The 144,179-nt window shown below is 40.1% G+C and overlaps 3 protein-coding genes and 1 long non-coding RNA gene across 6 annotated transcripts; 3 read left to right on the plus strand and 1 right to left on the minus strand.

Annotated features, from left to right (window-relative positions):
• Positions 1 to 970: 970 nt before the first annotated feature.
• OXCT1 (3-oxoacid CoA-transferase 1) lies at positions 971 to 88,591 on the minus strand. Its single transcript, XM_051768228.1, has 17 exons — positions 88,372 to 88,591; positions 84,243 to 84,351; positions 82,815 to 82,905; positions 71,494 to 71,629; positions 67,016 to 67,165; positions 65,193 to 65,299; positions 58,452 to 58,512; positions 41,433 to 41,540; positions 38,790 to 38,901; positions 38,221 to 38,315; positions 37,510 to 37,558; positions 34,129 to 34,201; positions 33,287 to 33,362; positions 18,404 to 18,493; positions 13,260 to 13,340; positions 10,973 to 11,074; positions 971 to 4,782 (listed from the first exon to the last, which is right to left on the minus strand). The coding sequence occupies exons 1-17, from the start codon at positions 88,441 to 88,443 to the stop codon at positions 4,747 to 4,749; spliced, it is 1,548 nt and encodes a 515-aa protein (XP_051624188.1). The 5' UTR covers positions 88,444 to 88,591; the 3' UTR covers positions 971 to 4,746.
• Positions 88,592 to 90,031: 1,440 nt separating this feature from the next.
• Positions 90,032 to 94,760, plus strand: LOC127461021 (uncharacterized). 2 transcript variants are annotated; one of them, XR_007899953.1, is made up of 4 exons: positions 90,032 to 90,939; positions 91,030 to 91,175; positions 91,899 to 92,026; positions 94,700 to 94,760. It is a non-coding gene; the product is annotated as an uncharacterized LOC127461021 (long non-coding RNA). The 2 variants fall into 2 exon arrangements; XR_007899952.1 differs by having other exon boundaries at positions 93,333 to 94,749.
• An 8,554-nt stretch (positions 94,761 to 103,314) lies between these two features.
• Positions 103,315 to 106,642, plus strand: RIMOC1 (RAB7A interacting MON1-CCZ1 complex subunit 1). Its single transcript, XM_051768241.1, has 6 exons — positions 103,315 to 103,466; positions 103,775 to 103,875; positions 104,273 to 104,419; positions 104,821 to 104,952; positions 105,159 to 105,273; positions 106,178 to 106,642. The coding sequence occupies exons 1-6, from the start codon at positions 103,379 to 103,381 to the stop codon at positions 106,465 to 106,467; spliced, it is 873 nt and encodes a 290-aa protein (XP_051624201.1). The 5' UTR covers positions 103,315 to 103,378; the 3' UTR covers positions 106,468 to 106,642.
• A 141-nt stretch (positions 106,643 to 106,783) lies between these two features.
• FBXO4 (F-box protein 4) lies at positions 106,784 to 114,941 on the plus strand. 2 transcript variants are annotated; one of them, XM_051768230.1, is made up of 7 exons: positions 106,784 to 107,092; positions 107,178 to 107,413; positions 109,156 to 109,376; positions 110,379 to 110,454; positions 110,939 to 111,117; positions 112,014 to 112,189; positions 113,216 to 114,941. In XM_051768230.1, exons 1-7 carry the CDS (start codon positions 106,904 to 106,906, stop codon positions 113,303 to 113,305), a joined length of 1,167 nt encoding a protein of 388 aa, XP_051624190.1. In that variant the 5' UTR covers positions 106,784 to 106,903; the 3' UTR covers positions 113,306 to 114,941. The 2 variants fall into 2 exon arrangements, with proteins under 2 accessions (XP_051624190.1, XP_051624191.1); XM_051768231.1 differs by having other exon boundaries at positions 106,784 to 106,951; positions 113,216 to 114,938.
• The last annotated feature ends 29,238 nt before the right edge of the window (positions 114,942 to 144,179 follow it).

Consider the following 144,179-nt stretch of genomic DNA (forward strand, 5'->3'; position numbering starts at 1 on the left):
CACTGTTTAGCACAAATGCAAAGCACAGCCCCATACGAGCTACTGTGAAGAAAATTAACTCTATCCTGGCCCAAACCAGCACAACAGACAACAACAGAACTTACACAAGATACCACAAAACTGCTCGGATATGCCTGTAAACAAATTGCTCGTCTTGTCAGAGGAAAACTTAACCTTTCACATTTGTGTGATTGGATTTCAGAGCTGCAAGACTGGTGTTTCATCTCAGTGGTTTTGGCACTTACCTCGTAGCCCCCTTCACAGGGGTGAGAGACTGTTGGATTTTGACCACACATATAAATTACTGAAGTGTTTCATTTCAGAGCAAATCATCAGGGTTTTTTTATGACACTAAACATTTTTCTTCACATTTATCAACCTGTTCTCTGATGATACTGAAGAGAAAATGATTCTATGACATATTTACTCATGACCTTATGACAGGTATGGAAGGATAACCCCACTATCCACAGACAAGCATTTTCATCCCTTTGCAATCATGTACTTTATTATCCACTAGGTGGTTAATGGAATTTGTCTTCATGTGTCATCTAGTACTATTTTCAGAGAGCAGCCACGCACTAACATCAATGATTAACATCTCAAATGCGATCAGTTCTACAGCAGTTTTAATCAAAAGGTAAAAAAAATCACTTCTCTAAGGACTACATATGCAGTCCATTATTTAACTTGATTGAAAAACAAGTCATTTTGAAAATGAATGTGATAATTATGCTTGAGATTGACCCAACAGATGCATCAGCCAGAAGAGAGAATGTGGAGAATCCAGCTGTTAGCTGAGTTTTGAGCTTCATTATTTCTGTTTATCAAACCCATCCACATTCAACCAAGACCTTGATGTTCTGGTATGTGCTGAGGTGTGACATGCTGGTGTGAACATGAGCTAATATCTTACTGCTCCTAATAGCAGAATAGAACACCATGAGAAATGGTAACAATAGACAAAACCTGAGATTTTACATCTTTACTTTATTGATTGTTTTGCAAATACAAGAAGGACTTTGATGTTTAACTTGCAGAGTTTACAGTACAACTACATTTTCTAGAATATTTCCTTTTTCTTTTTTTTTTGCATTTTCATGGAAAAAAATCAATAAAATATAAAGTGAAATAAGTCCAATGTGATAATACAGCAGAATCATCATCTTCTTCAGGACAAAGAGTATCAACTTGTCTCATGAAGTGCTGTCAAGCAGGGAATGATTTCAGTGATGTCCCAATAAACCTTCATCCCTGCAACACCAATCATTGCAACTACTGCTCAGAGTATACCTTACCTATGAACCACATCTGCGTCCACAGAGAGGGAAATGCTTAGGAGTGCTTTAATTTCTAATCCTGTTTGACAAGTGAGTTAAAAAAGTGGATTCAGAGCTTGTCACAATTAGCTTGTGCGGACAGATGACATTTTCATAACAATACCAATATTCTACCACATCTATTGTCCTCAAGATAAAAAAATTCCTGTGTGACATCTGTACCTTGTTTCCTGTTGCTACAGCATCGCTGCTGTATAAGGAGAGAGCCTGTTCTCCTTTTATCCCCAATTTTCAGCACCATATACTTCTTCTCTCTTGCATTAACACTGATACAAATAAGACACAGAGCTCAAATGTACAGCATGTTCGACAGTCTACAAGTACTCTTGCACACTCTTGATCAAGTGTGATCCCCAAGTTGAAGAGGAAAAGATAATCTCTTGCACAGATCTTAGTTTCTTATACCTCACAACATCCCTGTGAGGTAGGAAGAAAAACATCCCCTTTTCCAGCAACAGGAGACAAGGCAGAGAACACAGCAGACATTCCACAAGGCAGTAAGTGGAGAACCAGAAAAGCTGAAAATCAGGAGTTCTTGGCTCCTAATTCTTTGATTCAGAAACCAAGGTATTAAACTCCCAGACATTACCAGGTCATTAGTCTTTTTATAGCCATATGTTAACGATAACAATGGCTTCTGTGCGTGTGCCAGCAAAGCATAGCTCTATGGCAGAAGCAGAGCACACCTGATCCTGCCCTCAGACACTTCTCCTGTACTTTACAAACATAAGTAAATGTTTGCTATAATTAACTAATCAGTCCTACAACTAATGTAGCAATAGATCAACATTTCATGTATAGATTTCTTAAAGAACTTGTTCACATCTATTTAAATGTTTGTGTTCTTTGGTTTTTTGGGGTTTTTTTGTTGGGTTATTTTTTCCTTTTGGAGAAGTTAATAGTAACTCCCTTCCCCTGTATAATAGTTTTTATACTCCTCCCCGAAACCAGAATCCATTCTGAGTACTGTCTATGAGAAGTCTGAGTGAAGATGAATGAAATCTCCTTCAGGGATGATACCTATCCCCTCAGAGTAGCTCTTCACCCATCTCTGGCCCTGAAGGAAAGGACAGGCACCTTTTGCTGTGTACAGCACCACAAGGGTCAGAATTGTCACTGAACTGTCTGTATGGATTGGGGAAGAGAACTCTGGGCTGCTCTACCCAAAAGCAAAACTGTTTATACCGAGCTAAAATAGTCAGGTTTTATTATATACAGATTTTTAATCTGTAAAACCTCTGTAAGCAGAACTTCAGTCCACCTCTATAGCAACAGAAATGGCCAAACTTTTAAGAAAATAACTTGTTTGGAATGAGTAACACAGGGAATACATCTAAACAGAGAAAACATGAAAATTAACATGCTGGGTTAAGGAATACTGGAGCACTCTGATAAATGTAGGTTCAAGTCTTCAATGCAAATTACCTATTGACCAAATCACTGGTATATGTTGATCATGACATCAGCACTAGTCTTTGTACGACATAAGTCTTTCCCACGGGCTCAGCATCAGGTCTTTCCTACAAGTTCAGGCTGTACAAGAGCCTACCACCCATTAGCAGCCACAAGTTCAACTCATAGAGCTTATACTACTGGAGCACTTCTGTACTGACATAATGGTGTTTACAAAGGCATTTTGTTTATTTCTTTCTAGGATGAAGGATAACCTGTTACGGTATTGACAAGAGTTTGTCAAAGAATTGTTTAGGGTAAGTGCAACTATACAAAATAGTATCTCCAATCAAAACAGTTTTACTGCTATAAAACCTGTGTGTGGATCAAGGCAAATTCTGTAGCTGTTCCATGAAAAAGAAGGATTTCTTATTTTAGAATGGAAATAAAACAGTACAAAGGTTAGTACAGGAGCTAAATGTCGCAAGATTTTCCTATCTGATTCCCAAGACCTGTTTTATATTCCTTCCACAACTCACATGGATTATGGTGAATCCTTCATTCAGCCAGTATTAGAATGCCCTTCTATGTCATGTCCCAACACTGCTTATTACATGTATGATAGGCATTATGTACACTTTGTGTATCTACATTTTACATGCTTTTCAGTCACTTAATATGTTCCAGTCCTGATGTCAAACATTATATCAGGGATTATTTTAACTGAAGTGTTTTAAGTGCTCCTACTTATACAAATGACAGAAATGACAGAAACCATTATGCTCGGAGAAAACACTATATTTTAGTAAATGTTGATTTCTAGTCAGTTCATGCTCTGTATAATAAAGACATACTGTGCTGATTTGGTATGTGAGATTCAATGCTGTCATGTCACCTATTTGCAAAAATAACAAAATATAAAAATAATTTTATAATTAACAACAGGGAAAAAAAACCCTTCACCAAACAGCAGAACCACTCTGAGATAATGTCTTTTCATTTTGATTGTCTTATGGCATTTATTCTAGTTATTATAAATTTGGCTTACAAATTCTTTAGATTTTTCTGATGCCTTGATTGGGAAGTGGTGCAGATTTAATGCTTTTACTCTTAACTATCCATATTCCCTTCTTAAGAATCTTCAAGGTGTCCGCAACCTTCTCTTTCCCTGTTTCTCCGTGTAACACTGGAAGGACAGACCTCACTCCAGAAACAATATTCATTTGCCTTTGACTGGTATCTGGGGAGAAGCATTATATCTGGAGAGTAAGAGTAGTTAACGTGGGAAATTGTGCAGCTACCAGTTGTCTGCATGGGGATGGAGCCTTTTTAATCTTCCTCCTTCACACCAGCCCCATTCTAGTTTGTATGATCAAAATATAAAGGGTCACAGTTGGACTTTGGGAAGTGTAGGCTTCCTAATACCAAAAGACGCACACCGTGGAAGCAGCAGATACATTTAGTTATTTCCACCAGTGTAAATAGTTTTATCACAGACTGATTAAAAGGCTCAGGAAAAGGAAAGTTCATATTCCTGATGTCTCTCTACAGATACGTACACTTGTTATAGATGACTCCAGAAAAAAACCCCCACACCTTTACAGGAGAACGGACATGATAAGTGCCACAGTTCCAGAGCAACAGATATCAGGATAAGCAGAGGCAATCATAAGTTTTGCATGGCTGTTTTCTAATTCTGCGTAAAAAACATAGTATCTGGCAGACAGACTACAAGGCTTTTTTTTTTTTTTACAATCGTCATTAACATTTTAGTATAATAGGATTCAAAACTTAGGGAATATATTCACCCTTCCATTAAAATTGGTAATGTTATGAAAGCAGAATACAATTTAGGTTTATAGTCAAAGCCTGAGCTTAACTATCTGGAAACTACTTACAAAACCCTTAAAAAATAAGAAAAGGAAAAAAAAAAGTAGAACTGCAAAACAGTCACCGATTTCTCCCATTTGGAAACAAGCCTTCTGAGAAGTTAAGCCCAGTCTGTATTTCGCATTTAAATCTGCCTCATTGGTATTAATTTTGGCGAAACCTGGCAGAAAGGAGGGAAAAAAACACAGCAGTTGGCACACAGATAAGATATAGCAGCACAACCCACCATTCACTCCCACCTCTACCAACTATGTACCATTGAAGACTACAGACACTGTATTTATTTAAACTGAAGTATGTCCAGTATTTCAGAAATAAACACTCCCATAACTAAATTTTCTGATGCAAGAATACAACTGATGTGTGGTATCAGCACCTAGCCTCCCAACTTCATTTATTTTGAGATGGGTTACTGATGTAAAAATGCAAGCAGATTAAACCTGGGCAGTTGAAACCGCACTTGCCTCCTGCAGTCTTACGTGGCTTTCAATGCCATGAACAGCAGTAGGAGAGTTCAATGCAGATGGACAATGCTTGATGATAATACAGTAGAATACTTCTAATTGTTCCTATTTTGTAAAATTTTCCGTCTTCCATTCACATTCAATTTTACTTGATTGATGATTGTATAGTATAATAATTTTAATTTTACTTTTTAAAAAAAACTTGCCTTTTTCCATTCACATTAATTTTTGTGTGAGGACACATTTATGTATTCTAGTCTTTTAATTACCTATACTCAAAAAATCAGTTACTGATACTATAAATGTAGAGCAAACCAAGAATAAAACACAGTGAGCCTAAACAGGAAGTTGAAGAAGGAAAGAATGTGTAAATAGGAACAATACAGAAAAGACCTTTCAGAGTATGAGTGGTTAACATTTGGTTGAACTCTGACTGCAGGTCTACAGAAATACCGTGACGAATAGGTCTCCACAGAAGATCCAAGCCCCTTTAATTATCTCCTGTTCCCAGCCCTATTTAAATAGGTGCCCCAGGATGAAGAGCAAAAATAACTCATGTGATCTTGCTTGTTCAGGATGAAAAACAGTTCCACGGACAATCTGTCTCCTAGTTGATTAATGTGTCCCATGGAAACCTCACCTACTGCATCCTTCTGCCTCCTTAACCCATCTTTTTCAGTTAAAAGTACTAATGACACTAACCCATGAAAGAATGATATAAGGGCCTTTTCAAGCATTAAAGCCTCTTTCTTTTAGAAGTACAGGGTTGTATTTTCTGTACCAGTCATTTCTGCTATCTTTCCTCCAGCCAGTATGTGTCATCATTTATTACCTTATGAGAGTAGCCACAGAGGAAAGCTTAGTTCACGAAGAATGTGTTTACGTATCAAATGCTAATGAAATGTTTTCAATGGATGGCAACCATTCATTGATTTTTTCAAAGTTGTGTGTGAACTAGGATAATAAAGAGATCTAAAAGGTACAAGTGTAGAAGAGAAACTCCCTGAGTGCATCAGCATTCCTGGGTTAGTTCCAGAAATGTTTCAATGTTTCAGAGTGCAAGTTCTGATGTGCCTTGCATAATTTAGGCCTATTTCTGCCTCCACCAGGGATGGTTCCATTGAGGTAAAGGTAAAAGCTGGAGGATGAAGATAGAACCACCAAGAACTGTATTCTGCAAATGACAAAAGGCAACTACTGGAGGAGATTACTCTTTTTCTAATGTTGCAGATTTCGGTGCCATCAAAACATCAAGTGCTTCACATCTGATGAGCATATTATGTTAAATGTAATGTCTGCCCATCTGATGCTAACAGCTGTCATTTGTGTGTATCACACTCTGCTTCAGAAAGGGTCTGGGGCCCATGAGTGTGATGTGTCACAATGCCTGCTGAAGGTAATGGAGGTGACAAGAGCTCAGCATCACTCAGAACTGGACCAAAACTGGACCCAAATTGTTTGCTCTACATAACATGTGATTAAATAAGCAGAAAAATGCAAGTGTAACACAAGTTTGTGCTTAGAAAACAACAAGTACTCAAATCTGAAATGCGGAAAGCCTCCTGAGTCCACTGCTTTAAATCCTAGTACTGCAGTCAATTCAGTGTCGCACTGTGCTAAGAGCACAGCTTTTGGTAAGGACTGAAGGTCCTTAATGTAGACTGTTTCACAGTGCACAGAGTGGATACTTTCTTACAGCACCTCCTAAGCAACATTCTCATTATTTCACCTATGGGAAGAACATCTTATCTTGGAAGCTTCAAAATACTTTGCTTATGTTGTACAGGTGTACAGGGAGAAGTTTGCCTGGGCAGCCCAGTACATGGCCTTTGAACTGATAAGAAGACAGAGCCTCACAGATTCCCTGCAATTCAAGCCTGTTGACTGTCGGATTTCCAAACCCTAACTATACTTTTCAGCTCTGTGCTCATTTAATTGTTTTTCTATGTAGCAAATGTTCTTTCAGGGCCTGATTCTGAATAATGCTGAGTCTTAATAAGTTGGTAACCTTGACCAGTGTGCAAAAGCAAGTTATTGATCCAAATGTAAAAAGAGACCCTAAAAAAAAAAGTTAGCATATTTGTTAAAAGTTGCTTACCTCATTAAATTAATAAAAGTTGCTTTTCTTATTAACTCCTATTTTGTATTTAATTTCAGATAAAATCAAAAAAATCCATCATCATATATATATATATATATGTATATATGATACAAAAGTCATAAAAACACAACATCCATTTAAAAATCAAGTCAATCCTGCAACAGCCTCAAAAGAAAATGTTTCTCAAAGGAAAATGTAATTCCAGAAAATAAAACCAATATCCTGTACCATTTTGTACTCAATTGGACAGTCACTTTCTTTTTAAACATAAATAATTTATTTTTGAATATTCTTTTTAAACATTTCTATTTAAGCATCTGCCTTGACAGATGCTTTTCCTATTCTCCACACTATCTTTCAAGAACATTTTGTAAAACTGATGTTTTACATTAAGAAAAAAAAAGGCGGGGAGAGGGGGGAGATTTTAGACTTATCTTGATTATTTTTATAATGAAATAGATCTGCAAAAGTATGTCCTATCATGGTTTCATCAATGGTATAAGCCAGTACAAGCCCAAACAGATTGCCCGCCAAGGTGATCTACATGCTAGGCTACAGCAAATCTGATTTAAGCATACAAGATAAGCCAACATTTTGTTTTCACAGCACAGTAAAATTGAGGGTGAATTGTTCATGTTTTATATGAGCCAGTCTATAATGAAGATTGTTAAGTTTAAATCATGTTTCCTTTGACATTTTGTTGTTGCAAATGTTCTTTAGGAGATGTTTTTCCAAGTAAGCAGGCTGTGAAAATGGGACTGTATAATCAAATGTGACACAAATAAGGCCATGCAGACTATGAAGTTCTCCTCTGCAAATAGGAGTAGTCTGCATGGGGTGAGGTAGTTATATACAAAGCTACAGTAACCCCTTAAAATCTCATTTCTAGTGAACCTACAGAGATATTTGTTTTAGTTCAGATCATTCACTGCATCCACTGAAAAAAGCTGCTAAAAAAAGAGGTGAACTCTTCATTTTTCCCCAATTAGTTCTGTTTCAAACTAGGCAAATATGATCCTGCTTTTACTGTGGCAATACAGTATCACTAAAGCTCCTGTCACCCATATAAAACCAAGACGTCTCATTCAGTGAACATAAATAATCACAAGCACAAGACCTACTGTTGCCAGAAAGCCTGAGGCAGAGTCTTGAAACATGGAATAAAGGACCAAGAATGCTGCTTTCTGAATAAATGCCTATCACAATGCTCAAATCTTTATTTTCTGAGCTTCAAAACTAAGTGAAGGACATACCATTGTTTGGTATAGATGAAAACTGGGCCATCAAGGGTCCAGTATTATACAACAGTAACCCAGTCTTGCTGTCAAAGATTTCAACAGATTTGGTAAGGATTTCAATGAGAGGAGGACTTGGACACTGTGGTCTGGAAACACGCTTTAGAGGAGGGGTGACAAAAAAAGGGAGGGAGGGAGGGAGGGAGGGAAGGAGGGAGAAAGAAAAGAATGAAGGAAGGAAGGAAGGAAGGGAAGAGTGAGCTAGTGTGCTTCCATGCCACAAGTTTAACAAACAAATCAGCGGTTCATGCTTTCCATCCGCAGTGCTGTAGAGATTTCAAGCACTTTTGTAATGACTCACCTGTATGTCACACTGACTCCTGTGCATACTTTGGCAGAGGTACACACTTTGCAAACATGCCTTACTTTGAAAGCATTTATGTAAGCCACCTGCTTTCAAGGAAAGTACCTGTAGATGCATAAGCCAAGCAGCATCTACATTTTTCATGCCCACAGGTGCTTTAGTGCAACTCATGATTTCATGCCTGACTACGGCAGCCCTGCGGAGCAGACTGTGCTCTCTGGACAGCAAGGAAACTGTGCCTGTGGAGTGTCCCTTACTGATCCTAGTAAGACATATCCCAGGGACCCAGACAGTGGATTGCTCCAATACTTTTCATCAACTGCTAACTTCAGGCTACATTAAGTATTTGAAATTTATACCAGTCCTTTGTAACACTTCCAGAAAAGCAGCAAGGAACTTGCTGGGTGGTGCTACTCTTTTCTTTGGACCTAACAGTCTTGCCCTATCACACCTGCTGCAAAGCTTTACCTCATAGCCCATCGTTTAACACTTCGCACTTCTCTCTCTGAATTTTTGGTTGCTTTTGTCCTCATTGCCTTGAGCACAGGCTTCTGGCCTTTACTTTGGGAAAAACACATTTAATTGAATACATATATATTGGTCACCTGAACAAAAAAAAAGCCCCAGATCCTTCCAAACAAACAGGTTTTGAAAAAATAAGGGCTAGTGTGTTCCAAAAACAGAGGTCCTTTCCTGTAGTTTACATCTATGCAAATGCTTACTAAACATCATGCCTTCAAATTCATTATGAAGTTACTCCCCAAATTAAATACAAAAGAACAAAACAAAGTGACTGATTGCAATAGTTACAAACCTACAAAGTTCATTTTTAATTTTAGATGCTAGCTGTTTGACAGATTGATCAGTGCAAGAAAAAGATGTCCTGACATTATCAAAGTTTTAAAAAATTGATAATTTTTTCCTAGATCAAAGTCAGAAGCTGAATAATTTCTTTTGCACACAGAATTGCTGAATATGGAAGTTTGCTTCCACTTTAAATTAAAAAATAATAAAGACTTTACCTGGAAAATTAGTAACCTACCAAAGTGATTCTGTAGCAGCTTTCTGCACTCTGCAGTTGCAGACCAATTGTCTTTAATCAAAATTTTTTCTCAGATAAATTAAGCTATTTTCAGCAGTGAATAGCTCTTTATTTAAAATTTTCTAAAGAAAAACATACACTATCATATTTAGTTATCAGAAATGCCCTCTTATGGACACAGAAAATGAATGGAATTTCACAGGCTCATTGCTCTGAAAGTTTTACTTACTACCAACAGTATGCTCAGAGCCTTATTAAGAAACCCTTTCACATACTGAATGCTCTGCAGTCTTTCAGTTATGTTCTATTGCTCTGCCATGAAACTCTGCATAGAAGAAGAGTACTTCGTTTCACTACTAAATTTTCCCCAACTATTTTTACAGCAGCATTTGCATAGTCATACTTGCTGTCTTTGCCAAAGGAGGGCTGAACTGCCCCAAAAGACTTCACAAAACAAAAGAAAAAAATTTGTGATGTTCATGCAGGGGAAGGCCATGAAGAAACTATATTATCAACCATACATGCATTCAGTTACACCCTAGTGTGCTACAGCTTTCCATTAATAATCCATTTTTGTGTTTGTAAATGAGACAAGAATAACTGTCAAAAGGCAGGGGTTTTCTGAATTAATGCAGAGCATAAGTTCCATTCATAGAAGACAAAGGGAGAGACAAAGCAAAGATATCAATGGTAGGACAGTTCACTGACTGGCACTACTAACACAGAGTGGACGCATGTCACTCCTGTTGAGAAGACTTACAACTCCACCTAAAGACAGCATGGAAACTTAGCAACATACACTTAGGTAAACTGACTTATACAGTGGAAAAATAAATATTCATGCACTTCTCCAAAATGATCAACTCCCTCTTCAAAGCATAAAAGTTTCCTTTCCACTTGTCCTTTTAGTCATTTCTCCATCTCTCCTGGTTTTCCTAGCTTCTGATGCTTCTGATGCTTCTGACATAATCACACTAGATTAGCCTTAAATTACGTTTTTATTGTAAATCCCACAGGCAATCTATTCAGTCCTCACCTATAAAGAAGAAACTTACTTCATCTACAAGTCTTCACGTGATGAACACTTGTGGAGAATATTTGTTTTGACTCCAGACTAACTATATAGGTTTGTAAAATTACTTACTGCAAAGTCACAGCCAGTGCTTTTCTTGATATCATTCACTGTCAGTCCTTCCCAGATTTCTATGAGAGTCAGTCCCTTCTTCTTGTCCACATCAAACACCGCCTACAAAGATCCAAAAGCACAAATTTTTTTTTTTTATTACCAAAGCAGCAAACAGGGATGTAACTGGTAATATTGTACAAAACAGTGTGCTGAAGTAGGTAGCATTCCCTCAATAACAAAAGATGTCACTATCAATTGGTTTCACTTTTCTGACTGATCAATAAAGATTTCTGCTACATTTTTTTGAATCTGAAAGAATTTAAAATACTATATGTGTTAGTTTTGTGGGACAAATGTACAACTGTTTATCCCTGCAGGAAATGAGGACCATGCCTGCCACTCCCATTTGGTGAGAATGGGAAGTTCAAAGGAAAGCGCTGAAACATTCTTTGCTGCAAGACAATGCCCAGCAAGAGACCATGAAAGAAACAGGAAAAGTGAACATCTCCCTCATTGTTTTATTTAATTTTAAGGCCAGTAGAGAGTACAGATCACCTTTGTCTCATTGTAAGTTTCTCCTACAGTTACTGCACACCCAGTGCAAATGCTAGTATTTTCAGAAGCTAGCAATGAACAACATTTCTTGCTGTATGTTCAATAGAAAGCCTGGGCGGAAATGGCTGAAGGAGCAAAGTTCCTGATGTCTTCATAAGATATGCAATCCAATTCTGAGACTTACAAGCACATCACATAAAAACACCTGTAAAACAATGTGCACTTTAATAGTGCCTACCAGAGGGAGATACGCAGGTTGCAAGCTAGTTGCCAGGGAAACCATAAGGTTTAAAGTAATTTTCCTTAAAAATAAAAGTTCAGTACCAGAAGACCAGTGAAAATTGAACTTGAAATAAAAGTTCAGTCTTAAGCTCATCACAGAAATGTACTGAAGACTAGCTGTCCTCTGGGCACATGAGACCACTTTATGGGACTAAAAAATGACAGCTCCTCTAAGTCTTAAAAGAGAAGCTGGTCATAAAGGAACATGCACACTAGGATGCTACTGTGGTAACAGAATTTGCAACATTATCTAAATGCCGTTGTACATTTGTGTCATCTCCCAATAAAGCCACAAGATCTGGCAAGTGATGAATCTTAAGAGAAATTTTGCTTATTGTTTATTTTATATCAGTTTTTGTTCCCTCTCATTTTCTTTGTACCTTATATTTGTATGTGGCCAGTGAGTAGAGGACTGGAAAAAACTTCCATATTTTATTTTTCCTTAATTTGTGAAGAAAAATCCTTTAAATGTAGCGATATACCACTGAGAAAGCAAATTCTACATCAGCACCTTTGATGCATTCTACTTGGCACGATAGATGGCTCACAGAGGGACTACTTCAAGTCCTTAAAAATGTAAACACTGATAATAAAAGGAGTATGATTACAGCAAAAACCTTAAGTCACTGATCCTTTGCTGAAAAGACCCACTAATGTACTTTGAGAAGCAACAATATCAGATGCTCATATATACTTGCAAAGGAGAATAAATTGCTTCACTAACGGAATCAAGTAAGAACAAAAGACTTCAAGTTCTGCTACAGCTACAGGTATATCTGAAACAGTCTGTAGTACACACCAAGAAAGATGCCGATTGTCTAATTTATATGTGCTCCGCTGGGGGAAAACAAAAAAAAATCAAAAAACAAACAAACAAAAAAAAAGCCAACAAAAAACTCCCACACACACAAAAAAACCCCAAACCAAAAACAAAACAAAAACAAAAAGAAGAAAAACACAAAAAAACAAACAAAAAAACCCAAACAAAAACCACAAAAAAACCCACAAGCAAGCAAACAAACAAACAAACAAAACCCCAAAACAAACAAAACCCCCCCAGGGAAAAAAAAAAAAACCAAACAAAAACCCAAAAAAACACCCCCCCCCCCAAAATAATAAAACAACCAAAAAACCCCAAGCTGTGATTACAGCTGTACTTGAGGATTTGCATCTCACAGCAGATTTTCAGGAATACTTTGGGAAAAATAAAGAGATACACACTTTTCATGCCTGTCATACATGGTATCTTTGTTCTGAAAGTGTCTAAGGGTACAGTTCAGCATGCAACATTCATAGCTTTAAAAGGAAAAATATGAGCCCCAAGACCTTTGGACCTGAGCTCCAAGGGTGTCTTTTCCCTCCAGTGGCAACAGATACTAAACATATTCTTCATTTTTACTAAGCTTTACTACTTTCATTTCGGATGGAGGAGGAATTTGTTAGCAAGGATTCAAGAAAAGTACTTTACCTTCTCTGTAATGATGCGGTCAACACATTGTTTCCCAGTAAGTGGCAAGCTGCATTTTTCCAAGATTTTGTGGACATTGCCCTGTGTTTAATAATATAGAGACAAACAAAAATTTTCAAAAACAACACAACTTACTCAGAATTCAAATACATAGACGAAAACCACAGCTGTAGTCATTCTGTGTTATTGAAACATTCAATATATTCAGAACACTCTTCGAATTCACTCCTATGGCAGACTACATCTCTGGCAATTTGGGACAGTTATTACTTAAATCCTACATAGAGGAAGATGACCAATAAGAATCTTACTGTACCACTGAGTGGACTCCTAAGTTTAGAAGTTCTGCATACTGCTGCTTAATAATCTGCCCTTCCTGCTGCAATGTGAGGACAAGAAATACATGGGACCTCACCGATGACACATGAAAGAAAAAAATTAGGGAATAACATTATGGGAAACATATTTCTCCGTCTTATACTTTATCACAAACAATATGTGCAGAATCAGCCATATACAGAGGCACCTCAGACCCCCAGGGCTCAAATGCAAAGTTATGCTTTGCAAATAGTAAATACAGTTTCTTTACCCACACTGAATTCCCATTCCCTCTATCTCTCCAGGAAAGTCCAAAAGCAGACTGAGAGATGAGTGCAATATGCTCATCCTGAAGTGTTGGCTGAAGTTACATTATCTCTGTTTTAGACAGAACAAATTAGCACGTAGTAGAAAACATGATTTACTTAAAAGCATTTTCTTTTCAGGGGCATCAAATGTCAGCTAATCTAAATCCTGGGAAAAATATTACTTCATGAGAAGACAGCTTCTGATATGAAGCTGGACAGGTAAGGTTTGGGTGGTGGGTTTTTGGGGGTGATCTCCATCTTTTTTTAATTTCCTTTTTTTCTTTTTTTCTTCCTTCTTTTAGTAAGAGTTCACAAATGGCTTTAGAACCTACTAAATTAATGTAGGCTTCAAGAGCTCTGAATGGATATAAAAAAAATAGATTGCTACATTTTTCATCAGTATTTGTGTTTTACAGAGGTACCATTAAGTGCACATTTCTCCCATTATCCCATCCTTTTATTTTTTTCTCTAATTATCAATTTTCAGTTCAGAACTCTCAGAGTGTAACATGTCTCATTTAACCATCTAAATGCAATACTCAAAAAATTTACCATCACCACTTTGCCTTAAGGCTTAATATAAACTCAGGAACCACCTTGCAGCCAGTTTGACTCCCGAGCGAAAACAAGATAAGCAATCCATGTGCTTTTGAATATATCTTTTTTCTGTGAAGAACTATTTCTTCATTCTAGTTACTTTCAATTGATCTACTTATATCCTGTCCCTCTTGAGGACATTCTTATGCACTTTGTCTAAGAGCCAAGACTAATCTGTGCTATTCATAAATCTTCGGAAACATATCAGATACACTTTTCAGCCCTATGAAATGAAGTGTCTCTTTCTGGGACCTAATTGAGATTTAAATGCATGGACTTGCAGAGGTGGCAGCTTGAATGGTTCCTGTGTCCCTGATAACTGATACATTTGAGCTTCTTAACACCTGAGCTGAAGAATATTGTATTACCAGTTGGTACTGAAGATGACACGCATTTCCTGATCTTTTCAAAGGCTGGATTCAATGATCTTAGAGGCCTTTTCCAACCAAAACGATTCTGTGACTTTTGGAAGACATCCATCAGGTAGGATGTAAGAATAGCAATCTGAATGGAACGCTTTTCTACCATCTGAATTTATACAGGACTTGTTCAGATAAAGGAAAAGACTGTTGTGTAGATATATAAAGTCTTAAGGTGTTCCAGTCTGCTTTAAGTAAAAAAATTCTGTTACTGAAGAACCAAAATGTCCTTAATCTTGCACAACACAGTTTGAGAAAGGAGATTTCAATTTAGTGCTCCATGTTTCAGTCATGTCCAAATCAAGTGCTTTCAACCAGTTTCCATTCTATTTTTCTGAATAGTGTAGAAAACTCTTTTCACAAAATGGAACAATTACCAGCCTTACTTTATGATGTTTTGCAAAACATGTCAATGATGGTATGGGGGTAAGAACTTGACTTTTAATTCTCTCAGGCAGTATTTAGCAGATCAGACACAGATGCATAGTCGCTGTCTAGACATTAAATAACAGCCTTCTATTCTATTATTTTTTTTTTCTTCATGGTTATAAACAAAGAGGTAGTTTAGCAAAAAATAAATTAAAAAAGAGGCTAATGAATTAGACTTCAGGTTCATTTCCCAAGTGTCTCACAGTGGCCTAAGCATACAGAGCAAAAATTGGAACACCCTTCTACAGATATGCCCTCCTGGTTTCTGATATGCTGTGACACATAGATTTTCTGATGCAGAGACTGCTTCTGGGCAATGCTATTTGTCCTTGATGAACTCAACCTCATAAAGCAGTTTAGTCCCTTTCTTATAGGCTTAGTTATTTGAGATCTTATATCGTTCTATTGATCATCCACAACTTTGTTAGCTGGCTGTGAAAAGTGTTTGTTCTTGTTTCAACCATGCAGGCTGCTAATTTCAGTTAGGTATCCCTACTTCTTTTATAAGGCAGTGACAAGCCCTTCCATATCCACCTTCTCCGTGCCCTCATTATTATGTATATTTCTTCGTTACCCCTCCTCAATAGTGTTTCTTAAGCTGAAGAATCTTCTACAAATCTCATTCCATGTTCTCTCATCCAACTTCTGTATCTTTTGTTTTTCAATACATGTACAAGTTTAGGTAATTAAAAATGTAGTTAATTTGGGACTGAGTGTATTTATTTGTTTCTGTAACATATTACATATCAGAATTTAAAAAGAGGAAAATTCTTTGAGTATTTGAGTGTTAAGACAGATACTAGTTTCATCCTCATAATTAACTGTAAATTATGTTTTGCCTGTGCTGCAAGGACTCAAGACTATTTCTATGTTAAAAACTTCAGTGTCTGTACTAAAAAGAGAAGGGCTATTAAACTCTCGGAAAAATTTAATGTTTAACAAGCCATTACTATTATACAAAAAATCTTGATAAGGATTGAAAGATCATTCACAAGACAAAACTGCGCCCAAGAACTACCTATTGCAGCAACTCTTGAACATTTCCATTGAAGGTACTGAGTACATTCGATGTTTTCCACTGTATTTTCATCCATCAAATCTTGACTGCTGTTGATATACAGCAAATTTTGGCATCTGATGCTAGGTTTCTTATTTATTTGGAGAGTAAGATGACAGAATTGTGCCTGTGCCAGCAGACAAGAGTGTGTCTCAGTACATGCAGACATTTCTTTCATTCAATAGCACACTGGGCTTTAAGCAGGATGAAACACTGCTCCTCTGATACATAGATTCAGATGCAATAAGTTTGCAAGAAAATCTTCAGTGTAAAAAATTAAAAAGCAGTCACACCCAACAAAAGGCTTCTGACTTCCAGAACTGGCCTCATGGGTGCTATATTTGCTTGTCTTTTAAATAAAAAAAAAAAGAGCACCTCAAAACTTTAACAGCAGTTTTTGATTTCTAAACATGAGATTTCTATTTTTCATCATCTTAACTTTTGAGAAAACAAGAGGTATTAGTATGAAGACCCCAAAAACATACTAGGTAAGAGGAAAGAGTGCCATTTTAAAAAAAGTATAAAATAAAAATAATGCATAGACTTTAGTTTGACAATGCATTCTCACAAAAGCAGAAGAAATAATTCATGAAAGCCTGTAACTGGCTCTCCTGAAGTGCATAGGAGGCACAGCATGCACGTTAGTGCCCAAAGTAGGTATATGTATGCAAAAATAAATGATTCTATGACTGGACCGTTCATAACAGTGAAGCTATCTGTGCTTTCATTTTTTCAGGTTTCAGTACTCTCACAGAGAAAAAAAACCCAGCAAACAATTTTCAAACACTGTTTTGAAAAAATATTTCAGCAATAGTCTCTCTAAATAGAAAAACTGGCTTGAATACTTACACCTTTCCTGGACTCTGAGCCTTAACCAAATTCCACAGTAAGTAGAAATATAGAATAAATATTTATTGAGATCACATTAACACCTGAAGTGTGTGCATAAGAAAATGGATAAATACATATGTAGTTTTTGGGAGGCTCTGGGCTAGTGATGCAAGTCATAAGGATGAATTTGCTTTTTAATTTCATTTACTTATTTATGCATACCAGCATGAAAACTGTTGGGTTAAACTCAGGCCTGTCACTGACAATGTGCCCCTGGAGATCACAGCTTAGTATAAACTGTGAAACTACTACATTTTTCAATTTTTTTTTTTAAGTGAAAATTAATTCTTCAAATCTCATTAAAAATCACACAACTGCTACTATACTTACTTTCCATATTTACGTATTTGCTATAGCTTACCATGCAAATTCCTTATGATTGCCTATATGCATTCTGACAAGGATATTATTTTCAACAATACACATTAATTCTTGTTGCAGACATACAACAAACTTGGAATACCAGAAACCCAGAAATTAAACAAGAAGTGCATTTTTAAACATTTGGTATAGCGATTTTTGTCCTTCAGTACATTTTTCTCGTATTTTGCACAGTCCCATGTTAGAAGATTCAAATGAAGAGTTTCCTACGATCTTTTGTCTATAGCACTGCACCCACAAAGAAGTCTTTCAATTAACCACTAACCACTAACACATAATGATGTAAGGCAGCCTGCATCTCATCAAAAAGATCTGTTCTATTAAGCTGTCGGCACCAATTTGACTGGCAATTCAAAGGTAAATACCTTTCCATCATAACAAGTATTTAGCCACGGGGAACCTCATTTTTCAGATTATTTTGAGGCAAAGAGTAGGGCAGCATCTACTTTGGCTCTGGCAATTGCCACCCCCATTAAATTTGCATGAAGTAGCTAAAAAAACATGTGCAGCTTTTAAACACCAAGTTAATATTTCATTTTTTTCCGCATGGTGAACGATTCACTTACAAGAAGAAAGGAACCATTCTAACCTAGCCTCAGTTGCACCACCATAATAACAAACAGCAAAACTATCAAATCTCACAAAGAAGCAGAATTAATGTCTCTTTTTTTCCACTTGCTTCTTTTTATTTTTTTTTTGGTATAGCACAAAACACTCATTTAGAAAGAAGTGGCAGAGCCTTACCTTGGCTGAGTGTTCCATGGTGACAACGACTTTGGTCTGTGCACTGGATACCAGGTCCATGGCACCCCCCATCCCTTTCACCATCTTACCCTAAAATTAAATTTTAATGGAAATGTAACATTTTTATTATTTCAAAAAAAAAAAAAAAAAGAAAAGAGAGAGAATATTCTGGCTGCAGTGACAGCACAACATGGTCACTTTTTCCTGCATTGAAAGCCCACCTATTTCATAACCACTGTATTCAAACACCAACAGAGCTTCACCAGAGTGAAAACAGCTTTCTCTTTCTAGGGTCTATATGATGTAAACAGAAGAAGAATGATGAGTAGAACAAGGAGACCCACTGGTATGGCTGGTGCCCTGGGGTGTAACCAAAATCTGAGTAGTACCATTGGCTTAATGGGACACTGACACTGAGGAGCAATGAATTTAGTTCCAATGGCTCTGTCACTAGAAAAGCAAAGTGTTCATCCTCCTATTGATAAAAATGTCATTACTTCCTCAAAAGAAATCTTGGTTCATGACATCTAGTAACAAGAACATCTGAGCACTATCCACCTTCCAGTTTAGAAAGTCATGCCCTGCATCACTGTATCAGCACAAACCAATGTTTTGATCTATTCCAGATGTCTGTAGAGGTCATTTCAGAATATGGACAAATAAATAAATGTGGCTCAGTAATCACTTGTGTTTGTGTCTCAAACTAAGCAATGCTTTCAGTCTCGGGACTCATTCTGCTCTCAAAGAGTGTCAGAACTGCACCTGTTATGACAGCAGCTGTCTTATGGCTTGGTGTTCAGCTACCTTTACTTTTACTTTCTGTAGTGCTACAGCATTCAATCCCTGCCTGCTTCCATCACCTTAAACTGGATGCACCTGATCTTAGAACAGATCCAAACTTCGTACACTTCTGACAGGAAATGACTATAGGTTTAAAGTTCTATCAGTAGGAGCAGAACAATCATTTTTGAACAACAAGCACTAGACCCAATAATCAAACATGGCAACAACCTCATATACCAATCCAGAGTTGCTGAGGAGGGCAAAAAGGGGAGTGGAACACCATGATAGGAGAGGTTAGTAGGAAACGATGCAAGGAGGGCAACAAAGTGAAGGGCCTTGAGAGAAAGCCGTATAACTGAGGGCACTGGGTCTGTTCAACTTGGAGAAGAGGAGACTGAGGGAAACATAATCACAGCCTACAACTTCCTTGTGAGGGGAAGCAGAGGGTCAGACACTGATCTCTCTGACAAGCAGAGACAAGACCTGTGGGAATGGTCTGAAGTTGTGTCAGGGGAGATTTAGTTTGGATATTAGGAAAAGGTTCTTCACCCAGAGGGTGTTTGGGCACTGGAACAGGCTCCCCAGGGAAGTGGTCACAGCATCAAGCTGTGACTGATTATATGGACAGTAATACAACGTATACTGTTTTATATACAAAACCTAAAAGTTTATGGTTAAATGACTGGAAAACTTCCTAGTACAAAGCTTTTCTCTTATGCTTCCTTCTATCAGCTATATGATTCAGTACCTTATAAGAATCAGTACCTATGGTCCATGATAAAAAACATATGGAAGAGACTTGTCTCATTAAACTGACAAGCCAGCAACTTATTAGTCTGTTGATCTTTATGGTCTCTTGATTGTAGTGAAGGGAGTATTCACCACTGTCCCCCCTTCTTCCCTTCCCCAAAATAATACTTTTCTACTGTTTGCAGAGAGGAGAATAAATCACACCTTCCTATATCTTCCAAATCCCTTTGGAATTGCTCTGGCCAGACTAATATTTAATATTAATTATATTAATTATCGTGACTACTAAATATTTCTTTGCAAATACAAATGTATTTATCTCTGTCCTTAGCTTCCTGGTACTGCTCAGATCATTCTCCATCCTACCTGGAAATACAGAGCTCTTAGAGAGACTGCAGTGACCTCTCACATACCTGCCAGAGGCTCACTTACAAGATAATGCAGCAGCTGAAGATGACATATTATCTCCCCAGTAACTCAGAATACGTTTGCATTGAGGATTATGCTATCAATGTACCTGTCCTGACAATGCCATTAGTTCATTTTCCAGGCTTATTAGTTCTATTAACTAGTAAAGACCTACAGCAACAAGTAAATACCTGAAGAACCAAGTGCTGATGAAGGTCAACAACAAATCTACTTCTGGAGAAGTCATACAGGACTGAGAGAAGAGACATCATCCCTTTGTGTACACAGAAACAGGAAAATGCAAGTCAAAGAGAGGGAGCTTCATCTGCTCCTGCTTTTTAGGAAAACATATTCATCACTGTAGGGTGGTGCCTGGTGAAGCAAATCAATTAAGCATTACATGCAACCAGCCAAGTAATTACACGTTGAGGAATACCCGAAGCAGAAGAGCCTTACATTGCCCTCACTGCATCTACCAAACTACCACAACTTGCACTTTCCCCCATATCATACTGGCCAGCTGCATCCTAAATTTGAATTAAAATATTCAAGACTAAAAGGTGATTCCAAAAAGACACTTTGCCCCCTTTTGCCCCCCACCCTCCACTCTCTCCATTTATTTATTTAAGACGATTTTTGTTAGTTCCCAATTGCATTGGTGCTGCTAATTTAAGAAACCAGAAGCAAAGGTTTAGAGCACTGGTAGAGCATTAGTAATTTGAAATACTGTTATAAAACCCACTTCACCAGCAACAGCTTGAAGTGAGAATAAAGGATTTTTGAATTAATCATGTGGTTCCTGGGAGGTGAAATTTTGGCAATATTTATACAGAGTGTTAGGTAGAGGACACAAGCTGACAATTTGCTTGCACCTTCTCAGTTACAACAAAAGGTGGGAATTCTGCTTTTCCCATCATGTTTTCATCAGCACTTCTTGCTAAGTCTCAGTCCAAATAAGATGCAGAAATTTTGGACCTGATGGATTTTTCTTTTTTAATTGAGATAATCAACTCTTCTGCTTCTTCACCATCATAAATCCACACAAAATTACTGTAATTTCTTGTAATGCCTACTTATAAGAAATTGATTGTTATTGTGGTGATGGGGTATCTTTAAGAAAATATGAGAGAAGGGTACATACTTTCTCATTTAATGTCCTCATATCTGAATATCATTTGAGTGGTCAAAACATTACATTAAAGAGCTCGAGGAATTAATTTAACCTAACAGTAATTCCTAAACAGAAACCTTTCTGTTCATTTGGTCACATGCGGCACACAAGACAACCTGGCATTCCAGAGGAAACTTGTGAGTACTCCAGAGTGGGTGAGACAGTCAAGATATTTTTCAAGAGAATGTGAAGTTTTTCCAAAATGGTATTTCAAGCAAGCTAGAAAAATGTCATAGCAAGCAGGAAACAATTTATAAGAACATCCAAAGAGACTAAAAAGGGGTAGCTGAGAGAAAAGAGGAAAACTTAGGAGCCTTCTAACACTACTAAGGTCTTGAATCCATGTTGGTGTCTTAAATCTTTCCTCTACATTCTCCAGGGAACACGGATTTTTCTTCCGTAATTGAATTTTATAGCTACTCCCAACATCATAGGATAAAATGCACCTGAACAGTTCTGGTTAAGTTAAAGTAACATAATCTTTTGAGACAAACACATATCACATGAACAGTGCAGCAAAGCAGATGCTAATGACGTGTTCAAGAAACAGTGAAAACTTATCAGTGGTAAAAGCATATTAGAATGCAGCCTGAGTAATTCCACTTAAAACTGAGTATCAAAAGACAGGCAAGGTGAAAATGTATACCCGTTTGGAAAGGAACTGAGCCACTTCTCTGTTAAGAGTCCTTGCCAATGTTGCCAGCAGCCCTAACACTCTATTAAACAAACAGCATTTAGTCTGAAATTTCTCTTTCCTTCTATCAGATAAAAGAATACACATGCCTCACACGCCCAAAATTAGTGAAACTGCTGTTTCAAAAAGTCTTACAGAAGATAACCAGTGCCTCTAGTTTAACCTGCAGGCTTCCCATTCAATCTCGATTTTCACACATCCCCCTGAAGACCTTGAACACGCTACCTAGAATGAGAGAGTAAAGAATTTAAAGATGTCGGCATTGTGTCTGACAGCCACAGACACAAACTAGGTGGCAGGTACAGAATTTATTGCCAGACTTAGCTTCCTTATGGAAGGAAATGACTGTATCGTGCTAGGGACAGACACTAAAATTCAGAGCAATTGGAACAGTACGAACTCCACAGAGAAAAGCAGAAATTAAGATAATGTAGTGGACACAAGATACTGCCATCATGACCACAGTCGTGCTAATGCTGCAATCAAAAGTAGGAACTTAAGAGCCCTCCAAAGGTTTCTGCTCTGCCCCTCTCCGCAGTGGTGTGTAGGCACTACTAACACAGCGCTCAGAACCCACAGCGCTCCCTTTCTGTATAGGTACCATCTACCTTTACAGATGTGCCAGCATCAAATGACACACACAGCACAGGTAGGGAGGTCATCAGAGCCTGATACACCTATCTAACAGAAATATCTTTTCAATTGCAGTGGAGTTCCATATGCTTGGTTTGGGTTTTGTTTGTTTGTTTTTTTGGGGGGGTGGTGCATATTAGCTCAAACCTTCAGGTTGTACAAAAAAGATATCAATCAGAAAGTAATATTAAAAAAATAAATATGCATACATCTACTTTAACTTCATAAAAACGCAGATGACAATCTTTTTCCCATTCCTAACAGTCCTGTCCCATGTTTAAAGTAGAGGTATGTTTGTAGTTGATTCTAAAATGAAAGCCACAACTCTTTCAGATTTCACTTTCCATTTTTTCAGTGAAAAAGAATGGATGATGATTGTATCAAAAAAGACGGATAAAGCTCAAGATTAAGTGTTCTGAACTACAATTTCTGTCCTATTTTCCACTGATTTTATGTCCTTATATGTCCCACCTACAGAATTATTGTAATTCTACTGTCAACTAGGACGGCTGGATTAGATTTTATTCTGAGAAAAAAAAATTAAGAAATCATTAATGGGATTTTTCAATCAGTAGAGTGGGTAATGCAACAACACAAGAAAAAGTTAATACTGGCTGAATGCAACAAAACTGAGCACACCCCAAATGTACAATCGAGCAAAGGTATTTTTTAAAGGATCCAAAAAAAAAGGATTAATTGTACTGTTTAGCCACACAGAAAACGGCCTGATTTTCAAGAATGCTTACCAGGTATTCCCTAACACACACACAAAATGAAAAGCAAAATTTAAAAGTAACTTTTGAAAGAATGGAGCGTAAGTTCTTGAATGACCGCTTTTTCTTGGCAAAATGTATTAATAACTCTTCCTTAAAGTGTAACACACACTTTAAGGAACTAACTATATTTTCATCTTTACTTTTCATAATCAGAATATTAAGGCAGCATAAGATATGTGTGAAGAAAGTTGGTCAAATTTTATTCTTTTATTCTCCCATAAACCTAGCTTGAAATAACCATTGGCAACAGTTTTCACTGACAGAGTGAAATTCAAATGAATACACCAAGAAACTGCATCTCAGGAGCAATGTAAAACAGTCTGTGACACGCTTCATTGAAATGGATTTGCGTTCCAGTGACGAGCGTTTTTCAGTGTAATGGGACAATTAAGCTGTCCATTTACCTTCGCATACCACTTCCAAAACACACAGCATAGCATGCAATAATTAAATTTTACTGCTAACATAATACTAGTCTCTCTTGAAAGTGATGGCTCCATATCGTAGTAACAATTCTTATCACTAACCCACAGATCAGAAGTCCTTTGACATATGCTTGTATTTTTGAGACAGGTAGAATTTCTTCAGCTCTCATTATACAGATGCCTAATGCACAGCTGCCACTTCCCACATTGAAAATTTAAGAGAGTATGAATAAAATACCATCAAGGAGCTCCTACATTCCTTCTGTGCAGTCTGAAGAGAAATAAACAGGAAGAAAATTGACAGAGAAAGCTCTCAAAAGGGTGGAAGAAGTAGAGCTAACACAATATGCTCCCTTTCTCCTTTGTGGCTCCAGGACTCTTCCAATGATGGTAATTATGTGCTGCAAGGGCTCTGCAGGGCTTTCTGGCACGTTTGTTGGGAGATAAGCAGCAAGCTTATATACTACTGTAGACTTAATTTCAAGAAGTGTGTCTGCAAAAACCTAATACATCTGCAGATTAAAACAATGTCCCATTGAAAAGCAGATTTCCAAGGTAACTGATTCAAATACTGATGCAGCCCCACTAGTCCTAAACATCAGACAACTTGATATAACTAGAGAGCAACTCAGTCACTGAGCATAATTAACCTGCGTGTTTTCTATTCATACAGAATTTAGCCAATTTGTAGTCCTTAACTTATTTTTACAGTTAATAGTTAAAATACCTTTCTCAAAATTTCTTGCAAGTTGAAACAAAACACAGACAGTTTAGTGCATTCAGTGCAACAGAAATACTGGGAGAACTAGGAGAGTTACTAGACAGTGTGTTTGGATTCCAAATGAAAATAAGCCGTGTGCAAAGACACTCCTATTCTAGCCAAGTGACAAACAGGCTGCAATAGGCCTCCTTGGAGAAGACCTACAGTGCTGTCAGGCAATTCAAGGATGCATTCATGAAGAATCGTCCTTTCTTCCATCATTAAAAATGGTAATCTCAAGTCGGAAAAACTCTTGCTGTGGAGCCCTCTGCTCCCAGACTTGGCACTACAAATAACAAATAAAGGTAAAAATAAAACCAAAAAACCGTCACACAGTCATGGACTCAGCTGGTCTCTGTCAGTTTACTTTTATTTTTAAAAATGTCTTTACTAATGAATATGCAGTTCACTTCATGGTCAAAGCATCCCAAATTGTGCAAGAGATGTACTTTGCAGCTCTGTAGAAAAACTACCAATAATGTATAAAAATATATTCCTAATGCCTTAGGTCATACTCACCTCTACAGATTGTAAATTAAAAGATTTATTATTGAATTGGAATTGGGTTTCCTCATTTCTTTTCAGATAATCTTCTTTGATAAAGCTTAGAATATCTGTATAATTTTCTTTCATCGTATTTCATTGTTAATGCTTTAATCCTTTAGGTTTGGCTAGTCCAATTCAGAGCATTAAAATCTAAGGCTACTGCTTCTAATATTCAAGGATTTTTTTTTTCCAAGAATGATCCAGATTTATGTAACTAAACTACATCTCCTGCACAAATTACGTGACTCTTCTCCTCAGCTAACTAACTGCATTATCTTAGCAATCAAAACATTAATTTTATACTCCACCAGAAGAATATACAAAGTTAGAGTTAATTTTCTTGCTCAAAATTGTATTTGGTTTGTATTTTTTGTAGAGTATAGAGATACTAAATAGTGTCAGGCCCAGTATCATCCCTGAGGCTGCTGCTTGTTAATCCTGGCCACTCGGCTGGTGGCTTAGGAAATGGCCAGCTTCTTTGGCACCTTTGGATGTATCCTGGTTGCCTCTGTGAATTTACACACATTAATCAGTCCTCAGTATTCTTCTAAGATGAGTACTAAGTGCCACATGTGTCACACATCTCTTAAATACCTGCAGGGATGCTGACTCCACTATTTTCCTGGGGAGCCTGGTCCAATGCTTGACAACCTTTTTGGTGGGGAAATTGTTCTTAACATCTAATCTAAACTTTCCTTGAAAAAACTTGAGGTCTCTTCCTCTTGTACTGTCACTTGTTAGAAGAAGAAGCTGAACACCATCTCCCTACAACCTCCTTTCAATTAGCTGTAGAGAGCAGTAAGGTCTCTCCTGAGCCTTCTTTTCTCCAGGCTGAACACCCCCAGCTGCTGCTCACAAGACCCCTCACCAGCTTTGTTGCTCTTCTGTGGACATGCTCCAACACCTCAGTGTCCTTCCACCACCAGGCATCTTTCCAGCCACTCTGCCTCAGCCTGCAGTGCTGCTTGGGGTTGCTGAGATCCATGGGCAGGACCCAGCACTTGGCCTTTTTGAGCCTCATATCGCTGGCCTCAGCCCATCGATCCAGACTGTCCATATCCCTCTGCAGATCCTTCCTGCCTTCCAGCAGATCAACACTTCCTCTCAGTCTTGTGTCATCTGCAAACTGAGGGTGCACTGGATCCCCCCCATCCAGATCCTCAATACAAATATTAAACAGGGTTGGTCCTAATACTGAGCCCTGGAGAACACCACTAGTGTCTGGCCCCAAGCTGGATGTAACTCCAATCACCAGTACTCTGTGGGCTTGGCCACCCAGAGAGTTTTTTACCCAGCCAAATGTCCACCCATCCTAGCCACAAGCCACCACTTTCTCCAGAACATTGTGGGAAACGGTGCCAAAAGCTTCACTGATGTCAAGGCAGCCAACAGCCACAGCGTCATCCACTAAGCAGGTCACCTTGTCATAGAAGACAATCAGGTTGCTCAAAGCAAGAGCAACCCGCCTTTCACAAACCTGTGCTGGCTGGGTCGATGCCCTGGTTGTCCTGCATGTGCTGCATGATGGCACTCAGGATGATCTGCTCCAGGACCTTCCCTGGCACTGAGGTCAAGCTGACAGACCTGCAACTCCTGATCCTCCTTCTGGCCCTTCTGTACACAGGTGTCACATCCACCAACCTCTAGTCACCAAGGACCTCCCAGGTTAACCAGAACTGCTGGTACATGATGAAAAGTGGGTCAGTGAATATTTCCACCAACTCCCTCAGCACCCTTGCATGGATCCCATCTGGCCCCTTGACCCATGGGTGCCTAAGTGGTGTAGCATGTCACCAACCACCTCCTCCTGAATTATGGGGGCTCCATTCTGCTCCCTGTCCCTGTTTCCCACCTCAGGGGGCTCAGTACCTGAGAAACAACTGGTCTTACTATAAAAGACTGAGGTAAAGAATGTATTAAGTATCTCAGCCGTTTCTGTGTCCTTTGTCATTACGTTTCCCCTGCATTCAGTAAAGGATGGAGAATTTCCTTAGCACTTCTTTTGCTGTTAATGTACTTACAGAAGCACTTTTTATTGTCTCTTATAGCAGTAGCCAAATTAATTTCTAGTTGGGCTTTGGTCCTTCTAATATTCTCCCTGCATAACCTTGTGACACGCTTGTAGTCCTCCTGAGTATGCTACCTTCTCCTTAATGTTATGCTGCAGTTATATTTTTCTCCTGTAGTAAGTTTCTCCCTACTGAAATCTGATGTCACAGGCATTTCATCCATTTTGTGCTTTCAGATTCATCAACTTCCAGCTGCAGGGTCCCTTCACTATTGTTTCTACGGTTTTTCTGCTAGTACAGCATGTCAGCTGTATCAGTAGTTATACTAGTGTTGTTTAATGGTAAGGGATGTTCAGAAATGAGTATCAAAAAGACAGGTTTTGGTGTTACAGAGGAACACAGCAGAAGCTCTGGTATTTTGTTTTGACCTGTGCCCAGCCTCTGATATATGTCACAACAACAATCATAGTTATGTGCCTTCTACTAGGAAGGATGGAGAAAATAAAAGCAGTACTTTGTGCAAGTTGTAACTGTAGTACTTTGTAGTAAGCTTCTGCCCCTGCAGAAGGGCAGTGGAAACTCTTTCATAAATGCTTCTATTCTGAGGGTCTCAGAAAGACATCAGAAGAAAGGAACTACAAACAAAGCAAGTACACACAGGGCTATGTGCAGTCAATCCCACAACTTCTGAAAGCTCAAGTGAGACAATTAATTTAAATTGCCGCAGGAGCCAGCACCGCTGTGAGAGTGCATGGTCTTGCTGCTGCTCTGTACATGCTGTGGATTGCCCTGCTAGCAGCAATTTCTGACGTTAGCTTGAGACACACAGATAGGTCAGGTGTGTCCTGCACTCATGAACTGAAATGTGGCTCCATCCAGTAGCTCCCAGCAGTCATGGGCTATCTGTTCTGGCCTATCTGCCCTACTCCATGCCTGTGACCTCAGTGTTTCTCTTCTACCTCTCTTGACCAACTTCTCCCAACTGCACACTCCTCCCAGGGGCTCCACAGAAATCTGCCACCTCCTTTTCCTTTCCCTCCTCAGAAACACTCTTGTTACTTGGAGAAATACCAAAGTGAGGAAGACAAAAAGCCATTAAATAGTAGTGCTTAATGGAATAAAATTACCAACAAACACCAGTGTTTAGGAAGTAACTTCTGCCTAAGCGAACAGCATTGTTTACTGCATGTGCTTAAAATATTCACACTCTCTTCTTCCTTTACTCATGGGATTTTTCTCTCCATTAAGAATCAGCCGATAAGAGCAAAGAAGGGGCTGTAATTATTGCAATGAGACTTCCTTAGCTCAGTTCCTAATAATAAGTGCAAGTAAATACACACATGCACGCACTAGGGCTCAAGTGTTATCAAGCTCTTATGGAATAGAAAGGATCGCTTCATGATGGCACTTATTCAAAACACATAGAGCTATTACTTGCCTCTGAAAATACCATCAATACAAGAATTCAAAAGCTACAGTGTATAAGAAATGCTTAACCAAATCTAAATGAAAAGCGAAGTGAAAAATGTTACAACAAAATCCATCTTAAAGTTTCCTTACACAAATCTTGTGACTAAAAAAGAAATACATCTTGCTCATAATTAAATTTAACTGACAATAAAATATCATCTTATTTACAAGAAAAACAGGATGATCTGAATGTCTATGGGTTGGTTAATCCCATTTTAAAAATCTGTACTGTAGAATACAAGTGACATGTCAATAAAGCAGATTAAGAATCATCCATCCAACAGATCTCAATAAGAGTAACCAAGGAGAATTTACTGCTGATTGGAAAGACTCCTGGTTGGATTTATGGAGTGTCACTGGGCATATTTACTCACAGATAAATAAAAACTTACTGCAGAAGAAATTTGCAGACACCCAAAGGTTAGGAAGCGTGGAAAATAGAGATAGCAAAAAGCCATAGGGACTCATGTGGTGTATGCTGTAGTATGAAGTAAAAAGGTACATATCAAAGACAACAAAAAGACAAACTCTACCCAAAGTCTGATTTTATACTTCCCTGTTTTGAAAACATACCAGTTATTCATAAATTTGGGGTTGAACAGAAAGGAGAACCATCTTCATAGGAAATAAGCAATACCAGATATGGAAAATAATGTTCTTGATATATATGAATGAAAAACTAAAATCAGTACCTTTTAGAAAACATAAAGCACCAAAGGAAGTAATAAGTAAATCTGCACAGTTTTGAGAAAGATCACAATCAATCTAAGCTTCAATGTTTCAAGAAATATATGTGTAAATGAATCTGTGCATTAGAACAAAATACCACCTTCATCTTCTGATTATTCAGATCTTGGAAGGTAAGTCACACAAAATTTCAGTGAAAGAATTTCAACATCATCACAAAAATCAGTTTAACTTCTTTATAGTAAAAAGTATTCTGAAAGAGAGTAAAAAGTGCAAAAAGCTACTGGAAAAGTGAATCTTAGTCCCTGAAAGGACTGTGTGGGTATTGTAAGTATTATTTGTGCCTGCAGTATCTGTGAATGCTGTGCTTTTGTTCAGTCTAATTTAGGACACAAGCTAAAGTTCAGATTTTAGAAGCAGTTTAGACTGTCACATGCTTTGCTTCAACACAGATGTTTCTAGCAAGCTGAAAAAAACCCATAAAAATAATTCTGATATTCTCCAGTTGTGATATATCTTTGGAAGCTGATTCTAACAGGAATTAAACAAGCTCTAGACAGTCAACTAATTATATTGGGAAAATATATAGAATTTGAAGTTTATCTACATATAGCAAAACTTGAATTTTCACCTCTTCCTCAAAAGATAACTGTAAACATACTACGAGCCAAATTAATTTTGATTCAATGCTTAAATGATATAAAAATACACCTTGAGGTATTAAATAAAAATTGATGTAGTTTATCAAGTTTAGAAAACGCTTGTTGGGCATGACTAATTTGCCAAATAAAGAATTGACAGAACTACGAAAAAAATATGAGAAAATATGTTGATTTTAACTGCAAGTTTTAATTTAAATCAAAAAAGTAACTCTATTTACTATAATGAATAACAACCCTGAACACTGCTTGCTAAAAAGCTTTGGAACATATAAGGAAAGTCCAAGGAAAAGCCAACGGGAACGGAATTCAAAACTCAAATAACCATCCCAAGCAGATGAAACCAAGTAAAAAAACAGGTGGTTAATTGCTCCAGCTCATGACATTGCTTTTCAAGAACGACTGCTATATTGAATAGCTCTTAGATTCAGTACAAATGTAACTGCATGAAATTTTATATCCTCAGATACCAATACGGTTGGTTGAAACAACTGGCATTTTTTGGCCTTAAAATGATTATTATTAATGATTATTCAGGAGTACTTTTTTCCAAACATTTCAACCTCATGACCTACAAGCAGAGATGCATTTTTGCTGGTTTACTAGGAATACTTTAGAGCAGGAATCTTTATTTATTACTTGTTCACTTGGGTATTTTGAAGAATACTTCTCTTGCCACTTCAATTTACAAAAGCAACGAAAAAGCAAGGAAACTAGTTCTTCCTACCCAAATTCAATGTACAGCTTGAGTAAACAGAAGGCTTCACCAGGTGCAGAAACATTCAACACCGTTTTAGTAGGATCAAAGGATTGTCAAAGAAGAAAATCTCAGGAGTTAAGAAATCTTGAACATAAAGTATAGCCTAAGGACATATTTATATAGTGACTTTCATTTTCTAAAATAATGTCAGACTAAGGCAACACAGCTAAACAAAACCTAGAATTTGTCTGACAATTGAAATAAAAAGATGTATAGATTAAAATCATCTAGAACTGCACCTACAAAAAAACTTCTAAATATCATTTACAAAAAAACCATTTAGTTTATATATGACAACTTACCTTTAAATAATTTTTCTAGTCTACTTTCAAAATTTTGACAGAGAATGTAATAATTCAGAGTAATTTTTAAAAGCCACTATGTAAGCAATTAGTTTCTACTTGTACAAGACATCATAGCCACCACAAGATAACATAAAAGAAGTGCCTTCACTAAACCAGCTCTACTTCACCCAGTTAAAACAAAAGAGTAGTTCTTAGCCTGATATGAAGGGAAAAATACCTTGCTTAGACTCTCATTGACATATACCTGCAGTACTAGGCTGATAGTTTAGATTATTTACAATAGTTTACATCAAACACCTGGAAAAAATACAGTTTACAACATGTAAGTTTTTTTAAGTGAGCTATTTAAAATACGCAATTAGAGTTTGGGTAACTTTGAGAATCAGAGCCAAATCAGGTGGACTCCAATTTTAGTTACTTAAGACTTCAACTCCCTGAAAACTTACACTACTATAATTTTACCTTGGCTCAAATAGCAAATCTAGGGTTAAACATGTAATACGATTTATCCCTTATATTTCTAAGTGTGTGTGGGTTACTCTCTGGAGTCCAGTTTCATTAATCACTTTTGAATTCTAGTTCCAGTACTTCAAGACAAAAAAAAGAAACTGGAATAGGACAAAGCAAAGTCAACCAGTATAACCTTAATGCACATCATACATGGACTCCTACAGTATACCTGATCATCAGATTATGTTTAAAATACCAAGTTCTATAAAGAGACATAAAACATCAATAGAAGAGCACACAGAGTGGTGGAGTAATGGCAGCACTAATTTTCAGACCTCATTTTTTCACAATACTAACTGGAGGACACTGCAAATAGAAAAGAGTCTTGAAAAAGTAAGCACTTTTATCAGTGGGGTCTGAAAAGATCTAGTCAGCACTAGTCCAGCTGTTCTCAGATGTATGACCATAAAAACAGGTTATGCTATGAGAACACCTAAGCAAACACATGCTAAGGAAAACTGTTTTCTTATGGATTTATCTCTTCTATGTGTCATATTTCAACCTAGCCATAACTCCTCCACATGCGCTACAATTGCCCACAGACACCTGGAATAGCCCTTCACATAACCCCTTCTCCCACATCTGCTTGTGTACTCCCACATCAGACTTTGTCCTCTCTCAAAAAAAGCACCTTATGCTCCAAACACTGCTCCACAACTTCCATGCTCACAGGTCTGCTGGAGAGGTTACAGACTGCTGGTCTCAACTAACGCGTTCCAAGAGATAGGACATTCTTTCACAGTTGTGTCCTCCTGACAAAACTTTTGTACTCAGCTTTCAGTTTTCACAGACTTTCCCAAGACGTTTAGCACTGCTCAGGCAGACAAAAATACCTGAAACCAGGTTAATAGGAAAATTTGTTTCTGGACATCTCTGCCAAAAAGACATGTCTAGATGTCGTATCATATTGAAAGCCATTGAAAATATCAAACTTGTCAACAGTATGAAAGTTACATATGTTGTTTAATGTTAAAACATAAAGTTCGAAGAATGGCTTAATGTCATCAACTGCCTAAATAATACTGGAATTAGCTTACATTTCTGTGGTTCTAACCTGTAGGTCTGCTTTGCTAAATACAGTGGTATCGCTTCCTTCCTAACATATTCAAAAGGGCAATGGTGTGATCTGTCAACAGGAACATTCAGAAAACTAATGCAGGCATTTTTTTATAATTTTATAATGAGTTGCTTGCTATTTTACACTTTTCTTCAAGTCACTGCTCCAAGTGGAACCACACAAGAGTTGTCGCTCTCAACCCTCAGCAAAAAACCCATGACATTTGAAAGGCATGAGAGGAACGAAAAAGGCTTGCATCAATCATGCTTTGCTTTTCACAGTGCTCAGTGCAAGCATAGTTTTAGAGGAAAGCAGATTGCTTGGTGCCAGCAATATGCAGAAAAAATGCACATACCCTCTATTTTAATGCTTTGAACTTCACAACCCACATTCTACTTCTGCTCTTTTCTCCTTCACCTGACCCTCAGCTATATCTATGTTATCCTAAATATAGTGACAGTAGTTCAAACACCTACTTACAGGAATCATCCAGTTGGCCAGGTCACCGTACTTGGACACTTGCATAGCTCCAAGCATTGTCAAGTCAACATGGCCGCTGGCAACAGAAAATTGCAATTAGCATATCATGTTCAAGTAACAGCCCACAAACCTTAAGAAGCTTTTTTTCATTCTCATTACATCAGTCTAAAAATGGTGGCACATGACAGAGAAAGCAACCATTGTGCCACGCATATAGCTGGGTTTTTTTCCCCTCTAGATGTATCGCTGGTGCAAACTTCTCTTTATGCCTACTGAGCCTCAAAAACATTCCTACTTTCGTCTGGTTTTGGTTAATTGCATGCACACTCAATCAGCTCCGAACTCCTACTTTTAAGTGCACTCCTTCACATATTTACATGCACTCATTATCCTTTCAGAGCCATTAGGATTTAGTGTTTGTTTGCATCCAACCTCCTTTCCGAAAAACAAACAAAAAACAGGTGCAGAGGGTGAATTTCCATGAAGGAGGTGGAATGAGGATCACCATTGCAAGCTGAGCTAAAAAAATACAGAGTGCAAGTACAGATTAGATACTTGGAAATGACTAAAAAGTAGTTGTTAAAACATAGTTATAAATGTGTTTATATATGGCCAGGTGGTGGTAGGCACAAACATCATTACGGTATCTATTAGTTACAGTGGTTCTTTTATTTCCAACAGCTAGGCTAAATCCTCTGTAAACCATCACTGATTAAGTCCATGATAATTTTACAGGTTTTTAAATGCTAACCACATTTGAAAGAAATACTAATGAGCTCAGTCATTGACTCAGTTTATTCTTTTCCTGTTTCAAAAAGATCAGGGTTTGTGTTGTTACATACCCTCTTATCATTGCAAATGATTCATCGCTAGAGAAATAGGAAGAACCTGGAAGAACAGTCACTGTCTCCTTACCTGTAAAAGAAATAAGCTACAGTATGTATGTATTTTATTTCTTTGACAAATCAAGTCACAGCTATTAATCAAGAAATAAGGTTTTTTTATGAAATTCCTTTGGAGTCAGTACAACTATGGACCTGATTACCCTTACTATGTCAAAGGTTACCCTAATCAGTCATATTGAATTGTGAAGCAATTTGTTTTCAGGTTTTAATGATAGGATTGTCTGGTCTTTGACCACCTGCAGTTCCAGGCAAGACATCACTAAAACCAGAGTGTAAGAAATATCTGTGGACTTTAGCTTTCTGCACAATTCATACAAAAAGTGAGAAGTAACTCTTTTGAAACAGAGAAAGAGAGGGTCTTCAGGAGACAGGGAGGCTGCAAGAAAGAGTGACAGAGTTTATAGTGCTAACAATGTAGAATACAGAAAGATAAATGACAGGTCTAGTCTATTCTTGCTTTGTTAAAGTGCACAAGAAAATGTGCTTCTGAGTGCTGTACTGTTCTCTGAACAATGATTGGGTCAAGCAATGGAGCACACCTGGAAGCATCTTATATGTCTGTCCAGGGCTCTTTTCTTCCTTTCCTGCCAATTCTTTGAATCAGTCTAAGCAACAACCACATATACAGGGTGCCTCTGAAAAGGCATAAGAAAGACAGACAAAGGTGAAATTATAAACTAAGCATGGGAAACTTGAGAGAAAAAAACCAACAAACCGAAATATTTTAGCACCAGATGACATTGTAAAGGAACAGTGTAACAACAAAGGAAAAGGGGAATAAGGTATCATTACAAATGAAAAGGGGAATAAGGCATCATTAAACAGTTTCCGAAAAACAGAGGAAAAAAGACAATGAAATTAACTGAGAGGATGGGAATAGAGAATAAAACAGTGTAGAAAAGTTAAAACACAGATCTAATATACTTGCTTTAATTACTGAGTTCACCTGATGTATCTTATATACTAGTTGTATGGAAATTAAATTTTGACACACAGAATAATATATAGAATTAAGGTCATACAAGTGGTCTTGCAGTCACACTGTGAGAATTCACTCATGCTAAAGCCCAGACCTGCTGAGACTGCCTGAATTGTCCTTCCCTACCAGTCACCCACTCAAGGCAGTGGGAAGACAATGTGGCCTGCAGGCAGTGCCATGATGCCAGAGGCCTAGGATAAAGTGACGGGTAAGGCAATGATGAGAAGAAATGAGACACAGGCTTAGGACTACAGAATAATGTAGAAAGCGCACCACATTACCCATTTCTTGCAAATGTTCTCGGGATGTCAGCACTTTTAAATATTTCTGCTGTAATAGAGTAGTCTACCTTTCAATTGCAGTGAAGATAAACTTCACATGACACACTCAGAAAATGGGACAAACAGAAAAACCCATACATATCTCATAGCAATACAATTACATTTGCAGATAAAAACTTGGCAAAAGCCCAGGCCAGGTGTACATTTCAAAATGTGGACTTTGGGACTGATATTGGATCATTCCAGTTGATGAATGAGAACAGAATCAATTTCTATTCCTCTGCCATTTAGCTTCTGTTTTCTGCACTTCATTTTATAAATTTGGCTGGAAAGCACCTAGAATAGTTTTAATCCAGCCATGTGTTAGTGGGATTTAGCAGCTTCTGAATGTTTCAACAATTATAGCAATAATAATTTTGGTGGTAGATCTGAGGTTCACCTATCCTATGTCCAGTTTACTGCAGCTTCAGAGGAAAATGTGAAGCTGCTTAACACTGAACTTCCAATACTAGAATAATCTGATTTTCATTTTGCATTCTGACCTCTTATGTCAGCTTGATCCCTTCCAGATTCTCTGCAAAAATTCTTATCAACTACAAATAACAATTCAAGATCATCTTGACTTCCACATTAAAGCAAAATGACTTTTCAGGGAATTTATGAAGTTCTTTGACATTTTTTCCATTGTCACTCTGTTAACATGTGCATTTTTCATATGCACCCATATAAAAACTTCAGTTCTAAAAGACAAGCACATAATTTCACCTTTTATAGTATTTTTTTTCTTCTAAATAATGTTTTCCTGCCTGTGACACCTCTGAAATATTCCTTCATACAGTGTATCAAAAGAATTACGTAGCTACTGGTGAAATGATGGACTCAATTTCTTAATCATTTTTTATTTCAAACCTGAAGATGGCCTCAGATAACTTACTATTTAAAATACAGTACTGTAACAAGGGCAGTTACATAGCAGTATGATAATGGTATCAATTAGTTGAGCCAAGCAGCAAATATTTCAAGTCAATGAACAATTGCTGGACCGCACCCTGATATTAAATTAAAAGCTTATTTGATGTCAGTGCTTCATCTTCTTTGACTTTTCAGAATTTAATTGTACTTGCTAACAGCCACTGAGAAAGGCACTGTCTGTATAGATACATGTGTACACATGCATACCTGTATTTGTATGTATGTATATGTATACTTCAATAAAAAAATATGAAAAGTATATATTTGCCATATGAAAAAAACTCTAAGATGTGTCAGGTCTATAACCTGTACCATTAACATCCATGAGAAGGTTCCAAGGCCCACTTTTCTTTGTCATAACACAATATAGAAGAGTTATTTTACACGGAAACAGAAAATGTACATAGGCACAACTTACTGAAAAAAAAAATCAGACAGATGCACTAAATCATAAAAAGCTTATGTTTTTACATTGCATGGCTGCTTCTGAGGTGAAATGCACCAAAACAGCTGGGCAAAACCAGCACTGTCACTCCCCCACTAAAGTGGCAAGAGCAGCTGCCCCCAGCAGAGCCCCTCACTGTGCCAGGTCCCATCTGGGCAGGGTCCTTCCCCCGCCTTGGCTGCCACTCCCTCTCTGAATGCAAATGAGTTACACTGCGTGGCCAGGAATAAACCAGGCCATTATACACAGGATGTTTGAAAACATGTCCCAAGCATAAATTACTGAAAATCATTTTCTAAAAAACACAAGGTGAAAAGCAGCAAGAAAAAAAAACATATTTCCATACAGGCTGCACGAAACAATCTCACTTGTGAAAATGATGATTTGACCCTTTACTGACTGGCCTGGAAGAGAGTTTCCTTTAGTAGCTACTAAAATGCATCAAAGCATAAGCCCTCTACCAAGAATATTAAATATCTCCATTGATCAAAACCAGCCTTTACTTAAAGGAAGACAAATATATTAACATTTATGAACAAATAAAACAGAATTCTGGGTTCAAGTACTACATCAAAAGAAAATTTTTAAGTTAACAATGAATAATCACTTTCCATGAATTAAAGTTAATTAAAATATTTTACCTGCATTAATCAGGTCTGGATCTACTTCACTTTCAAGTGGATAAGGACCCTGACAACAATAAAGATGTATGTCAGCTTTATATTAAAATACCTTTGAAATACAATTCATAACTGTTTTATTATTTCCTATGCTTATTACTGAAAACAGATCATCACAGAGATGCATTTTTTATCTTCAGCAGAAAAAATATCCTGACAATACAAGCAACAATTTACATCAACTAACACATGGCCTGATGGACATATTGTCAGAGGCTGCTAGAATTACTAAACAACCATGAAGTGGGGGGTTTGTTTGATTTGGGTTTTTTTTTGTTCTTAACCAAAGTGACAGACATTTTTCAGAAAAAGTTAAGTAACTGCAACTTCATAAAGCTATATTGACAGTGAATATAATATTAAGATTTATTTAAAATTATGTTTGATAAGACTTACAATACTTGGCCTTGCAAACTAGTGAAGGTTCTGATTCCAGCAAAACATGTACTTAAGAAGATCCTTAGCAAAGTAGCACTATAATCATAAAGTGAGCATTTCTTTAAAAACTTAACTTCCCTGCAGTACAATAAGAATTTTATGGTGATGTAATATGGCATATATTTGAATATGATTTTTTACTAAAATTATAATCAAGTTGGAGATCGGCGGGGAATAAAACCTAGCCACTCCAAGATAAAAACACTGTAGTAAGTGACCACAATATATTCTTACCAAACCCAAGACTCCATTTTCACTTTGTAAGTGAACAGTTATGTCTGGACTGATGAAGTTACTGGCCAACAGTGGGATTCCAATACCCAGATTAGCTGAAAAGAAGTGGTTAAGGCACAAACATTTACTGCAAACTAGTAAATCAAAACAAGTTATCATTGTAAAATGATTAGACTAGAACTGTTCTCTTCACAAACACTTTCATTTTTATTTATATGTCTCATATTTGTGATGAATTATTTTGCCATTTGGACTGTCTAATTTTATTCTGTCAAATCCTTTACATGACAAAAAAATGACAGTGCAAGTAAAGCTTCATTTTCAACTTTTTCAAGAAATTCTTTCAAAACATTCAACTGCTAACAAACCCCCCAGATACCCCCGGATAAAAACTCCAGGTACTCTATGTCTTAGCATCCCTTCTCTTTCAATTGCATATTAACAAAATGAGAGAATCAGAGGGTCTGGGAAAAACAATGAGCATGCTTATTAACCTGTCCTAAACAAGCCAGATGCAGTTGTTATTCTAATCAGTCCTCATTTTCATCTATAGCACAGCTGAAGGATACCATACATGCCATCTTCAAACTCCAAAGCAGCCCGTTTGATGATCCTCTCCCTCACGTTGTCTCCTTGCTTTTGTTTGGCTTTTGAGTCTTCAGGCTTTCGAATTGATAAACGCTGCAAAATAAGAAATAATCATAAGTAAAGAGTAGAATCCAGATTCTTGCTTCTCAAGACACAAAAGCCTGATTTGTGATTGCACTGAGATACTTGGTCTGAAAATAAAGTTATTTATTCTACATCTTCTACAAAAAAATGACCCTTTATTTTATCCATTCAAGCTTACCTAGGCCAACGCAGTCATCAAATACTGCCAACGACAGCCTTACAGCAAAATGTTATTTTTTTGGTCTGTATTGCCAAGCCTGATACATAGACAAGTGGTGAAGAAAGCACCAAGCATTAGTGCAAATACTAGCAAGTCTGAGATTCATTACCCCAGAGACACCTAAATAGATTTGTAAAATGTCAGCTGAAAACACAAATATCTTTCTCTTTCTGCATTCATTCAATTTAATGAGGTATCCTAGATTTATAAGCATAAGACAGACAAAAGCCATTCATCTAAAGATAGTGGAGCTAAGAAACAGAAGTTTTCTAACAAAAATCTCTGTAATCTTCCATACATCTGCCTGAAGTTGTTTCCTGCAATTTTCTGGCCTTAAGCTGATGTTTCACCAATCACATATTGGTGAAAAAGCCATGACATTAAAGAAGTTTGTGACACCTTTTTTGTAAATTATTGTCTACATAGATTATGTCCTTTGCTCATCTCTCCTATGTATATAAAACTCCTCTGGACAACATCATGTCCTACACCCCCATTTGCCTTCACATCCTCTCTTACTTCAGGCCTACAATTAGCACATCAGGAAAAATTATCCTCTGTTACTTTTCATCATTGCAAAAGAATTTTTGCAGAGTCACCTTCACCCTTGGCAGTGAGAAACCAGTAGGATCAACCCTCCTGAATTTCCCAGCAACTTTCATTTTATGCCTTGGCTATTTTCCCTAGAATTGCTTCATTTGCAGATTATAGAAGAATTAAGAACAATTACAGAGGGTTTCTCTGCAGCAAAGAGAAGACTGGATAGAAAGTATGACTTGCACGAGAGGGACCACTTCTGAGCCATATTAGGTGGGAACTGCTATTTAGAGCCAGTAAGAATTACGACAGACTAGCTTCTCTTTATTTCTCTTATTCCTCATGTTCCCTTACCACTTATCATACTCAACACTTCGTACAGCCACTTCATATATAAAATGTAATGGAAGAGTAAATAAATCTGCCATTTCTTTCCTATACCTCTAGTAACTGCCAGAATTACAAAATTGTCACAACCTAAATTAATCTCTGTTACAACTTTGCTTGGCAGTTTATAGTAGCTTTCTTTACCCTCCCTTTATTTTTTTTCTTAAGCATATAGGGAAGGGGGCAGTTGACTAGGCAGGTGTATTCACTTATTTGCCCAAGATGCAGTAAAAGCAACAGTTTAATAAATGCAAAAAAGATTTCTGTCATGTAAGGTGAAAAGCTCTTCTGTGAGATAATGCATCCATTCAGAAGAAGGAGATACACCACTAATTGCAATCTAACCCGACATGACCAGAGGGGTAAAAAAAAAAAGGTTTGACACATCTGTTTACAGTCAATTACTTAACAACATGCAATATGTTCTTGCAGAATGAACAGATGGAAAGAAAAAAAAGCTTTTTAACTTTAACATTCACAAGAGTTTACTCACAGAAAAGGCCTTGTATGACTTTCCAGCATTTTGTGACTTGGTTTTAACAATGAAAGTTTAACTATTAGAATTCCTTTCTGCACCTTTTTTTTACCCCAAACGTTTTTTTCCTTCTCATATTTCTCCCTCTCCACCAGCTCTTCTGATGACATTTTGAAAAATTCCCCTCCCAAGTATGGAGATACAAGAGAAATACAGAATTTTAAACTGCACTTTAAAAGCATTGTCACATCATCAAAACGAATACAGAGACATAGACTGAGTGAGGTAAAGCCACAGAAACAACAGACAACAATTACATAATCATAATTTTCAGTGGTAGAATATTATTGCTGCAACTTTTAATAGTTACTGACATCTTTTATTTAGACCAGAAAGGCCACTGGCTAAAAAAGTTCCTGATTAAAGAAAAGGAAACAAAAGTTTCCAAGACCTTTGCAGCACAACATAATTCAATACATGGCACAAAAGAGACTGGCCCTATGTGCCCATGTCAAGAGCTTTCCAGTGGAAAAGACAGCATCTAATCATCAAAGTCAGCTTCTGGTCTAGGTGTTCCCCCTGTTGTGCCTACAGCAAGTGAACTGAGGGAAGAAAGGAGAATGAAGTAGCATTTTCCACCAAATTTTCAGCTGTGGTAAAGCCATCCAGGTCTGAAGGCAGTTGCTCTAAATCATTCAAGGACTGAACCATAGGGTCTGAGGTTTAAGAAACAAGGATAAATTCCCAGAGCCCACCTCACCACGTAAGTACCTACCTAACCTTCAGTACTTACCAAACTTGACAGGTCTTTCTCACACTGTTTTCTCAGTGTTAAGAATCGGTGGGTATGGCAAAAACTCTGCAAATTTTAAATACGCTCCAAACTGAAATACATCATGACCAAGAATCTCAGCTACTTACTTCAATTCTCTTCTCAAACTTCTCTCCTTGTAATAGACGATCGACATAGATTTTGGGAACATGAATGTCTTCTGGGGCAAATGCTCCTATATCAACAATTTCTTCCACCTACAGAAAAAATGGAAAGTGAAAACATTTAGAAAAAAGTATTCAATTAAAGTGTTTAATAACAATAAAGTTTCAAATATTAAATATACGGTGTATTACATCAAGAAAAATAAGGAATGGGGCAAAATACATACAGCCTTTAAAATAGGTTAATTTAGATGCTTATCTGTCCTCTTCTTTCAAAGGATATTTCTTCATACAAATTGAAAGTAGTTTATGTTTTAACAGCCCAATCTGTATGGCCAACTTGAAGAAATATAACATGTACAGTTATGTCAGAGTTTTTTGTACCCAAAAATAATTTCTGTCCAGAGGAAACCAATATGCTAGTAACAAAATATAAAGCAGAACTGTGAATTTTGAGGATACAAGTATAGAAGCTGGCTCAAAGATTTTCCATAGTGTACTCAAAATAAATAGAAAACATTTGAACTGTAATAATGGATTGCAAGATGAAGATCTAGAAGTCTCTACAGTAAGTGAAACAGATTCAGCACAAAATGACACTCATCCACACATAGATTTGAAATGTCACCTATTTGGAGCACCACAGACAATAAGGTTTTCCTTCCTTCAAAGTCTGAGTTCAAGGTGGTCTAGCTAGAGATCCTGCTATAGGCAGCTTCCTGCAGCACAGACCTTCAGTCACGTCTGGTGCACGTCTGAAGTGCACAGAGCACATCTCACTCTCCCACAAAACAGACACTAATGTTAGTGTTGTACCTGAATCCAACCACGGGAAAACATGTAATGTTAGAACAAGAGGTCAAAGATAATATAGAACAATCTATTCAAAGTTTAAAAGAAATTCACTAAGTTTCCTTTATTACCAGGAATTAGTTAAACTTTCCAGAATGTCTGTAGTTTAATAATCCCAAAACAAGACCTAGAGTATGATAAATCAGTAAGGGTACATCACTTAACAGCCATCACCAGTGAAGCAACACTAAAGAGCTTAAAATTCAATTTGACATCCTACTGTTACTGCACAATGTGATCAATATTAAAATCTATAGTATATCTGATAGACAATTACCTTCCTACTGTGTCTTGAATTGTGACAATAAACAAACAAACACACAAACCAATCCACCCTAAGAGCAGTAGAGGGAGAAGAAAAATTAACAAACTAAAGACCAGGGATCAGGTTCAGATGATCCCTTAAAAAAGCCCTGGATTAAGGAGACAGAAAAGATGAGCTTTGAAATCTCTAAGACAAAGGTGCTAAGGAGGACGCAATAACAGCCACAGCAACACCAAACTCAGTGCTCATGCAGAGCAGAATCCCACATCCAGAAAGCCCTTACCCACAAGATAATGAGAGATAATCAAATCAATATTTTGAAAATTCTAACTAGGGCTTTCATGAAAAAATGCTCCACTTGCATTCATCTCACTTCAAGTTTTTTTATTTTATATGTGAATTTTAAGATTAATATGGAGACCAAATCAAACACAGGATAAACTCCTGAAGCACACAGCTGAAGCACACTGCACTCCTGGTACAGTGACTACTGTCAGAATATGCTCAAAAGGGAGGAGAAGCAGGAGACAAGACTCTTCAACAGAGTCATAGGCGAGCAAGATCATCTGCTACTAGCAGAATTTTCAAATTCATCCTTTCTAATTAAATATTTCTTCATTTATCAGGTGGAAAATTAGGCCTGGGGAATACTAATTGGTCCTGATTGGAATTTTCTCACAAAAGAACTACATCTATCTGCTGCAGGAGTTGAGATTATAAAACCGGAATCTTGGCACAATTCAACCAACTCCAATAGAATTATGCTGTTAGAAAACTTGACACACTGTCTCTCCCACCCCACCCCACCCCACAGAATACACAGGATAAATAATTGATCCAACAATAAATTGTTGAATTTTGTTATTAGTCATGCCATTCTGCTAATTGGTTTGTATTTTGTTTCTTTGGACACAGCAGTCAGCATGATAGCTTCTCCTCTAATATTTCCAAACATTATCCTAAATGAACATAACACTGGAAACTGTATTTTGTCCCAGGATTCCAGATAAGCCTAATGATCCCTGAAGACTGCAACACCTTTCTGTGCACAGGCAACCCTCCACTATTCTTACTGGTGTTTTGCAATTTCCATGTTCTACCATTATATTAAATAAGCATCAAATCGAACTAAAATTAAGTAAGTTCAAATATCCCACAGCAATAAAGTGGAATTTTGAAAAGAGATTAAGAATTTGCATGTGATGTATGCAAAAATAACTATTTCCCAGTTCTGCAAGTGAAATTAATCAGCATGTTTATATGAGAAAAGAATAATTCACACAGGGGAAGTACAAATGCCACCTGATTGCTCCAGCTCTCTCTCTCAGCTCCTCTCACAGGGAACCAGATGATGCTCCAGTTGAGGCACTGTAGATGGGCTGCCCACCATCAGTATTGCCAGAGATGAAGCTGTGCCAACAGAAGAGACACCAGGAAATCTGATGGCTATGGGAATCAGCACCTTAACTTCACCACAGGGCATAACCCAAGTATCTTCCTAGACAAGAATGATAATGCAAAAATAAACAGTCCCATCACTGGGCATATTCACTTCCCTTTCAGGTTTCATATTTCTTTAGGAGTCTTCTCTGGAACACATCTGTAGCCTAAGCCACAAGGAAACAGGCAGGAGAGGTCCCATATTAATAATTAAAAGGATGTGAGTTTTTCTCCTGTTCTGCTCTCCCTTCTGCTCTTTCTTCTCTCTAGTCACCTTGCCTCAGGCTTTATTTTGTCATGCACAGAAGAACCTCTGTAAGCATCAAAAACAGTTACATGGCATCCCACCCAAGAGACACCAACTCTGGGAATGCAGAGAGAGGGAACTAATCAGGGCAGACCACCTCATGCACTTTTTGTAATTAGAAAATCAAAATACTCTGGTACCATTTAGATTGCCTTGAGCACAAATGTTCAGTTTAAATCTTAATTTCATCAGTGTGCTAAAAGACAGCAAATGTTTACATCTTTGCTACAATGGTAGAGCTAAAAGGTAACTTCAGGAGACCGCATGAGCTGACTTCTGTCTTCTGGGAAGGCTCTGATATCTGATTTAAAAATCTTTTCATTGTTTCAAGAGTTTCACAGTATTGCTTTTCTTCCTGGGTATAGTGGTTTCTGCAAATCTTCTGTGACTGCTGACAATGGAAGCAGGATGAACAAATGCAGACTTTTCTGAATACTGGTTTATCTGCAAGTACACCCAGAACATAAAAGCTGTTCTCTGCTATGATTCACAAGAGCCTTCTGCCATTCCTTTTGGTAGCAGCACTCACAGAATCAATGGTCATTTGTTTCATAATATCACTTCCTTCTGTAACTTACATCTACTTTTCCTTTTTAAAGTAGTTTGATTTCTTTTTACTTATGAAAATTCATCTATTTTTCACCTTTATTTCAGAATTTCTGAAACGTTCTGAATGGACTCCTAGTAAGAAAAGTAAAGAACTCTGATTGTTGACCAAAAATAGGTGAGGAAATTACACTGACACAAACTTTCATGCCAAACACTTGATCAAAATAAAAAGGCCTTTGTTTTAAGTATATACCTTTACCTATTTCTGCAGCCTAATTATGTATGTTATGATATGTGAAACGTTTTAGTTTTAAATCTCAGTATAAAATTAAGCTATAAGCAGAAATGACAATATAATTCCTTATTACAGGAAAAAAATCAAAAACGTGTGGGTGAGAGAAAGAAAGAGATGGAGGGAGAAACCTATGCATTTGTAAGTAGCTTATTTTTGCACTGACTTTATTAAATCTCTCTATCACTATCTTAATTATTCTAGTTCGCTTCAGTTATTAAAACTGAAATAATGAAAATTCCTAGCAGAACTTAAGTAAAATAAAACATTACGACTCTTTAAATGTCCAAAACAACACGGAAATTAAATTAAATTTAGCCTCATCAGAGCCCTTCTTCAGTTCACTACTGGAAAAGTCATGATGTCACTGCATAACTCAGTATAACATTTATAAAATAATAAGAATTAAAAAATCAAAATACATAATAAGGACTAGGACAATAAATTTTATGTCTCTAGTTCACTCAAGATCACAAAAACCCCGTGGTTAATGACAAACAAGAGAGAAAAAAACATTAATCTTAATTGTTTAGACTTTGCAGCTTTGATGCTGCAAAACAGTGACAAGGGGGCATGGGCTTAAGCTCCGCCAGGGGAGATTTAAGTTGGATATCAGGAGAAAATTCTTTACAGAGAGAGTAATCAGGCATTGGAATGGGCTGCCCAGAGAGGTGGTGGATTCACCATCCCTGGAGATTTTTAAACACAGATTGGGCATGGCACTGAGTGCCATGATCTAGTAAATGGACTGGATTTGGACCAAGGGTTGGACTCGATGATCTCGGAGGTCTTTTCCAACCCAATCGATTCTATGATTCTGTGATTCTATACACATTGAAAACAGTTCACTGGAAACTAAGAACACACTATATTAACTTACTGAGCTATGACAAAGTAAGTTCATATAGTGTGTTCTTAATTTCCAGTGAACTGTTTTCAGTGTGTATTTCACTGTTTTGCAGCATCAAAGCTTTTTAAGAAATTCAGGTCAATATTACTCAGTTCTGCCTGTACACAGGGAGATGAAACAGAGAATCTTCTGAGTTCAATTCTTTCCTTTTCTAAGTTCAGCCAGATCACGAAATTTCTACTTCAGTCAAAATCTTGTATTAATGGAGTGACAGTCAGTCAACAACCACTTTGAAAATGAGACTTTTACAACTTAAAAATCAAGCAAGTATCAAATAGCCTGAAAAAGGCACATCTTGGTCGATAATGACTATATTATGCTCACATCAGACTTGGAATAAATGCATAAGCATACTGAGAGGTAGGGGAACAGTAAAGATCTGTAATGTTCATATTTGTTAGAGAACCTTTCACCTAATGCGACTGGTCTAGGTCACACTGAAGGTCCCTCCTTCTTCGCAACAGGAGCTTACAAGATAGTATGTGGTACTTCTGGTTATATTCTCCCAGCTACTAGCAATGTGCAGTTTAAGGATGTTCTCAGTCAGAGGCTGGACACAGACCACCTTCTTCATAGCTTCTGACGAACCAGGAACGAACAGTTTTCTTTTCCTGGTTTCTAATAGACTGTAACACTTTGTAAACACCACAGAGAAAAACAGTGAGCTGTGTTCTCAGTATGTTGTATCCGATAATTAAGGAGCAAAGCTGACATAAATCTCGTAGGTTTGTCTCCAGGTTCTTTGTCATGTGGATACACATCCACCTAAATCAGGAGCCTCTGCTAAAATATACTCAATTCACCTTTGTTTTCTCTGTTCTAAATCTCCTCAGTTACCACCTTCACTTGTAGTTGCCTCAGGCCTAAACTCTTCTCCCACACTTCTCTGCACCTGCTCCATGTTTCCTCCAACCACCCCTTTCCATTCCACACATTTGACATCTTCCTCTGTGCTGTACTGCTGACAGCAGAGGAGAAAACAGACTGCACTAAATTACCTCCTCTAGGTACTCACACAGTAATTCTGGGATAAACACTGCAAAGAAAAGAGGAAGCATACTTGATTATCTGCAAAAGCTATCCATGTGTAAAGCTGTGGGCATGCATGAAAGAGTAACAAAAATTTAACCACCAGTCTCTGGAGAGGTTCTCCCATGTACACATCTTGAGAAATTTTTAAGATAGTCACATAATGCACAGCCAGGATACACAACAGTCTTAAGTTTCAAGAACATGTTCAAAGTCAGACAACACTAACATTTCTCAAAGGAAGTGCCTCCATTAAATTGACTGACTTGCTTGTTTGATGATCTGCAGAAGCAGGTCTATATAATTCTGTATGCATCAAAAAGTTAAAGTGATGATAGCTGTTTTCTTGCATCCTTTAATTAATTCATTAGGATTTCACACTATTTTTCTATGGTAAAATTACCTGAATTAAAAGCACAAGAGATTGCTTTAATATCCAGCAAACTACCAGTCCCAGTATTACCAACCAAACCAGCCTCCTACAGCAGGCACACCTAAGGAGAAATTCCTTCAGAAACCCTGTGGTTGCTTTCATATAAGCCATCAATGAACTCCTGCTGGTTGTGATCACATTTTGTGACCTGTGCTTTCTTGATTAAATGAGATGATTTCATAGTGCTCAGTGCTTATTTTTACAATGCTCAACTGGATGATAGCAGTGATAACAAAAAAAGCAATATAATTACATTCTCACCTTTTAAGTATAAAGCATCCAATTTGTATTCAATATCCAAGTTCTTAAAAAAAAAAAAAGTAAAAATCCATATGGAATATATACAAAATATTTTTCTCAGATCTGGAGATGGCAATTTTGGAAAATCTGGCTTTAGATTACATTATGTAATTATTTTTCAATCAATGAAATAAATAATGGGAGAAGAGCCAGAGGAAAGCAAAAATGTCACAATCAGTGAATGTAGTTTTAATTTTTTAAGGGTTAGTTAATGGTAGAAGAACCTGTTTAACATATACTAGGTACCTCTGCTGAATAAGGTGACTGCTCACACCTCAAATCCTTGCACTCCAGAACAGAATAGCTGCTAACAATATTAACTCTACCAGAATGACTTAATTTAACAGTTTTTTCAAACAAAACATTATGTTGCTTTGAATACATTATTCCTGTACTTTGTTGCTTATTTTCAAGTTACACTACATTGAAAGCCTTTTAATTGATTAGGAAGTAAAAAAAATAACATTTTTATTGAAATTATTCACATATTATCACAAATAACTGAACTCTTGCCCCCCAATAAAAAAATCAACTTTAATCAGAACAAAAGATTTTATTTTCTTACTCAGAGAAATGACGAACGAAAAGAGAATGAAAGAGATCTCCTATCCTACGCATTCAAAGAAACATAACTTAAAGGTCAGGAGATAAATTTAAGTTTTACTGATTTTCAGCTTACTCACTGCAATTTAAGTACTGAAGGGAGAGGTAAAAAAGTAAAATAAAAATAAAGAAAAAATTAGAGATTTAATTGTACTATCCAAGAAGGTAATATTTGTACTTTACAGTATACATAAGTCCAACTAAAGCACCTTCAAATTCAAGGAATACCTCTATTCTAAGGATCAGACCACAGCATGCTAAGCAGGAGACATACAGCAATCACAGTAAAACAATAAATTAGCAGCTGTTTTGTAACAAATTATGTTGCTGGTTCTCTCTGCTAAAAAAGAGAAGGCAACAATATGACATCATCTCAAAACGACACATTCTGTGCACACATGTATTAGTTCTCCTTATTGTTCATTTTAGACAACAGTAGTTCACAAAGATTTCTGAAAACTACTTTACATGCTACCACTTTCTTCTCAACAAGGCATCGGTGTAGTCCATTTCACCTTCAGAAACATAGCAGATATCCCAAATATCCAAAACATTCAAGATGATAAAACTTTTCCAGTGTTGAGGAAGAAGGTAGATAGAGTACTTTTCAAGGAAAAGCTTGGAAGAAAAAACAACTGCCGGCAGTATGTCATGCCACTTAGACACTTTCAACAGACCACAGGAATGTGGGTATAAAGAGACTGTCAGTAACAAAGTTTAAGAAAAATTAAACTTTTCTTGCACTTAATCACTATCCTTCCTGAAAGCTGCCTGGAAAGGAGAGCACTAGGCATGCATGGAAATTAAAAAAAAAAACAAAAAACCAAAAAACCAAAATTTTATTATGTGCTTCACAGAACCAAAATTATTATTTGATGCTGAAGCTGACAGAAACATAGTTAAAACAGTCCTTCAAATCATAAAAATAGAATTTTTTGCTTATCACAGCCTAATGAGAAAATTCTGATTTCACTAGAAAATGGAAAAATTGTCTTTAGAACATCTAATATTCAAAGTCATAACAAGTACAACCCCTAATCTCCTGATCATACCAAGTTTTCTATTCTGTCTCTGTATTTATAAATCAGGCAGAATAACTGCTGAAGCACATCAATCCAATATTAATTGGCTAATATTTCCAATAGAACTATTACACAACTTATTTAAAATGAATTTTAGAGAAACTATTTGTTTGGATTTTTAACCTCTCCCTCTCCAGCCCCCTCAAAATAGGAGTACATTAATGATCCATTTCTTTGCTGTCTCTGATTCCTCTCAATTGATCAAAGAAAAATTCAGCACTCTGAGAAACCTTTACTTTCATTTAGCAAGTTTGTTCTTCTTGTGTCTGAAAGTCTGGATGATATCTGGGTGGCTAACTTCATATAATTCAGATGGTTCTCCCCTCTCCCTCAAGCCTCCTGCCACACATCTAAATAGGATACATTGGTTAGCTTATGTTCAATCCTGATGGAATCTGATGGAATCCATCACAAACAGCAACTCATTTGTACTTGTACGATGGCTTGATTTAGTCCCTTAAATCTAGAATTTCTTAAAATCCCAAATGAGTTCTAATTTTGAACGATGAAATACATCTATAATTTCTGAAAAACTTGAGACCAAACCCACGTAAAAATAGCTTTTCCCAATGTATGAACACCAGCAGAAACTGAATGCATGATTAGCTCAGGATAATCGAGGGACAGTCTCCTTTGGTGTGAATGGGGGATGCACAGGAGTCTTTTTTAATTGCTGGTGGCAAAGGCAAACACAAACCACATAACCTTTCCTAAATGCCCTTCAGGAGATGATCAGAAACCACAGCATCAAGAATGTGCTGCTGTCCAAGCTAGGAAGCCTGTTTCTTAGCTGGCCCTATCCCTGGATGTTACAAAAGCTACATTTCAAAATACACAGGCTGAAAAACAAAAACAAACAAACAAACAAACAAAAAAATCCAACAGCGCAAAGCAACAGAAACAAAGGTGCTTAAGACCTTACCTAATTCACTTAAAGGACAAGGGAGAATCATGAGACATCAGTATAACTTCCATCAGTCTGGAATTAGAAAGGCAAATACTCTGGCACAAAACTGAAACTGTCTGTTTTGAAAGTACTTGAAAATATTTTCATTGAAAAATTTAGTTTATTTAAAAATCTAATTGCTAGATGAGCTTGTACCACCACTTGCAGCTCTTGATGCTCAGTTTTTGAGAAATGCAGCACTCTAAGGACCCTGAAGGCATAAATGCTCCTTATCTTATTGCTTACATAGCCAATTGGCTACATATCTCCCCCATTTTAATCAGGATTATTCCCTAGGACTCCTCTTTGCCTTTCTCTGCTTCTTTCAACAAGAAGAAAACTGATAAAATACATTTGACTTATTTCAAAGCTTAACAAAAATAAGGAATGTGCTTGTTGCTCTATAATAAAAAACAAAACACCTGTTTAAACTTAAAGTTGTTTTAATAATGTTTAGTTATGGCCGTTTCCAGCAGAATCAGAAGTGGCAAATTAAGGATCTCAGTATCTAATTCATGGGAATATCAATGGGAGTGCATTTCCACACACTGGACATTATGAGTGTGGGTTATAAAGAAATTTAATAAAATATTTGGGGGGGAGGAAGAAAAACTAGGTGACTGTTCGAGAGACAGAGATGGAAAACTACTCTGTTGTCTTCTTTCATTCTTTTACCATTGTCTGCAGCCTGAAAAATCAGCACGATCTGAAGTCAAGACAGTCTTGGTATCTCAACTCATTACTCCTCTTTAAATACTTACTTTTTAAATTGAATAATTCTATAGCATTTGCAGGGGAGGGATCCTGCAAGAGAAAACTAAAATCTGAGCAACTGATTCAATTACTCAAAAATCCTCACTGCAGCAATAGTTACAAGGCTGCAGCTTTTCAAATCTCAGTATTTTGACTACCTGAAAAAATGCATTTGCTTCATGTCAGAAGGTAATTTTTTTGTAAGATTTTCAGTTTGAATATCAAGTCTTTCTCATTTTATACTAGAAATCTCCATTAGAGATGCTATTAGCACAGAAAACAAATTACTGCTTTGAGACACAGAAGTAAAAGTATATATGCATGTAAATTCCTTGAATCATGCATAAAACTTTCTCTGCACCATCTTTTCAATGCTATAATAATGCATGATTTCAAATGCAGAGACAGATAAGTCATTGATTGATTAACATATCTTATACACAAAGCAGGGCTGAAAAAATCCAGAGTATTTTAAATCCTTTTAATTTTCAAATTCTCATGACAGAGGACACAAGTTCTGGCAGTGAAATATATTTCAAATGCACAGTCTATCAGGCTTTCTATAAAACATAATGAAAAAAACTCTAAATTTAGCTTTAGGAGCAAACAGAGGCTTTCCATCAGTTTCTCCAGCACACTGACTTCCCGGCAATCTGCAGTATCCACTGATAACCACGTACTTGCTTTTTCTTGTTTTTGAATGTCATATTTGTTCTTAACATATGTGACAAGGATAAAAGTATTTTTTTTCATTGCAAGATTATATTCACATCTGCAATGAACTTCTGAAACTGAATGCTGAGAAAACCATGATACTCGTTCAAGAAAGCATCATTTAGAAAGGAATAAAATATAGGAGACAGATAAAATAAAAACAAACTCAAATCTTATACTGTGTGCAGGTAAAACCATCTGAGCAGCAATCTGAGCAGCAAACAATTTTAACCCCTTAATATTCACTACCCCAGCAATGAAGTGCCAAATCTGAAGCCACAAATTATGTTACATACAAAAGAAAAGCAACTGTAGGGAAAAAAAAAACAAAACAGAAAAGGAAAAAACAACAGTAACAACAACAACAAAAATAACCAATCAAACAAACAAAAAAAAGTTACAAAACCCACATAGCTTAACTACTAAAAAGGTTTACTCCCCTGAAAATCACAGAACGGAACAGAATCACAGAACAGAATATGCTTAGCTGGAAGGGACACATCAGGATCATCGAGTCCAACTTCTGGCCTTGCACAGGACAACCCAAAAATCTCATCATGAATCAGAAGCATGTTAACTAAATGTAAAAAGAACTAACATATGAACTCTATTCTAGCCCAGTCTATTCCAGTACTTCTCAAATAATTTAAGATGGTCTCCACAACAGCTGTACAAATGTGGGGGTTTTTTCTGTTCTGCTTTTAATAAGCACATGCACACACTGAAGCAAGGAATCAAATACGATGAAGGGAAATAAAACCAACTCTTTGAGTATTTAAGTCTAGGGGTGGGAATCTTTTTGGCAAACTAAAATTACTGTGGCAATAGTGTGCAAATGTTTCTAGGAGCTGTTTATTCAAATCAATATTAGTAGTCCCTGGATTTCAATTCTAATCCTTCTCTGACTTGCTCTTTAACTTTTTATGACTGGCATCATAATAGCCACCAAACTATTTTTTAACATTGCTGAATATGGAATCAGAAAAGGCATTAAGCACTTCAGCCTTCGTTACAATCTGCATTGATAATTTTATTCATTTCATTGATCCGTGAAGTATCAACATGCTTTGTCTGACAGTCCACTATATATGTACTCTTAAAAAGATTTCGTGTTATTTTCAAGTATTCTTTATTTTGTACTAGGCTGGATATTTCTTAAAAGCTTAAGCTTTTTGGTTTGTTTTGGTTTCGTAATGCTTAGCCTCTGACATCTGACATTGGTCTCGGTTTCTGTCATTTTGCTTTTCTGTGTATGAAATTACAACGATTGTGATCAAGGTCAAACTCCTACTGCTTTTCCAATGCTTTCTCCATGTTGGAATATATTATTCTCAAGCTCATTAACACAGTCTTTCCCTAACTTATTTCTTCTTAGCTATACCTCCCAGAAGGCTTCATCAATACAAGTCTCTGAGCTCATGAAATCAGTCTGCCTAAGAGACATTCCTGGTATTTGGCCATCTTCCCTTCTACGCTTTCTAAGGATCATGAGCTTGCATTTCAAAGATACTCTCCCCACAAGTGTTAAATCAAGGTTCCTCTGAAAAGGATATTGTAATGTTTATACACTAGGTTTGGGTTATCTAAATTCATATCCACAGGCATCTTTGATTCAGGACTTAGCCAAAGCCTAGGTAAGTAAATACAATCATGCAGTCAAAATTCCTGACTAACTACCTACATGTTTAAGATGCAAAGATTTCTGTATTTACACTAATAATATATATTTATATATAAAATATATATATATTGCATTTATTATACTAGCATATTATGGCAACTTGAATTCTACTGTCACTTGTGCCAGAAGTGGCTGGTAAGGCGGCAGGAATAAGCAGCTCAGTGTCCATCCTGTGCCAAATGGGATTCTCAAACAACGCACTTCCACCACTGCAGATACATGGGACACTACCTCAGCAACCATTGCCTGAAGCACATATGGAATCATCACTGAGGAATTAAATAATATCAAAAAAGGCTATAGCAACACAACAGTTTGATGGTTACAGCGTTTGCAAGGAAGGACCTCAATTTTGTGTCCACTTTGGCCTCACATCCTGATCTGTGGTTTCACAGAAAGAACATGAAGTCTGTGCCCATCCCAAATCCAGAACCACATCCTGCACCAGGGTTCAGTTTCCACAGCTGAGGCATTCAGGTGATGAAAGAGACTCTATTAGATTATTGTTTCACTTTAAAATAGTGCTTACAGGCTTTTTACAGTAACCTGTCATTGTGTAAAACCTTGAAAAATTCCTCAGAACAGAGCTATGCATCTGAGGAAAGTTTTGCCATTGTTAAAGTACTTGGAGGAAAAGACACACAGAAGAAAAGGTTCATTTCCAGTTTCCTCAATAAAGCCCAATGCCATGATTTAGCACAGATAACAGGATACAAATAGCTTATTTCACTCTGATTCTGTCTCTTAGTGCAGCGCAGTTCATTGTACCTGAGAAAATGGTGCTCACTGATGTGGCTGTGTTGTTACTAGGCAACCAGAGATAAAATGCAGGGGTTAATGATTTTTATTTAATGCATTTTTATGAGAAAGCCCACTCTCTTTTTTCCCTCTGCTGATATTGAGGTGTAAATGCTATTTACACAAGGAGATATATTTAGCTATCCTCTCTGATCTGAACAAGAAAATTATTCAAACTGGATATTCAAACAGCAAGTCAATAAATATTTCTAAACATATTGACCATTACCACTATCAAACACACTGTGGCAATGGCTGAGATCTCAAAGCACTTCACCAGGGACAAATATTCAGTAGGTCTCACAGCAGAGAATAAGAATGGCAAGAAAACAGGTAACAGCCTAGGGACAATTGGGGCAGTGACACATGTTTATGTTCTCCCCCATGGAGGAAAACAAGAGCCTAAGTCTATATCACCCTTCATCTTTCCCATGCTGTCATGACACCCACACCTGGCAAGGTCACACCATGTTTTTTACTGTGCCTTTGGGTTGCCTCAATTCACTACAAAAACCAGTTCTCCCTCCTAGTGGGGCTCTGCTCACAGGAGCCTCTACAGGGAGATGCACATCTTAAGAAGCATCCTGCTATCACAGCCCTTGTCCCACCAGTCTAGGCACACATCCAGGAGGCCTCCCTGTAACTCCAAGCTGCTATGCAATTAATTTTCCATCACACAATTACTTGTCTCTGTTGAGGGGCCTGACAGCAGTGATACCTGCTGAATTCAGCAGATACGACCTTCATTCAACAGTGTGTTGGAAATGTTACCACATATGTAACCCCACACAGTCCCTCAAGTTTCTTCACATGTCAAGCTCTTCCTTTCATCCTTCACAAGGGCTCGTGGCTTGTATGTAACTTGTGATCATCGAGTTCCTTTTATATCAGCTGATCTCCCAGCTCTTCTGTCTTTGCAATAGGAGCAGGAAAGTGTTTATAGATCTGAAAATCAACTGGAAGCCTCAGGCTGAGTGTGTGCATGAGGCCTCCGGTTCAAACAAAATTACACCTCTGACAGTGTGCTTAACTTCTGCAAGTTCTGCAAGACGAAGTGAGAAGGAGATGAACTCCTGCACCATTTTGCTTTTACATATAGATAAAGCCAAACTAACTGATGTTGTCAACACTGGATTATTTAACATTTTTCTCTGCAAAGGTTAACTTCCAAATAACAGGAATCATGCAATTCAGTTGCACAAATCTTTTTGACCCCTAATAATGGTCATCTTCAAATAAAAGTAAAAATTCCACTGGACCCAGCAGTTGGATTTTTACAGTTATCTGTGTCTCAGCATACATCCTTATTATCATGATAGAATGTTCCACTCCCTCTCACTTAAAGAAAAGAAATGCATGTAACAGTCCAAAATATTTGTAAGCACCTCTTGCATTTCATAGAAGATTGCAATCAATGTATTTCTGATCCCAAAACGAGTACTGCATGGCTACTTCTGACCATTTGTCTATTCAAAATAAACAAGGCTGAAGGTCAAATACTTCAATCAGAAATCTGTTCTAGTGGAATTTTAAAAATCAGTAATTCTCCACTGTGTGTCCCAGACATAACTGGCAATGGTACAGCCTGACTTCCTCCTTCTTTAGAAGCCTCTCTAAGCACAGCCAGCCTTGCTACTCACAACGCACAAGGGTTTGTAAGCAAGCAGTAGGTATCAGTTTGTGAGATGGAGAGCTGGGGTTTTTTGTCTCATTTTTTTTTCTTATCCCCACATACACAAATGCTGCCAAGTTCTCTCATCTCTGAATTGTTGCAAAAATTGTGTCATCTATCAGTGTGTAAAACACCACACTAACTAAAGCTAAAGAACAGCAGTTTTAAGTAAAGAAAAAAGTGTCTTTCACTATGCATGTGTGTTATATTTCACAGTTTCTCTTAAGAAGGTTAACTTAGAAGGACAAGTTAATAAATGCAATTGATTTCCAGTGCACTTCCCACTTTCCCCCAGATAGGCTTTCCAGTAGTTTATATTTCCTTGGTATGGATCTTACTATGCCAAACACCATTCCATATTTTTATCAATGATCAGAAACTAATATAAATCTGAGGAAAGTGCCAGATGGAGAAACTACAGTTCTGAAAATCCCAATTAATGACCGCAGGACTCTGAAAACAAGCCTGACCTTTGGCTGTTTTGACGGCAAGGAGTAGGATTGGCTTCAAATCTCTACTTCTAGAGACTGGGACTGTCTACTTAAACTCAGTTAAATGTTCAGTCAGTGAAAAACAGAAACAGAGCCAGTAACAGATAACAGAATTTAGAAATCCCTGTTGCCAAGAGAGTATCTGAATTACTACCCTACACAAACATTCTTCTTCTCCCTGTCAATGGAATTCTCATTTCACCCTTCAGCCTTGAACAACAGTATCTATGGAGTCAGGCAAAACTTGGATTTTCAGTTGCCTCAGTTTCCTAGTGCTGAGCTTAGACAGCTGACAATGCTCAGTACTGAGGATGTACTAGACATCATATTGAGGTATTTCCTTCTGATTCCTGGTTTAAAACCTTAAATCTAAACAGAACATTCTGAATTCCACTTTGGAAGAATGACGTGTAGAAGTAAAGCCAATGATGCATTGCATTTGGCTCTAAATTTGTGCTAAATACATGGTTATGCCTCTTCACCTAATTTGCCCATAAAAAACAACATTGTAAAATAATATTAATATGCCATTCTTGCAAAAAGCTTGACAGTTTTCAAATGGTATTGAAAAAATAAGACTCAGAGTGGACACAGTTCACAGCAGATCTACTAATGACTCTTAAGTGGAATTACAGAAAGAAGGATGTCACATAATAGTTGCTCACTGACAAGAAAATTCTACCCTATCATAAGTGGATAGAAGAGCAGAGACAGAGAGTGAGATGGAATGTAGGTGGAAGGCTTTGATCTACTTAAATTCTCTAAATGCCAGACTGAACAAGGTATGAAGGACAAGTGTCTAGAGGGAAAGATTCTTCATTTAATTTTTAAATAGAAAAATACTTTAAACCTTTCTTGAAAAAAAAATGTGAAAATTCACTGTTGCTGCATTGTCACTGGAAGTTGTGTGGTAAATATCATGGCATTTTTTGTCTTTATTCTGTAAGACACAAAGTAATAACTCAAGCTCCCAAATGTATTATCCAGAGATGTTTATATAACAAATATATTTTCTTGATAACATTTTACAAACAAACAAACAAAAAACCCAAACCAGCCCCCAACGAACCAAAACTAACCAAAACCCCTGAAGAAACACAAGCCTCTTCCAAATAGCATTTACTGGAAATAGTCTAGAAGAGTTTGTCTTGACCTTACTAACAAACCATATTTAGCTTTTATTAGGCATAAAAAAACTTACTAGAGAGTGAAGTAAAAGCTAACAGAGCACTCTGTCTTTTAGCTATTGCTATTCCTTAGCAACTCTCCAGTCACCAATATTTTTCCAGCGTAGGTTGCTCCATGTTTTTAAACATTATCATTTCAGACAAGGAAAAAGGACAAAGAAATTGGAAGAACTTTCTAGGTCAGCTAGTCCATTCTCTTTCTCAAGACTTAACCAAACATCTGTACCTCATTCTGGACTGATAGTTATGTAATTTATTAAATTTTAGAGACCACAGCTGTGATATCTCTATGATTTACCTCATCTGTGTTGTTATGTTCTTATTTTCAGAAGGCTTTTCATAAAGTCTTAGGTGAATCTTCTCAAGTACAGGCTGAGCCTACTGTTTTCCTCTTTCATCCACATATTACTTTATTTAAGATACTAGAAGGCTGTTGCCATGTTTCCCTTTTAAAGGCTGATCACAGTGAACACGAAGTCCTGGTCAGGATCAAATGAACAGCAATAAACTGAGGAACTAATCACTAAAGCAGAGCAGAGTGTCAGGAGTAGGCAATCCAAGGAGACAGGTTAGACCACTGTCCCTATTATCAAATCCTCCAATGATTTGAAATCCCCCCACTGTGTCCCCAGAACACCATGCAAAACAAAGGGGTATGTTGACTACAAGAGGATAAGCTTATCATGTTTCAATTCCCTACCTCTACCACAGTTGTCTTTGCAGCTTTGCACATAGGTTGGTTGAAGTTTCTTGCAGTTTTCCTGCAAAACAAAAGAAAATTAATGAGCATTAAAAGCCATAACAGTACAATGAAAGACTTTTCAGAGATAAGCTACTACAAGTATGTCTGTAATATAAACATCACAAATTGTTTTGTCAAATAGCTTGAGAACTAATAAAAAAAAGTAGGAAGGGGAAAAAGTACTGTGGAATTGTGTAAGATGCATCTGAAATTAAATCATATTTTGCTACATTAGAAAATATTTATTACAGCTCTTTTGATTTTTAATCAGCACATTGTTTAATTGAAATTGGGTGTGCTGTTGGTATGTTCATTTATTAGATCCAAATGCAGCGGCAAGCTGGACTTTGTACAGTGTGCTTTCACATTTTTTTACTTCACAAAGAATGAAATCCATCTCCACAGGGGGGTCAGCACAGGGCTTAACAATCTCTCAAGTCCCCCGTATGCCTTCATAACTCAGATCAGGACTTCGGATAGCACTCTGCATAGCAAATGTAATCCAATTCTCTTCATCAAAAAAACCCCTGTGTCAGTTTTGGCACTCACTGCAAGACTCTGGCATTGATACTATGTATTCCCACACAGCATTTCTGTACCAAGGAAAAAGAATCTCTAGAAAAAACCAACACATGACACGTATTGGATCTGCATCAAGATCATAGCAGGCACAAGGAAAAACATGCAACCTTTGTCAGCTGCTCTCTATACTTTCCAGAAACCAAACAAAACTGTTTGGTATATTTAATAACTAAGAAAAGCTCTGTAGATTTTAGTGGTGTTCTCAGCATTCTTCTCTTTTAAAAAAAAGTAGAATTCCTGAAAAATTTTCATCAGAATTCATGAAATCAGGGTCCAAAACAAATCAAAACTTCCTTTCCTCCATCCTTTTTACACAGAAGCATTTTTTTCCCTAACCATACTTATTTCATAGACTCACAGAACCATTTAAGTGGGAAAAAAAGCCCATAAGACGATCAAGTCCAATAGTTAATCTCCAACGTGTTTTCCTCTCTCCTTCCCTTCCCGCAAGGACCATGCCCAGTACCACAGCCACTCTGAACTTTGGGGGGCTGCTGCCACCTCGTGGCTTCCGGGGAGGAACGGAAAGGAAACAGTCAAATCCTGAGACTTAACAGGCAGTGAGTGCTAACAGGATTTCTAGTGCACATATCTACACAATCAAAGCTATACCCAAAGACACATATTTCACGGAAATGCTGTTTTATTGGCAATACACAGAAGCTGGGAAGCCTCTAACGAAGGTCCAACCGTGTCCTGGGAGGCATCAGGAAAGCATCACCAGCCGGTTGAGGGAGGAGATTGTCCCACTCTGCTCTGCACTGGGGCGGCCTCAGCTGGAATATTGTGTGCAGTTTGGAGCACAACAATATAAAAAGACATTAAGCTCTTAAAGAGAGTTCAAAGGAGGGCAACAAAGATGGTGAAGGGCCTTGAGGGGAAGCTGTGTGAGGAGCCACTGAGGTCACTTGGTCTGTTCAGCCTGGAAGAGACTGAGGGGAGACCTCATTTTAGACCTCGTGAGGGGAAGAGGAGGGGCAGGCATTGGTCTTTTCTCGGTGGTGACCAGTGACAGGACTTGAGGGAATGGCATGAAGCTGAGCTGAGGGAGATTTAGGTTGGATAGCAGAAAAAAATTTTTCACCCAAAGAGTGGCTGGGCACTGGAACAGGCTCACCAGGGAAGTGGTCACAGCACCAAGGCTGACAGAGTTCAAAAATCGCTTGGACAATGCTCTCAGGCACATGGTGTGACTCTTGGAATGTCCTACATAGGGCCAGGAGTTGGACTTGATGATTCTGATGAATCCCTTCCAACTCAGCATGTTCTATGATTCTATTAACATCTTTTGTCAACGAATCTTCTTAGTGGCTATGTAAACCCAAAAGGATGTAAGAATAGGAAACCACAAAACAAACCCAACCAACCACAGCTTGCATTCTATCCTTCTCTGAGAGCATGAATACAATCCTAGCTGGTAGTGATTTAGGAAAAACTATCCTAATCAAAGTAGAGCAGTAAATGAGAACAAAAACAGAGTTACAAAAGCCAAATTAAAATAGCAGGAAAATGCATACAGATGGGGAAAGCAGATGTGAAAACTAAGAATTCAGTATTTCATCCTGTGTAACTATTTTTCTGAGCCAAAGCCTTTCACAAGATTGTAATGACTAGTCTTCCAGTAAAAAAACTGATATAAAATTATTTTTACATAGGGAAAAAATTACAAGAAAACATTTTGATGTTAATTTAACATTAAGAAGAGCTAATGGGCTCTATTCTGACACTATTTATAAAAGCTTCTGCCATTTAGAATGTTCCTGGGTTAGTAAAGTTGTTTCAGAAGCAGCAGTCTTTTACAGGATCAAAGGCCTTATTTCTATAGAACACACGATCCAGAAGTTTTACAGGATCAAAGGCTTTATTTCTGAAGAACACACCATCCAGAAGCTTTATGGGATCAAAGGCCTTATTTCTAAAGAGCACATCATCGAGAAGGAGAAAAAAACAGAAGCACTACACTTATTTTCCAACACCAAATAATGCTAAGGGGTTAGGAGTATGAAATTCAGAAACTAGCTAGATGAAGTTGCCTTTTTTATTTTAAGATGGCTTTCTGGACATCTAGTCTCAGCAACATCTACAACATCTATTTTTCCAGTGATGGATTTCCAAGTTGACCTAAAGGCATAATGTGTTTTCTCCCAGAGGCAAAAGACAGCAAACTACTTCATGGCAGACTAAATCATCAAACTATGTACCTAATGATACAGAGGTGAAGAGACACCTCAGATATGAGGTGAATTTTATACACTGCAGAACCACTTGAAGCATGAAGAGATGATCTGATATGACTGTGACAGCAGAGGCCGTGACTCTGATTATCAATTCAACATCTCTGTTCCTTTGTCAATAGTCTATTTTCATCAGCACCAAGCAACAACTTTGTCTGGGCTAGAACAACTCCAAAGCAGAATGGTACCAAGATAAAAAGAGAGGGAAACCAAAGGAGGTTCAAATATCATGGAGAGAAGCCACTCTCTGATATTTGAAAAATAACAGCAGTCATATGAAGTCCCAGGCACTGGAAAAAGGAAAACACTGTAGTCATCTTTAAAAAGGGTAGAAAGGAGGACCCTGGGAATGACTGACCTGTCAGCCTCACCTCTGTGCCTGGGAAGGTCATGGAACAGATCCTCCTGGAAGCTGTGCTAAGGCACATGGAGGACAGGGAGGTAATTAGAGACAATCAGCAAGGTTTCACCATAGGCAAGTTCTGCCTGACCAACCCAGTGGCCTTCTGTGGTGTACTGACATCAGTGGACAACGGAAGAGCTACTGATGTCATTTATCTGCACTTCTGTAAAGCCTTTGACATGGTCCCCCACAACATCCTTCTCTCTAATTTAGAAAGAGATAGATTTGATTGCATGGACTGTTTGGTGGGTGAGGAATTGGTTGGACAGTCACATCCAGGTTAATGAGGTTAATGGCTCAGAGCCCCGACGGACATCAGTGACAAATGGTGTCCCTCAGGGGTCCGTCTTGGACCAGTGCTAACTAATATCTTCATTAATGACATAGATGATGGGATCAAGTGCACCCTGAGCAAGTTTGCAGATGACATCAATCAAGCAGTGTGGTTAACACACTTGAAGATGGGATGCCATCCAGAGGGACCTGGACAAGCTCGAGGAGTGGGCCCATGGAAATCTCATGAGGTTTAATAAGACCAAGTGTAAGGTGCTACATGTGCTTGCTGCTTGCTTGGGGCAACCCTCAGTATGAACAAAGGCTGGGGAATCAAGAGCAGCCCGGGTGAGAAGGACTTGGGAGTGTTGGTGGATGAGAGGCTGGACATGAACTGGCCATGCACACTTAAAGCTCAGAAAGCCAATTGTGTGCTGGGCTGCATCCAGAGCAGTGTGGGCAGGAGGCTGAGGAGGGCAATTCTGCCCCTCTGTTCTGCTCCAGTGAGACCCCACCTGGAGCGCTGCATCCAGCCCTGGGGTTCCCAGTACAGTAAGAACATTGACCTGTTGGAGAGAGTCCAGAGGAGGCCACCAAGTTGATCAGAGGGATGGAGTACCTCTCCTATGAGGAAAGGCTAAGAGAATTGGGATTGTTCAGCCTAGAAAAGAAAAGGCTTCAGAGAAATCTAATTGTTGCCATCCCGTACTTGAAGAAAGCCTACAAGAAAGATGGAGAGGGACTTTTTACAAGGGCAGGCAGTGACATGACAAAGAGAGTAGGTTTAGAATGGATATTAGGGAGAAATTCTTTACTGTGAGAGTCGTGAGGCATTGGAACAAGTTGCCCAGAAAAACTGTGGATGCCCCATCCCTGGAAATGTTCAAGGACAGACTGGATGGAGCTCTGAGCAATCTGACTTAGGGATAGGTGTCCCTGCCCATGGCAAGGGGGTTGGAATGAGATGATCTTTAGGTCCCTTCCAACTCAGGCCATTCTATGACTCTGTGATGACTATCCACAAAAGCAGTGGCACTCCTTGATGTTGTTCCTAATGAACAAAGCTCCAAGGGAGCTCAAGACTGGGAGACAGTCTGTTCAGCTAAGCAGAACTAGTATCTACATCAGACTAACAAAGCAAAATGACCATATATGCATCCTTTCAGTTATCATAGGAACAAGGTGAGACTATTTCACTATGTTTGAGGGAGTCTTGGATTATTTGTCTTACTAATAGTGTACTATACCTAAAAGTTACTATCTACTGGGCTAGACATAGGCTTCCTTGTTAGACAAAAGCTGTGGTACAGAATAGTCTACTCAGCTTGAAGATGCCTGGAATGAAAGTAGCCACAATATACTGTATGGAAGAAAAGATCTAAGAGAAATGAAGTATCACATTAAGAAAAAAAAAAACAGCTTAAAAAACTGCTTTCTAAAGAAGTTAGTGCCATTCTGGATTCCCAAGAAAACAGTATAGCTTCACATACGAGAATAGACAAAAAAATTAATGCCGGCCTGTGGTCAAACTAAGTGTACCTAAGGTACACCTTTAGATTTAAAAAACCTCTTAGCTTGAGGGTGATTAACAGTTTGGCAGACAGTTACTCCTTAGCTATTGGCTCCACAGATACCAGTCATGGGAAACACATTATAAATAGTACCACACTGCTGGGAAAGTGGTGGCAGATGGCAGGTTATCAGATGAGCCTATGTTTCTCTGTTCTAGGTCATCAGGTAATCTGTGTGTCATCCCAAAACAGGATGGGACACTGCTTATCATAAGCAAATTCTTCTAAGTTAGTAATATTCTACAAGGAATAAGACACTGGATGATGATGTTTCCATCTTTGATTAGTTACACTTGAAAGGAGGAGTCGAGGTTTTTAGATCTTCACTCCAGATGGATATAGTATCTGGTATTAACTGTACTGTGAGAATGTGGGAGACTTGAAGACTTCTGAAAAAAACAGGAAGAAGGAAAAGGATAGAGACCAACAGGACATAAAGGAAGAGGGGTAAAAGAGAGAATGCAACCAGTCTGTTGCCGTGGAAAATTAAAGAATTTTTCAGAGGTAACTATGCATCAGTAGATAGATACAGGGTAAAAGCACAGACAGTAGTAGCTCAAGAGTAAACAAAAAGAAGCCTAAGAAGGAAGAGTGTTTCCTGTATTCTGTGTACCAGAACCCAAGGAAAGCAGTTTAACGGTCCTCAAATTCATGTGCATGCACACAAGAAAGTTAAGTTTTCAATCAGAAATCTCATTGTCTTACCAGTGAGCAAGCCAGGATGTCAAGATTTGGGCAAAAAAAAAGCTTATTTATTAATGTTCAAGTATTTTAATTCAATATTATAAGATATATAGATAAAATTAATGTGAATACATGTGTATGTATACATAAATAAAGAAAAGCATTATTTTATGAGTATTATTTTATACATATATTTTTCAGCTGCTTTTTCAACTCCTTGTTTGTTCTAATACATACAAAGGTAGACTGTGTCATTCACAGTCTGCTTGTAGCAAAATGCAGCAATTGTTACACTTACCTTTTCATCTGATAGCCATAAGACAAACAAATAAAAACCAGGCATTAAACATAAGCAAACCTCTCCTGCTTCAGTTCAGGACAAACTAGAAATTAAGGATAGCAACTCATATAAAAGATGTAATTACTAGTGCAACACTCAAATTTTTCATTGCAAAGATGTTTAAATTCGTATGATGCCTCTCCCTACACCACTCAGATCAAATCAACTTTAAACACTGCTTTCTTTATACAGAATCAATTTTCCCATCACTGACTGTCCAGAAGACTGATTCAGCTCCCTTCCCTTCTGTCATATATGAATGGATCAAACTTCATTGCTCAAGAAAAAGGACCCAAACTAACATGAAAACTGAACAGAGTAGAAGACACTAAATTTCTCAATAGTAATTGTAATGACTTCAGTCTGCTGTGTCTTATTTTAAACTACCAATATTTTATTTCACACCTATGTTTGAATTCTCAAAAGTCATTAGAATAAGCAATTATATTTTGGGTTTTTATAGCAGTATAATTTGAGAGTAGGGAAAGGCAACATGAAAGAAAGTAAAATCAGTAAAATATTTTTTTGCCATCACACAGGAGTCAGGATTCTCCTTCTCTTTCATTACCTAAATCCTAAAAGAATCTTTTTCCACTGGTAAACAAGTCACACCTGAAAATGATGTTTCCTGCACGGTCAGCCTTCCATGCCTTCACAAGAGCAAAATCTCCTGTAATTGACTTCTCCAGAATAAAGTGACGGCCGTCAAACTCTCGCACCTACAGAGAAAAGTACAAAACGGAGATATAGGTTTCTTCCAACAGATTTCTCATGTTATATTTATTTTATGGGGTTAATTTTACAGACTATTATATTTACACTTCTTTTTGTACTATATAAAGTTTTATCTGAAAAACTGTATAATAATAGAGAAGCATGAAAGGGCTGTAAACCCCAGTTTTGTTATAGTGTCTCAAGAACTGCATGTGAATCCATATTCCTCCTGCTCCATCTACTGGATTTAGACATGCTTCTTCCTACACATCTACAAGTTAACCAAAAACTGAAGTGCTGAAGCAGAATTGCTGAAAAGGTCCATAATCACTGCCCAACACTAGAAACCCCAACTCTAAAGTGAAGTCAATTTGAGACATGGTACTCAAATCATGTCATCTGACAGGTGGAATTTCATTTGATTTTCCCTGCATTTATGATCAATATTTGCAATGAATGATACTGTGCCTGAAGCCAAAATATGGAATTGACTCACAGTTAGTCTTTTAATCCTAAAGAGAGAGATGAAACAGCATTTCTCCTAACAATGTAGGTAGTTAGAGTATACACAAATAGTACTTGAGAGCTTTTTAAAATTTCTGAAAGGGGAAGGAAGAATGACAAAAGGGTACCAGAAGTCAGTTTGTCAGTCCCATAAAAGGAGATCTGAGCCTTTATAAAATAATAGTTCCATGCAAACTGGATGTGGAGAATGGAATTGAACAAGTCATGGTGGTCATATTATTAGTGCCCCCCAGTTATTAGACTGGGGAGACTTAAGAGAGATTTTCCCACAAAAGTCAAAAGGAAAACAAATGAAGAAAAATGTTATTAAAATTATAAGCTATTTAATAAACAAAGCATTCCTCCAAATGGTAAAACATCACAATGACATATGCAGTTAAAAAAATAAGGGAATAAAAGAGACTAAGTCAATGTCCAGATACTGCAAATAGTTGTGTATAAAATACATGAAAATCATGGGCTAGGGTGGAATTACCTTTATCCCAGAGATGTGCTCAAGGTAAAATTTAATACTGTATGCAGCCTACTTGGAACACACAGCAGTAGCCCCACCCATTTTTTCAAGTACAGTTATGGCATTGAGACATCTTCCCTTCTTCAAATTCTACATCCAATATCAAAATGAAGCACTTGTTTCTCACTTGAAAGCCACACTCTTTTTATTTCTTTGAAGTTTTAAACATTGAGACTAAATTGTATTTCAGATGTTGGGAAATTCAATTCCTGGAATTTGTGTCAACTGAGCTCTTCCCCGTTTAACAGGAAAATGTCCCGTTTCTTCTAAAGATAAAGTCTCAGGTGCAGCTGCAGTGCTGCTTACTGCATAACACAGGATTTAAGGAGCACCTGCCACACTAGCAGGAGGTTGTTCTCAGACCATTCTGTGCACTGCAGTGGCCTGGTACAAGATTTTGTTTGAATACACAGTGAACTTGATCAGAGAACAGTCAAGTGAAGATTAAATCAGCAAGGCAGGCTTTCACTTGGACCAGCTCACCCTAAAGCTGTAAAAGCTTTTTTAACGTATCACAAAGGACAGAAGTAAGCAGTCGGAGCAAAACTGATGTGCCTGGTACCACAGATATGTAGTTAATTCCATACAGCAAGGTTAAATTTGGCTCTTGTTTCTCTTGGAAATATGTTAGAAATTCATTTTTCAAAGCTGAAGGCTTCCGAATGGCAAACAGAACTCTTACCTCTCTTGGCTGGCTAGCAATGGCAATGGTGCCATCTGTGTTGTACTTGATGGGTGCACCCCCTTCCTGCACCAGCGTCCCATAGCCAGTACTGGTGTAAAATGCTGGGATTCCTGCTCCTCCTGCTCTAATACGTTCAGCAAGTGTACCCTATGGGAAGACATATTTAAGAACTTGTCATTTGGTAACAATAAATCAAACTCTAATGAATGGCTTGAATTAAATTAATTTTACATCCTCTCATTTGGAGCTTTTCCTTCTGTTCTCAGCCAACAGATGTGATCATCTATTTCTCCTTCCCATTTTAGCTCTCCTTTGTGGGATTGGTAGTGGATACGGCAAGAAATGCTTGATGCATGGCCAAAAGCTGCTCAAGTTGTGCTGTCACACAACTCTCTGCCAATTACCAAGCCCCAGCACTTGGTTGTGCCTCCTCTCCTTCAACTTGTTTTCCAACCCATTGCTCTGAGAAGAGTACAGAGTTCTTTTCCTCTTTCCCACCTGGCTACATATCCTAGAAGGGTTTTTTTTCTGTGTAAGTCCTCCATATTGATGTTTCGTTGTTCAACATCTTAAGAAAAACTTCAGAACTCACTCCAAGCTGAAACAGCCAAGGAGGGCAGATTAAGAAAGGGAGAGGGAATCCAGTGATCTCGGTTGCCCATGCCAAGAATACCAAGAAGCTGAAAGAGCTTCCTTATACTCTGTTTGACCACCCTGCCCGCACTCTGCTCTATGTCCAGCTGTACTACAGACATTAACAGCGCAAATTCCTCATCAGCCTTAGTTATGGACTTATGGCCAAAGATGTGTCTTCTTGTTTTCATTAATGTCATTTCCCAGATTTTTTTTTATATTTTTCTAGAGTCAAAGCAAGACAAGATCATCATGGTCAATTATCCATCTCCACAACATAGGCTGCATTTTCCTCATTTATCCTGCAAGAAGCACAGTGACCTTCGGTAGGTTTTCAAAATGGTGGCAGGAGGCAGATGCAAACCATGTAAAGCCCTGTTCTAAGCAGCCTTTGCATTTCAAGATCTCACCATGACCTCTCCCTTACTGTCTAACATGGACACAACAGTCTCCCATTTTTCCTGAAGTTACACTTAACTTTATACAACAGGTTATTTTATCTTGACACAAATATTTGAAATCCCCCCAGCTCCTAGCAAGTCATTAATTTACATTACTGTTTACCATTATACACTGTAGACCCATTATTTCCATGTTGGATCTACACAGCTTATCTAGACTCCACAAAGCCAATTATATGTCTAACGAGTTCAAGGTCTTGTAGATAAAACGACTGAACATAACATTGGAAAGGAAGAAAAACTATTTTATGAGATTTATGACTTTCAAAACATGGGAAGTGACAAGTGCCTAGTTATTTTCATGTCTGCTGACTGGGTATAAGAGCTTTTCCATTCACCTCAGGGATTCTAAGAAACATTCTCTTACAGCATACTCATAGGCAAATTCAGAAAGTGTGAATGAGTAGATGGTGAGGTGGACTGAGAACTGGCTGAATGGCAGATCCCAGAGGGTTGCAATCAGTGGTAGAGAGTCTAGTTGGAGGCCTGTCATTAGTGGTGTCCCCCAGGGTCCTACACTGGGCCCAGTACTGTTTAACTTGTTCATCAGTGACTTGGATGAAGGAACAGATGCCTCTTCAGCAAGTTTGCTGATGATTCTGTGACACAAAGTTGGATGAGTGGCTGACACCCCAGAGTGTTGTGCAGCTCTTCATAAGGACTCCAACAGGTTGGAGAGATGGGCAAAGAACCATCTGAAATTCAACAAGGGAAAGTGCAGGGTCCTGCACCTGGAGAGGAATAACCCTGGGCACTGGTAGAGGCTGGGGGCCTGCTGAAGAGCAGAGACAGACCTGGAGGTCCTGGTGGACAACAAGCTGTCCATGAACCAGCAGTGAGTCCCTGTGGCCAGGATGGCCAATGGTATTGCGGGGTGAATTAGTAAGAGCACTGGCAGCAAGTCAAGGGAAGGGATCCTGCCCCTCCAGTCAGCCCTAGGGAGGCCACATCTGGAGTGCTGTCTCCAGTTTTGGGCTCCTCAGGACAAGAGAGACTTAGAGCTCCATGAACAGGTCCAGCAGAGAGCAGCAAAGATGGTGAAGGGAACAGAGCATCTCTCTTATGAGGAAAGGCTGAGGGAGCTGGGCCTGTTCAGTCTCAAGAAGAGTCAGCTGAGAGGAAACCTCATCAATGCCTATAAGTATCTGAAGTGAAGGTGTCAAGAGGCTGGATCCAGGCTCTTCTCAGTGGTTCCGAGCAATAAGACAAGAGGCAATGGGCAGAAACTGAGGTACAAGAAGTTCCACCTGAATATGAGGAAGAACTTCTTTACTATAGGGGTGACCGTGCACTGGAACAGGTTGCCCAGAGAGGTTGTGGAGTCTCCCTCACTGAAAATATTCAAGAGCTGTTTGGATGCAATCCTGTGCCATGTGCTCTGGGATGATCCTGCTTGAGCAGGGAGGTTGGACCAGATGACCCACTATGGTCCCTTCCAACCTGATCCATTCTGTGATTCTGTGCTTCCCAAGAAATGGAGCCCAAGACACTCTTCTCAATAAAAACTTAAGACCCTTACAACACAGAACATTCTTTGTGATTCTTTGACTGTTGTTTTTTCCAGAAACTTATATAAATATCTGTTTAAAGCCCAAAGGCCATGTGTCACCTCTTAAAATGTCACACACTAACATGCCGTATGCTTTAAAGGTAGAGCACCAATGTCTCAAAGGAGACCTCAATAGAATGTTACTGCTACTGATGATTCTGGGATCTCATTGCATTCAGGCGATTTGGGTAGCTTAGCAGTGCTAAAATAATTCAAACTATGGCACTAAAAATTAAAGTCGTAAATTGTCTCATAACACTATGCATAACACTATCTCCTAACTTGATTCCTGCCCACTAGATGGCACACACTGCACACATCCCCAAAAGATGCTACCACGGTGGGAACAGAGCAGTTCCCTGACTTCCTTCTCCTTACAAGGACCACAGTAGTGAGCATCATTCATGTCATTTTTAACAATCGGTAAGAAAAAAAATCCAAAAATCAAAAAATGTTCAATAAAATATACATACAAGTGTGCGTATATGTATATATATATAAAAATACATATATTTCAAATCAATATAATGTAACAAGCTATAAAAGGAATTCACACAGTGCAGCTGGTCAGTTCTTAACAGAACAGTTGCAGCACATGATCCTAAGATGGTGCATTGGGGTTGCAAGGTTTTGGCAGCTACAGGGGTGGCTTCTGTGAGAAGATGCCAAAAGCTTTCCTCATGTCTGACAGAACCTGTGCCGATAGCATACTGAACAAAGAACTTACGGCACAGATGCAAGTGCATCCAGAAAAGAGTGGAGTGAGAATGTGCTAGTGGAACAGCTCTGCAGACACTAAGTTGGTGAAGGAGGAGGGAGAGGAGGTGCTCCAGGTAGAAATTCCCCTGCAGCCTGTAGTGCAGACCTTGGTGAGGCAGCTGTGCCCCTGAGGCCATAGAGGTCCACGAGGGACCGGCGATCCACCTGCAGTCCCTGGAGGACCCCACGCAGGAGCAGGTGGATGCCTGAAGGAGGTTGTTACCCATGGAAAGCCCGCATTGAAGCAGACTCCTGGGAAGACCTATGGCCCCATGGAGAGAGAAGCCCATGCTGCAGGAGGTTTGCTGGCAGGACTCGTGGCCCTGCAGGGGACCCACACCAGAGCAGTCTGTTCCTGAAGGACTGCATGCCGCAGAAGGGTCCTATGCAGGTGCAGTCTGTTCCTCAAGGACTGTACCCCATGGAATGGACCCATGTTGGAGACGTTCATAAAGAACTGCAGCCTGTGAGAAGGACTCACATTGGAGAAGTTTGTGAAGGACTGTTTCCCATGGGAGGGACGCCATGCTGGAGCAGGGAAAGAGTGTGAGGAGCTCCCTGAGGAGGAAGGAGTGGCAGAGACAATGTGTGATGAATTGACCACAACCTCTATTCCCTCCTTGCCCTGCACTGCTGACAGGGAGAAGATAGAGTACATTGTGAATGAAGTTACAGCCAGGAAGAAGGGGAGGGTGGCAGAAGGGGCGTGGAGGGTTTAAGATTTGGGTTTATTTCTCATTATCCTACTCTGATTTGATTGGTAATGAACTAAATTGATTTCCCCAAGTCAAGTCTGTCGTGACAGTAACTGGTGAGTGATCTCTCCCTGTCCTTATGCCGACCCATGAACCCTTTGTTATATTTTCTCTCCCGTGTCCAGCTGAGGGGAGTGACAGTGTGGCTTTGCTGGGTGCCTGGAGTCTAGGCAGGGTCAACCCACCACAGATGGCAAGAGTCACTTGAACACAGGCAAAACAGTTGGATTGCAAAATAATTTTATAAGAGTACTTATGCATTAGTCTACTTCGTATTTTAGATTAAAAGAAATCACCAGTCTCTTAGACACTCCTTACCTGTGGTGTAAGCTCAACTTCAAGCTCACCAGACAAATACTGGCGTTCAAATTCAGCGTTCTCTCCAACATATGATGACACCATGCGTTTTATCTGCTTAGTCTGAAGCAGAAGACCAAGTCCAAAATTGTCAACACTGTGTAGAAAAAGCCAGACAACAGAGTTTTGTTGTAAACAAAGCACTTGATAAGCTTTAATGATTTAACAAGAAAGAACAAAGTTATCTCTCCCCACTAGGCATAAGGAATTGAAGACAAAAATCTAATTCTAGCTTGTAGGCAGGAAAACATTAAAACTATAATTAAAATCTAAGATTTCAGTGTTCAGACTTCATCTCTTCCTAGGCACAGAATACCTCCAAAACTTCCTTTTAAGGACATTTCACATGTTAACAGCTACAAATAACAGCTTGACAAGTGGTGTTATTTTACATATCCTTTAAAAAGTCTTACCAATTAATAGTCATACATGGCTTTGACTGAACAAAGATATATTTTTGTTTACACTCTTGCTCCCCAGAAATAAGGTGATTGCTTAGAAGTCCAAGGAGAAAGGCACATTCACATTTACAGCACTAGTTTGTATATGAGGTAACACAATATTTGTACAAATTTTCTTATTATAGTAAATATTTTAATTTCTTACTAAGAAATTGCCTACTCCAGCAGGGTTTTAGCGCTGCAGTCAAGATTTTCTTGTCTGTGTCAGCTTAAAGTGAATGACAAAGACGACATACAACATTTTTCTTGTGCCAGTGCTTCTAAAATTCTGATATTCTTTCTGACGTTTGTCATCCTATATATTGTGTACTAATGGAACAGGAATATATTTCAAGAATTCCTGTAACAAAAAAGGCTACTTCAATTTGAGGAAATACGAGGTTAAAATATAAAAATGGAAATAAACATAGACAATATTGTAAAGGCATGTTTCTATCACATTTCCAACACGTTATGCAGGATGACAGCAGACTGCTACATCTACACAAACCTCTTCTACATTTATGTTGGTTTCTGCAACTTATGAGCAGAGAACTCAGCACTTCCACTCCCCCATGGGAAACATGCCATGATCCAGAAACACCTTGCAAACAGTGATGTATATCTGCCACTAGTTGGCTTAGTTCAACATAAACTTAGTCACACACACACTGGCTTGAGATTTCAGGATAAGAAATACTGAAAAATGTTAGAATAATCCTTTAAGATTCAGCATGCTGTAACTAACACACACGTGCTTACAATATATGCATCCTGTTGAAAACACCACTGCTGATGGAAAGCTCCGAAAAGGACCAGATTAAAAAATTTTACTAATATGCAGTATTCACTTTCAAATATAAGACTGGTAATGCTTTGCCAGCGCTGGATCCCACACAGGGGCTGCAGTAGTGCAGGTGAAAGGAGAGGGGCCGAGTGAGCAGGACCAGCACCAGTTCTCCACCTCCAACCAAAACACTCACAACAGCTGCATGGACAGACATGCACATGCAGTCAGAAGGACTGTGCAACTGCATGCATAAAGAGCACTATTTTAAGGTTAGGACTATTTTAAGAAGATGGCCCACTTAATATGCATACTCAGGCATTTTGGAAACTGTATGGGAGGAAGTGAAACAAGCTTCTCTGATCTGGTTCTCTGAATTTATTCTGTGTTCTCTAGATATAAAATAATGTGACATATTATCAAAGCTTGCTCCATTCTCCAACTCTGACCTACTAAGAAGAATTTAAAATCTAGTTCTGATGCAACTTCAAAAATGTTGTGGTGCCAAAGCCTTGAGACTAAAATGTGTGTTGCCTGGAAACAACCTGTATTTTTATAACTCCCCACAGGAAAAAAATCTAGCAGTTTGAAACTGAAAGCACTGGGAATAGAATAGAAAGTCTTGTGGGCAAAAGGGATTAAAAATGAGAATAAAAATAAAAATGCTGTAATTTCCTGTATAGGTTCATTCAAATCAGGATAGTCCCCCTCAAAAGAAAACCATCAAACCCTGACTTCTCGTTATGAAAGGTAGTAAGCAAATATAACAAATCAGCCAACATCTGATGTCAGTTTAATGGGTTGGTATAACTACAGTGCTGTGTAGCAAAAGTACAGAGAATTTAAAAACTGTGCAGTGTTCTCTAGTGCAAGAACAAGGGGCAGCTTGACCTGCTTGCAAACCAGAGTTTGCAATTTCTGTGTATCATTTGGGTGGTTAACACCACTCTTATCATTGCAAAACTTGGAAGTTATCAAGTAGAAACAAGCAGACACGAGACTCCTGTATGCAGACAATTAAATTCTGAGTGCGCTTTCACATGAGAAAGGATGGCAACATGAGAAGGTCAGGGGCTGATCTCTAATGGTTGAAGAAATTTCTGCCTCATTTCACTAAGATCCATAATCCTTCTTCCTATGTTCCTGTGTTCCAGCTACTGGAACACACCGTCCTTAACTGGATTTTGCATATCATCCTGCAAGATTCCACGCAGGATCCCATATGGATACACTTGATTCCCCAATCTACTATTAAGAGGCATCTTCTCTCAAATAAAACAAAGAAATTAAGTAGAAAGTCGGCCAAAAGTTATTCTCTGCCACAGTCATGCCAAGTAGCTCTTCACTTAAGTCACTTTTTCTTGTCCCTTCAAATGCAGCCAAATTTGTTCAAAAACGAAATTGCTGTGAGGATCTGTCACTGAGCACACAGATCTTACAAGAACCTTATTTCCCTATCCCAATGAGAACAAGAATTTTACCTTTCAAAAGTCATGCACCAGGAGGCTCTGCCTGCCTGATAAAACAAAATTACTTCAACTCTCACATACATTTAATCTTTAGAGCAGCATCACAAAATCCTGTTGCTGTTACTCATATATTTATTTTAGATGTAAATTTCTTTAAAGAAATATATCATTGCCCACCTCTTTTTTAAGGATGTAACCTCCATTCAGGTTTCCAGGTAAAATAACCTTCTTGCTTTCCACATATATCAGTTTTCATCTCTCTCCAAAAACTCATTTTAAGGACTTCAGCCCATTTTATGTTTCCTATGTTTTCTCTTACATTTGAATGTTCTAAAAAACCAACGCTGCACACATAAAATGCTGTTCTCACTTCTGTTCTCTCAACCCTTTGCTTGTCATTTCACATCTCTATCTGATATTAAAATAAGAAAAACATTGTCTGGGTAAATTTCCTTCATTATAACACTTTACGGTCATTTCAAGTTAGTTGTTTTCCCTTCCCATATCTTGCTGCTTTCTTGGTTGTGTTGTTTCAGGCACAAAAGTTTGGTTTTGAACTTTTTAGCTTTAATTACTTTTATGTTGAAAGTGTTACCCCTAAAATATTTGTCTTTTAGGCAATGCTCTCCCTATCAAACAGTAACTATAAAAAGAAAAATAGAGCTTTTACTGAGTGAATGGAAAGAACCTATTCTATATCTCTATTTAAAAAGCTGGACTCAGTCCTTTAAAAATTTAAACAAAGGTGAGCACAATAAAAATGTTTTGCCCTAGATAGGAAAGAAGAGGGTGTGGTGGAAGCTGACATACTTGTTATATATGCTATCGGAAAACGGAAAGTACACACTAGTGCTAGACAGAGAATGCTTTCTTTTACCCTCAAAATTATTAAGATTTCTAGAAGTTTCCCTGTTCTGTATTAGTATGAAATGTAAATCAACAGAATACAAGAAATATATATCAGAAAAGAGATCTAACTAGGCACTCATCAAGGACATAGGTGACCCAAGTTCCCCATTTCTACTGATGCAGACAAGAAAAATTACAGAGGTCTGGTTGTTTAGCAACATTTCTTCCTATTGCTTTGTCCCTCTCATACCTACAAAACCTTCCTGTCGAAAACTAATGTCTGCCTTTTCTAATTAAAAAAAGCAGCCAAGGATGACTGCAAAGATCTAGCCCACATATCTCCAGTATACTGGAAGTCAAAGGCAACATGTTGATGTTTCACTGCAGATAAACAATAATCTGCAGCCCTCAGACCTTTTTGTCTGGTGGCTCAAGCAAAACACATTCTACAGCATCACAGGGAAGAAGAGATTACCTGTTTCCAAGCTGATAAAAGCCTCACACATCAACAAGCCCTACACACCTTGATGAAGCAAGGGATAGCAAATTGCATTCTTAGGCACAAAAAAAGGATCCTTCGAGTGTCACACTCTGGCACAAGACATATGATTGCTTATTGTTTGGGGGTTTTTTTGAGTAAAAGGAGATAATTACAACTCTCTTCTCTCTCTGCCTTTGTGAAGACAGCTATATATGTCTTAAAAAAGTGGCAGTGTCAGAACAGACCGGTTCCCCTCACTGGAAGGTAAGCAGCATCAATTAGCATGAGGGCCTCCTTCTAGATTTCTTAAAGCGATGTGTTCCTCTACAGTCATTGTTAAAAGATTCTCCAGAACCTGAGACAGTATATTCCTGGGAGATCCCACAAGGCCAGAAGTCATTCGTTAGGAAAAATTACCATGAGTATCTTAAGTTTTGGAGAATTAAAACACATTCACCAATGAGAAACCAACATGATACCCTACCTAATCTTTCTCCTCTCATAATCTGGGGACTGGAAAGATGGGAGGGTAACTACTTCACCGCTGAAGACTACAAATTGTGAAAGAAAAGCATGCAATATGAATCCTGGGGCAAAACTAGTGTTTCCTGCAACTAGCTATTGCTGCAGAGAAAAAGCATATTAATGGTTGGTCCTATTCCTGGGGAACGCTTTATGTAAAGCCATTAGTCAGCTTCTGGAGTCAGATGAGCAGTCTCTGCAGCCATCCAGCAAGTCCAAGTGTTGCATAATGAAGCAACACTTGAAACTTAGTAACAGATGGACTTGTTCCAGAGCTTGACATTTTCTTGGCAATAGGCTAGAAAACAATTTCCTCTATCATTCTCCATGTAGAAGAGGCTGTTTTTCTTCGTAAACATCAGCTTCTCAGTCTTCAAAAGACCTCCAAGTTACATGCAATTATGCCTTCAGATAGATCCACAATTCCTAAGTAGGACTAGATATGCCCCCCAACTAAAAAGAATGCATGAATCACTTTGTGTTTCTTAGTAACACAATCTTAAGCTTTCAGGCTCAGAGATGCCTGACTATAGCCTGAAATTTTACCAACATGAAAGAAGGTATGTGGATGAAAGCACCGTCTGTGTTCTTAGGTCCACAAAAATAAAATATAATTCTGGCAGTACCAGAAAGAGATCCTTTATAGTCTTTGTGCAGAAAATGAGTAGATGCCTACCTAGATGGCTTTTGCCAGAAGACATCAAACATAAGTACAGGCAAGGGCAAAATTAATGTGGACAATCAGTCATGTAACAGTTCTTGATTACTTCCCCAGTCTTACAGCTGGCTCATAGCAATGAGACTATGTCCCACAATAATCTCCCCATGTATTGCACTGGAAGAGTACTAAGGAGCCAGCTCAAATAATATTCTGTTTCTCCTTCTCTGTCCATCACTTCCAGATGGGTACACTGAATAGGGCAAGGTGAGGAAGAGGAGTTTAAGAGAGAGAGAAAAACAGATTCAGCTCATAGAAAGGTAAATTATTCAGAGGTATGAGGTTTATTTGCCTTGTTGATTCTTGTCTTTAGCCAAATGTCTTGACACTACCTTAACCACCTTCTTTTTCCTAGGACACTTTTCCACCTGTCCAATTGCAAATTGCTTAATGGAAGGCAGAAAAGAGAGGCTGAAGTTCTCTCAGGGAAGGTGATGAGAAAGGAGGAGGAAGACAGAAGTATGGGTGCTGCCATATGCTAAAGCAGTCCTGGTCAGGAGAAGGAAGAAGTAGAACAGAAAACGGGGCAGTGGATCACAGCTCCCAGAAACCATATAAACTGTCTCATCAACTTTTCAGTCCATGGCAAAGGACAAAATAAACAGTGCACTGAATCTCTCAGCTCATCAGCCTGGGACTTCTTTCACTTTGAGCGGAGGAAGAAAAAAGAAAATAAGGGAGCTGTGGTTGTGGGGAATCATGAAGCTCAGCATGCAAACTGGCATGACCGAGCCTTAATCCCCCGCTATTCGTTCTTTACAGTGTCTGCACTGTACCCTTGTCCCTGTGCTACTTCAGTCTTCTCATGGGAACTCTGTCCTCTTCGCTCATCTCAACTTCAGTTTCACAGCAAAATGGCAGTATTCTTCCTCCGCCATCCTCCAAAAATATCCTGTGAGAATGATGGGTGCAGGCATATAGGCCCAGAGCATCCAAAGGTTCAAAGGTAGATAATTTTTAAGAGGACAAAGTACTGTACATTGCATGGTTACATAAGCAGCAAGATCTCCTTCTTCCACATTCCTTTTTGCTATGAAATGGCATACTGTGTATTTATTACAAGTAAAACAACTCTACTGAGAACTTTTAAAATTCACCATAGTTTTCCTTCACAACGAAGTTTATAGGATATAGAGTTAATCTGATAAATATTTGAATTTCATCATGAATACATCATACTTCAAAAGTCACTTGGTTGAAAAATAGGTTTAACTTTCATTGTCACTCTTCTGTAACCAAGTTGACACATTTCCTCAACCATGCTGAGTTCCACAGCTATATTGTTCTCATTTCCAATCATAACTAGAAAGTTATCTGCACAGCTGATTTCTAAATAGTTCCATGTAGTGCAAAGTTAGTACAATTTGCCCTGCCAAAATCCTAAATAACCTCCACACTAAAATTAGCTAGATGACCTGGGCAGATTTTCAGGGATTTGCAGTTCACACAGTGTCACCAATTTAAGAGCTGTAAAAAAGCATCTCGTTAGATTCTTTGTGAAAAATGGCGATGATTTTAAAAAAATGTAAACTGCTTCAAACAATCAACTCCACTGAAAATATATACCTTGCCTCCTGATTTTGGCAACTTGCCATGTGCAGGATTTTTAAAGAACCCCACTCTTCGCTCTCTACCAAGTGAAATAAGAGTCCTGGGCAACTTTGTATTTCACTTCTGAAAGTAAATTTAACTGGCACATTTAAAGAATTCTTATGCATATGCAAAAATGACATACACAACACTAAGACACTCTGAGCATCACCTTGATCCCATCTTTGTTTACATACAAGCCTCCTTCCAAGTCTCTCAGGCTTTTTCAGTTACATTTTAGCTTTCTGAATCAAGAGATTGTCAAATTCATTCCATTAAAATTACTTAATACCTAATACTATGTTGAAAAACATCGTAAGTTCCTGTGAATTTGGAATGCAACTTCCACCTGAAGGTACTGTTATCTATACATGGACATTTTAACATATTTTAATAAACATAATATAAAGATAGATAAAGATAGATAGATAGATAGATAGATAGATAGATAGATAGATAGATAGATAGACAGACAGATAGACAGACAGACAGACAGATAATTTTAGTAGCAATAATGATGGAATTAAGCCACAGGAGCTACATGCAAGAAAAAATGGGGAGTCTGTGGCAAAGATGGCGGATGAGTTTTGGTTTTAACAGAAACATACAATTCCAAACAATGACTGAAAAATGAGAAAACCTTAAACTTTAAAATGCAAAGCCTTTATCAAACCTGTCTTGAATTCAAAACATTTAATTGCTAAGAATATAAAATTGCCTTCTGTGCTTTAGAATATGGGGTGCATAAGTTTACCAATGCATCTGATCCCACAGAATAGTGCCTTATAGAGATTTGGGAACCACAAATAGCCCAGCCCATTAGGAAAGCAAGAGTATTATGCTCAACAGAACTAAGTAACTCCATTCAGGCATCATGACCAACAGTTCAAATGTTTATGTCAAAGCTATACTTCTCTTTCTTAATGTATAATACTGTAACTTCAAAAGACCTTCAAAAAGAGTAGAGAGACCAAAGGTTCAAAAAGCTGGTAATGCCTTTTAAGAACACTGTCTGAACCAGTGATAATCTGACTGCATGCTGTCAATCTCCTTTTAGATGATCACTCGGGTGATTAGTAATTAAGACATTAACTGTGACTTCTCTATTTTTACTGTAAGTGAAAACCTTCTGTTCAACACTATCGCATCCAAAAAGTATGCATATTTAACTCTCAAAAGCAAAGCCCAATTCTGACAGAACAGTCAGACCACGTCTGCAGCTACCACAGACAGTGGGCTTCGGTTATATCCAGCACAAATTCAGCTTACTAAGGTGGTAGAGACAGAGTGGAAGTGTTGATGTCAGAATATGGTTATACCCAAAATTAGTTATCCATTCCATTAAGTGCAATTAACTAAAAACAATAATTTCATTCGACTATTTAAACTTTCATTTTAAATATTTGGCTATGCTGACAAGAACACATTTTTTGTTGCAACATAGATCCTGAAACAACAGGTCTGATAGCCTGCATTAGGCATTAGGCTTAGCATGGGTTGACCCAAAACCTCCAAGTCCCAAGCTCCAAGTAACTTGAAATCAGAATGCAACAAGATACCACAAAGTTACAAGCAGATGGAAAAACAGCCACATGCAAGAATGTACTGTATACCAATCACAGTTATGCTGGGAATTTACTGAATCAATGCTTAAAACAAGCACCTACTGACATATGTAGAATGGAATAAATTTAAAAAAAAATGCAGCAAAACTTTAATAAAATGGATTTTGGTAGCTTACTAAGACAAAATACTCTAAATTTAAAGGACTTAAAAAACACAGTGTAAAGGAACTATTTAAAATATGAACTATATGAGCAAAACAAGTTATAAGGGAAGATATGAGAGGTTGTATTCTAGAAGCACATCCACCTATCAAGGTTATCTTTCGCTATCACCCTGCTTCACAAGCTTCAGTTTCCCCTGCAAGTTGTGTAAATAGCAGAGGTATTGGATATTTGTACTGCTTCCCTTTCAAACACTTTGCCTTGTTTGGCTTGGCAAAACAGTAACTGCTCTTAAAGGTGCTGTTCCACTGGCTAGCACACAGTGTGAGCACTACTGCAATGCACAGCAGCAGACAGTAAGTTTAGCAGTATGATGTTTCTAACCAGGGCCCCAATAAAAAGGCCAAAACAAGGACTTCACCTGCCAGCAATTATATGACTAGAACAAGTTCTTGCAGGAGGAATCTCCTCCCCATTACACTGCAGCACAGAACAGTAAGTAGGATGTGAACTTGTGAACATCCTACTCCTTTAAAGTTGTTTCCAGAGACTGCCAAGCTGAACCTTCTTTCCAGCTGAAAGAGAGCTGGCAAGAACACTTCAGGACTTCCTAATTACTGCTTTTCCCTAGATGTAAGAGAATCGCTGTCTCCACTGCCGCTATTTTAGTTATAAACAGATAGCTCTCTGACACATTCCGTGGTTCACAGGCATTTGACTTAATCCATGTAGCTGCACTGCTCTCCAGAATAGGTTGTCTGTCTATGTACTTGGCTCCTTCCCTGCTCCAATAACAAGCTGCCTGCTAACCCCACTGCAGGATGAGAAAACCTAGCCACAACCAATTACCTCCTGTTTGCTAGAAGAAAACAGCTGCAGTCAGGAAGCTGAAACACAGCAGGGCATCAACTGCAGCACAATGTCACCAAAGCAAATACACTGAATCGTGTGGCATCTTGAAAGTGGCCAATTACTCATCCCATAAAGTGCCTGACATCTCCATATTAGAGGAACAATTAACCCTTTGAATACTACTGTTGCAGGGAATATGACTGCTGTGCTACTTCAGTTGTAAAGACATTTATTAGTATTGCAATACTTGATTATACCACTATGCTTCTGGACATGGTATCAGAAGATGCACAGTATTAGAAAAGCACGCTTTTTGACATGCTAATTAGAAGATTAGAAATTATATCAATTGCTGCGATGAGAATTCTGACTCTATTACTGACAACACCTGTGTTTTCACCTGGTTCCCAAATCCTACCAAAATGCAGTAGGCTAAGTTCCATATAAGAATAATTCAATAAATAAAAACAACAGATAAAACATGTATTTTATTATTAATTAAATTTCAAAATAAATTATACTGTTCAACTTGTGAGCAAAACTTGTATTTTTACAAACTAGACTTTTTGAAGACTCTAGATGTCCTTGAGCATTTTCAAATTGTTACACTGTTCTGTGAGGAACTCCCCAGACTTCCATAAATGTTAATGGAAAACTGGTTTCCAGGAAAAAAGGAATTAAATTTTGCTTTCCTGCCAGCAACCAAAAGCTTTACAGAAATCACTTCAGCCGCAAAGTTCAAAGAGTTTTCAGGAAAGTTAACATTATTTCAACAAAAATTAATTCTAACCTATAACATCACAAACTATATGCAGAAAACAATGCAAAACATCTTCTTCTCCATTCTGTTCCACAATGCTCCTCTTTCCACTTTTCCTCACAGTCAAACTTTCACCTCCCTCTCGGAAACATCTGTGCAATCTCTCTGTGGACATATATGTGTGTCATCCAAAAATAAGACGATGAAGAAAGTTAATGATCCCTGGTGACGGACCTTTCTACTCAAAACTGTCTTTCCCTCTCCTTCTTCCAGCAAAAATTGCTTCCCACAAGATCCTAAGGAGCTTAAGTTTTACTGTGTATGTACCAAATACCAAAACAAATAATCTCTTATCCAATGAATATGCAATTCATATTTTGCATATCAATATTTTTATTTAATTTCATTTCTATTTTCTTAAGGCATTCAACAGAAGTGGCTGTAAATATTTTTCTATATGAAGATCATTAGGTATTGTGGAGTCTACTGCAATGAACAGCTGCTGTAAAAATTAGGCCAAATGAGAAGCTGAGAAATTACATGTGGAAGAACTATTCTCACTGTCAAACCCACTAATGTGAAAATATTTTAAAAAAATCAATCAAAAATTTCAAGACTTATTAAAGAGCCTCTCCATTCTTTTATTGCAGATGTTCTCCACTGTTTTTTGTGTTGTTTGGGGTTTTTTTAAAGTAACAAAAATACAGTAGGAAGGTCAGAAAGCACCGAATTGAGTTTAAAAGTATATCATCATTTGGAAATGCACATGTACAAACATAAAATCACTGACAGTACATTTAAAGCATCTAAATCAGAATTTTTAGTTACAGTCAACTAGTTGAATATATATAAATGTACATAATTGCAACTCTCTACAACAGTGACAGCTCTTCCCTGACAAGGCTGAGTATACATACATACTGTACTCTCTGGGCTCATTCAAAAAATAACACTTTCAAACCAAGCTGTGTGGTTAATATGAAAATGATGATGGTGAAAATAAAAGGTTTTTCATATATATCAGCATTTTCCTGTGAGTGGAATATTTACTCTGTACCTATTAAACCACAGACACATGAATACCTACCCTGCATTGTTACTGACTGCAGTTATTCCCTTTACTCCAGTCTTCAGTAAACCCCCAATGAGGTTTTCAGGAATCCCACACAATCCAAAACCTACACAAAATACAAGAAAACTGAATATGTAATAACTGTTTGAAAGAACACAGATTATTTAGAAGTCTGGGAATTAAAAATCTTTTCTGAGTAAAACAAGCTCCTTAGCTGACTAAATAAATCAACACTTCTGGAAAGATTTGCACCCTAGTACTGTAATCTCCTGGTCAGACTTCTTCCCAGTTTGCATGAAAGCCCTTTAGCCATCAGGGGATCTGCTCACACACAAATGGCCTTTGGGGAAGGGCTCCAGGGCCTTGGCTCTCGTGACATCCTAACCCCTGTACTCATTATTTCTCCTTCCCTTTCTACCCACCCAACCTGCAGATCTCTGCTGCGCATCCCATACAGCTTAGCCTATAATTAGGTGATAAAAATCTGGGAATCTGAACACCCTTGGGAAGATGTGTAACTGGAAGCACAGTAACCCAAATCTCCACTCAGGCACAGGTGCCTCACACTCCCACTTGTTATGCAAGAACCCAGTGAAATGCCATGTCACATTACAGTACTACCATTTCACAAAATTGCAGAGTCAGGTTGGAAAAGACCTCTGAGATCATCAAGTCCAACCTATCATGGCCTCAGATCTTTTCTTCAAACAACAACCAACCAACCAAAAAAATATTTTGCCACAAGGAATTTTGCCTCATTATACATCTCCAGTGAGGTTTCTCATGTTTTACAATGTTACATTCATTACCTTTTCAATATCAAAACAACCTTCAAAATACAGAAATCACTTTTTTTCACACAGATGGAACAGTATGAAATTGTGGAGGCATCTAGAATATTCAAAGGCTCAAGTCACAGTGAAAGTCAGTATGATACAACTTCTTGACTCTTCTGGAAATGCCACACATAACGATTAAGTGTAACATAGATAAGTATTATAAGTATATGTATCTTCACTTCCTAACAGCAAAAGCAGATTACGCAATTTGTTCAAGGTCACAGAGACCGAAGAGGCAGATACAGGATATAGAGAATGTTACCATGAAAATAATCAAACCAAATCGTGAAATAACTATGCTATCTTGAAGGAGCCCACATTGATTTTCTGGATTCAAACTAGGACAAGTAGAGTCCAATATTTTTTTAGTGGGAAAGAAACGTAATGATGTTTCTGAGGCTTTTTCCCTCCCCTAAGGCACAACCTGGATTTTCTCACTGAAAGAGTATGCCCCTCACGGGCAGAGTAGGAAACCACTTGTTTAAAAAACCATGCAATTCCACGAATTCTCAAATTAGTTAATATTAAAAGAAACATGGTAAATGAATAAAAAGTATCTCATTAACAGAACGTGACTGCATCCTTAAGGAACTTAAATATTTACCACCAACAAGTATAGTTGCCCCATTGGGTATATCTTTTACAGCTTCAACAGGATCAGTATAAAATTTGGTGTTGCGATGAGAGCTGGTAGAAAAATAGCATCCACAAATCTGGAACAATAAAAGAAACAAGCAAATGAACAAAAAGCATTATATAGTAGCTTTATAATGAAAACCATGCCTCTGGTTACATGAAAGGGAAAATATATGAAAAAATATATTGCTACTGTAAATACTTAACATGGGGATGTGGGGGAAAGAAGGCCACAGGTCTTCAAAACAAAAGAATTCCATCCTGAATTGCCAACAAATTGTGACTTACGGCAAACAGATTTACAAATGGAATTCCTCAGCACAAATTACAGCAATCCACAGACTTCTCAAACCTATATACTGCCATGTGGAACTTCAAAGATATCCAGACACTAAACATAAACAGAAATTGCTGAAGCAGAGAGGCACCATCACCACAAAACTTGAATGGAAGCCAAGGAACAGTATGAAGGACAGCATTGTACTGGCAGTATAGTAGGCAGGGACACCCTTCAACAGAGTGAACTTTCCCCATCTTCCTGACATAGTCTTAATGCTTCCTAACAGAGTCTAAGGCTCTCTTTGTGTTGTTGAAGAACAGCCCAGAATCAGGGAGACTCCAAAAAATGTGTGACATATGGAGGGCAAGAGGAAATCAATGTAAGTCCCACCCCCAAACAGACACTTCAAAATGCAAAGCCATTACAGAGAAGTCATAATAACTCATCTATAACGTTCTTAGGTTACAGTCACCTTTTTTTCCCTTTAAGTATTTCCCACTAATATCATGCACTAATACTAACCAAGTACTTGTTCAGGCACCAGAAAAAAATTGTAATTTAAGTCACTACATTGATACAGTCTCAATAAATTGAGAAAATCTGGAAGCTAAAGTACTATCAACTAGTGTTTCCACTTCTTTATTTGACAGGAGAAGTGAAAATTTTTAGATTGTGAAAGAGGGACAAAAATTAATAAATAAACAAGGTGATCAACCAATGTTTTAAAGACAATAGCCAAATTCTTCCCTGAAGAGCTGCCTTAAGATACAGTTACAACTAGGACAACAATTTTTGGCTCAGTTTCAAGATTACACAAACTGTCCTCTTTCTAAAATTAAAGCTGCAAGAGTTTATACTGAATATTAAAAAGACTTTCTGAATGGAAGCTTACAGCCTTCCCAGTGGAAACATTGACATTCCTCTGCTTTTATGGGTTCAATCAAAAATCAGTATGTGGGTCATGAGAAATAGTGTCAGGTGAGAAAGACTACAAGAGCCTTCCACATGCCAAATCATACTACAACCATTTCTTCACTGATCCATGATATTTGAAAAGTCATAGAGTCAGGTAAAGTCCCTCGAGATTTGTCCAAAAGGAAACATTCTACCCATCTTTTAAAAGGGTAGAAAGCAGGACCCTGGAAACTACTGACCTGTCAGTCTCCCCTCTGTGTCTGGGAAGACCATGGAACACATCCTCCAGGAAGCTGTGCTAAGGCACATGGAGGACAGGGAGGTGATTTGGGACAGACCACGCAGCTTCAGCGGGGTCAAGTCCTGCCTGACTAACCCAGTGGCCTCCTACGGAGTGACTTCATAATGGATGGGGGAAGGGTTACAGATTTATCTGCACTTCTGTAAAGCCTTTGACATGGTCCCCCACAACATCCTTCTACTTTGGAAAGAGACGGATTTGATTGCATGGACTGTTTGATAGACAAGGAATTGGTTGGATGGTCACATCCAGAGGGTAGTGGTCAATGGCTCAGATTCCTGATGGATACTGGTGATGCACGGTATCCCTCAGGGGTCTGTACTGGGACCAAGACTGTTTAATATCAGTGACGAACAGGGATCGAATGCACCCTCAGCAGATCTGCAAACTTGGTGACACCAAGCCAAGTGTTGCACTTGACACCTCAAGGGACAGGATGCCATCCAGAAGGACCTGCACAAGCTCACTGAACTGGCCCATGGGCATCTTATGAGCTTCCACAAGGCCAAGTACAGCGTGCTGCATGTGGGTCGGGGCAATCCCAAGCATGAGTACAGATGGGGAGAAAAGCCCTGGTGAGAAGGACTTGGGGGTGCTGGTGGATGAGAGGCTGGACATGATCCAGCCATGTGCACTCACAGCCCAGAAAGCCAAATGTGTTCTGAGCTGCATCCAAAGCAGTGTGGCAAGCAGGGCAAGGGAGGGGATTCTATCCCTCTGCTGCACTCTGGTGAGACCCCACCTTGCACACTGCATCCAGCTCTAGGGTCTCCAGCACAGGAAAGAAGTGAACCTGTTGGAGCATGTTCAGAGGGGAACCACGATTAGAGGGCTGGAGCACCTCTCCTCTGTGAGCACAGGTTGAGAGAGTTGCAGTTATGCAGTTTGGACAAGAGAAGGCTCCAGAGAGCCTTCAATACTTGAAGAAGGCTTACAAGAAAGATGGGGACAAACCTGTTAGTGGGGCCTGCAGCAATAGGACAAGGCATAATGGTTTTAAACCAGAGGACGGTATATTCAGACCAGATATAAGGAAGAAATTTTTTTACTACGAGAGTGATGAGACACTGGAACAAATTGCCCAGAGAAGCTGTGAGTGCCCCATCCCTGGAAACATCCAAGGTTAGGCTGGACAGGACCCTGAACAACCTGATCTAGTTGAAGATGTCCTGGCTGATTGCAGGAGGCTTGGACTAGAGGACTTAAGTGTCCTTCCAACCCAAACTATCCTATAATTTACGATTCTCTTAGAAACATTTTTTCATAATGACAATAGGTTGAAAAGAGCATCTCTCCTGGTCCCATTTGGTGTGCAATTGACAAAAGAAGTATTAAGTGCTGGCAGCCTTGTGAGCTGCAGTACAACTGGGCTGCAAGCAGGCTCGACAGCCAGGGCTGAAAGGAGGCCAGGGCTCTGCTGTGTCCTTGTACCTACTCATAGGAAAATATTTTAAAGAGGCCACGTGGCACCTTTTCTTTAATCTTCCCGTCTGCATGCTACAGTGGTGAACAGAGCAGCATGTATTACACAAGCGTGCATTCACAGGTTGTACATCTCTTATAAGAGTATCTGCCCTTCTATACTAAATATGTTCCTTTCAGTCTCTTTCCCATCCCCTTGCTGTTTGAAAGGTGGGCTTTCAGGGAGCTGAGGTGACAAAGGATCACCCATGCTGTCCTGCACACTGGAGCAGCAAGCTAAGATCTCAGGATCTGGCAGCACTTCTGGCAGCCCAGTTTTAAGAAAGTAACACAGGGATGGATGAGTTCTTGGAATAACCAATTGAACTGAAGTAAATTTTATGGAAAAGCAAAAGTGTGACTTAGCAAAATAAAACCTGGAAGCGCTATGTGCTAAGATTTATCATCAGGAGAAGTAAACATGGGCATGAGAAGGTGAGCTGTTTCACCTAAGTAAAAAAAGAAAAGTCACAAAGAGACTTCTTCTTTTCTTTCTTTCTGAAGAAAGAAAGAAAATAACTTGGCTATGTGGGCTGGAAACCATTAGAGCCATGAGGTTTGGCAGGAAGGCAGTAGGAGATGGCGGGGCTGCCAGCGAGGTGCACACACCTGCCGCCACCCCCGGGGGCGGTGAGGGCAACGTGGAAACACACAGTAACACGCTGTAACTGTGCCGCCTTCTGAAATGCTGGGGAAATAAATTTTAAAAGTACGTAAAAAAAAAAAATTAAAAAAACCAAACCAAACCAAAACCCAAAAAACCCCTGCAAGCCAAACCTCCGTGACACTCTCCCAAGGTCACCGCATCGCCACCCACCGCCGGGGCCGGCCCTGCCGCGGGGCCGCGCTCTGCGCTCCCTCTTCCCGCCCGCCGCCCACGGAGCTCCCTCGGCACACACCCTTCACGAACAAAGCCCGTCGCGGCCCCGTGGGGCGGGAAGAGCCTCTCCCACGGCTGCGGGGCGGCCGCCCCCGCCCGGGGCTCCGGCCACCCCCGCGGGACACGGTGGTCCCGGCATGGGCGGCTGCGGGCGAGTTCCCCGCCGAGGTCAGCGGCGGGCAGGGGCAGGCGGAGGGCTCTGAGGGCTCTGAGGGGTCTGAGGGGTCTGAGCCGCCTCCTCCGCCGCCCCCCGCCCTTACCTCGGCCCTGCGCGCGGCCGGCAGGAGGATGCGGCGGCCCAGGGGCTGCAGCAGGAATTTGAACGCCGCCATCTTCGCGCTGCGCGGCTGTCGGGGAGCGGAGCGAGGGGCGGCGGCCGGGCCGGGGCGGCGGGTGCGGGTGCTCGGCGGAGGGCGAAGAGGGCGAGAGGAGCGGCGGCGGCGGGACGGCGGATCCCGCGGGCGGGGGAGTGCGAGGGGCTCGGCCCTGACGCGCGCTGACGTCGGTGCGGCCGAGGCGGGGCCGGCGGCTGAGGGGGCCCGGGGATGGCGGCGGCCGGAGCCCCCCGGCCCGGCTCCGTCCGGCGGCGGGGAGAGCTGTCCAGCCTCCCGCCGCTGCCGAGCCCAGGGTGTCCGTCGCTGGCGCTCTCCCACGGGGAGGAGCAGCCCCTACTCCGGTAGCTGCCACTGACACCGCCGGCCCATCAGACAGCGGTTTTGTTCATAAAAACCATCAGAGCCCACACGGGTGGGAAAGCAATCAGTGTTACATCACTGTTACAATCACTTCAATAAACAACAGGTTTTCCTGTTTTCCTCTCCACGCTTCCCACAAATGGACAGCTCAGATGCACCATCGCAGCTGTCTCCCTGCAAGTTAAGGTGGCTTAAATTTCTGCCCTATCACTTTCTGGCTGAGGACTAACACCACAAGAATAAAGGAAAGGACAGAGGCTTTGAATGGTTTACGTTTCCAGTGCACAGCCCTCGGGGTGAGCCGGGCTCCAGTAAGCACATGGTTTCCACAGGGCACTTGGATGCTATGTTTGGGTGGGAAAATATTACTAGAATAGATGTCTGCTCATTTAAGCAGCAGCCACGTGAGGTGAACTCCTGGCCCTTCTGCTGCTTTTAGGAGGAAAATTCAAAGCATGACTCTGCCATTATTTATGCTCTCTAAAAATACCCCACATAATCAGTGCCTGCCCCAACAATGCCCAATAGAACAGAAGGATTCACAGGAAAATGCGAGAAGCTGTTCACATGCAGGAAAATAAGTTCTCATGCGCATGACAAGTCACCCTTCTGGCAGGTCATGCTGCTCCTCGTCCTGTTTCCAGGCTGTTTCCATTGCAGCTGCCAGCCTCTCTGTACTTTGCCATTGCAGTAATCAACATGCAGCAGGATAACTTACAAGGAAACCAAGGTTTAAGAATGTGCTACACACCCCGTCCATTTTATTCAGAGCGTTGGTCCAGCCTTGCAGGTGCTGGTTCATGGCCTGTGGCATGCCACTCTCCTATCCACTTTAAAAGGTGGGACCTGTAGTTATATTTCACATAACAGACAAACCTTGCAGATGCCAATGAAGTGTGGTGGTGATGCCTTGACTGTTGTGAAGGTTTTCAGTTGGTTAGTTTTTTCTAGTTATTCATCATATTTAGCTAGTCAGTTAAGTCTGGGCCAGTTCCAGGTGTCAAAAGCTACAAATTATAGAGGCTTAATGAATTAAAAACAAAATAACAGCACAGCTTGTATTCTTCCAGGGCTAAGCATTAGCAGAAAAGTTTCACAGGGCTGGATTTCTGAACCTTGGTTCCTCCTAAATTTCATATACACATGTAAATTCCTTAAGTCATGTTTCCTTTCATGACAAAATTTCCCTAAGCATAGAAAAACTTGTCTAAACTAAGTTTATTTTCTTCAGTTCAATAAAGTAAGTTTATTCTTTTCAGTTAAATAAATTATCTTCCTTTAAACCAATACTGTGCATTCTCAAACTTATCAAAGTGTTCAGTGTTGAGTACTTGTTACATACCCAGCTAGCATTTTATTTTGCATGGAGTTTGCACTATTTGAGATTCCAACAGCATTCCTTCTTGCAGACTGAAGGAAAGGGGCTAACTGTATATGTGCATGAGTGAGTATTAATACCTACTTGGAACATCTATTATGCAAAGTGGTTATTCTACTTACATAAATTACAGTTTCTAAACTATCTTTTCCTTATCATCTGCTACAGATTATGTAAGACTAAAATTATTTTTTTAAAAAATTGAAAAGTCCACATATTTTGGACTGCAAGCATCTTATTTTGGCTTAGAAAAGCTCCAAGCATGACTGAAAGAGTAGATAAAATAATTTGGTTTGGAGTTTATAAAGGACAGTAGATCATCTAATTTGTCTTTTTTTTTAAGATGTCTTAAAGCTCGTCACACAACAAGAACTACAACTAAGTGGCCAATGTGAAACAAGTCTCTAAAGTGATCAAGAATGTTTTTAATATTTTGTTCAGTGAAGTAAATCACATAACAGCAGTAAATGTGAGTCAAAACACTTTCCAAATTTAACAGCATTTACAAATGAGGAGAGTTTTGAGCCCTTGGTGCCCAAAACAAGTCAGCAGGTAGGCATTCTACAGCTACCACAGGTTAATCATTATATACACACTGTATAACACCAGCTTACTTATACTGCCATCAAGCACAAGATGTCAAAGTCAGAACTCCAATACAGTGAAACAGTATTTCCCCAAGAAGCCATCAAAGAGTTAGCAGAGAGTTTGCAAGTTTCATTTACCTGCACAGGAGGAACAACCCGAAATCTGAGGTGAAAAACTTTGTTTCTAGACATTTTTTTTTTAATTTGCTTATACTTGATCCAGATTTTAGCTAATGAAAATTTAGTAATTTCTTTCAGATCCATTGGAACTTGGCAAGAAAATTCAGTTAGTGAGGCATGAAAACTGCATATAGAGCCACAGTGAGAAGGAGAAGGGAAAGCTCATTTAACTATGCAGCAACTAGAACACACAGAGAACACCTAAACTTACCTTCAACATGTTAGTAGGTCCCAGTTCTGAAACAAGAGGTTGGTGTTTAGTACTTTTGATTATTACTCAAAATATTAAAGTATTTTTATATTAGTCATTTAAAAGCACTTGCAACTCATCTTTCATAAAGTGCAATAAACCTGATTCCTTTGATATGAGATGGAAAGTCAAAGAAAAATTGAAAAATTATTTCATAGCATTCTCATATTCCTATGAGAACAGAGTGATACTGACCTAAAGGCATTACATAATTATAAATATGATGAGAACATGACAATAATTACAAGCCCCTGTGCAATACATTCGACAATTTTAAGATCAACTCATAGCACTTACAGGATGTATGATTAACTAAGAGAAGAGGGCTGCCACCTGTATGACCAATGCTTACATGACTGAGCAAACCATGTGAACTTAAATACTCAACTTATTAATAAGATTTCAGTGAAAGGAAGGTCATTACAAAGAAAAATGAATATTTGCAAGTCTAATGAAAATTACACGTGTTAAAAATCAGCAGAGATTTGGCAAATGAAAGTTCAAACATAACTAAATATAAATACCAAAGGCAAAATTAAATTGGAAAACAAACAAAAAACAATTAGAAACCCCAAGCCCTAAAAGCTATTGTCTAGATGCAAATGTAAAGCAAATGAAAGAACCACAGAGCCAAGGTTTTTGAAAGAAACATGTGGAGTTGTTGAGGAACAACTCTTTGCCAATTTTTCATTCATAGTCCTAAGCTGAAGATAAAGAAGGACACAAAACTATGAAATGATCATGAAGCTACATAATAAGGAAGAATCAACAATCCTTTGGCAAGACTACTTCTTTATCCCTGAAGGACCTCTTGAGCAGATAACAGTAAGTCATGAAATATTTTTGTTACAATTAATATCCTAATAAAATACAGGAGGTCATCTAATTAAGAAAATAATAATAAAAAACCTCTACTACTTGGATGAGGAGGTCCATGCTGTGAAAAACGATCTTGGGCAATTTTAGGTAGAATTTTAGGTACAGCTGTCTCATATTTTAGGTAGAATGTCCTGCTCTCATATAAAGGATACAGAAACTTCTATATCTTGTCAGACTATTATTTCATTATTATGAGCTAAGATAAACAACTATGCAGAACTTCTTAAAAGCCACTGAACATTATATACTTGGGCAAAATTTGATAATTAATGTTACCACAGCTAATTAACCTTGACAGCACTGAGAAATAGCCCCTGAAATATCAGCATTTAAATCCACGGTTAAGTAGTTACTTCACTTTGGTTGTCTTAAAAAAATGACAAAACTTCAAGCTTTCTGACCAGTGCAAACACTGCAACCTCATTCAAAACCACAGTACTTACAAGATTTAATTATACAGCACCTAAAATTAAGGTGTCATTTTAATTTAATAGAACTACAAAGTCTGTTACTCAGTATGATCCTTGGCACTTCCATTCATGTTCATATATTGCTCATTTACTAACTGGCATTAACATTGTCTAAACAAGCTAAGGTGACAGTCAGTATGGCTACTAGTTCTGGAGAAAGGATAAGTGACTTATCATTCTTTTACAGCAGGAGTGAGGAAAAACCAAAATGCCTATTCAGCAGATACTTGCAGACATCAGCTGCATAAGTTCCATATGTTTGTGTATTGATAATTGTGGAGGATGGTTTAAATTCCTATTCAGAAAACCCTACTAATTTCTCACTCCTCACTTTTGCCACGATTTTTTTTCTGCAAGAATGCAATAGAACAGGAAAGTCTTTCCCCCCACACCCTCTGGACAAGCTGAAAGAATGGGTTTATTTTACGCTACAACCAATAGCGCTGTAAGAGTAAACACAGCAAAAGTGGCTACAGAAACAATAAACTGTAAACAGGAATCCTGAGCAGCTGTCACACTGCAAGTCAGTTCATGTTTGATAGCACTACTGTAACAGGCTTTTCCAGATTCTGCAGTGCAATGTTACATTAATGAGCTCCACAGGGTTCTTTCAAACAAACCGCAACAGCAATAGAAGGTACCATAAACACAGAACCTAGGTGGACTTTGTAAAAATACGAGTGAAGAAATTTTATTCCTTGTGTTTGATACACAGTGTATTAAAAAAAAAAACAAAACAACTAACAGAGCCCTAAGATGATTATGCAAACCTTGTTTTGCAGAGGTTGTACAGAGTAAACAGATCTCATGCACACCTCACTCTGCACCTCGCTGGTTCTGCACAGCAAGACTACAGGCCCAAGCATATAAATGAAGAAAGGCAACACCTGCCTGGCAGCAAGTTTTGCCTGTAACTCTGGTTTTCCCCCTTTGAAACTTGGACTTTGCCATCTGTTCTGTGGGTGTGGAGCTTAATTGGAAAGGACTGCTTCTTGTCTACAGGAGTCTAGCACACAAACTCGTGCATGCAATCTAAGCCCTTGTAATTACTTTATCATTTCCTGACAAGGGAGGCAATTCCCTGCATGCACTGACAAAATCAAGTGCCAATCCATTCTCCACCTGTTTTGGGTGCCAATTGTTTTGCCCAGTTCTTCTAGTACATCCAACTGCAGGAGGAACAGCTGTCAGAACGGCTTCCCCCTGACAGTGGGCAGCTCATCAGCGGCTTGGTTAATATTGGTCCAAAATTTACACATGTAAAAGCAGATAGGCCTTTACTGTGACATTTCATTTCTCAGTCACAATCACATGAACAGAATTTGTAGGGAAGGTAAAAACTTTCACACAAGATATATGGCAAAATCTGAAGCTTTTAAAAATTTCTTTTAGAAAGTGATTTAGAATTAATGCCTACCATTCACTCTTCCATCTTTTTAAAAGGCCTTCAGAATCCATTGTCTTAGAGCATCCTGGTTTCCCTCCGCTCTTCCCTGGTTTTGGTAAAGTTGGATTTTAAACCTGGTTCTACAGATACACACTCACAAGGAGCTCGGAAGCCTGCAGCAGAGATAAGCCTAAGCAGCAGATTCCCTCCATTTACAAGCACACTGTTTCTTGTCACAGAGCTCTTAGGCCTCTTGCTCACCATCTCACCAGTTCAAAACATCTTGTCAAAGATCCTGATGGTTTCTTTCAGGAGTCAGTTTGAAGCCATACCCCAGCTGTTCCCTGAAGAATTCTATATTCCAGTTTTTGGGGTTTGCAGAGTTTCAGTAAACACAATCATTTCATATTGACATCACTTCCATGAAATGTCATGGTTAAAAGCTGGACTATACTGAGCGTATTGGTGACACCCTGTGGCGTTCTGCTGAACTCTCAAACAAAAATGGCTTCGAGGTCTTTGTCTTCTCAGCACCAATGCCTGTCCTCACTTAGGACTCACAGGCTCCAACGAGTTGCTACTTCTGTAGCACGTGTGGCATGGAGAACATTAGGTACCAATGGTAACCAGAAAAACTTGGTTGAAACTAATTACTACGGGAATGGCAAAAAGGGTCTCAGATTACCACATAATTTTAAAATGTGTAATTCACGTCACTAGAACATTTATCCAAGTGATAAACATGATGCTTTTTGCTTGTAGTGCATTTACATTGCTAAGAATTCAAACAAGCACTTCCAGAATTTCACTCAGCTAGCAAGTTTATCTGCTAGACGAATCAAAATTTGTCAGCAATCTTGGATTTTCCATTTACCTCACAGTGTAAAACCTTATCATAACTTGACACTTCAACAGTTCTGCATCAAAACAGAAGAATTACCTGTGACAACTTAGGTCTTCAAAATCAGTATGTTTATATTTATTTTCTTATGACTTTGAAAGATGGATATTTAGTTGAACATAGACTCAAGAGGGTACTCTTGGCACTCACACTCCCAGGTAGCAGATTTCCAGCAAGCCAGCCAGAACACCACAGACATTTCACATTCTACTCCACACTTAACGTTCAACAAACATGGATTTCTTGCTCCAGCAAGAGCAGTACATGGATTTGCATGGTTGAACATTCAACTGCAGTACTAGAAAAGGGGTGGGGAGGCTTTTAACAGCGATGAGCTTCCCAGTCATGTTCATCTGAAAGATACAAACGTAGGAGCAGCTAAAGACATCATCGGCCACCTGGATGATAGAAGAAGAAAATATTAAAGCAAAAATATTGTGGTCCTGAGTGAGCCAGAGCTAATTGTGTGTGTGAAAAGAATCGCAAGGTAAAGCTGGAAAGTCGCTTGGATCATGATTGTTCTTTGTGGGCGAAGACGGCCACAGGAGTGTCCCTGTAGAATGTGTGCAGATAACACCTGGCCTGGCTTGATAGCTCAGATCCTTATTCTGTATATAAATGGAGTAATAAAGTTGCAAGAGAGTTCTGCCCGGACAAAGTCTGTCTCCCGTAGATTCTTTCACCCCAAAGGGTGCTGAGTGAGGGATTTTCACTGCATACAATCACATAAGCACAACTTAAAACGCCTTTTCATAAAGAGGGGGAAAAAGGGGCAAGACAGCAGAGCAGACGTTTAAATTAGTATTCTTCTGAAACTAATGTTTACCAGACTAAGGCATGACACCTGTCTTCTGTACACCTCAGTTGTTACATTGCTTCTTATCCATTCCATGATCCTTTCAGGAATGTTAGTTGGTTGGGGTTTTTTGTTTGGTTTTGGTTTTGTTGTTTTGTGTTTTTTTCCTATAAAGAGAAACCCTAGAAGAAATGGAAAAACTTTAATGCTGACTGCTACATAGATTAATACAATACACAAATTAGTAGATTTAATTTTGCTATGATCCAAGGGAATTAACTGTATAAACCTCTTAGAGGGGCAAAAAAAGCTTGAGTAAAAGCCAAATAAAGGTTCTCTCACAGAATGCTACATATTACAGTTTCAGAAGGAAGCTACAGTCTCATCTTACAGCCATTCAGATCAGCTTGGTGATCCAACTGCAGACTAGGTCTGTGGGAAAAAAGGGCAGCATTCAGTCAGATAAGCAAGCAGACCTTATACACCAAGTCATCACATGACTCTAGAATTAATACAATTAAAGATGGGAACATGCAGTTAGGGACATGAGTCTGTTGACCAAAGGACATTACTTCTGCATTTTCTAGAAGCCGACTGTGAAGCAATACCCTCAGTTATATGCACAGTGATCTGTAACAGTTGGAGACTGAGATGGAGACTGCTGTAAGCAAGTTCTCCCAGACCAGACCAACACTGACAGGAGCCTACAAATGACATGTGGTAGGCACAGCATTCTTCTGGATGAAGGTGTCCACAGTACACACCATTCTTTGTTCATTAACCATAAAATAGAAAAACACAGATTTCCTTGCCTATTGCAAGTAAACTGTTTCATTCCCTTACAGAATATTTTACACTTTACAATTGCTTTTTAAAAAGAAGCTAGTTCAGCTTTCCCTCAAACAGGAAGAAGTTCCTATTTGTCAGCCTCTAATGCTCCCCTCTTCTAGGCCGGTCTCTGTAGAAGAGAGCAATTCCAACATCAAAGTTCAGTGCATGCCACCCTAACAACCAGAAATCAAACTGCCAAATCACTTTTTATGTTCAGAAGCTTTTCAAATCAGGTACTGTCCCAATAGCAGGCTATAAGAAAGCAGCTGGTTTATGTTTTGTCAGGGCACCACCTGAAAGTAGAAAGCAGGTAGAACAAAGTCATGTAAGGCTAGGGAAACAAAAATACGACACACCCGCAATTTCACTAACTGTTGGCACTCACATGCTTCTGCAGAATAAATCTATTTCACATCTATTGACACAATGGTAAAATTCCATTACAGATCACCCTTATTCCCTGATTTCACATTTGGCGTTGACAGTGTAACAAATGCTCTGAGCTCTGAACTAGATAAATTTCAGGCTAAACGCACAGCTTCATTTTAAGAGGACTGACTGAATTTGATACTGTATTATATAATTTCATGAGCAATGATTATATGAACAATACCATGACATTATTCAACATGACACTGGATTCTGGAAATTATTTCATAGTCCTTCATCCCACAAATAGGAAGGAAATCTTTGGTAACTATCTGCCCTTTCTTAGCATTATTCTGAATAAATTCCAGTTTTACACCCCTTCCCTGGTAATTGCAAAGCCACACAGTGAAAGCAAGACAGAACTTACATTTCCTTTTTTGCATTTGAGGAACTGAAAGGTGATACCAAAGTATTGAGGGTTTCTGAATTTGAGGATTTTGAAAGGTGATACCATAGTATTGACCATCTTTCTTACAGATATTATTAGATACAATAAACTAATGAAACTCACATACAATAAATAAAGACCTCTGTTTCATATTTTCTGTGCATAAATACAAATATTTATTTTGCTTATTTTCAAGAGCAGGAATATTTACTTCAAATAATATAGTGATGAAACATATGTGGAGGACCAAATATTCTGTAACACATTTTAATAAATTCAGTAGTTTTATAAACAACACTTCTCATATTTCTCAGCTAACACAGTTTATGGCGCAAGTCTGACAGCCAAGACTGAGTGCAACAATCCAGTTGTTGCTGAGGCAGCTCTGACCAGGGGAGCCACAGAACAGACTGTGAAGGCACATTGCTTCAGTTCACCTCTTTGCTCACTAAAACTCATCAAAATGAAACAAGATGGATCTGAAATAAACTTCAAACTTATTTTGAGCAACTCAAATCCACAGGAGGTAAATATGAATAAATGTTCAATAATACATATAAGTAAGTAAAAAGAGCAGGTACTTTTCATTAACTTTTGTGAAGTGGCTCTTTAGTTACTAGAGATGCACCATAACAGTCTCATTCCTAAGACAGCTAAATCAGCATAATGTCCACCATGCACAAAAAATTTCTGATAAAATCCTGAATTCACACTAAGAACCAATAAAATGGCATTTATCGATTTAGGCAGTTATGCTTTTATTGACTGTCAAAGTTAGCAATTTTCATAAATAAAAAAAAACAAAGAAGGTAAGTCAGTCTCATTTCTTTGCTAACAAAAATACACCATTACTGCCTAATATTTTATAAATATGTTCCTGATTTAAGTATTTTACCAGAGATTTAATACATTTGTGAAACCTATCGCATAGATGAATATGCCTATCTCATAATTTCTAAGTCAACTCACATCTGTCTCAGTTATAATTGCTGTATAGAATTCAGAGACTGCAGTCCAACACTTAAATTACCTATTATAATTTATGAGGGCCACTCATTATTAAAGGCATACATTTCACAGAATCACAGAAACACAGAGTATGCTGAGTTGGAAGGGACCCACAAGGATCATGGAGTCCAACTTTTAGCCCTGTACAGGACCACCCCAAGAGTCAAAATATGTGCCTTGAAATTATAGTAATTCAGCGTCGTTCTAAGATGCTGTACCAAATACAGTATTATCATTTCTCCCAGGTTCTACAGGACTTGAAGCATGCTATACTTGATTCACTTGCTATAAACTCAAACTAGCCAAATACTTCTGTGTTAATATCCATGATGTCTTCTCTGTTCATTTCAAATACAAAATTTGACCACAAACTCTAAAACTGTTAGGAATCTGCCAGATAAGGGATAATGTCTGACATCATTTGAGTCCTATTTGAATAGGTCTGATGTAGGTTTCCATCTCTCTAATTCCATTCAATTTTTCCATTACTAACTACTTCCACCTTCACACACACTCTTTTCTTCCTCTTTTTTTTTTTTTTAAACATTAAGAGTCAGTTCACAACCAAAGAAAGCAGTAAGTAATCAAGTGATCATCATCAGGCTTAGTAACCTCTGCTCAGAGGACTAATTTGCTGAAAGTAAAACCTCTTTCTTTCAGCTTTCTTCCTAGAGAACAAAACATCCACAATCAGAAGGCTGAGGGGGGATCCCACAGCAGTCTACACCTTCCCCACTGGATGTGGAGGAGGCAGCTGAGGGGAAGCTGCTGATCTCCTCTCTCTGGTGACCAGTGACAGCACCTGAGGAAATGGAATGAAGCTGCATCAGGGGAAGTTCACGTTGGGCATTAAGGATTTGGACTTCCTGATCCTTACAGGTCCCCTCCAAACTGCAGTATTCTGTGATTCTATGAACATGAACTTACTCGAACCCACTAAAATTCCTGTCTTGGCTACTTTCTCCAAGAATTTGTACGAGTTCATTATCACCTATTTTAAGTGCCCTAGTTCAAGAAAATTTGCACAACCTGCAAAACTTACAAGTTCTTGAAGCTGCTAATAATGATAAAAATGTATCAGTCATTGCTGCGCAAATCTGCTTTTTTTAAATGACTCTGTATTTTTAATTACAGCTAAAAACATTTCCCTAGTTTAAATAATATTAAATATACAAAGGAACGACACTCTTGTGTTTTAAGCTCTGTTTAATTTTCAATACAAAAAGAAGTTGTCCTAGAACTACTAAAGTAGGACAATTATGTATATCCAAGACATTACTTGTTCTAGTATGTTCAAAGTTTTCAGGTATTCAGAGACATCAGGCTAGCCCACTTTCACAGTTACATATATTAGAGCACTTAGTAAGTGTTGACAGAATATATAGGACAAAAATAATTCCAAATGTTTAATTACAACCAGCCTGTTCTCTAGCAGCATACACATTTACATACACATCTCAAGAAGGACAGGAAGAGTTAAGGGTTTGGAAGGAAAGAAGCATCAGAACCTACTGCAGCAATCTACAGAACCTAATTTACACTCACACCATATATACCTTTGCATATATAGAGAAAGATTTATATACAAATCCCAAAAAAGAAAACAGTTGTGGCAATGCCTCTGAAGGACAAAATCACAGCTTTCTCTCTTCCATCAACCACAACTGTTGGCACCACACTTTTCCTGTTTTCTTCCACCAATTTAGGAACAGAGCCTGTCTCTAAACAGTCAACACCCTACACCTTCCCTCATTAGTAACAGCAGCCTTAAAACCAGGTAGTTGTAGGCACTGACAGATCACAAATCCCACATGGATCCCTTCATCTGAGATCATTTTACCCTACTTTAACTGTTCCCTAGAATATGGAGTGAAACATTTTTTGCTACAACATAATTTATGTTGTGTCACTCAGAAAGAATGTTTCTTCTTAAACATCAGAATTTTTCAGAAAAATATTGGGATGCAACTTTGTGTGAAGCTCTAAAAATCTGAACGTTAAGATTTCCAAGCCCTGAAAAGAACAGTGAGAGGCAGTAAAGCCCTAACTGGGCCACTGGCTTTCAAATATCTGGCAGGGAGTTTATTTGAACAGATTCTTAGTGAAAACAAAAGGCAAACTGAAATCACCATTCCCTCAATCAGACACCTTATCTTTCACCACTCTTGACACCAAAGCACTTTGGAAGGTGTGGGAAAAGACTACCATGGCAGCTCCACATATTATAAAATTTAACTTGCAGGTTTAGTGGCAAAGGGAATACAGCTTTGAGGTAAGAAAGGAAGGACACAGGCTGCCCAGAGGCTACTCCACCCAGGAGGGAGGCAGAGCTCCCTGCCAGGGAGGGGTGAAGGCTCCCCCCCACTGCAGTGAGGAGGCACCACCCCCATCCTAGTTCAGCCCAGCCCCTCTTCCAGGCTCTGCAGTCTCTTGGGTATTTGCCCAGAAGTCCTGTCACCTCTATTTCTCACAAACCATCTCCCAGTGGGAGTATGTAAGGTATAATACAAGAAAAATGCCACTAGAGGTGTCTTCTGCTCCCTCACACATTTCATGGCAAAATCAGGTTTGGGGAAATTAAAACCTAACCCCCTACAAATCTTCCAAGAGAACTGTGCATCACCCTCTTTTTAAAAATTGGGAGCAAATTCTATTTTCCCAACCTGATATTAACAGCCACACACCTCTTCCATTTCAGGCACTGATAAGGTCAAAGCCAGATTTCACTATATATTTAAAGAAAGCATGGATAACCATTTCTGGAAAAAAAACAGTCACTGCGTATACATCCAGCTTTCAAAACAGACAGAGCTAAAGTAAGCTGCAGCAGTGCCTGAGGCACAGGAAGAAAACACCACTTCCTTTATCAAATGAGTCAGCACACAACCATTTGGTGTTTTGTTTTGTTTTGGGTTGCTTCGCGGGGTTTAATTTTTTAGTTTTTTACAGGACACATCTTGAAAGCTGGATGATGTCTCCTTCACTATTAAGGGCTGACACACCTGCCCACTTGACTAACTGTGAAAAAAAGCAACATTTAAATCATAGCTGGGTATTGGAACAGAGAAGTAAGGGCAGGACCAAGCAAGCAAATGACCTGAAGAACGGCACTTGTCAATGTCGCAGGCATTCTTCAGTCCCAAAGATGACAACATGGAAAGCATTGTATTTTACTTAAGACATGAAGCACCACCTCTTCCACTCACAGGTGGGATATAGTTAACTACCAGAATACTTTTAGTATTGGCTGTTCCTTAGATGAAAAATTGTATCTGACTATTGACCATGCAGGAATGAACAACAATACATATCCAATCAAAACACGGGTTTCTTCTATAAATCGAACCGTTTCTGGAAGCAGATGCAATTTTGCCTTTTAAGTTCTACATTTTTTGTTGTATTTGATCTGTTTGGCAACTCTTTCATAAGACAGACAACAGCAAAAACATCTGTGCCTGCAAGTAGACAGCTTTTCATGGCCTAAAGTACCCAAGTAAATTGCACCTTTTTCTTAAGTACTTTAGTGGGTCACAAGCTCTAACAGGATGAACAGTATATGACTTGAAAAGGGGAGAATGTCTTTAGTAAACTTTTTTTTAAAATATTCAAGTAAAAATATCGTGAATATTGTGTGAGTTCATGACACATTACTCCAACAGACATTGATGCATTAGCTTTTTCCAGGCAGGTAAAGAGATGGTGAAGGCTAGGGAAACAGTATAGTGAAATGCAGTATTATTATAACTAAACAACACAAAATAGTGCATGATTTACTGTCACATAGTAGCAAGATTTTGTTACAAATAAAAGGAAAACTACTCATAACTTCTGAAGTTCATGAAGAGTGCTGTTTGAAGCTGGACAAAATGTTGGAGAAAGTGCCTGATTCCTCTAACAAAAAGTATGTGGTCTCAGGATGATTTAAGTGTACTCTCGCAGCTGTACCTCTGCATGATAAGTAATTCAACACTAAAGTGTAAGTTTAAAAACAAACAAACAAACAAACAACATTTATTGATAAATACACTGTTTGATCCTTGCTGCCTTTGTTTCAGTTTGCTTATGGGTAACACCTATTTTACAGGGACACTGGAAAGCATTACTTGATGGGGACAGCACCCCCATCAAGTTTTTTCAGCAGAAAAGGACTTTGGGGTGCTGGTTATCAGCCAGCTGAACAAAGCCCAGCTGTGTCCCAGGTGGCCAACGGCATCCTGGCCTGTATCAGGAATAGTGTAGCCAGCAGAACCAGGGATGTCATTCTCCCTCTATACTTGGCACTGGTGAAGCCACATCTCAAGTCCTGTGTCCAGTTCTGGGCCCCTCAATCCATGAAGAACATTGAGGTGCTGGAGCACGGAGCATGGAGGCTGCCAAAGGGTCTGGAGCACAAGTCCTGCGAGGAGCAGCTGAGGGAGCTGGAGTTGTTTAGCCTGGAGGAGGCTCAGGGGTGACCTCATCACTCTCTACAAACACCTGGAAGGAGGCTATAGCCAGAGGGGATCGGTCTTTTCTCCCAGGCAACTCGAGACAAGACAGGAGCATGCAGTCTTAAACTGTGCCAGGGGAAGTTTCAGTTGGACATTAGGAGGAATTTCCTCAGGGAAAGAGTGGCTAAATAGTGGAATAGGCTGCCTAGGGAGGTGGTGGAGTCACCGCCCCTGGAGGTGTTTAAGGAAAAACTGGACGTGGCACTAAGTGCCATGGTCTAGTTGAGATGTCGGTGTTTGGTCATAGCTTGGACTGGATGATCCCAAAGATCTTTTCCAACATGTAAGTTCTCACTACATAAATTCTGCTGACACAGGCTCACGCGAGCGACTCTCCCCGGGGGACCGTGACACGGATCCGCAGACGCCCTGGACGCCTGTTATTCAAGAGCTTTCACACCTCCACACAAACAGAGTTGCCCTCGCGGCCCTCGTTTCGCGCAGGGCTGTCCCGGTGGGGCGGGAGCTGAGGGAGGCGAGGCAGCCCCGACGCCCGGCACCGCCGCCCCGCTCCCGCGGCCCTGCCGTGCCACAGCCCCGCCGCTCCCGCCCCGCCGGCGCGGCCCCGCTGCGCCTGCGCGTGTGCGAGGGCGCGGCCATGGCGCTGCCGGCAGTGCCCGCGCTGCGGCCCCGGCTGGCGGCGCTGGGCCGGCGGCTCGGGGCGCCCCGGGGCGCGGCCGGGGACGGTGAGCTGCACTGCGAGGGGGGACGGGCCGAGAACCAGGCGGAGGGCGGCCCTCAGGGCGGGGTGTAGGGCATCCCCGCGAACGGAGCGTGGGGGTCGGCTTGGGAACAGCGGAGCGTGCCGCGGATGCCCTCAGTTTAATTGTGAAAGGTGCGGGCGAACAGGACAGCTGGCTTGCTTAAGCGCTGTGTTACCCAGCTGCTGTTGTAAATACCGCGAGGGTGGATGAAGCCATGTGAAAAAGGAGAGGAAGCGAGGCTCCTGCTGAGTGCCTTTCAGTGCTAAGGAAGCATTGTGTTCTTCCTTCAGATACCTTCCTAGCAAAAGGCTCAGCTGCTCTGGAGAAGCTGAAGGACCTCTGTAACGAAGGGAAAGAGCCTCCTTCTGCTCTTTTTCAGCTCTATACCCAGGTATTGTATTTAAACCATCAAGCTGACTTTCAAGAAAATCTGTGTATATTGTGAGAGAAGCTTTGATGTAAAAAGGAGGATAGAGCAGAAAAGGATATCTTGTTACTTGGTTTGTACGGTGAACATCTGCGAAGCACATGGCTGCAGTTGACTTGGATAACTGGGGAGTCGAGAATAATTGTACTGATACTTTAGGGACAGAAAGGGGTTTGACTTTACGTTCACTGCCAGCAATCTTTCAATACTTATAACTTGAGCCTTTAGTAAACAAAATGTAAAAAAATACCTTCAAATTGTATTGTTTTATAAACTAATAAGTTTTCTATGTTACAACACACCACTAGTTCATTATTTTGCCGGTAGCGTTTTTCCTTTGTATGTCTTCTTGTTTTCATAGGCTGTCCTAGACATAACGTATTTTGAGGAAAACCAGCTTGTGGATGACGATTTTCCAGAAGAAACTTCCTTGCAAAAACTTAAAGAACTTATTTGTATTCTTTCAGAACCAGAAGATCTAGTGAGGGAATGCAACGTAGATGAAGAAGTGAGTACTGATGTTCTTGAGCCAGAGGATTAATTATTTCAGTATTTTAAAATAAAAAATCTGAAACAGGATGGTAGTATTTGTATTTTTGATGGGCAGAACTTGAGGAATTTTGAAAGATTTTCAACTCTTTCTTGTATTTAAATACTGATTCCTGAAAATATTGTTTCAAATAACTTGTTGCGCGCTCAGAATTTCTCTCACTGACATTTTACGATTGTATGACATGTTAATGATAGTTTGATTTGGCCGTTTTCAGTATTCGGTTAGTCTTGTGTTTCTGAGTGTTGCTGTCAAGTACAGCCTCTGAAGTAAGAGACTCTTTGCATGTGTTACTGTGTTTATGACTAGTTCAGGTGGGTTATTTTTGTGTTAGCCCAGTTTGTTGGATTTTATTTCAGCCCATTAACATCCTTGGTGCAGAACTGTTAGAATGTCTTTACTGGAGGAAAGGAGCCCTGCTTTACATGTACTGTCATACAGCAAAAGAAAGGAGAGAATGGCTACAAGGAAACATTGCCACGTTTAAAAAGGTAAAGTAAATGAAAACATTCTATGAGCTTGTGAATACAGCTTTAAAGTTTGACTCTTCACTTTTAAAATATGGCTGCTTTTTTATCTTTTTTTCTTTTTATCTTTTTTTTTTTTTTAGTAGGGTTTTGGGGAATTCACAGAAGTATTTCTGGCTACCATTAATTTAACCAGAACTTATTTTTTCCTTGTTTTTAACCGTACTCAGTGTCTTAATGATGGAGTTCATTACTTGATGAAGATGCTTAGCTTTAGATGCCCTCTTCAGCTAAATGAAGATGTCTTACTTCAAGATAAAGACACAGCTAGATTACTCAGTGAAGGTAAACAAACCCCAAAAAACCTGACCCACAACCCCCTCCTCTTAATAACTGCTTCACTTTATGAAGTGGTTTTTTGTGTGTTTTCATTTTTTGAATTTGTATTCAAAACCTGTCACTTTTTAGAACAAGAAGGTAATAATGAGGCAAATAAGCAGGCAGCAGTGCTCACCCCCTTCTTTTTTGACTCATGGATTTTAGAAAGTGGTGGTGGTCATTTTCCCTGTGTTTTTGAGCACACTGGATGAAGGTGAACTGAGACTGCGGGTGTTTTATGCTGAGCATGTGTGTTTTGCAGCCATCCAGTTGACAATTGACAGATGTTTAAGGCACAGATACGGCTGCAGAGGGTGCTAGATGTTTGCCTATTGGTCTGCCTGCTTAGCTCTAGGATAACACAGGTACAAAGAATTAAAGACTTCACACAGGTAAAAACTACATGCAGAACTGTTCAGATTTAGCAAATTCTCTCTGTCACTATATAGCTTTATGTAAGTTGCATTACTATAGAGCAATCTATAGAACTATCTTCTTTCAGTCTTGAATTACAGGAGGCACGGAAATATTCTAACATAAATATGCACAGTCATACCTTTGTGTAATACTGAAATTCTCAACGATAATAGGCAAACATAATTATCAGAATTTTGGTTAGATGGCAATCTTAAAGATTTTAGCATTATGGAGGGCCAAAATGGACAGAGTAATAAGCACAGTCTTGATCTGTGTTCTCTTCTGGGCATTGTCAGTCATCTCAAGGTTAAGACTTGGTTTCTTGGTTTACCTTTTTAACAGGCTGAGACTGTCATTTTGGAATTTTTTTCCAGGAAACTAAAAAAAAAAAAAAGTTAACAAGCTGTGTACTTTCTTAGAACAATAAAGTACTCCATATAAATTATTTTTGCAGGTATATTTAGTGACACACACTTACTGGCAATGATGTACAGTGGAGAAATGTGCTACTGGGGACTGAAACACGGGGGAGAAGGGAAGCAGGAAAGCCCTGAGTCAATAGATCCTGTGTGTGACAGCAGCCTGGGCAGCGGAACACAGAGCGTGTGGCTGGACTTCCAAGAAACAGGGAAAAACATGTTAACGAAGTATGTGACCGTGTGTGAGGGACCTTTAAAAGGCCAAGGGTGGAACACGACGGCGGCAAAACAAATGTTGCGTGACTTGGTGAAATCCCACAGCTAAGATCCGCCGCCGGAAGAAACCCCGTGTCCTCGGAGCACAACTAAGGAGTTTTGCCTCTGCTTCCGTGTCTGGTTTTATTTTTTTATTATTATTATCATCATTATTATTATTAATTTTTAAACCGAAATGTATACTTCTGCTGCATTAAAAAAAAAAAAAAAAACCCACACGCACAGTCTCAAAGAACTGGAATGCCGAGGTCCAAAGTGTAATCCAGTATTTCTGAGGGGAAAGGGCGGGGGAGTGGGAAAACCCCAACAAAACAAAAACCCCAACAAAACAAAAACCCCAACAAAACAAAACCCCCCCCCCCACACACTCCCAACAAAGCTGCCGAAGTAACCAGCCCTCGGGGCAGGATGGCGGCGGCGCCTCCTCGGCGGTGCCAAAGTCCGCGGCGCCGGCGCGCTGCGGTGTGAGGGGCGGCGGCGGCGCCATGGCTGCTGAGGGAGGAGAGGAGCGGGGAGGAGGCTTGGAAGCGGCGGTGAGGGGTGGGCTGCGCGTCCTCCGGGAGCGCTGGATGCGGGGGGGCCGCGAACGCGGCGGTCCCGCCGCGTTCGCGGCCCCCCCGCATCCAGCGCTCCCGGGAGATGCGGAGGAGGCGAGCGCCCTGCAGAGGCTGCCGGTGAGTGGGGCCCGGGTCGGGACATCCCGGCTCCGCCGCGGAACATTCCCGAGTCGCTTAAACCGCTGCTCTCCCTGGTTTTCAGATCGACGTGCAGCTGAACATCATGTCCTTCCTCTCGCCCCAAGATCTGTGCCACCTGGGAAGCACGAGTAGTTACTGGAGGGCGGCGGTGCGGGACCCGTTGTTGTGGAGGTATTTTCTCCTGCGGGATCTCCCCCTCTGGGCGTCTGTTGATTGGAAGTCGCTCCCAGATGTGGAGGTTTTTAATAAAGCCTTTTCAGAGGCCAGCGATAAGGCACTGTATGATTACATGGCAGTGTAAGTATCTTCGTGTTCCCTTACACGACTTTCAGTCTCTCTTCAGAAGTAACACTCAGCCCACAGGCATGTTTCATGTATACAGCAATAAAGCTCTGCTGTAATCTCCTGTTTAAGTTTTGATCTTTTATAAAATCCATTGTTTATTTTGGAAATACAGTTTCCTGCTGTTCGAATGTTTGGTCAGCTCTTTCTGTTTGTAGCTCAACAGGAATGTAAGACATTGTAAAAAAAGAGCTAATTAAAGCTGTTCGTAAACTATGCTTTGCTATGCCACAGAAATACAGTCATCTCAAAAGCTCTGCATACTGTTGATAAGAAGTGTTCTTTGCTCTCAGTACAATGGCAAGCGATTTCTTCTTTAATAAAAGTACTAAGAAGTTTTCAAACTACGGCAAGTGGAATGAATCTTTATTTTTTTCATCTTACATGGAAGACCTAATGATAAAAAAAAGTTTTTTTGAATGTGCACAGAAGAACAAGTAGTATTGCTATAGCTCTGATTGTTGAAGGCTGTAAAAGACTGGTTTCAGATAGTATAGTTGACAAGAATAGCAACGCTCACAATGTGTTTAGATGACTGACAAGAACTTCTTAAGCAGATTATTCTGTGGGATTTTTTTTTTTAACTTCATTCAATTAATTTGAACTTTTTAACTTCATTCAATTAATTTGTAGTAGTGGTTCGTGGGTTTGTTTGGGGTTTTTTATTTATTTGCAGTTAAATTTTCCAAAGTGATGCTTAACGTGTTTTTTCACGTTAAATGGACTAGCTTCTGCAATCTCTGTGCCCTTCAGCCCCACTTTACAGACAGGAACAATGCACCCAGAATTTGAAGTGCAAAATATATACTGATTTTGAAATTGGATTTAAATCTCTTCAGGTCTGAATACTTCAGAGCATCACCTGTTTGAAACCACCTCCCACTGATTTCTATTGTGTCTGTGTGCACTTAGTGGTTCTGCTGATCTCAACTGAAGTATCTCAGTGTAGGTGTAGAAGAGCAGACATTTGTTGTTTTTATACAAGAACTTAAGACTGATCCTTTATATGATCACGTCACAGGGTGTAAATTTCATTTAGAAGTAGTTTGTCCAGCAACAGCCTACCATGACTGCAGAAGCAGACTGAAGCTGCTGCTCTAGGATATCTGTCTTACTGTTACCCTTCCCCTTGGTTACCAAAGTCTTTTCACGTTTTCTAGCTTGTGCACCAAGCGAGCGTATAGGCTTGCAAACAACACTCATCTTTCACAGCATGCATGCTCTGTACCTGCAGGGGACACGGTCCATTTCAGGTGGTTACCTGATTCAAGCACAGATGCAGTCTAATTAAAGTTTGAAATGTACACTCACCAGTCTAATTTTCCTAATTTATGTGACTCATCTGCTTTGATGTTATTTTATCTGTATTGTGTGTTCAATGAGGGTGGGGGAATGTGTAATTTTATTTTATTTTAATTTATTTTATTTTATTTTAAATAAACTGAAGGATCTATTGATAGCAACATAACAAGGTCCAAAAAGTCAGTATTTGGACTTCAAAACAACGGATGTCTTTGCCTGCTTTGTACTGGTGTTTGAAAGCATCAGTTTGGAACTCTATAATTTTTGACCTATGCTTTCTGAGTTGAACCAGTAGCAAAGCATAAGAAGTGTGGGACCTAAGTCAATTTATGTTGTTTGATTAATACCTTTTCTGTATCTTGTGTTTAATTTCTAGTTGCATCTATTTTACACAGATACAAAAAGAGCTGTCCTCAGGGTAGAAGAAGTTTGAGATCAAGCCGACCCCGGTATGGGGCTGTGACTTCCTTCCTGCAATCACTGGTCACTCAGGCAGAACCTCGCTTTGCCATGTTTGGGCCGGGTTTGGAAGAGCTGGACGACTCGTTAGTGCAAAAGATGATGACGTGCCCAGAAATTCTGGTAGTAGCTGGCCTACCTCATAGACAAATTCATGGTAATGATGGTTCTGGCTTTTGACCTTTATATTTTGTGAACAAATATAACACAAAAAAATGTGGTTGGAGAAACAGAGAAAAAGGATGGGTTTTTTTGTCCCCATAAAATTCAGTAACATCATGGAAAAAACCCATTTTCTTTCTTTGTATTCATTCAGAAGGATAAATGCAGAGAACATTTGGGACAAACTAATAGCTGCAGTGAATTTATGACTAAATTTGCACAATGTCAGAAGGATCATTTTGCTCCTCGTATTTACTTCATCCAAAATTCCATGTTACAGCTCTTGTTATAATGGATAAATGCAGACAGAACTTCGTTTAGGTACTACTGCTTGCAGTGAGGGGTTAAAAAACACGTTTTTGTTTTTATACAAGAACTCAAGACTGATCCTTTACATGATTATGTCAAATGGTGTAAATTTCATTTAGAAGAGTTACAGGAGCAGGTGAAGGATTTTTTTTGGTGTGTAAAAGAATAACTTTGAACATCTGTAATTTCACTTCAGTCCAAACCAGAGACAAAAATGTATTACTTTTTAACTAATGTTTATTTCAGCACATCAGAATTAGAATAATTAAACTGTATTTGTAGGAAGTGTGAAAATTATTTTTTAGGTTTTTTTTTTTAATTTCTCTCCATCCTTTTCAATGCAGCTTGTCTTTAACAGACTAGAGCCTTTGCTATGACAATTTCAGCTAGGAAACACAAGTCTGCCTCCTTTCTGATTTGGGTTTCTAGGTTCAAGTCTAATTATCAGAAATATGGAAATGCCTCATTTTTTTTAATATAATTGAATTGATTTTCATTAAATTAATAGTCTGACCAATTAGGGCATGTATAAAGTTTAATTGTAAGATAGTAAATCTGCTACCCCTAGCAGCAGTATCTAGGCTTGAATATATCCGTTTTATAGCACCACTGGAATATTCAGACTACTACTTAATTATATTCAGTAGCCAAGTAGTTGTAATCTCATATATTCATTTTTTCCCTGTAGGAATTGGATCAGGAGTCAGTTTTCAGTTTAATAACAGTCAAAAATTCAATATTCTGACATTGTACTCCACCACCAGGTAAGATAAGATTTGGTCTCTGCTAAATAAAAAGTACAGTTTCTCATTCATTTCATACCTTCCTCATCTTTTTGTCATGTGACTTCTATATGTGCATTCACATGCATCGAAATTCCCTATAAATTGAAGCATCAATATCTTTGCTTTTCCTTTCTTTTTTTCAATTGCTGAGTTTTCACATGGAAGTGATAAACCTTTTCCAAGCCTCTTACATACCTACAGTACAGGTGCTTCAATCCCTCTTGAAACCTTGGTTGATTCCCTTTTGCAACACTATATAAATTCGTCCCGGGGTGTATTTTCATATGCAGATTGCTAGCCATCTGTATATGAACACCAGGAAAGAAGGTGGGGCAGGAGGGAGCAAAATCGTTTTGCTGGTTCATACCATTTTCTTGTCCCTTTCCTCTGCTACCTAGACTCTTAGGATTGAGTTTTGCTTTCTCAGTTAACCTGACTACTGAAATATTGAAATATCTTCCAGTGTGGAAAGGAGGAGAGCAAGGACAGAGCAAGCTGTTGCTGTGAATAAGATGTTTTACCAAGAGAACAGCACAGAAGGGAATCAGCAAGCCGTGCACTACAGTGTAATAGATCAAGTGAAGAAGGTGTGCGAAGTAGTTGATGGATTCATTTATGTTGCTAATGCAGAAGCTCATAAAAGTAAGGGCTTTATCTTTATTTATTCATACTTTGAGAATAATTGGAATGTTATAAAAATTACAAAGAATATACAATACATCAAAATCCACATTCTCATCCTTTCAAAATTTGCTTTATTAGTGCTATTTCTTCATGGCTTATCCTGTGGAAGAGGTTCCCTATCCTAGACACTTTCTCATCAACCTTTGAGGGGTTATGGCTCCTTCTTTTGTTTGGGGCACATACTGATACAATTGCTATCTAAATTACATGTTGGAAATCATCTGGATTAAAAAACAACATAAACAAAACCCTTGACCATGTGCAGGAAAAGCCTGAAATACATTGTTTGTGGTGTAATAGTCTGGAAACAGAACTTTCACCAGGAAAACTTCAGTAAAAGATGCAATTAGTCTAAATTAGTATAGTCCTGTAAGAGAATAATCCAAATATTACTGTAACTGCCTTTACGTTCATCAGCTTTAAATGGAGAGAAAGGACTAGTTCAGAAAAGAAGTGGGTAAAAAAAATGTGAAGGGATATACTAAGGAGAAAAGTACACCCAGTAGGGAAGAGCTGCTGACTGTACAGTATGTGAGTATGTCTGAATGGCTTGTTGCAGTTTTGATCTGTGTAAGGTACTAGGAAAACACTGATGTTAAGGACTGAAATAGGTTGCCTGTAGAATCTATGGAGACCTTAAATAACATCTAAATATGACATTAATATTTGTGTGACATGAGTGCAGGTGAATCAGTAATGTGATAGGCAGAACTAGATCATTTCGCCCTTCCAGCCCTCTATTTTGTCACCTCTGAAATAAAAAAAGAAATTAAAAAAATCCTCCGAAATAACAACAAAATGCTTCCTTGGATTTGTGTGTATTTAAGACTCATATGTTAAAAATTGTTTCTCAGAGCATGATCGTCAGGAGGAATGGGCTCGTATTTTGGCCATGATTGATCCAGCCCTCGGGCCTCCGAACAGACCTCTGCTGGTTTTGTCGTGTGTCTCTCACATTGGTGTGGAAAGAATTCCATGTGTTTATGTGGCACATCAGTTGCAACTAAATCTGCTACGTCAGCCCTGGATGGTACTTGCATTTAAACCTTTATTCTCTGTTTCTCTGTTGACTTGTATTAAGTTTAGGCTTTCAGGTTCCTGAACCACTCCTACCTAAGCAAGTGTGCAGCTTTTAACACTGGCACATGAGCCCTCCACTTAAGTGAGGGATTTAGTTTCTCTGGTCCTCTAAGCTGAATCATTAGTCTGTCTGAGAATAGGGAGTTCAGTGGCTTCTCCAGGAACACACAAGAGACTTCAGAATGTAGGGAAGGACAGATGCTGGTCTTGAAGGGAGTAAGGAAGCTTCAGTTAATTTAAATCTAAATTACTTGAGTCATAACCCAAGGCCTTGGAAACAAGATAGATTTTTGGGCCATTTTTAGGAGACTGTTGCTCGTTTGATGTGATGTGTTCAAGTTTTTGACAAATCAGTTTTTTACATAGGATGTGAGGTCCTGAACCTGTTTTTTTATGCTTGTCAAGCACAGTATATATTAGCATGATTCAGCCACATATAATTAATTTTTGTTAATGTTGCGTAGCTGAAGAATAATAAAACCAGAAAAAAAACTAAATTTTGATTTGAGATAATTCCTTCATTTTCATAAGGGGAATGTTTACAGGCTTTTAAAAACCCAAACTGTTTGTAATAACCTCTTGATAAAAGTTACAAAATCCGAATAGTAATAATATGCGTAGAAGTCTAGAGCTAGCAGCATTTTTGTTTAAGAGTTACAAGAAGAATTTTCAAGTACATTGTCATCTGTAAATTAAGGACAGTGTTCCAGAATACCTGATGGAATGATTGAGAAAAAACACACATTGGTACCAAGAGTGAAAGCTTTTCTGATGGGTTTTAATGTGTTTTTTTTTTTTTTGTTTGCTTACTCTTATGAAGCCTTTTTTATCTAAGGGACCTTTAGACCAATAATAAAGATTTAGATTTTATATGGTTGTTTCTGACTTCATGGATGGACATGAAGTGATGTTAAAATACTGTTAGATCCTGTTACCTGATATCTCTAATACATTAACTTCTTTTTTATTTTCACAGGTGCAGGACAATGTAGCTGCAACTTTAGATGGTTTGCTAAATGGAATTGAGTGGCTCTTGGAAGAAGTAAATTGTAAAAATGCACAGTAATGGAATTGTGTATTGTTGTACTGTATAAACCCTTTGGCATTTGCATTTCATTTAGCGAGAGTCTTGTCCTTCCTGCAGGGGCGCTGTCAGAAGGAAAATTTAAAAGACAACCCTGCATTTATATCACTGCACATACTTAACATTCTTCCAACTGCAGTCCTGAATTAGAAGTACAAGTAGGATTGCTTGGATTCCAGCAGCTATGAAGTAATTGGGCGGGTCGGTTTGGGTGTTTTGGTTGTTTTCCTTCTTTCAGCCGGGGGCCTTCAGTACAATCTTCTCAGTGTATCTGATTGTCTGTTCTCTTCAGTAAATACATGTAACACTACATCAGTTTATCAGCACAGCCCTGTGGCAGGCACCACACGTTCAGTCAGCATTTTCAGTGGAGATCTCGACAGGGACAGTTCCCAACCAAAGAAAATATACTGTACTTGGTACAGTAGTAGGCTGACAGAAAGAATTCCCCTGCATTTTTTCCAGAAACAATGTCTAGACAAAAAATAGCAGAAGGAATGTCAGTCAGACCAAAATTCTTAGAAGCAAACAAGCAAACTGCCATGTATGAATTGTTGTTTCTTATTTGTGATCCTGTTTATTAACCAACCACGGTAGACTTCAGCATCTTTCTTTTTCTGTTGAAATTGTTTGCTTGAACTGCACATACCTCTGATGTAATGAACAGATGTTAAATAGAATCATTAGTACTTCAGAACTTTATCAAATACATAAACTATCAGTTACTGAAATAGTTGTGGCCATTTCCAGGTATGAATTGTACCTGTCTTTGAAATTTTCTACACAGTTGCAAATATTTTTATAAAAAGGGAAGTAACATTTTAAAGCTGGAATTGCATTTTCCATATAGATGTTTGAGATAGTCATAGTCTTCCACCTTTTTTGTGTTTTTATTATTGGATGAATGTTCAGAAACTTCCCTTGGATTTTTTTGCCTGTGCACTTATTTGCTTTCTGTGTTTCTTGCTTGTTTTCCTCTCTCCATGGAAATTCAACAGTCTCACAGCTTCTCTTTGGAACCTAGATAAATGATTGCATGGTGCACATACAGCTGTAACTGCCCTTTGTGTGGGAAGTGTGAGTGATGCTCAACACAGCTATGTCAGAAATACTCCATTTGAGAAAATGGTTGGATTTTTTTTTAATGACCTAGAAAATGTCTTTTTTTTAATCTTTATGCGCAATTAATTCAGCTTTCTAAATGTTTTTGGACATATGGGAGTTTCAAGGGAAAATCCATAGGAAGATATACTGTGAAAATTCTGTGGTTTATCCCTCTTTTTTTTAATAGTGTATGCGTGTTTTGCCCTTTAAAATAGAGCAGATGCAATAGATTCATGAGTATTTAGGGTAAAATTCCATGCCTTGTGACTGGATGTGTGCGACTTTCCTTCTAGTCCTAATAATTTCATAGTGATCTGTAAGTAGCGGGTCGAATGCAGCAACCTGATGCTACGTCAGCTACAGATATGGGGGGTTTATGTAAGATCATCATTCTACTTTCTTCACAAGGAATAAATTATTTTTTAAAAAACGATGTTTACAGTCTTTCTATGTGTGTTAAGCCCTCCACATGTGTGCAATGCGTGCACACACACTGCAGTCATGCTGTCACAACATAATGAATTAGCATTGCTATCATAATGAACAAGGTTATTTTATGTTGCCAGTTTAATTAACAGATATTCACTCACTGTCCTCTCAAAAGGTCAGGATAACGTAATTTTTTTAAATAATTTTTTTTAATCTAAAGAACATTAGTTACGTTAACGTAAAGGTAGAGTAACTTCAAGAATTATGAGTTTTAAGGGTGCAGTCTAGAAAACAAACAGTGGGAATGAGAAGTCCATACAGTCACCGATCTGCATGATTGAGTGCCGTGGTGGATCAGTACAGGCAAGGAAGATGACCGTGTACACTGTCCAAAAGAGCACTGAGATGCACAGAGGTGTGCTATGGAGAGGCAGCCAGCCTGTTGAGCATACATACACCAATTAGTTGCAGAGGTGTACTCCATATTTAATTTAGCACTATCTTCTATCTTTAAACTAAACCAGTTTCTACTATTTAAATTTTTGAGTTTGATGAATTTAGAAGCATAGTTAGTCAGTTAAGCTTGGGACTTATATTGTTACAAATTCAAAAATAGTTTGATGTGGAATCATGACATAAATGTATTTTAAAACTTTTTAATGTAAAACTCTTTTTTTTTTTAAATCTAATTGGCCTTGTATTTATCACAGTAGAAGCAACTGTGATGGGTTTGTGAGAAATAAAATCATCTGGATCCCAGAAATCTTGCTCTCCTTGGCATGAAGGATTCTAAGACTGCTAGAAAGAAAATTGCTTTCCTGCCCACTGAGACAGGATGTTTACATAAACAGTGGTCACAAAATAAAAGGTTAAAATGGCAATACACGTGATGGATAAAAAAACTTGGTTAGTGAGCCTTCACCTGAACAGCTTTCCCAAAAAGAAGATGGCTGTGGGGATGCTGATTTTCAACATGATTTTCAAAGACAGGAGACATGCTGCCTCTTCTTTTAATCTAGTGGCTATCATCAGTATCAATTTGTATGGTAGCATGAATATTACAGCTAAAGAGAAAAGCTGGAGTCGCTGTCAAGAAGATGTATGGAAATAATTGCTGGCATTATTGTAAGATGATTGATGCTTTAGTCTGTTATTTAGTGTGTCTTTCATGCCATTTTAGTACTAGTGGTTCTGGGTAAATTACTTCCCTGAAATACAAGAAGAGAGAAATAAGACTCTTCTGTCAGTTATAGAAGGTGATACTATTGCTAGAGCTTGTGCTTAAATTTCAGGCCCAGAGGATGTTTGCACACAGGCTGCTCTCAGTTTTCCCTGAGGAGGATGAAACTGCAAATCAAGAGCCTAGAATTAGCTTTGAGTAAAACTTACTACATCATTCCAAACAATTAAAAACCAAGAGGCTTTTTGCTCCTTTTTCTTCCCTCGCAGGCAGATATCTTACACAGTTTGTTAATTCTGACTGTTATAATATTGTTTGCAATAAGGTAAGGATACTAATAAAATGAACTGAAAGACAAGAGGGAGAAAATAAATTAGACAACTTTTCTTACGATGGAGGAAGAACTAAAGGAATATCCTACCTACAGCAGGATGTTTATGTGTTTTGGATTTTGTTATTCTGTTAATTTGCTCTGAGGCACAGAGGTGCCCTGCAGCATTATTAATGGGAAACAAAATGCATACAGATGTTGGCAAGAGGCCTGGTAGCATTCTGCCTTCTCAAGAGGACCCTCCTTTTTTTATGTCTTTGGATCTGTAATGAAACTCATTACATGGATGTCAAAAGTCAATGTACCAGGAGTCCAGTTCTGTTTAATATCTTTATTGATGATCTGTACAAGGGGATTGAGTGCACCCTTAGTCAGTTTGTAGATGACACCAAATCGGGCACGATCTGCTGGAGGAAGGTAGGAAGGCTCTGCAGAGGGATATGGACAGGCTGGATCAATGGTCTGAGGCCAAGGGTATGAGGTTCAACAAGGCCAAATGCTGGGTCCTGCCCTTGGGTCACAACAACCCCAGGCAGCGCTACAGGCTGGGGGAGAGTGGCTGGAAGGTAGCCCAGTAGAAAAGGACCTGGAGGTGCTGGTCGACAGCAGCTGAACATGAGCCAACAGTGTGGAATATACTCTTGCCCAGTACAGGGGGACAATCACCGCCCTGGTCCTGCTGGCCCCAGATTTTTGATCCAAGCCAGGATACCATTGGCAGTGATTGTCCTCCTGTACTTGGCACTGTTGAGGTAGCATCTCAAAACCTGTGTTCAGTTTTAGGCTCCCTACCCCAAGGAAGACATTGAGGTCCTGGACCAAGTCCAGAGAAGGTCAACAGAGCTGGCCAAGGATCTAGAGACTAAATCATATGAAGAACAGCTGAGGGAGCTGGGGTGGTTTAGCTTGGAGGAGGCCCAGGGGGAAACCTTACTGCTCTATACAATCATCTGAAAGGAGGTTGTAGCCAGGTGGGGTTCAGCCTCTTCTCCCAGGCAACTGGCAACAGGACAAGAGGACAAAGCCTTAAGCTGTGCCAGGCAAGTTCAGGTTGGACATTAGGAAGAATTTCTTCATTGAAAGGATTGTCAAGCATTAGAATGGGCTGCCCAGGGAGGTTGTGGAGTCATCATCCCTAGAGTTGTTCAAGAAATGACTGGATGTGGCACTTAGTGCCATGGTTCTAGTTGACAGGGTTGTGATCTATCAAAGGCTGAACTAAAGATCTTGGAGGTCTTTTCCAACATATATGAATCTATGATTCTATGATTTTATAAGAATTGTTGTTACTGATTTCATGTGCATCATTTCCATTCTAGTCACTAACATGCCTATGTCCCTCAACAAATAAAGAACTGTGCTTGATGACTGTGAAATCTAGTTATTCAAGAAGAACACTCAGTATTTCAGTCCTGAGTCTTAACTAAATCACACCTGCTTCAAATTCAGCATATTATATCGGAACACTGCAAAAATAATCACCTGTAATTTAATACCAACATTGTAAATAGGCTACTTGACTGCAGACAATTCTGTAAAGTCCATTCACACACAAGTTTCCTGAGCCACAAATACACCAAACAAACTTAATAATCTTAACAATATAAATCCACCAATAATCACCTCAATCCATTTCTGGAGATCTTCATTGCCAGTAGGATGAAAAAGAAAGGGATCAAATGGAAAACAGGGGGGTTAGCTTTAAGGTAGGTAAGCTAGATAGTTGAGGTGCTGAGGCCTGAACAACAGGCCCTGAGCCAAAGTTTACCTCTAGATGAACCTTTCAACCTAACGTTATATTTAGCCACGTATCCACTCATTAGAAAAATTATGTATGTTTCTCAGTAAAATATGTAGTATAAGACTACATGTGTGTAAATATGTATGCTTATTAGTAAGATATGTTTGTATATGCTCATTAGTGAATAATAATTTTATCTGTTCATTATTAAATATGTATGACTCAGTGAAATATGAATGTATTTATCTCTCTGTATTTAGAGACTGGTCAGTGCCATGAAATTAGATGTCTGGCTGTGTTTGGTGACAGATTGTCAAAGCTTGGTTTTCCCCTGACCCCTTGCCAGGCTTTGGGTGAAACACAAGGAGAGAAGGAAGCCAGATGTTTTTCTGCACTAGTGGTTATGTAAGCTTGGTTTGTTTAACAATATAAAAGCTGGACCTTTCACAGCAATGATGGAGACCTCACCTATAAGTGGACACACTGAGTAGGATTTCCCAGTTACTGAGAAGGGTTCTCCGACCCTTTGCTGCAACCAGGGCTCCCCAGCTGATGTGTGGGTCTGGATGCTGATTATGGTATCAGGGTAACTGGTGATGTATCATTCTTATAGGCACTCTTTGTAGTAATGATTAGCTGCATTGCTGAGCTTATCCTTCTGTAATTCTTTGCTGTTTTGCATTATAGTAAAATTACACACTTGTTCCTTGAGGTTGGTGTCTGTGTCTCTTGTGCTGCCCCTCATCCCCTTGGTAAAACAAATTGTCATCATGGTGCAGATCTGAACAAAATGTTGCTTTGTAAATCTGAATGTAAGGGATCAGTCCCATCCGACATTCCTGGATGGAATGACTGTGGTAGAGCAAGAGTCCGACTGGGAAACTTTTAAAGCCTGGAGAGAAATTTACGGTGCATAAAGAGACTCCATCTTATGGACTTGACAGTTTATCCCCAGTTTAGATATTGTTTTTGTAATGTCCCCATGTGGTTGTATTATCCCCATTCACTTGTATTGCCTGGGCATGTCCAGGCTTGCCCAGAGTTGTTTATCCCCTACCTTCCCTGCTCCTCCCTCTGATTGGCTAAAAAATGCCGCAGTGTGGAGAGAGCTCCCACTGGCCCTTTACTTTCCCAGCTCCTTCCCAGTTCCTCCCTCTTTCTAAGTTCTTACCCTCATCTGTTCCCCTGGCTGTCTATCCCATGCTCCACCCAGTTTTCTAGCCCTTTCCATACTGAACCCTATATAAACCCTCACACACCCTCAATAAAGAGCCATTGCACCCGACCTGCTACCTCGAGTTGAACCCTTTGTGCAGTGTTGCGGTCCTATTCCTTCTTCCTTGGACCGTGGCAGATGACCTTCCCTATAGTTCATTGGCTCTCGTGTGGGCAAAGGTCAGAGGACTGTGCAAGCAGTGAGGAAGTCACTTGAAAAATGCTGAACCATTGGATATATTGAAATGCATCCAAAAATTGTATATTGAGAAAAGGAAAAGAGCTTGTGGATTTGGGTAGATGAGGATGGATTTTGTTAACTACATATCTAAAACAGCACCAACAGAGAGAACAATTGTTGTTGAAACACTCCAATGTGGAGTGACAGGTATGTGAATTGCAGAGTTGGAAAAAAGAAAAGTTTGGCTCAACCCTTTAATCAATTCATGTAAATTCTTGTGATATCAATCAGGAAGAGAGGTTAAAGTAATGTTTTTTGAGAGTAACATACTCTTGTAGTGTGCCCATATGCGTATGGTAAAGGTTTCCTACTTGAAGTATATTGTGCTGGACTGTGAGGCTGTATTGAGTAGAACTTGTAGGAACTGGATTCTTTGAAGGTTATGAAGCTGTAGCAAGACTAGCTTTTTGCTAGAATCCTGCCTGACACAAATAGTAACAAATAAAGGCTACTTCCAGTTGGCTTTTTTAATGCAGCTCATACAGAGCTTTTGATATGGATTTCTGGAAAGAAAGACCTGAGTGCCTGTGCTTCAAGGCTCAGAGCTGCAAGACAAATCATTCATTTGCATTCATCATGAGGTGGAGCCTTTGCACCTCACGTCTCAACAGCATGTCCCCAATCTAGTGGAAGAACTATCAGCTGGGAAACCAGGCTGATGCTGGGACAAAGGTGTCCCTCCCTGGAGTGCAGGTCTCTTCCAGCTCCTCTCACAGATCCAGCCCTGCTTCCAGCTCTGTGCATTCTATCCCAACACAAACAGACAAAACAGATGAGAACTCAATGCTTTTAACAATATATTTATTTATATATTGTCAAAAAACCAAAACATGATCTTCTAAAGTAAAGTACCCCTGCTGGTGCTGGTAGCAGGGACACCAGGATGGTGTGGGCTGGAGTGAGTCCAGGGAAACCCAGTTCTCCCGTGAAGAGGCCCTGTCAGCCAGAGAGCAGCTGGGACAAGCGGGCAGAGGTGCGGGATCTGTGCCCATGTTCCTGTACAGCTGGGCGAGCTCTGCCGCAAAGATCCCTGGTGACAGGCGGCAGCTGTTGTTGAACTTTGTGTTTGCTTGGTCTCTCTCGCCCCTTCCTGCTCCTTCTCCTGACTCTACTTTGCCTTTATCTCTTGTTTAAACCTTGCTTTCTCAGGCAGAGTAAGTATCAGCTTGTGCTGGTGATGCTCCATCTCCCTGGGTCCTTCTGTAAAAAGAGATTTCAGAGGAGTCTACTCATGGATATGAATTAAGAGCCCAGTTAAAGGACCATACCACGGAGATTTTGGCAAAGTGCTCCCAGGAGCTGCCTTGGCACTCCAGCACTGTGCAAACACTCCATTGCCAATGGTAGCAATAAATAACTGGAAAGAAACCAACTCACGTGTCTCTCATTAACTGGGACATGACTATGCAACCGACTGCAATCCCAAGCAGGAGCACGCTGAAGGCTGCAGCAGTTCCAAGGATATAGTTCTTGCTCAGCTCCTGAGCATTTTCAGCTTTTCCCAGAGTAGCTGACCCTGGCAGGAGAAAGGACAATGCAAGAGACAATGTTTGTACTCTGCACTATGGATAATCTCAGATTCAGGGCACTTCAGATGCTCAAGGGATTTTGTTTTCAGAGACTAGTGCCTCTGGCTCTGGTGTCTTAGGACCAGGGGACAAGAAGGATCCTTTAAGGTTCTCCTGGAGAAGAGCCTGCACCAGCACTGCCCAGTTTGTTCCTTCAGGCTGCAGGCCAGGGCTGTGTGCTGGGGACCTGCAGTTCATCCTTGGAGAGCAGTGCAGGGATACACTGAAATACTCCTCTTTTCGCACACCAGCATCTCCTGAGCACTCACTTCCAGGATGACCCTGAGGCTGAGCAGGTGTCCTGGTGCCCTGTATTGCCTCTCCTTCTTCCCCTGAGACTGGCACTCTGTCTCTTTCTCCCATCTGGAAGGTCTCCTTCTGTACAGTCTTAGGGTCCATCTCTTTAGAAAGAACATGGGACAGTTTCATTAGAAGTAACTGTCCCTCATCAGGAACACGATACCATGTCCTGGGCACCCTGGCAAGCGGCAGGGAGGAGCCCACTGTCCCCCAAAACAGGAGGAAAAGCACAGCCAAATTTTTTGTGAGGCAACTAGAAATGTAGAGCCAAACCACCCAAGACTGAATTCACCAAATGAGCCATTCTAGGAAGCCGTTCAAGTAATTTGTCTGACCTCACGTTGGGTGTCCAGCTCCAACCCACCCCTGACCCTGAGATCTGGAAAGAGCAGCCAAGATTTCCTGGGACATCACTTCTGCCTTGATGCTGGGCTGTGCATGAGCCAAACACAAACTCAGCACAGCCCTGTTCCTAACACCTGGATATCAGCATCTGCACAGAGCAGCTCTGGCCAGTAATGGTACAAGTGCAGCAGCAGTTGCCCCTGGCTCTCAGCTGGAAGCCCGTCTAGGAGCAGGAGCTCTGCTGTCTCTGTGGCTCAGCAGCCCACACAAGGTGTGAAATGGAGTGGCCTTGCAGCGAGGCTCTGACTGATCCCTTCTTGCTGCATAGGCTACAGCAGATCCCCAGAGTAAGCGAAAAGTTCAGCATCCCAAGTCCTACGGTTAAGAGAGTGGGATATACTAACCAGATGCAGCTTTCTCCAAGGCTCTTAGGAGCTCCTTTGGAACTACAGGTATCTTCTGGGAATCCTTCACTATTTGAGATTTATAGAAGGACATTAACATATGAAGGTACATTTCCCATGACTAACAGATGGAACATGGGTGCCTATTCTGTGAAATAGCAGAGCCTGACTACTCACCCTTGAGATACCAGCTTGGAATCAACATGGAATCTGGCTCAGGAGCAGGAAGTGGCCTTCCTTTGGCCACATCTACAACCAAACACCCACAAGAAGTTACCATCACACCTCACGAGCAGAAAGTGTAAGGGGGTCAGGGAATGACAGGGCACACAGACAGGTCTGTGTTCTCACAGCTGCGGGGGTGCCTGGCTGCCCTTGGGACTTTGAGCTGGCAGCTCTGAAAGGAAGCAAAAGCCACGATGTGCCCACGTGACCTGCCTGTGGCTCAGTGCTGGAGCTCAGCCACGAGGTTGGATAACCATTGCAATGTGATGGATGAGTGCCAAGTTTCTGGCCCTGACTGCCACTCCCCTCCTCCCTGATCATGAGGACCCTGTCTCCCCACAACCCCTGAAGCAGCTGCAGCCCCTCCACACCTCTCCGGGCTGTGTCTGCCCCACTGCCCGCACCGTGCTGCCTTCCTGGCTCACCCAGTCCTCGCCCTGGCCACACTGCCACCAGCCCAGGGTGGGTGCTGGCCCCCGCCTGCCTACCTGCTCCCTGCCCTTGCATTGGAGCAGACTGGGCATCCTGGGCTTGCAGGGCCACCAGAAAGAGGGGGAGGCAGCGGGTGAGGACCACGACCCCCAGTGCTCGCAACATGCTGCTGCTGCTGCTGCCTCAGAGGTGTCCAGAGCTGGCACTGAACAGCAGATCACAGTGGGGCTCTGTGACCTCAAAACAGATGGGGCTCTCTGTCCTCACATCCCCACCAGCCCCTACCCTCTGCCATGGCTGCCCAGTGTACTCCCATTGCCCATGAATTCCTTAATCTGCCTACTGATGAATTTCCTTGTCCTGCACTGGCATGTAAAGAGCAGAAGTAGGGAAGGGTGGATCTGTTTTGGGAGGCAGCACTGTGCATGGGAATGCAGAGGCACTTGCGCCTTGCTTCCCAGAAATCCCTATGAAAAGCCCACTATGAAGACTGCATAAAAGAGCCAAGTGCAAGTGCCTTTCCTTGGTACTCTTTTTGTCTGCTAGCATTCCAGTGAGAAACTGTGGAGGACAAGGAAAATGACTGGAAAAGGTTTCAGAGATGGCGTGAACTCTACGGGAATTATTAAGGAGGACACTAAAGAATACCAGTAGCATTTAGTATGCGTACCAGAAAAGAACTCAGACACTATAGTATATAAGAACTGTTAATACATGTTTTTCTAAGTAGGTACCCCAGTTCTACTTGCAGTTGGACATTTCCAGACTTGTTTGCTCCCTTGTTGCTGTACCCTCGTTCTGATTGGTAGGATTTAGCCGCAGTGCAGAGTCCTGCATGATTGGTCCTTGTTCCTGAAGTGTTCCCTCCTGTTTTCTCTGATTTGTTCAATTTCTTGTCAATCCCATGCTCCACCTACTATTCCAGTGCTTTCCACCCCGAACCCTATTTAAGCCAGCATTTTCCCTCAATAAACTGCGATAGCTCAAGACCTTCCACCTTGTCTGAATCCTTTGTGTTGTTGTCGTCCCACTCCAAACCCAGACCGCGACAAGAAACCTTTTTTCCTACTAGTTTTGCTCCAGTTTCATGATATTTGGAGACAGCACTTCCTCTCTCTGCTTCCCTCCCCAACATCAGCGTGCCGCCCTCAGGCTTATCCCAAGTGAGCCTGGCTTATTCCCTTCCCTCTTCCAATCTCATTTAAAGCTCTCTCAGTGAGCCCTGCCAACTCCTAAGCAAAGATCTTTTTCCTCTTTTGAGGAGGAACACCAAAGTGTTTAAGGCCTGAAGGGACTTATATGGAGCCTGAAGGAACTAATAATTCATGGACTTTCTTGTTATTCCCCAGTTTTATACCATGTTTAATGTACCCCCACATATACTTCTGTGTCAATCTCCTTGGTTTGTATTGTCCAGGGCTTGTCTGGACTTGCCCTCACGTTTTTCCCACCAGAAGTTGTTTACCCCCTTTGCCCTCCCCTGCTTTCCTGCTCATCTCTCACACTGACTGGCTGATGAGTGCCACACTGTGGAGTGAGCTCCCATTGGCCCCCTTCCCCTAGATACTCCCAAATTCCTCCCACCTTTCTCTCATTCCCCAATCCCGTATTCCACTGAGATGTCAACCCTATGCTCTGCCCCAGTTATTAGACCTCCCCTTACCCAAACCATATGTAAGTCTTCATTCCCCTCAATAAACTGGCCATTGCACCCTGACCTTCTACTGTGTCAGAACCCTTTGTGCAGTGTCGCGTCCCTATCCCATTCACCCTCAGGCCGTGGCACTCTTTGAGACGGGTTTACTCCATCTGCTGCCAGAAACAGACAGTAAATGGTAAATGGACCCGTTGTCCAAACCCACCCAATTCTGCCAGTAACATCATAGAATGTTAAGCGGTTTGAATGGACATTAAAGATTATCTAGTTCCAACCCCCTTGCCATGGGCAGGGACACCTACCTCTAGACCAGATTGCTCAAGGCCTTATCCAACCTGGCCATGAACACTGCCAAGGTAGGGGCATTTACAGCCTTCCTGGGCAACCTGTTCCAGTGTTTCAGCACCCTCACAGTGAAGAATTTCTTCCTAATATCTAACCTAAATTTCACCTCTTACAATTTGTTCCCCTTTAATCCTTGTCCCATCACTACAGTTCCTGAGAAAGAGTCCCTGTCCAGCTTCCCTGTAGACCCCTTCAGATACTGGAAGATTGCTCTGAAGTCTCCATGCAACCTTCTCTTCTCTAGGCTGAACAGCACCAACTTTCTTAGCCTGTCTTTGTAGGAGAGGTGCTTCAGTCCTTCTATGAACTTTGTGTCCCTCCTCTGGACTTGCTCCAACAGTTCCATGGCCTTCTTCTGCCGGGGATACCAGAACTGTACACGGTATTCAAGGTAGGGTCTCACAAGAGCAGACGGGGAAAAACACCTCCCTCGACCTGCTGGCCATGCTGTTTTTGATGCAGCCCAGGATTTCATTGGCTTTCTGATGTGCAAGCACACCAGCTCGTGTTGAGGTTTTCATCAGCCATCACGCCCAAGTCTTTCTCCACAGGGCTGTTCTCAATCACTTCTCCACCCAATCTGTAGGTGTGTCTGGGATTGCCATGATCGACATATAGGACCTTTCACTTTGCTTTGATGAACTTCATGAGGTTCCCTTCATGAGCATGTCAAGGTTCTTCTGGATGGCATCCCTTCCCTCCAGCACATCAACCACACCACACAGCTTGGCATCATCAGCAAATTTGCTGAGGGTGCACTTGATTCCCACTGTCATTGTGACTGAGAAAGATGTTGAGCAGTGTCAGCCCCAGTGCCGATCGCTGAGGGACACCACTCGTCACTCGTCTTCACATGGCCAATGAGTCATTGACCAGAACTCTTTCGTGTGCTGCCACCCAGCCAGTTCTTTGTCCACCAAGTAGCTCATCCAGCAAATCCTTGTCTCTCCAACTTAGAGACAAGGATGTCATGCAGGATAGTGTCAAACTTTGCATAAGTCCAGGCAGACGATGTGTCGGAGACTGGAATGGTTAATGATTTATGCATTCTAAGAGACTTCTGCAGGCTGATGGGCAACTGGGCCCATCCCCCCTCCTCCAGTGCAGAAGATGTCAAGCCCCGAAAAGGCGGGAAGAGCCGAGTTTACCACGAACTCCACGCCAAAAAGGGAGACACCACCCCATGAAAACAATTCCCGCCTTGGGGGAGGTGCAAAGGATATAGATACTGACTGGTGACTTTGGGGGTTTTGGCAGGGTTTTTCTTCTTCTTTCCCCCACCGCCTGTGGATCAAGACATCGCTGGATCCAGTGGGCGGTGATTATACCACTCTCATCTTTTCCTTTTTTTTCTCTTGCTCTCTTTTACTCTTACCCTGTCCTTCTCTCCCCTATGCATTTCTTTTTCTCCTCCCCCGAAAGGTTATGACAGCACCCAAAATGTTAACATACCTATTGATACAAAATTGTTAAAATAAATCTTGTCAATATATGTTTTCAGACACCGATTATTTAGTGTCGTTTCGCTTTAATCCACCCCAAAGGAATTATTGATAAAACCTGGGTTACCTCCCCCCCTCTTTTCCTGGGGCGGGTTGTAACATTTTTTTGGTGCAGCGAGCAGGGTCCTTTGGATGTGGTGGAGTAATCAGTGTATTCTAAAACTGATACCGAGGGCGAGTCAAATGGTGACTATCCCTTCGCTGTAAAATTATAGTGAGAATTTTTCTCCTCTCGGTGTGACCCGGGCACATCAGACCTGTTGAAAGGTTTCCTGGTGTGGGCTGGACCTGTTGAAAGGTTCTCTGGTACCTGGACCTGTTGAAAGGTTTTCCAGGAGAGAGTCAAGCCGACCCTCAGAGGGTTAAGGGGGAGAAAGACATTAACCTGAGCTGGGTTAATGACTGAGTCAAAAGGGATGACACCCCAGCTTGCGTTATATGGGGATTATTCCCTCCTGATAGTTATCCTTGGTTTAGAACTGTTTTTTGTGGGTGCTGTCTTAGGCGTGTTCCTTAGAGCAGTGCAAAAGGAAAAATCGCCTATTCAGAAATCTGTAAGTGAAGTGATAAAATCTTTCCAAGAGTCAATGAGAACTTTGCAGGACCAGCTAGAAAAAGAGGCTATTCAAAAATCTACCGGTGAGGTGATAAGATCTCTTCAAGAGTCAATGAAGGCATTACAGGAGCAATTAGGAAAAGAACGCCTGCAGTTAACTGCTGAAGTCAGGCACTGGAGAAAGAGAGAGAGATTAACTCATTGCTTCGGTCAGCCCTGCAAGATGAGGAGGAACAAAATGAAAGGCTTAAAAAGATAGTGGAAATGAAAAATTGTGAATTGCGAGACATTAATTCAAAGTACCCTAAACCGGTAGATGTTAACAAATCCCTGTACCCCTCTGGGGAATTAGAAGAGTTGAAGCAAAGTTACCCGGAGGAGGGGGTAATACATATGTGTCCCCTCATTAAAACTGAAACCACTGGCCAGGGGGCAGATCGGCAAATTACCACACGAATTACCCCGTACACCGGGGAAGCACTGGCCAGAATTCAGGAAAAATACAGTCGTAAGGCCAGTGAATCAGAGACTGAATATGTGTGGAGAGTGTCCCTTACAGGAGGGCATTGGATTTTGTTTAGTGAAGTGAAAATGAGGCCAGAGGATTTTGGGGCCCAGGGGTCTTCCTGACCACAAATGATGACCGAGCCCCATGGCCGCTGACCCAGAGAGCTGCCTACTGGGCAGGTGGGTTAGACCCTATCGAAAGGGGAGATCCTCACACAATTAAAACCCCCAAAATTGGCCACATTGTTGAAAGCGTACAAAAAGCTGCATGGCTCCAATTAATCCATACAAGATTGTTGGACTCGCAGCGGCATTCCCCTATGGAACTCGAAGCAGATCCACAACGACTTCCCGCCCTGATCAGAGGCCTGCCTGATGCACTAAAAACTCATGCTAAACAACTACAAGAGCGCATAATGACAACCCTCAGGCCCAGAAGAAGGGGTGCTCCACTGGGGATGACCTGGTTAGAGGTAGCCCAAAAACTGGTAACTACTGGTCAACAGTTGGGGGTCTCTGATACAAGTAGTGTTAAGCAAAAAACAGATATAAGAAGGGTAGGAGAGATCCGAAAACCACCTTTGCCAGGTAATTGTCAGCAAAATGCGACACCTAGTGAGCAAACAAGGTACAGTTTGTGGGTGGAGGGTATTGCAAAAGGAATTCCTCGAGAAGTGATGGATAAACTACCCACAGCTAATTTGGAACACTTGATAAAGCAGTGGGATAAGATCAGAGAGCATGAGTCACCCCCTGGGGGCAACCCTCCCCAGGAATCCAACACTGTGGTTCCCTCAGCCCCACCAGAAATCAGTTTAACCGATCCCGAGTTGGGAAACGGGACTCGCCGCTCCCAGTGAGCAAGCTCAGTGGGTTTATATGAGAAGGCTCACAGAAAAGAACCAGGGAGATATGGTGATCGCTTTTCCTCTCGGCCCTTTTAAATCTTTGGTTACATTCGTGGTGGACACGGGTGCACAGGTCTCAGCACTCTAAACTGAAGCTGCTACCCAGTGTGGCATTAAGCCAGACAAAAAAAAAATATGGGTAACTGATGCCTTTGGCAAATCCCAACCCCAACACACTGCTCAAGTAAAATGCTGGTTACCTGGAGATGAGACAGCCACAGAAACTATCATGATTGTGGGGCCACTACCAGCTAACATCCTGGGGTTAGATCTGTTAAAGGGTCGAGCCTGGACAAATGCCAGAGGGAGAGAATGGGTGTTTGGTCTCCCATCCCTCTCTGTCCGTCTGTTGCAAACCGCTCCAAGTCTGCCTCCTTCCAAAATAACAAACGTGAAACCCTACCCGCTTCCTTTAGGGGCATGTGAAGGCATTGCTCCAGTAATTGCAGAACTGCAAGAGCAAGGAGTGGTCGTCCCTACACACTCACCATACAATTCGCCGGTATGGCCTGTTCGTAAACCTAATGGAAATTGGAGGCTTACAATAGATTATCGACATCTCAACTCTAACAGTGGCCCTCTGACAGCTGCAGTACCTAACATAGCTGAACTGATTGCTACAGTTCAGGAGCAGGCCCATCCAATTCTTGCAACTATTGATGTCGAAGATATGTTTTTTATGGTTCCCTTACAGGAAGCAGACCGAGATCGTTTTGCTTTTACCTGGGAGGGTAATCAATATACCTTTACTCATCTACCTCAGGGATATTGACACTCCCCTACCCTGGCCCATCATGCACTCGCACAGGAGCTGGCTCAAATTACTCCTGAAGAAGGAACTAAGATATATCAGTATATGGATGATATATTAATTGGTGGCTCTGATGTCATACCAGTGAGCCAGACCCAGAAAAATATTATCACTCACCTAGAAAGTCTGGGACTCCAAATTCCCACAGAAAAGGTACAGCTTGCCACCTCCAAAGTAAAATTCCTAGGTATATGGTGGAAAGGAGGAGCAGTGTGTATCCCTCCTGAAACCTTAAACACCCTAGAGCAAGTAAAGATGCCAGAGAGTAAAAGAGAGCTCCAGCTGGTTTTTTGGAGAAAACATGTGCCAGATTTCTCCATTATTGCTCGTCCCCTGTACGACCTGACACGAAAAAAAGCAACATGGGAGTGGACCCCCATGCATGAAGAAGCCCTAAAATTAGTAATCTTTGAAGCTAATGTATACCAAACTCTGGGGCCCATACATCCCACAGATCCACTCCAAGTTGAATGGGGATTTACAATCCACAGTCTGTCCATACATATGTGGCAGCGGGGACCTGAAGATCCCACTCGCCCCACTGGTTTTCTTTCTTGCAGCCTAAAAGATGCTGAAAAACGATACTCTGCTTGGGAAAAAGGCCTGTTTGTGGTCTGTTTAGCCTTGCAGGAAGCAGAGAAGACATTTGGCACCAATCAATCATTCTGCGAGGGCCTTTTAAGGTTTTAAAGCCAGTGATATCTGGAACCCCCCCCTCCTGCAGGGGTAGCTCAGAGAGGAACAGTCCGGAGATGGTATGCACAAATTGATCATTACTATCACTCTCGTCAAATAACTGAAGGAGCTCCAAAAATACTCCAAATACAAGAACAATCTTGTAAGCTACCTGATTCAAACCCTCCTCCTTCCTGTATAAAACCTGCTCCCGCTTTTGAACCTCACTTAAAAAATGTTTGGTTTATAGATGCTTCTGCCAGACGAGAAGGAAAAGTGTGGAAATATCGAGCCGTGGCCCTACATGTTGATTCAGGGAACAGGGTAGTGACAGAAGGAGAAGGGAGTGCTCAGGTCGGGGAGTTAGTAGCAATATGGAGTGTATTTACCAGAGAAGCAGACACTGAAGAAGACACATACATTTACACAGATTCCTATGCAGTATTCAAAGGATGTACAGAGTGGCTCCCCTTTTGGGAATAAAAATCAATGGGAAGTGAATCAAATATCAGTGTGGCAACAAGAAAAATGGAAAGAGATCCTAAACATCGCTAAACAAAAAACATTCCTTGTGGGATGGGTTGCTGCACACCAAACAGATAACAACCCCGCTCATCTGTTAAACAATCAAGTAGACTCACTGACACGGTTAGCTAAGATAACAATAGAGGGAGAGGGACAAAAATGAGAACATCTGTTAGAATGGTTACACATAAAAAGAGACCACTCAGGAAACAGAGATCTGTTTAAAGAAGCAATCAGTAGAGGGTGGCCAGTTACCAGGGAGCTGTGCAACACAGTGATCTCTGCCTGTAGTCTATGCCGCACCAGGCTGAAAGATCATGATCCACTGAAAGATCCACCCCTGCACCTGAGGGAAGACAAAAGTAAAGATCCCGTAAAACCACTCCATTATCCAGGCCAATCCGTATTAGTAAATCTACCCTCTGTGGGACAGGTGCCTGTGGTGGTATAAAAATGTACAATTAATGGGGAAATAGTGGGTTTTGCATATAAGTTGTTGTATTGTGTTGTGTTGGATGTATGTTCTGTTCTTTCATTGGTTAATACCATATATGGTTATGTTCTGCCCCTATCTTCTGTGATTGGTTGTGATTTGCATGCTCCGCCTAAACCCCACCTTCTGTTCTAGTACCTTCCTTACCCATATTATTTAAGGCTGGAGCCATTTTGTGTTGGGCTTTTTTGTCCCCTTTCACTCCTCCCTTTAAGCCGTCCCGTTGCCCTGTTACTTTTCTAATAAAATCATCTCACCAGCTGCACCCAGAAAAGTTTGTGGAGGTCTTTATTTCAGTGCCGACCTCCGCAAATAGTGCCCCGTGTGAGGAGTGACAGCAACAGTAGCAAGCAGCAGCAGCTGGTGAGGTGCAACAGAGATCAGTGAGCTAACTCTTAACACCTGAGAGCTTCACTGCCTCGCTTAGAGAGCCATCACAGCTGGATGGCAGACCTGGCTAAACGACAAAAACACTGCACAGCAACGCTGGAGAGGTGAGCAAGGATTTTAATTACCCCCTTTACAACTAACATCAAGATGGGAGCTCGCCCTTCAAGGGAGGAGACTGAGATGTATGGATACTTAAAGGACCTGATTAAAAATCATGGATATAAATTAAATAAACGGTCCCTGAAAACACTTACTAGATGGATTTATAAAAATATGGACCCTGTTCCGGAATTAATCACGTATTTGGAGTGGGCACAAATCGGATCCTTACTAACAGTTGCAATGCATAATAGAGATCGCCATGCCACTAAGGCTGTTGATGCATGGAAGACAATTTTTGCAATATTGAAACATATTATGAAATTGGAAGAACAAAATTATAAAAATGTGAGTGTGGAGGGCATACAAAATGGCGGATCAAAAGACAAGGGCAAAAAGGACGCCAAGTTAAATAATTCTCCACAAAATGGTGATAAGCCCTGGAGCGTGGGACGCCCTGGCGGGAAAATAGCTGGCGCGAGAGTCTGCGACGGGAAATTAGGAACACCAAATGGCGGCTCGGCTTGTGGCGCGAAAAATTTTACCATCTCCCAAAATGGCACCTCCGCGGTAACCAACACCATAGTAACAGAGGCCCATGATGACATCTGCGCTACGCCCACATCCGGTGACACTCTTAACATCCAAGATGGCCGTGCCCAAGGAGCTTCTGGCTCTCAGAATGTAAACATCCGCCAAGATGGCGCTGCCCAGGGGATAGTTGCCGATAGTTCAAGGCCTGTAGCTAACATCCACAGATGGGCCTCAAATTCAGAACTAGCTTTCACCACATTTGGTAAGCAACACCCCTCAAAAGAAACGACCACTACCAATTCAGTAAAATCAATACCGCTAATGGACACAGTAAAAAAAGAATTAAGATCGGTCTTGATATCGGAAAGAGAAGATCTAACACCAACTGCACTAGAATTGCAATACAAAGCCATGACGTATAAAGACTTGCCTGTCCAAGAACTAGGCTTTCAATCTGTATTACAATTGGTTGTGTCTATACCGGATGTGGTCCAATTTTCTCAGTGTGAGAATAGTGATGTCACTCTTTGAGTTGTGACAGATGAGACAACAAAGCATATCGCAGAACTTGTAGCCTGCCAAAAGAAGAAGCGCCGAATCCATCAAACCATCTCCAGTGAAGAAAAAGTAGTGTTTTCAGAAAAGCTTGAATTTTTGGAATAATCATGAACATTTTAATTAACAACTAACTACCTCAAACTCTATTTGCTGCTATTACTTCTTGTTTATGGGTGTATATGTTTCTTTTTTATATAAGTGTATGTATTTTTGGGTAATTTTTGTTTAACCATATTTGTAGTGCAATTGCTAAAACTCTTCCTAAATATCATAGTTCCCGGGAAACCAGTGAGTAGTTTAAGAGGTAGCAACCAGGGACAGATCCCTTTCCCCGTTCGTTAACCTTTCAAGGTTGATGTCCCCTTTGGGCTGTGAAATGGAAACCAAATGCGGAGCTGAGAAGTTGATTCCTGGTATAGAGGAGTCGACCTCAGCTTGTGCAGTGTACAAGCACACCTCAGGAGGGAGGTGTTGCTCGCACAGTCCCCCCTGGTTGAACGGCTGGTACTGGGCCGTATGGCTGGCAGACCCACATGACCACGCTACTTTTGATATTTGGGAATAGGAAGTTATTTTCATATTTATGATTTTGTTATAAAATTGAATGATAAGTATTTTCTTTGTTACTAATATATTTGCTGAGTTTTATGTCCAAGGGTAAAAAGGCGAACGCAATGATGGAAAAAGAAAAACATCTAGAAGAAGAAAAGGAGAAGCTTCTATAATAAAAGGAAAAGAAGGTGAAGGATCATTAATAAGAAAAAGATACATGAGCAAGAAACAATAGACAAACTCTAAAAATACATGCATATCTATATATATATGTATGTTAATTAATGTTTTTATATGTTGTTTTGTATATTCTAATTGTTTGCAATGATATGATGTTTTGTTATTAACATATATATATTAAGTTTCTTAATTTATTTTCTATAATAATTACTGTAGAGACTCGAACACCTGAAAGCTCTACCTCAAGAACATGACACCCCTATCTGCAAATAAAAATAAAAGAGGGGGAATAGAGGTGATGAGTATAAGCAATGTTTAGCCCAATAACCTTTACAAAAATTTTTTATTATGTTTAACAGTTATTAAGTTCATTATAAGCACTATAAGCACAGTTATTAAGTTCACTGTATCTTTTTATATTCAGTTCACAAAATGTAATTTAGGTATATGATTTATATATAATCAGTTAAAATCCTATAATTTCAAAAGTGTGATTGTGTGTATGGAAGGAGGCCTCCATGACTGTTGTGAGAGAATGAAGATGAATGTGGATGCAGGAAATCAACAAGTGATAAGATAGAAACTTTTACAACATCTACGATAGCTATATTCATAAAATCTGAAAAATAGGCCTAATGTCAAGAAACTGTCCATTAAGATACTAGGTTCCTTTTAACTCCCAGTTTGAATACGTGTTAACGAAATAGTCCGTGGTATATTAGGGTCTGAAGCAGAAGTCATAGAAGGTATAAAAAGGTCGTGAAAAACTAAAAATGAAATAGAAAGATTGAAGAATGGTTTACAGGATAATGGTTTGTAGAATGTGGTCATGAATAAAGGATTAGCTTTATGATGGTGTAAATTGCACCATGAGGTGAGAAGGACATATGAAAATAATGTGAAAAGAAGGCTCATGTAAGTTGATTGTTGGTATGAGAAGGGAAAATGATTGACAAGGAGTGGATCTAAAAGAAAAAGAGTAAGTTATAAAGGGATTCAGAGAGGGTGGAAGAAGAGGCGTCCCCATATCCAGTAGAAATAGAGAGTGCTGAACACAGAAAAAATTGGTAAGAAACCCACTTCGGTGGCGTAGAAGCTGTATATGGGTGAATGGAGTGAGTTAAAGTTCTACAGAAAGACCTGCTTCTTTAGACCTTCATTATATCTTATAAAAATTCATTGAGTTAATTATAAGGTTACATCAGCTGACTTTATCAATTGTTAGAACCTTCATAGTTACATCATAGTTTTCCTGGATGTCTTACAATGTTCATGTACTCTTCCCTTTATTCTAATCAAAGTTAATAAAGCCCTAACAATCCCCCTCCTTTACTATCCCGCATATACTATGACCGAGTTGAAATAAAAAGGTTTGCAAGGTTAAGCGCTGGGGTGTTGTAGACATTTCAAAGCCAATTTTTCAAATTTATAAAACAAAAATATGTGGATATTTTTGGGATATGGGGATATGTGGTGGTATAAAAATGTACAATTAATGGGGAAATAGTGGGTTTTGCATATAAGTTGTTGTATTGTGTTGTGTTGGATGTATGTTCTGTTCTTTCATTGGTTAATACCATATATGGTTATGTTCTGCCCCTATCTTCTGTGATTGGTTGTGATTTGCATGCTCTGCCTAAACCCCACCTTCTGTTCTAGTACCTTCCTTACCCATATTATTTAAGGCTGGAGCCATTTTGTGTTGGGCTTTTTTGTCCCCTTTCACTCCTCCCTTTAAGCCGTCCCGTTGCCCTGTTACTTTTCTAATAAAATCATCTCACCAGCTGCACCCAGAAAAGTTTGTGGAGGTCTTTATTTCAGCGCCGACCTCCGCAGGTGCCACTCACTCTAAAAACCCCAGTTAACCCTCATACATGGGTAGCCACAGATGCTCATGAAAAGGACCATCGAATAAACACTCGATGGATTCTTCCTTCTTTTTAACAATCGGTCCGCAATGGGCCAGATTTGTTCTTTTTGCAGAAACCTACCAGCAGAAGAGATCACACCACATGAGACTGATAAAGCCTCCTACCGCTGCTATCATTAGTTCTCATTATCCTATGAGAACATGAAGTGACCACAGAACTGAAGAGTTATACTGTTTTGCTTTTTTAACACATTGGTTGTTTGCATGTGTTTTATCTTAAAAATGTTATGATCCTAATAATTTTGAACCTACCACAAACATTGTGTTTGTGTTCCCCTACTCCCAAAATTACTTGTATTAAGAATTGTTAACTTGTTTGTGTAGTTTTTCTGAGATGTATTGTTAGTTTAATTTTTGCCAAGTTTATTTTATCTTTTTAAATATCTAAACTCAATGAAATATAACCTGGGAGTTAGTACAAGTATTCATGCATATTTGAAATCATACAAATATGTATTATATACATTAGCCTTCTGCCTTGAAAGGCATTGAATTTCATATTTGGTTAAATTTAACAAATAGAACTAAATTTAGGCCCAAAGAGAACATAAGAAAGCCTTTTACCAGCTCCCAAGTAACTCAATGTTTTTTGATGTATAATTTCAAGTATGTGTATATGTTTGTAACCTTATTAATGTTAAGAAATTTGATTGTAGCCTATTACTCACCCTGATTACTCACAGGGTGGAGAGAGAGTAGCTAATACAAATTAGCTTACTATTTTATTATAAAGTTTTTTTGAGAGAGGAGAATTGCAGTGCATTGGGGCTATCTGTTCCTTTCCTTTACTCTTCTGTCTTCCTGTCCACTATACGAGAAGCACTGCCCACAAAGAAGATTCACAGAGAAAAAAAAAAAAATCATTGAAGGCATAAATCACGGGGTGGTGTCAGAGACTGGAACGGTTAATGATTTATGCATTCTAAGAGACTTCTGCAGGCTGATGGGCAACTGGGCCCATCCCCCCTCCTCCAGTGCAGAAGATGTCAAGCCCCGAAAAGGCGGGGAGAGCCGAGTTTACCACGAACTCCACGCCAAAAAGGGAGACACCACCCCATGAAAACAACTCCCGCCTTGGGGGAGGTGCAAAGGATATAGATACTGACTGGTGACTTTGGGGGTTTTGGCAGGGTTTTTCTTCTTCTTCTCCCCCCACCGCCTGCGGATCAAGACATCGCTGGATCCAGTGGGCGGTGATTATACCACTCTCATCTTTTCCTTTTTTTTCTCTTGCTCTCTCTTACTCTTACCCTGTCCTTCTCTCCCCTATGCATTTCTTTTTCTCCTCCCCCGAAAGGTTATGACAGCACCCAAAATGTTAACATACCTATTGATACAAAATTGTTAAAATAAATCTTGTCAATATATGTTTTCAGACACCGATTATTTAGTGTTGTTTCGCTTTAATCCACCCCAAAGGAATTATTGATAAAACCTGGGTTACCTCCCCCCCTCTTTTCCTGGGGCGGGTCGTAACACGATGTAGTTGCTCTAACCTTATCTACCAACACTATAGATGGTAAGACATAGAAGGTCACCAAATCCGTCAATCATGACTTTGCTGGTTTCTTGGACAACAGCTTCTCTGCACTCAGACTTCCACATTTGGCTGCTGACAGGATGACCAGGAGCGGGCACGCACTGGGGAGAAGCCTCAGGATGACAGTGATTCTGACTGGTGAGCCCTGGACAACAATTACTTGCTGTGCTGGTGTCTGGCACTGCCTGTTTTTCTTCACCTTAGACTGGCACTCTGACACTTCTTCCCATTTGGAAGGTCTCCTTCTTCACAGTCTCACGCTCTGTCTCTTTAGAAATTGCCCAGGAAACACCCAAGTGCATTATCCCTCAATCTTTACCCCCTGAACAAGAAATTAAGCAAAACCCCAGAACAGCCAGTAAGTGGCCACAAAAACCTGCAATTCCCACACTCACAAAAGCAAAACACCACAGCAAACTTCTAATAACTGTAGTGGGTTGACCGTGGCTGGTGCCAGGCACCCACTAAAGCCACTCTATCACCCCCCTTCTCAGCTGGACAGTGGGTAGAAAACATAACAGAGTTCATGAGTTCAGAAAAGGAGTGGGAGAGATCACTCACTGAATACCGTCACAGGCAAAACAGTTGCAACTTGGGGACATTAATCAAATTTTATTACTAACAAAATCAAAGCAGAATAATGAGAAGTGAAATAAATCTTAAAAAACCTTTCCCCGACCCCTCCCTTCTTCTCAAGCTCTACCTCCTTCCCTCCAGCAGTACAGGGAGACAGCAGTTTACAGTGTTCCTGCCACTGCTCAGAAGAAGTGTCTTTCCACTGCTCCAGTGTGGGGTCCCTTTTCGGGGACCAGGAGAGAATCGATTATGAAATGTGGAAGAAAGAGACAGACACCTGAGAGGAAATCTGCGGCACACCTAAGAACAACATATTCACCACCTTTAAGTGACTACCTGGACTGTTGGAACTCTGAGTTTACATTTAAAACACAATTGTGGAGGATGAGAAATCAGAGTGGGAAAAGTTCCAAAAGTGGAGAGAAGTTTATGGAAGTTAACAGATGATATTGCTGAGTTTGAGGAGGATCACAAAACTGACTGGGAACGATTCAAGGCATGGAGGGACTTGTATGGGGCCTGAAAAGACTATTACTCCATGGACTCTCTTGTTATCCCCCAGTTTTATACCAAGTTTAATGTACTCCCATGTTAATTCCCCTTGGTTTATACTGTTCAGGGCTTGCCTGGACTTGCCCTCACGTTTTTCCCGCCAAAAGTTGTTTACTCCCTTGTTCTTCCCTGGTTTTCCCGCTCATCTCTCACTGATTGGCTGATGGATGCCGCAGTGCAGAGTGAGCTCCCATTGGTCCTTTCCCCTGGATACTCCAAAGTTCCACCCATCTTTTTCCTATTTCCCAATCCTATTCTGCCCTGAGTTGTCAATCCCATGCTCCACCCCAGTTGTGGAACCTCCCCTTGCCCAAACCTTATATAAGTCCTTGTTTCCCCCAGTAAACTGGCCATTGCACCCTGACCTTCTACAGTGTCAGAACCCTTTTGTGCAATGTTGCATCCCTATTCCTTTTACCCTCAGGCTGTGGCAGAGTTGACTTCAAGGACTTTAGAATGTTTATAAAACTGTTAATGCATGCATACATTGATGTACCCCATTTATTCCTATTGCATGGTCATGTTCAGACTTGTTCACCCCTTGTTCTCCTGTTCCTCCCTCTGATTGGCTAAGATTTGCCACAGTGTGGAGTGACTTGTTATTGGTTCCTGTTTTTTTCATTTTCCCTCCTACCTTCCCTGGCTTGTTCCCTGGTTTGTTCCCTCACCTGTCAATCCCATGCTCCACCTATCTTTCCAGCACCTTCCCCCCGAACCCTATGAAAACTGGCACCCTTCTTCAATAAACCTGAGATAGCCTCAGGTCTTCCACCTTGTAAAGAGCCCTTTATTGCTGTCGTCATCCTAACCCAACCCCGGACCGCGGCATATGGTGCCTCACCCGTGGAGCAAGGTGGAAGGTCTCTTGTTGGAAGAGATGAAACAGAATGGCAGAGATATGAAGCTTGGAGAAAAATCTATAACCCATAAATGGACACTTGCATACCGAACTGGACTCTTTTATACCGGATATGACACCCTATGGACTTGACAGTTTTGCCCCAGTTCTCCCCAGTTTATTGTTATATTGTTGTATGTTTCTGTATACCCCCAGTTGTTGTTTTCAAAATCACCCTCCATATTGTCTCCTTCTTCCCCTCACAGTTTTCCCGCCTTTTCCCTGTTTTCCCGCTCCTCTGCCTACCATTGGTTAGTGTTTGGTGCAGTGCAGAGGTAGCTGTCATTGGCCCATTCCCCTAGTTATGCCCAAACTCCTCCCCTCCTTACCCAATTACCCAATCACCTTTATCCCTGAGTTGTCAGTCCTATGCTCCTCCCTAGCCCAAACTCCACCCCTAAACTTACCCTTTGTAAGTTACTGTTTCCCTAATAAAGTTTGGCATTGCTTCACGAGACTCTCTGCTGTGTCCCGAACCCTTTTTGCAGTGCCCGATCCCTTTCCTTTCCCCGCGGGTCGTGGCAAGTGGCGCCCAACATGGGGCACAGTAGAGGTCTCCTGTATCAGGAGAACTCCTGTGTCACCAACTGGGCTCAAGCATCTCCAGGAGGGGAGATTGCTCTGCCGGCCCTCCTCTGCAAAGCTGACGGCTGTGGACTTCTCAAGTCGCACGGGTCGCACACTGGAAAAGGTGAGCTGCAGGGGACACTCCTAACACCTTTACCCAACACCTCACCCCCGTAACAGAGAATTTAAAAGGGAGGAATAACATCTGAGAGTGTGTTAAGTGACTCGGTTAACATCATGGGTTAACACTCTCCACCTCCCAGAAGTTTGTGTATCGTCGCCTTAAGGATTTTGTCATCGAGCATGGTCATCCGCTCGACAAAAAATCAGCTAAAGCACTCGCCAGGTGGTTAGACCGCCAGGGCTGTACGATAACGGATGACCTTGGATTGGACAAATGGCAAGCCTTGGGCTACAGCCTCTGGCGAGACAGTGACAAGGGCGACAGAATTGCCAAACAGGCTCTTATCGCATGGAGGCTTGTTCTGATGGTGCTACAGCACCAAATGATGAGCAAGAACATCAGCCTCCCTACAGACAAGACAGAACCTACCAAACAAGACACCGACCACAGAGGCACACAAAATGGCGGGCGGGAGACAGACAGTGAATCCCAAGATGGCGGGAGGGCGCGGAAGAGGAGATCGCGGTGAACACAAAATGGCGTCGAGGAGGAGGGACCCCGGGATCGCCCAGAGAAAAGGTGGGAGGGAGAAGCGCGCGAAAGACTGGAGCGGGAAAAAAGGAGGCGGGCCCCTGTAGCTCCACCCCCTGGGCCGCCTCCGTCTCCACCTACATGGCGCACGAGAAGCCCCTCCCCCGATACACCTCCAACCACGCCTACTTCCGCCAGTCCCGTCTCCTCCCCCGATGTGTCGCCCATCTGGAAAGGACAGGAAGTGGTAGGCGGGGCAAGGGCAAAGGCCAAATCCTCCATCCGCCAAGATGGCCGCTCCCATAGGCCGCGTACTACCAAGGCCTACCCCGCTTGCCGCAAATCTGAATTGGACTATGACTGGGCGCTACGCTCCCCTGAAAGGCAACCCTCCGTTCCGGACATCTGGGAAGCCTTCAGGGAGGAAGCTGCGCGTGCCAAAGACATTGAGTTTCTAAAAGCTTTTCCGGTATATTTTGAAGAGGGAAAGGCCCCCGAATGGTGGCCGGTTTCCTATCCAATGTTAAAGGACATAAAAAAAGCAATTGTAGAGTACGGACTGGGGGCTCCTTTCACCATCGGCCTGTTGGAGTCCTTTTTCCTAGCCTACACCCTCATACCCTATGACATCCGGGCGGTTATTGGGGGATTGTTCACCACCGTACAAGCCTCAGTGTTTGAGGCTGAATGGAAAAAACGGATTGTAACATTTGTAAATGAAAAAATGGAAAGAAGGGGGATTCCTGTTAGGCAAGCGGTAGATATGCTTTATGGGGAAGGAAATTATTCTAGCAGAGGGGATCAGACGCGTCTCGACCCTAAATTATTGAATGTAACAAAAGAATTGGCATTAGAAGCGGTGAAAAGAGTGGCTGATGCCTATGTGCAAACGCCCTCTTTCACTTTAATCAATCAAGGTATAAAAGAACCATTTGTGGATTTCATAACTAGGCTTAAAGAAGCAATTGCTCGGCAGGTCCACCAGAAAGAAAGTCAAGAAATTTTGTTTAATAAATTGGTGATAAAAAAAGCTAACGAGGACTGCCAGAGAGTTTTAAAAATGTTGAAAGATCCCACTCTGCTAGAAATGATCGATGCATGTAAAAACGTAGGATCCAACGTCCATAAAGCGCATCTGATGGCCGCTGCCTTTACAGGTCCCCAACATTGTTTTGAGTGCGGTGAGAAGGGGCACTTCCGTAAGCACTGTCCCAAATTTACATCAGAACCGAACTTACCTAAGACTCTTTGTCGTAGGTGCGGGAAGGGACGCCATTGGACGTCAAGCTGTCGCTCGGTGACCAACGTCAATGGCGAACCCCTTTCCCCAAAAAGATCGCCTAAACTCCAAAAAAGAGTCACTTTTTCATCTTTGCCAGACTTAAGGCAGTGCTCGTGTGAGCCGTTGGGAAACGGGGAGCTGAGCGCCCGGGGGGCGCGATGACACAAGTTGCCCCCCACTTGCGCTCCATCCTGCGCCAACCACCGCGCCCAGCTACCCCGTAATCCAACTACCTCCGGCGGACCCTGTTCCTACTAAGGAACAGTGTAAACCTTTAAATTGGATAATCCTTAATGTCATGCACCCTTCCACCCACCTCAGCTCCTATGAGCAATTGGCCAGGGTCACACCATCGGCCCCGGTCGACCCGGACTTGACATACTTGGTAACGTCTCACTTTTTGGCAGTTGGTAAGGGCATTGTAGTAGTGCCCACTCTCCTGACTGGGTTGACGCATTCTAACATCGCAATTTGCCTAACTGTTCATCTTCCCCTTGTGCAGCTGGAGGACCGCTTCCCCGTGGCGAAGATGATCTCCACCGAGGACTTGCTGTGCGTGATATCCACAGACGAGGAGCAGAGGCAAAACACACAGAGGGAGGTCCTCTGGACCACAACTGTTAAAACCTCTCGCCCTCTCCTAACTTGTTTTATCTATTTTTCACAGCCTAGGACACCACAGTGAGTCAAGGTGGAGGGACTCCTCGACACGGGGGCGGATGTTACAATCGTAGCCTCCAAAGACTGGCTGCACGGGTGGCCAGCCCAGACCGCATACGTTCAAGTCAGTGGCGTAGGGGGAACCCAATATCCAGTCAGGAGCAGAGAGGTACTCACCATCTATGGACCAGAGGGCAGACCAGCGACTCTACAACCGTATGTCTTAAATATACCAGTTACACTTTGGGGACGGGACGCAATGGAGCAGTGGGAACTCAAGTTAGGGACCCTGTCTCCTGAAGAAAATTTTTAGGAGGGGTCACTGAAGTACTGCAGCTCCCCAGACTGAGTTGGAAAACAGAGACGCCAGTCTGGGTCGATCAGTGGCCCCTACCGCGCAAAAAGCTGCAAATTCTTAACGAATTGGTAAATCAGGAATTGGTGAAAGGACACCTGGAGTCTTCCACCAGTCCCTGGAACACTCCAGTGTTTGTCATACAAAAATCCTCAGGTTCCTGGAGATTTCTTCAGGACCTGCGAAAAGTCAATGAAGTCCTCGAACCAATGGGAGCCCTCCAGCAGGGAATGCCTTCACCATCTATGCTCCCTGCTGAATGGCCCCTAGTGGTCATTGATATTAAGGACTGTTTCTTTCATATTTTTCTCAATCCGGTTGATTCGGTCAGATTTGCTTTTTCAGTCCCTGCGATCAATGCTTGCGAACCTCACCGCAGGTTCCAGTGGCGAGTGCTTCCCCAGGGGATGAGAAATTCCCCAACACTCTGCCAGATGTTCGTGGCAGAAGTGTTGAGACCCATTCGGCAAAAGTATCCGCAGTCAATCATCTTCCATTATATGGATGATGTATTGATCTGCGCCAAATCTCAATTGGCAGTAGATAAGACTCTAAATTCAACAATTTCGGCTTTAAAAGAGAAAGGATTGGAGATATCCCCTGAGAAAATACAGAGGGAAGCACCTTGGAGGTATTTAGGACTCCAAATTACAAAAAAGGCCATAAGGCCTCAGACGATTGAGATTGACCGACGAGTCCGCACATTAAATGACCTCCGAAAGCTACTGGGAGCTATAAATTGGATCAGACCTGTGCTGGGGATCACAACCGGTGATTTGCACCCCCTCTTTGAGCTGCTAAAAGGAGACGCTGATCTGTCCTCTCCCAGAGCTTTAACACCACAAGCAGAAAAGGCATTTACCATTGTCGAAAAGAAGATATCGCAGAGGCAAACATTTAGGAGGATGGAGGGACTGCCATCCTCCCTAGTAGTACTTCGGGAACAATGTCAACCTTTGGCCCTCCTGGGCCAGTTTACGAGCGACTACAGAGACTTTTGTTTATGGGAGTGGATGTTCCTCCCTCATCAATTCGGCAAAACTATCACCACAGTTGTTGAAATGATTGGCAAAATAACATCCAAAGGTCGCACTAGGTGTTTAGAACTCAGTGGGGAAGAGCCAAATTTCATCTATCTCCCATTGACTTCTGAACATCTAGATCAACTGTTGCAAAGCTCTATTGATTTTCAGATTGCCATCGGGGGCTACCCGGGAGAAATCAGGCTACACCTCCTGGCGTGTCCGTTTATACAAAGACTAGTTCAAATTCCAGTAAAATTAAAAATCATGCAATCAGAGATACCTATCAAAAATGCAAGAACAGTTTTTACCGATGGCTCGGGGAGAACAGGTAATGCAGTTGTGGTCTGGAAAGAGAAAGATGATTGGCATCAAGATATTCATAAAGTACAGGGTTCTCCCCAGATAGTAGAACTTTCGGCAGTTGTGCGAGCCTTTGAAATTTTCTGTGGTGAGTCAATTAATATAATTTCAGATTCGGCTTATGTTGTTGGTGTGGTCAGGAGAATTGAAAATTCATATTTAAAAGATGTGGCAAATCAGAATTTATTCAAGCTTTTAACCAAATTGTTATTTCTTATAGAAAAAAGAGAATTCGAATATTACATTGTCCACACCAGGTCACACACCGCTCTACCCGGTCCTGTGGCAGAAGGGAACCAAGTTGCCGACCATTTGGCAGGTATGGCTGTAACCCCTAACTTATACCAACAGGCGAAACTTTCACATGAGTTTTTCCAAGAGAATGCGCGATCACTGCAAAAACAATTCGGCTTAAAATTATCCCAAGCAAAAGAAATTCTAAAAGCGTGCTCTGATTGCCAAACATTTACACCTGTTGTTCCTGAGGGAACAAACCCGAGGGGTTTATCACCCTTAGAAATTTGGCAATCAGATGTCACTCTTGTGGCTGAATTCGGCAAGCTAAAATATGTACGTGTCCATTGACACATTTTCCAAAAAACACTTCCTGTTTGCATTCGCAAGGATGGGAGTCCCCAAACAGGTAAAA

The sequence above is a fragment of the Manacus candei genome, unplaced genomic scaffold (assembly GCF_025592945.1).
Source record: "Manacus candei isolate 608988 ecotype Guabito, Panama unplaced genomic scaffold, ASM2559294v1 h1tg000093l, whole genome shotgun sequence".
NCBI lineage: Eukaryota > Metazoa > Chordata > Aves > Passeriformes > Pipridae > Manacus > Manacus candei.

Bases quoted from the DNA above. Each gene is read 5' to 3' on its own strand.
- RIMOC1 (XM_051768241.1), top strand. From the start codon at position 103,379: ATGGCGCTGCCGGCAGTGCCCGCGCTGCGGCCCCGGCTGGCGGCGCTG. The intron at 103,467-103,774 runs GTGAGCTGCACT...TTCTTCCTTCAG, and splicing joins CCGGGGCGCGGCCGGGGACG to ATACCTTCCTAGCAAAAGGC. The intron at 103,876-104,272 runs GTATTGTATTTA...TTGTTTTCATAG, and splicing joins TTTTTCAGCTCTATACCCAG to GCTGTCCTAGACATAACGTA.
- FBXO4 (XM_051768230.1), top strand. From the start codon at position 106,904: ATGGCTGCTGAGGGAGGAGAGGAGCGGGGAGGAGGCTTGGAAGCGGCG. The intron at 107,414-109,155 runs GTAAGTATCTTC...TATTTTACACAG, and splicing joins CTGTATGATTACATGGCAGT to ATACAAAAAGAGCTGTCCTC. The intron at 111,118-112,013 runs GTAAGGGCTTTA...ATTGTTTCTCAG, and splicing joins TAATGCAGAAGCTCATAAAA to AGCATGATCGTCAGGAGGAA.
- OXCT1 (XM_051768228.1), bottom strand. From the start codon at position 88,443: ATGGCGGCGTTCAAATTCCTGCTGCAGCCCCTGGGCCGCCGCATCCTC. The intron at 82,906-84,242 runs GTAAATATTTAA...TATTTTGTGTAG, and splicing joins GGCAACTATACTTGTTGGTG to GTTTTGGATTGTGTGGGATT. The intron at 13,341-18,403 runs GTAAGGCTCTGC...TATTAAACACAG, and splicing joins CCATGGAACACTCAGCCAAG to GGCAATGTCCACAAAATCTT.